The sequence below is a fragment of the Myotis yumanensis genome, unplaced genomic scaffold (assembly GCF_028538775.1).
Source record: "Myotis yumanensis isolate MYYU_CA2020_CCGP unplaced genomic scaffold, mMyoYum1.0.hap1 SCAF_1, whole genome shotgun sequence".
NCBI classification, from domain to species: Eukaryota; Metazoa; Chordata; class Mammalia; order Chiroptera; family Vespertilionidae; genus Myotis; species Myotis yumanensis.
Genome location: NW_027223752.1, coordinates 83,806,497 through 83,943,639, shown reverse-complemented (window position 1 = coordinate 83,943,639; position 137,143 = coordinate 83,806,497). Strand labels below are relative to the sequence as shown.

The 137,143-nt window shown below is 51.5% G+C and overlaps 10 protein-coding genes and 2 pseudogenes across 14 annotated transcripts; 7 read left to right on the top strand and 5 right to left on the bottom strand.

Moving 5' to 3' along the window:
- Positions 1-3,257: 3,257 nt before the first annotated feature.
- NFATC4 (nuclear factor of activated T cells 4) lies at positions 3,258-12,918 on the bottom strand. Its single transcript, XM_070427130.1, has 10 exons — positions 12,641-12,918; positions 10,442-11,537; positions 8,653-8,815; positions 7,883-8,082; positions 7,401-7,573; positions 6,789-6,929; positions 5,851-5,906; positions 5,438-5,564; positions 4,642-5,226; positions 3,258-3,665 (listed from the first exon to the last, which is right to left on the bottom strand). The coding sequence occupies exons 1-10, from the start codon at positions 12,738-12,740 to the stop codon at positions 3,598-3,600; spliced, it is 2,709 nt and encodes a 902-aa protein (XP_070283231.1). The 5' UTR covers positions 12,741-12,918; the 3' UTR covers positions 3,258-3,597.
- A 26,417-nt stretch (positions 12,919-39,335) lies between these two features.
- RIPK3 (receptor interacting serine/threonine kinase 3) lies at positions 39,336-43,504 on the top strand. The gene is given in 12 exon segments (XM_070406830.1): positions 39,336-39,501; positions 39,713-39,853; positions 39,996-40,164; positions 40,166-40,306; positions 40,715-40,860; positions 40,986-41,032; positions 41,243-41,410; positions 41,521-41,600; positions 41,836-42,186; positions 42,314-42,374; positions 43,224-43,330; positions 43,332-43,504. Coding segments are annotated over 12 exon segments (1,512 nt in total). The 5' UTR covers positions 39,336-39,481; the 3' UTR covers positions 43,413-43,504.
- A 2,296-nt stretch (positions 43,505-45,800) lies between these two features.
- Positions 45,801-62,454, top strand: ADCY4 (adenylate cyclase 4). Of its 2 annotated transcripts, XM_070427112.1 has the most exons (26): positions 45,801-45,897; positions 46,191-46,395; positions 47,600-47,797; positions 47,918-48,079; positions 48,685-48,834; positions 49,269-49,417; positions 49,496-49,607; positions 50,272-50,399; positions 50,553-50,711; positions 50,969-51,101; positions 51,302-51,475; positions 54,149-54,192; positions 54,565-54,651; positions 54,838-54,907; positions 55,232-55,329; positions 56,008-56,092; positions 56,186-56,323; positions 56,910-57,020; positions 57,274-57,458; positions 57,657-57,741; positions 58,451-58,609; positions 60,251-60,397; positions 60,682-60,789; positions 60,906-61,020; positions 61,325-61,449; positions 61,533-62,454. In XM_070427112.1, exons 2-26 carry the CDS (start codon positions 46,237-46,239, stop codon positions 61,683-61,685), a joined length of 3,234 nt encoding a protein of 1,077 aa, XP_070283213.1. In that variant the 5' UTR covers positions 45,801-45,897; positions 46,191-46,236; the 3' UTR covers positions 61,686-62,454. The 2 variants fall into 2 exon arrangements, with proteins under 2 accessions (XP_070283213.1, XP_070283221.1); XM_070427120.1 differs by lacking the exon at positions 50,553-50,711.
- Positions 62,455-63,167: 713 nt separating this feature from the next.
- On the bottom strand, positions 63,168-69,346 carry LTB4R (leukotriene B4 receptor). 2 transcript variants are annotated; one of them, XM_070427104.1, is made up of 2 exons: positions 69,277-69,346; positions 63,168-64,379 (listed from the first exon to the last, which is right to left on the bottom strand). In XM_070427104.1, exon 2 carries the CDS (start codon positions 64,368-64,370, stop codon positions 63,330-63,332), a length of 1,041 nt encoding a protein of 346 aa, XP_070283205.1. In that variant the 5' UTR covers positions 64,371-64,379; positions 69,277-69,346; the 3' UTR covers positions 63,168-63,329. The 2 variants fall into 2 exon arrangements, with proteins under 2 accessions (XP_070283205.1, XP_070283198.1); XM_070427097.1 differs by lacking the exon at positions 69,277-69,346 and adding an exon at positions 64,997-67,139.
- Positions 67,828-69,358, bottom strand: LTB4R2 (leukotriene B4 receptor 2). 2 transcript variants are annotated; one of them, XM_070427075.1, is made up of 2 exons: positions 69,277-69,358; positions 67,828-68,942 (listed from the first exon to the last, which is right to left on the bottom strand). In XM_070427075.1, the coding sequence occupies exon 2, from the start codon at positions 68,920-68,922 to the stop codon at positions 67,846-67,848; it is 1,077 nt and encodes a 358-aa protein (XP_070283176.1). In that variant the 5' UTR covers positions 68,923-68,942; positions 69,277-69,358; the 3' UTR covers positions 67,828-67,845. The 2 variants fall into 2 exon arrangements, with proteins under 2 accessions (XP_070283176.1, XP_070283186.1); XM_070427085.1 differs by having other exon boundaries at positions 67,828-68,972; positions 69,277-69,351.
- Positions 69,359-71,404: 2,046 nt separating this feature from the next.
- Positions 71,405-74,699, top strand: CIDEB (cell death inducing DFFA like effector b). 2 transcript variants are annotated; one of them, XM_070427068.1, is made up of 5 exons: positions 71,405-71,542; positions 71,882-71,990; positions 73,399-73,548; positions 73,775-73,965; positions 74,143-74,699. In XM_070427068.1, exons 1-5 carry the CDS (start codon positions 71,502-71,504, stop codon positions 74,273-74,275), a joined length of 624 nt encoding a protein of 207 aa, XP_070283169.1. In that variant the 5' UTR covers positions 71,405-71,501; the 3' UTR covers positions 74,276-74,699. The 2 variants fall into 2 exon arrangements, with proteins under 2 accessions (XP_070283169.1, XP_070283166.1); XM_070427065.1 differs by having other exon boundaries at positions 71,406-71,542; positions 71,846-71,990.
- NOP9 (NOP9 nucleolar protein) lies at positions 74,671-80,733 on the bottom strand. The gene is made up of 10 exons (XM_070427062.1): positions 80,408-80,733; positions 79,228-79,671; positions 78,189-78,299; positions 77,592-77,733; positions 77,292-77,484; positions 76,520-76,660; positions 75,991-76,116; positions 75,591-75,827; positions 75,298-75,403; positions 74,671-74,956 (listed from the first exon to the last, which is right to left on the bottom strand). The coding sequence occupies exons 1-10, from the start codon at positions 80,649-80,651 to the stop codon at positions 74,799-74,801; spliced, it is 1,902 nt and encodes a 633-aa protein (XP_070283163.1). The 5' UTR covers positions 80,652-80,733; the 3' UTR covers positions 74,671-74,798.
- Positions 80,734-80,937: 204 nt separating this feature from the next.
- DHRS1 (dehydrogenase/reductase 1) lies at positions 80,938-96,850 on the top strand. The gene is made up of 9 exons (XM_070406816.1): positions 80,938-81,022; positions 81,437-81,614; positions 83,399-83,542; positions 83,695-83,774; positions 94,495-94,627; positions 94,940-95,086; positions 95,630-95,699; positions 96,219-96,299; positions 96,455-96,850. Exons 2-9 carry the CDS (start codon positions 81,465-81,467, stop codon positions 96,589-96,591), a joined length of 942 nt encoding a protein of 313 aa, XP_070262917.1. The 5' UTR covers positions 80,938-81,022; positions 81,437-81,464; the 3' UTR covers positions 96,592-96,850.
- On the bottom strand, positions 90,375-90,773 carry LOC139004099 (DNA damage-regulated autophagy modulator protein 2 pseudogene; annotated as a pseudogene).
- A 1,053-nt stretch (positions 96,851-97,903) lies between the features above and the next one.
- On the top strand, positions 97,904-98,501 carry LOC139004092 (large ribosomal subunit protein uL11-like; annotated as a pseudogene).
- A 15,741-nt stretch (positions 98,502-114,242) lies between these two features.
- Positions 114,243-119,998, top strand: RABGGTA (Rab geranylgeranyltransferase subunit alpha). The gene is made up of 17 exons (XM_070406780.1): positions 114,243-114,329; positions 114,634-114,688; positions 114,854-114,964; positions 115,348-115,472; positions 115,652-115,839; positions 116,080-116,283; positions 116,599-116,682; positions 116,772-116,854; positions 116,945-117,046; positions 117,150-117,255; positions 117,335-117,386; positions 117,553-117,641; positions 118,003-118,091; positions 118,189-118,305; positions 118,925-119,038; positions 119,309-119,396; positions 119,789-119,998. The coding sequence occupies exons 2-17, from the start codon at positions 114,686-114,688 to the stop codon at positions 119,935-119,937; spliced, it is 1,704 nt and encodes a 567-aa protein (XP_070262881.1). The 5' UTR covers positions 114,243-114,329; positions 114,634-114,685; the 3' UTR covers positions 119,938-119,998.
- Positions 119,999-122,520: 2,522 nt separating this feature from the next.
- Positions 122,521-136,718, top strand: TGM1 (transglutaminase 1). Its single transcript, XM_070406767.1, has 15 exons — positions 122,521-122,602; positions 123,951-124,253; positions 124,402-124,590; positions 125,501-125,749; positions 126,129-126,247; positions 126,378-126,485; positions 126,913-127,087; positions 127,509-127,647; positions 128,463-128,566; positions 130,352-130,440; positions 130,911-131,064; positions 131,172-131,456; positions 131,580-131,740; positions 132,079-132,215; positions 136,360-136,718. Exons 2-15 carry the CDS (start codon positions 123,953-123,955, stop codon positions 136,586-136,588), a joined length of 2,439 nt encoding a protein of 812 aa, XP_070262868.1. The 5' UTR covers positions 122,521-122,602; positions 123,951-123,952; the 3' UTR covers positions 136,589-136,718.
- Positions 136,719-137,143: the final 425 nt, after the last annotated feature.

Sequence of the window (137,143 nt, the reverse complement as noted above, 5' to 3'; positions counted from 1 at the left end):
CCCACCCCCAATCTCCAGGCAGGAAGGTCTCTCCCACTAGTGATTGCGTTGTCTGTTCCTCTAGGGCAAGGCCCCAGTGTGATGCCCCTGTCCCTCACGCCCAGCACAGGGTTTGGTACAGACCAAGGGCCCTGGAGGGCTTCGTGGGGAGTTGGCTAAGTGAGCAATCAGACACTAAGGCTACTAAAACCAGCTCTAAAAGAACAGCCAAACCCCATGCACTTCCCACATCTGGAATTTCCAGGAAGTGAGAAAGGTGCTGCCCCTCTGCAAGGGTCTGGCGGCAGGCTCCCAGGTACCACGGCTCCTGCTCCAAGCACAGCCTGAAACCCAGCTCAAGGGCTCCTCACTGAGCCCTCTCCAGACATCGTGGAAGCTCAGAGTTCCAGCCGGAGAAGGAGACTCAGTAAGCTCCAGGGGAAACTACTGCACCCGGCTTCCAGGCTGCCCCCGACACCATCTTCTACTACCTAAGCAGCAAGGCAGAGCCAGGTGAGGGAAGAGATGAGTTGCAATGTCAGGAATGTGTGTGCCCTACTCCTCCCCTAAGTACACTCTCCCGGTGATCCTCCACCCACAGCAGCCCAGACAAGATCTGTGACGGGGTAGGGAGCTATTATAGAGTCTGGAATGGGAAGAACTGACACTTATTTGACAAATGACACTGGTTCTCCAACTTTCATGTTCTGAAGAATCACCCAGAGTGCTCTTTAAAATGCAGTGGGGGCGGGGGGCGGGGGGTGGTGGTGGTGGTGGTAAGAGATCAGCCAAAGGACTTGTATGCATGCATATAAGCATAACCAAGTGACACAGACAGTAGGAGGATTGAGGGACTGTGCTTGGGGGGAGGGGGAAGGGGGAGGGCAGGTGGGCAGGGAGAGGTCAATGGGGGGGGGGGGGAGACATATGAAATACTGTCAACAATAAATAATTTTTAAAGTCATAAAAAATAGATAAAATGCAGTCTCCTCCTCCTCCCCCTCTGAGAATATAATTGAGAAGGTCAGGGGTTGCCTAGGAATCTACATTAAAAAACAAAACAAAACAAAGCAAACCACACCCCCCGCCACCACCTAGTGATTCAAATGCAAGTAATCCTCAGTCTGCACTCTGAGAAGCCCTGGCCAAGAAAGTCTTTTCTGACACCAGGTGTAGATCCAGCATCCTTCTCCTCTCCCAACCCCAGCCTCAGGGAGTGAGATGTCTGTGGGGATCCTGGGAAGAGACAATGAACCTGGGAGGCTAACTCGCCTCAGGATTTTAATAGGGAGGATTCTATAAAGTGAGGGCCTAGCACAGCGCCTTGCAGAGCAGTCACAGGAAAGCAGATTTCAGCTCACCCCAGGAGGACTCCCATCTAGTGAGGAAGCACCCATCATCCTTGGATAACTCTAAATTCCCTGGCATGACTACGAGACCCCCAAAATGTCGCCTGTGCTTTCCTCTCCAGTCCCTCCTCTTCCAGAACTTAACCTTTCCCCATCCTCATCTCACAGAGCCTCCCTTGGCCCTTTGAGTGCAATAAGCCCTCCTTGGAGGCTCAGAGTTCCAGCCAGAGAAGGAAATTCAGTAAGCTCTCCTCCAGGATCTAGCCCATCCTGGTGGCTCTGCCTGGCCTGCCTTTTCCTGCTCCTGGGTTGGTCAGTTCAGTCATGCTGCAGGTCTCAATCTAGAAGTCACCCCTGAAGTTCCCGCTAGCTCCTACAGCTGGACGGAGTGCCCCTGCTCTCTGCTCTTTCTGCGCCCTGTAACAAAATTGTTCACTGCCCGCCCCCCGCCCCCAAACCTTATATTCTAAGAGAAATATTTACTGAGTTGAACTGTTGAGTTACAATGAGGTGTTGATTTACTGTGGCCTCGTGAGGTCCTCCAGGACCCATTGGCTGGCACTTAGCTGCCTGATAAATGTCTGGCAATGAACGAATGGCAGTGCCCTGGCAGAAAATGAAATCATCTGTCTTGGGAGGTAGTGAGTCCCCTACCGCTTTTCATTCACAGAAGCTGATATCCCTTGTTAGAGATCTTGGGGTATGAGGTGGGGTGGGGGGTGTTGTAGAATGCTGGTTATAACACATGTATCCCAAGGTCCCTCCTGACATGGAAATTACAGGGTAATGACTCTGGCCCCTACTGGAGGGTATCTTTGAAAAGCAGCCAAGGACACGGCCCAATGAGCTGATCACTTGATGTCAGTTTGGTGCACAGCAGTTTGTATTCAGGAAGATAAAGAAAATTCCTTGTTATTGAGGGTCGTCCTGGTTCTCTTGTTCTCCACTTCAGAGCCAGCTTCTCTCACACCCACCCCTGAACACATGGGTTCTTGCCAGACCTGTTGGAACCCATTGGATATAGAGAGGCCCCACCAGCCTGGAGGTGAGGCCAGTTTCCTGAGTACCAACTCCCTGAATGTATTTGGGGTGTAGCCCCAGCAGCCAAGCCTAGCCATCGCAGGCTAATGGTACTAAATGCCCAGTCCACTGGGGACTTGGCCACATTGGCTGTCAAGACAGGACAAACCAGGCTTTGAGCATGGGCCTGTCATTGGTGATATGCGGGCATACCTGCAAGACAGACCAGGAGCCAAACGATGCACTGAGCCCCAGGGTAGCACTCAGACCCGCTAGAGAGGTTGCATGGCTTCCTGCAATCTACTTCCAAAGCACAGATCTTTCCAGAATGTTTTCACTGTCCCCAAGAATCCAGACTGTGGATAGACCCATGCCAGCCCTCCCTCACCCCCAACCCTACTCCAGGAAGATAAGCTTCAGGGGCCTGAGCCTGATGAGTCAGGGTGGCTGAGGGTGGGCTGGAGGCAGGAGCCCAGGAGTATACATTTAACCTGCTACCGATTAGCTGTGTGACCTTGGGCAAGCCCCTTCCCTCTTAGTCTCAGATCCCTCCTTTGTAAATAAGGGAGAAGGGCTAGATTGGTGTTTCCTGACCTTGCCTATGAATCAGAATCATCTGGGTGGTAGAAAGAAAAAGAAACTTGAAAATACAGATTCCTGGGTCCCATCCCAAAGAGCCTACAGGAATTTGAATCCCAGGGAGGATAGGCCTACTAAAGCTCTGGCCCCCAACCCCAACCCAGTTAGGGAGCCTCTGGGGCTCCTTAAATTATCCCCAGCCCCCTACTCTGAGAAGCTCTTTGGGTTACAATGATCCCAGCCACATCCCATCTCTTTCCTACCTCTAAGCCACCTCAGGCCAGGGTAAGCTGCCCCTCCTCTCTCGCCAAAGAGCTCTGGAGCCTGAAGCACTCGTCAGTGAGCAGTTTATTATCCATCCGCCTGTCCCAGGCTCCCAGTACCAGGGCCCGTACACAATCCAGACACAGCCTTCACTCCAGTCAGTCCTCCCACCCAGCCTCCGTCCTCCATGCTGTCCCTCACTGAGCCTTCCCTGGCAGCACCAGGCCCAGGGGCCACATCTCAGCTAGAGGAGGAGGGGGGCGGGGAGGGCGGGCAGAGGGAAAGAGGCAAAAGCTGGGGAAAGAAGAACCAGATTGGCCCCCAGCTTCTGGAACCACCACCCCAGGATGAAGGGAGAGTGGGCAGGGCTGGAGGGGCCAGGAGGCTGGAATTGCCAGGTGATGGTTCAAGCAGGAGGCTCATCTCCAGGAGGTGCTGGGAAGCCACTCAGGTCTCGGCCAATGATTTCACTCACTGTAATGGAGGGACAATAGAGAGATTGGGCTAGGGGCAGCTCCCTTCCTTTTCCAGAGACCCCCAACCCATGCAAGACAGGCTTCAGTCTAAGAAGCCTCTAGGCTCCTCCTCCACTGGGCCTCACTTTCCCCAATACAGTGGGGCCTTGACTTATGAGTGTTCCGAATAACGAGTTTTTCGAGATACGAGCCATCTCTGGGCCGATTTTTTGCTTTGAGTTGTGAGCTAAAATTCGGGTTATGAGCCAGCTTCAGATACCCCACTGCTAGTTGCGCAGAGAACGTCACAGTGAACGTCACAGTGAACGCCACAACATCAGCCCAGCATCACGTGTCTCACTCGTTCACTTTTTGATTTGACATACAAGTAATTTGAGTTACAAGCTCCTTCACGGAACGAATTAAACTCGTAAGTCAAGGCCCCACTGTATATCTTAACACCTGCTCCCAATCAAATCTGCTCAGCTCCATTCATGTGGGCTCCCAGGCCCCCATCCTAGCCCTCTCCTGCTGGCTCAGCAGCCTGCAATGTCAGGACAATCTCTGTCAGCAGGGCCAGGGGTGGGTGTAGTCAGTGGGAGGAAGAGGCAAAATATCAAGGTTCTTCATCACCCATCCTGACCACAGTCAGCATGTTTAGGGGGAAGCTGAGGCAAGGGAAAGCATGCTTGACTGAGACCTCAGCAAGCCACTGCTCCTCTCTGAAATTCAGTGCCTCAATCTGCAAAGGGGGGAGGTATATTAAATGATCTTGAAAGTACTTGTAACCTGTGATTTTGTGATCTGGGGCAGAGGCAGGAACTCCATGCACCCTTCAGAATTAAGTTAACTGGGTTCATGTGGCTACATGCACCACGAACTTGACTCCTGAGACCCCCTGACTGGTCTCAAGGGATCAAGCTCCAGCCCTCAGCAAACATGCAGAGCAATCTCTTACACACACTCACACTTGCAGCGGCCAGTTCCACACTCACCTTCCTCCAGCGTGATACCCTGGATAGGGACACTGTCTCGGAAGCCGCTGCCGTTGCCATAGCCACCCCTGGATTTCTCCTGCTCCGGAGTCCCCTCCCCAGGGCCATAGCTTGGCCCTACCTCATTGTACCCCTCAGGAGGTGGGGGGTGAACACCACTCTGGGGAGGGAATGGGCCTTCCAGCGGTGGGGAGGAAGGCAGTGGAGGCTGGAAAGGGGCTGGAGGAGGGAATGGCAGCCCCAGGGGAAAGGGGGAGGCCCGTCCCCCATAGGGGTCACTGGGAAAGGGCCGGGGAAGGAAGGAGACTGGTGGACGGGCACAACCTGCTGTACCCCCAGTCTCAGGGAACATCCGAAGGCCAGGTCTGTATGATGGTGGGGGCCCCGTTTGGGGGTACAGAGGGGGTGTGCCATAGCTGAAACCTTCTGACAGGTAAGGAGGTTCGTAAGCAGGGTCTTCATGGGGATAAGAGGAGTAGGGGGGCCTGGGTGGTGAGAAGTCCATGTCAGTGCCAAAGGAGGGGCCTGAGGCTGAAGGGAAGCCCCGGAGAGATGAGTCTGGTAGGGGCTCTTCCTTGAAGATCACTGGGTGGATAGGAAGCAGGAGGACACACTGGTGAGACGACTGATAGCGCCACCCCCCCCCCCCCCCCGCCCCCGGCCCCAACACACACACTGCACACCCTCCATCTACCTTCCCATCCCAAGATCCCTCACGATGAAGGCATGGCATCCCTCCGCCTTGCCACAGCTCCCCTCACCCCCACACCCCACCGTGGGCTGTCCTAGAGCGCACCAGGCAGGAACTTGAAACTCTGGGTAGGGCTGCGCTTCCTGCGCCCGTTGGAGACATAAAAGTAGACCTGGACGGGCCGGGACACCCGCTTGTTGCTGTACTCAGGGACAGTCAGGGTCAGTGTCACCTGGAAGGAGCAGAGGATAGACAGGGAGCCCTCAGGAACCTAGGCTCAGCCCAGCCCTTCCAGGGACCGGAACTCCACCTCCTGGATTTTTCCATTTGCTAAGGAGCGAAGTTCATCCCCTAGAGAAGAACCTGCTCCAAGGGGCCAGAATGTGTCCTCTAGAAAAGAACAGGTCACTCCTGGAGTCCCTTCCCCTGGTCAAGGGCCCCTCCTGGGAATTCCCTGCCGAATTCCCCGCCCCCATCCCGCCCTGCCCAGATGGTGGGCACCCCAGTGACACTTGTACCTCGTTGCTCTGTAACCGGTTCACAGTGGCCTCCTCCTCCCATTGCAGCTTTCCATCTGTGCAGGGGGAACAGACTACTCCAGCCCAGCTCCAGGGCCCCCACCCCATACCCAGTCCTCTGCCACTTCTCCTCCTGCTAAAGCCAAGGCCAGACTCAGAAGGCCTCTACAAGGCTTCACTCACAAAGAAGCCTGCTGCATGTTTATTCAATTGAATGGAAAAGGCAGGGTTTTAAACTGTCCATAAGATATAGAGCAGCAAGCTGAGACCAACAGAGATAGCAGGACCAGCCTAGGAACCAAAGGGAGTGGGTGACAAAAGGAACTCTTGAACCCTCCCATCCTGTTCCAAACATCCCCTCCCATGATAGTGTTGGGAGGAAGTTCAAGGATAGGAAAGGGTCCTACCTTGAAGGAGGGCAATGAGACCTCAAGTCTCACGATCCAGCATCTCAAAATCTGTTCTATTTGAGCGCCGGTGCTAGGGCTCTTGGTGGTCAGGGTTGGGAGAGGACAAAGGCCTCAAGCTGGTGGGTGCACCTGGGCCCCTCGGTCTTCCCTTCTCCCTGTGAAGCTCCATCTTGGGGTATGTCACAGGCTCTCGTAATCATAGCTGTGCTACTGGCTCATAACTCAGGAGGGACTGAGCGTGGGACTATGAGGGTTACCTCTTCCCTTCTCCTCATCGACCCTATCCACATGGGGTCAATTATCTCAAAACCAACTTCTCCCTAAAAAATGGAATGTGTATTTCTTACACTTGTTCACCATCCTGAGCATTACAGATTGCTGTCATGCCCATGAAGCAGAAAGTCCAAGAGGAAGGATAGTCTATCTGCCTCTTTTACAGAGAAGTTAGTTTAGTGGCAGTGCCAGAGTTCTTTCACCTGCCTGTCCCAACTCTTCCGCCCTGCCCTTCCCTCCCCAGTGAGTACTCACCGGGGCCCCTCTCGATGAACACCACCTTGGAATCCGGCAGGAAGTTGGAGCCAGTTAGCACTAGCTCCTCTCCTCCTCTCACGGAGCAGGCACTGGGGCTGTAGGCCTCCACCTGGGGCAGCTCCTGGGCCGAGCGCTGGGCTGCAGAGCAGTGCAGGAAAGGCCTGGCTGGACTGCATATGGAGAGGACAGCCTCCTCTGCCCCATGCCCTTGGAATAACTGCCACAGGGCCCTGGTGGAGCCCTCCTCAGTGGCAGACACACAAGTAAACCCACGGAGCCCCTGGGGTGGCACACACCATGTAAAGAGCCACCCAGGCAGACAGTGAGCAACAGGGCAGGCCAGAGAGTTATCCAAACAAGTGCACAGAGCCATTGACCACAGAGGGAGGACAGGGGCACTCTAGTCCATCCCAGAGACAGAGTCAGCAGCAGGGGCAAATTAGAATACTCCTCCCACCCTAGAAATGAGGGCTAACTCCTTTGCAGGGCTACCCAGGAAAGATGGGGCACAGGACACTATGCAGAGGAGATAAGGTGGACAGACACACACACACACACAGACAAGAGGGTCACAGAGACAGAGAGATGGCATAGGGCCTCTTTGCTCACAGCACTCGATGGGCACTGATGCTGTCTGCACAGAGACGACCTTCCCGCTGCCCTGGGGCACGTGTACCCGGAATACCAGCCGCACACGTGTGTTCTTGCGCCCGATATCCGTCTCACCCTTCCGCAGCTCAATGTCTGAATTCCGAAGCTTCAGGATTCCAGCACAGTCAATGCTGAAGGCAAAGAATGGAAGGCAAGCCTTCCCAACTGAAGCCAGAATGGTAATACCCGCAACCCCAAGAGGGAAGCCCCCCCACCCTCTATCCAAAGCCCTGAAGACCTGCTCTGGGAGCCTAGGAGGACTATTTTAACCCAGAGGTGACCTCTGCAGACTGCTCCCGAGCCCCAAAAGTACTCTTCTAGATGGTGAGAAAGCCTGAAACTGCTCCTCTGGATGATGTCTAGCTCTCCTGGGAAGAGGAAGCATGGGAAAGACTGGTCCTAAAGCCTGAGGACGGAGGGGGAGTAGAGTGGGAACCTACTTGGCTGCCATGTTGTTCTCAGGAAGCAGGGTCATCTCCAACACCTTGGTACCACTGACTACAGCTTCATAGCTGGCCGTGGCCACCATCTTGCCGGTGATGCGGTGCACCTGATAGAAGGCATGAGGCCGCAGGTTCCTTTCGTCTGCAGTGCCGATGAACATTTGTAGGGTCAGTGGCTTCTCACTGTAGCCTAGGAGCTGGCAGAGGGAGACACGGGCAACACAACTGAAATCTCCACTGTCTGATCTTTCATCCATCCCAGGGTTTTCAGTCCTCCAAGGGGTAAAGATGGTGAAAGACAAAGGATATCCTGGAAGGGATTCCCAGGGGGGATTGGGCATCGGTTGTGGAGAAAATGTGGCCTGGAGTTCACAGTGTTATTCTTGGAATAAGGCTCAAACTGAGCTGGGCAAAGGGGAAAATCTCCCAAGAGAGACTGGCCCAACTCAATGAAGACAACCTAACTCCCAGTGAACTTTGGCCTCAGCCTAAGCCCTCCCCCACATCTGGCAGGCCATCATTTTCCACAGTAGACATGAGGCTGGTGTCCCATGGGATGAAGGGAGTGGGGGTGGAGGGATAGAGGAGTAGAAAGTATATCCGGGTCCTTGAAAGGCACCCTTCCTCCCCCAACTCCAGTCTGCCTACAGGGTCACTGCTGAGAGGGAGTGTGGGAAAGGGCAGTGCCACGGGTCCGCACAGCTGGAGCCCATCTGCAGGGATCTGGGACTGGAGGAGAGGAAGACTATCAGGCCTCTGCCCCTTACCTTGACTACAGGGTGACCACCAGGAGCAGCTTTGACAGCACCTCGGCTGCCCTCTGTCTCATAGTGGGCCCGATGGTGGGCTCTAGGCTGCACCTCAATCCTCAGCTCCAGCTGCTCGTACTGGCTGGGCAGAGGCCAGTCAAGTGGGGGTAGGGCAGAGGTCCTAGACAGAAGAAAAGAGCACTGATCATCTATAGCCTCAGACCCTGGTCAGGGCAGCACCGAGTCTCAGCTCCCTGGCATGTGAGGGAGGAGGGGATTTGGGTGTGGGAATAAAATAGTCCAAAAGCCCAGAAGCAGGGTGAGAGGGGAAGGCCCCTCAGAACCGCTCAAGATGAGGGTGTGGAAGAGGGCACCGGGCCTGAGACTCCCTCCTTTCCAGTTCTGAGCAAAGGGTCTGAGGTGGCAATGGTTCGCTTGGATACAGAGGCACCCAAAGCCCATCCTAATCCTTAGACCCGGATGGGAAAAGAGTCCAGGAAAGAAGCACCATTTCAGACTGAACATGGGCCTCGGAGATAAACCCCTTTGTTTTTCAAATAAAGAAACGGAGACCCAGATGTTAGAACATGGTGAGCCAAGCAAGCCAGTGACTGACAGAAGCCAGGACTGAGCACACGCCCTGTTCCCAGTCAGTGCCCATTCCACTAGTTGGGGCTGGAGAGGTCCAGTCCAGAAACTAGGGGTTATTCCTCTATTGAGCTCCCAGATACCCAAGGCCAGGGGGGGATCTCAACTGGTGATGGCCCCAGGTGATATTTGGCAATGTCTAGAGGCGTTTTTTGGTTGTCACACTAGAGGAGGGGGTACTGCTAGCATCTAGTGGGTAGAGGTCAGGGATGCTGCTAAACCATCCTACAATGCCCCGCACAGCCTCCACAACAAAGAATTATCCTGTTCAAAATATCAATAGTGCTGAGGGTGAGAAACCCTGCCCTAGAGGAACCAAAGAGAACAGGTGTTAAGGTTTCTTTTCCCGGGAAACTTTCCTGGATGGAGCCAGCTCAACCTGACATCCCAAGATTCAGGATTATTGAAATGGGCAGGATTCTTTGAGGGTAAAATGGATAAAAGAATGCAAGAACTGCTTGTTTTAATATGAATTTTTGTCTTGCAAATATATGCTATTTTAATTCAAATGAGCAGCTATACTTTTAAGGCACAAATTGGGCCCTAGAAATTAAAAGTTAGAGAAGGGGGACTTCCTGCTACCCCGTGTAAGTATGAAATCCAGTCCACAGTCCATGTCCAGACCATGCCAGCCCAAAACTAGGTGTGGAGGACCCTAGAGCAGCGGTTCTCAACCTGTGGGTCGCGACCCCTTTGGGGCTCAAACGACCCTTTCACAGGGGTCACCTAAGACCATCGGAAAACACATATATAATTACATATTGTTTTTGTGATTAATCACTATGCTTTAATTATGTTCAATTTGTAACAATGAAATTGGGGGTCACCACAACATGAGGAACTGTATTAAAGGGTCGTGGCATTAGGAAGGTTGAGAACCACTGCCCTAGAGGAACTCCCGCTTTGCCTAAGGGGTGGGGGTGGGGCTTTTTTGTTATTGATCCACAGGGAATGATTATGCTTTTGCAAATCATTGGTTTGTAGAAGGGGTATGTTGCTGTTGATTTAATCCTCCCTAAAACTGGGTAAATGGTAGCAGCCAAGCTGGTTACAGATTCTCTTTTGAAATGCCAAGGGCACAGAACTAGGACCTTTCTTCAAACTGATCCCTTGACCTGCTCCAAAGTGGAATGGCAGTGGTGCTGGGCACAACCCTCACCTGAAGATGGGGCTGTGTCCCCCAATCCGGGCCTTGGACCAAGCCAGAGGGGAGGGCACTGCCAGGTAGTCCATGCCAGCTCCCTCCTTCCGAGGACCACCTGGAGGAGCTGCAGTCTCCTCTGCTCCCGAAGGCAGCTTCCCGTTGCACGGAGCCGGCTCCTCAGACCGAGGCAGGGTCACCGCCTGCTCACTGGAAGTCCTCCGGGTTTTCTGGGGGATGCTCTCGGCTGGTGGGGCCCCCACATAGTCAAAGGGGCCAGGGGAGCCAGGATCCCGGGCCAGAGGCAGTGGGGGTGGTGGAGGTGGCTCGGGCCCCTCTTCTCCCAGGCTGCCCCGGCGGGACAGAGCTGGAGAGGCTGAAGATGGGGTTCCGGAGCTTGAATAGCGGCGTTTGCCACACGGAGAGGCTGGCCGTGGGGAGGCTGGGGAGGGCCCAGGAGCGCTGAGAAGTAGCCAGCTGTCTTCTGGTCCCCGGCCTCCGGGGCTTGGACCATACAGGCTCCAGGGATCATCGGGGGTCCATGGCCTAGGGGATGCCCGGGGCGAGGGCAGTGGGGAGCCCAGGCCAAAGCGGGAGGCCGCTTCATTTAGCTCAGACTCCACCTCATCGCAAGCGGCATACAGGGCGGCCTCATCAGAGGCGTCTGAGAAGAAGCTCCAGGAGGACAGGCTGCTGCTGCCAGGGCTGGGGCTGAAGAAGGGGCCCCCGCCCTGGCCCCCTGCCTCTCGGTAGCCTCCAAAGCCTTCTGGTGGGGGGTAATCCCTGGGAGAGCCGTCCCCCCAGGCATCGGGGTTGTCCTCCAGGGTGGCTGGCGGGTCAGGCGTGGGAGAGATGGAAGTGATGCGGATGCTCGGGCACTCCAGGACACGGCCTCCCCCGGCCCCACCCGAGCCCCCTCCGGGCCCCCCCAGCCTCACCGAACGAGCGGGCTGGCTCTCCCAAGTGCCAGGGGAGGGGGCTGGGCGGGGTGGCGGCGAGTGCATGCCAGGCCGAGGGGGTGGTGGCCGGGGAATGCCAATAGGGGCCGCGCCATAGGGAGGGGGCTCCCCCAGGGCCAGGCGGCAGCATGTCGGAGTGTCCTCTGAGTCCAGTTCTGTCGAAATGGGGAGGGAGGGGGACAGAGAGAGGGATGCCATGGGAGATGGGAAGAGAGAGAAGCAGGTGAGAAGATGTCTGGGTTCCTTGAGAGATCAGCCCCCTTAGTCCTGTATGCCACCCCCTCCTCAGCAAAGAGGGGTCTCTAAGGTGCCCTTCAGAGCCACAAAGACAGAAGCACAGTTGAACCTCGGAAGGTGGAAGAGACGGATCCAGAAGCGCCAAGCCTGTTAACAGCCCACCCTCTGAGCCCCCTGCCCTGGGACCTCGGGCACCAGACGCACCAGACCGGGTGGGTCTGAAGGTGAGGGGTGTAGGTCGAGAGGGGCTGGAGTGGGGCCTGGAGGCGCGTTTAGAGAGGCGCCCGGCTGGGCTGGGGGCGACTCACACATGAACCCAATTAGTAGCGGTTCCCAAACCCCCAAACGGCGCTGGCAGGAGCCCCAGTTGCTATCGCAACAGTGGCCAGGGAAGAAGGGGGGGCGGGGGGCGCGCCAGGGCAGTGGTGACGAGGAGAGGTGGCTCCTCCCTCGCTCCCCACCCCCAATTTGGGGGCGGGGGTGCTGCTTGCCCGGCCCGTGGGGAGGGGGGGCCGCGCGCGGCACGGATTCCGTGCGAACGGCGGCCGCCGCCCCCGGCACGGTCCCAGCCATCTGCCTCTTGTTGCGGCCAGACGGGGAGGGGGAGGGGCGCCCCGGCGGCCCCGAGAGTGCCCGGGGTCCCGGCCCCGGCGTCGGGTCCGCCGGCCCGGGGCTCGGTCTGCAGGGGGCACGCTCCAGAGCCCAACCTTCCGTTCCCGGGGCGGCGCCGGGGGTCCCAGGACCGCCGCTCCCGCTCGCCCCCATCCCAGTGACAGTCGGCCCAGCCGAGAGGCGGCGCGCAGCCAGCGGCACCCCCGCCCCCACCCCCGTCACCACCTAAAAAGGAGAAAGTGGTGCCCGGCCCCCCGAAGACCTCCACAGAGCCCCCAGCCCCGCGACTCCCTTCAACCTCCGACCCCCTCCCCTCCCGCCCCAGGCTCGCTGCCCCGGGGTCCCCAGACTCAGCATCCCCGGGCCCTTCCCTCTGGGACCCAAGACCCCCTCCCAGCCCCGCACTAACCTTCCCCCGGGCCCCCTGCGCTCAGCGGGGGGGCCTCCTTCTCCTCCCCGAACACCAGCTTAAATTCCAGCTCCTCATCCTCGCAGCTCGCGGCCCCCATGGATCCGGCCGGAGCCCCCAGTCCCGGTCCGGGTGGGAGGGGGCGCTCAGGAGGCTGCCGTCGCTGCGCCCGCGGCTCCCTCCCGCCCCTTGTCTGAGACGCCCCCTCCTCCGCCGCTGCCGCCTCCCTCCGGACGCCCCCTAGTTATTATAGAAACTTTTCCAAACTTTTTTCCCCAAACTTCTTCAAAGCGGCCCCCCCAGCCTGGCCCTGATTGGCTGCCCGGGATGCTCCGGCCCCTCCTCCGGGGATGAGATGGGAAAACCACGCGCCCCTCGTCCTTCCCCACCCTCCCTCTCTCCCTCTGTCCTCCCTCCAGTCCCTCCCCTTCAAAAAAAAAAAAAAAAAAAGAGAGAGAGAGAACAAAACTGAATTGGAAAACGGTCCCTCCAGCGTGGGATGACCACAATGGTGCCGATTGGCCCGCGGCTGTGACAATCACTGCCCGATGCCTGGAGCACTACCATCCCCAACCCCCAACTTAGCTGAAGTTCAGGGGCTCCGGGTCCGAGTGCCTTAAAGAGGCCACATTTGGGGCTCACGGGGTAGAGGGGCCACGGAGACCCTTTCTTACGTTCTGAAGGAGTTCTGCAGCCACCAACTAGCTAGAAAGGCCCCCCTCTCCTCCTCTTTCCCTCCGAGCCTCAGGCCAAGCGGACTGCGGGGTGCAGAGGGGCTGCAGGCTGCTCTGCAGAGCGAAAGGCCCTTCCTCCGAAGTCCCTCGCCTGAGCCCGCCCTGCCTGGGCCTTCGAGAAGCCTTGGCTCAGTCAGAGCAGCCCCTCCACCGGCTGTCTCTCCCCCGACCCCACCCCAAAGGTGAAGAAACATTCAGCTGTCCTGGAGAACTGTCCATGGGTCCACGGCCCCAGATGGGCGAGGATCCAGGCCGGGCTTTGCCGCTGCCCCTGTCCCAGGCACCCAGAGGGGCCATTAATTAGCCTCCTAGGGAAGTCGCCCGCCCCCCGCCCCCCCCCCGCCCCCCCCAGAACTGCAGCCTGGAATGAATCTCTGACTCTTTGGCATCCCGCTCCGGCTCTCCTGAAAATCCCGGCCAGGTTTACTAGGGGCCCGGAGCCCGGCAACTCCGAGGGCCCCTAGTCGGACACCTGTCACCTGGGCGGGAGGAGGAAGGAAAACTTGGACTGGATTTTCTAGGAAGGGCCGGCAAGGAAGGGCCCCGGTGTATGAGAGGGAATTAGGTCCGAAATCCCTGACTCAGACGGCGGAAGGGGTGGGGTGTCACCCCCTCCCCCGCCGCCCCGCGCGGACTGTGCACTTCAAACTTTTCTAACACGCGATCTTTCATGTAAATCCCTCCGGCTCGGGGCTGCTTCCCCCGTGGCGTCCCCCCCCCAGCCCCCCAGCCCCGCACCTAAAGGGTTAAGCGACGGCCCCCGGGTCAGACGTTTACAAACACTCGCGAGCCGGGCGGGACCGCGCCCGCTACTCTAATGAGAAACAGGCGCTGCCGGGCGGGGAAGCGGGGAGGGCTGGCGGGGCGGCCCGCGCTCCCCTCCCTCGCCTCCCTCCCTCCCTCCCATCCTCCCTCTGGCCCGCCCTGGGGACCCCCCAGCCCCCGGGGACCCCAGTGACGTGCGGAGCTGCCCCGGCTCCGAGCCCAGGCCGCGGCGCGGGAGGGGCGGAGAGAAGAGGCCGGCCGGCGGGGAGAGAAGAATGTTCCGCGGCCAGGCGGGAGGCGGCGGGTTCGATTTTCCCCCTCTGGTGGGTCTCCTCGGGTTACACTTCCCTTCCAGCCCCAACTCGGAAATAAAGGGAGGAGAGGCGCACGAGGAGGGAGAGCGAGGAACGCCCGAGACCTGCGACAGCGTCCACCTAAGCGGGAGGAGGGGCCGGGGAGGTGGGCGCGGGGGCGCGAGGGGCGGGGTGCAGCCCGGACCCGGCCCGGCCCCGCGGCCCTCCACCCCGCCAGCCGAGCCCCCCCTCCGCACCGCAGGCAGACGCGCACATTCTTTTCAAATGTCATTATTTCCTTTGATCCTGGGCAGCGTTTCTCCATGTGTCTGGCTGGGCTCCTGCTCAGCCAGCCACCTCCCCCTCTCACCCCCTTTGTATATTTTCCTGGAGAACCTGCCCCTCCTCCAGCATCTGGAAGGCCCGAGGGCTGGCGACGGCGCACATTCCCCTGGGGACTCTGGCCTCGCCTCCCAGTGACTCAATTTCCCCTCTGCGGGTGCTGGGGGGGGGGGGGGGCAGAGGGGAGAGCTGTGAAGCGCAAATGTGGCACCAACGAGCCTGGAGACTGCTGGGGGTGCCAAGCTCCTCTCAGGGGAGTGGGGGTCCCCACTCGGGTCTGCCCGGCGGCAGCAGAGGGATGGAATTTATGACTTCTGCCATGCCCTGCCTGGGGGAGAGCGGGTAGCGGTAAACTTAGGTTGCCCTGCACTTCTCCCGGCTGGCGACTGCCGAGACCCAGGGCCCGCCCTCCCGCAGCTCCGGGTTTCTGGCCGGCCCAGCCTCGGCCCTGGCTGCGCTGCCCCCTAGCGCGCGCACCTGGGCACAGCTCCGCTCTCTCACCTGGCGAGGGTGAAGCAGTTTGCCTCGGGCTCTGCACTTTCACAAGCATAATTCCACGGCCTTGGAGGTGGTCGGTTTGTGTGTGAGTGTGTGTGAGTGTGAGTGTGTGTGTGTGTGTGTGTGTGTGTGTGTGTTTTCATTACACGAGATACATTCTTCTTGCAAATTATTCAAGGCATACAAAAATATATAGAGTCCTGGCCTGTTTGGCTCAGCGGATAGAGCGTCGGCCTGCGGACTGAAGGGTCCGGGGTTCCATTCCGGTCAAGGGCACATGCCCGGGTTGCGGGCTCGATTCCCAGTGGGGCGCGTGCAGAAGGCAGCCAGTAGATATTTCTCACATGGATGTTTCTCTCTCCCTCTCCCTCTCTCTCTCTCTAAATTTTTAAAAACACTTTAAAAAATTAAAATTAAAAAGTGGGGGACCATGAAGAGTGAAATGGAAAGAGGGAAAGCTCGGCCAGGGGTGCAGTATTGAGCCACTTTGAGAGACTGGAACATTGTTCCACTTGGGACCTTCTGTGGAGCCGTATACAGTGTGATTCAAAAAACAGAAAAGAGAATATTTATCTGCTCTCTCCCACTCTCAATGGTCAAAAGTTGCCCCTTAAGTGTTAATTCCCTTACTCTTCTGGTGCTGGGGTCCAATCCCAGCAGGTCCAGGGGTCCCCAAAGGTGTGGACGGAGTTGGCGAAGAAGGAATGACACGAAGACAGCCTTCAGTTGGTCAGCAGCCTAGTCAGGACCTATAGCCAGGATCTCCAGCCAAAGTTCTGGTCGGAGTTCTGGTCAGGAACTGATGAGGATCTGACGTTTATTGTCTTGTTACATCCGTATTTATACCAGCCGATTTTAATCCTGTCAATTTCTATTACAAGGTGTTTCTCATCTTCATTCCAGGGAGTAAAAACCATGTAGCTTAACTACCCGCCTGGCACTTAATTAAGGGGTTGTATTCCCTCCCTAACCTCAGGGAAAGATCCCCACCTGGGGAAACAACCTTTCTCGGAGAGGTGACCTTGGTTAAAACACATGGCGCTAAAGGGAGCAAACATATTAAAAACAGTATGCTACATACGCCAGGTCCACTGAAACACATGCTGTGCAGATCCCTCTTTCCTGCAGCGACTGCGTCAAGCAGCAAGGATGGACCAGCCTCCGGCATTCTGGGTTTACACAAGTGTCAGAAAACGGTAGATGTCCTACAAGGTTGCATCAAAAAAAAGGCCCTAGGCAAAAGGCAAAAGGCAAAAGGTAGAAGCCGTAGCTGGGAGCAAGTACTGTCGGGTAACACCTGCAAGCTGTCGGTTCCACAGTAATAACTGAAGTAAAAAGACGGATGGAGAGCGTGTGAGGCAGGTAAGATGTGATCTTCCACTCATTCACTCACCGATAAGATCATTCACTCATTCAAACAAAAAATATTGAGGAACCTGTATGTTCAGAGGCAGTTCTAGGCATTGGATATCTATAGTTACAAACCAAGCCCCCCAAGAATTTCCAGTTATTATCAGACTGAAAATATATTTCATACCCGACATCTCCCTCTTCCCTGCCCCCATAACTGTAGAGAACTATCAGTGTATTCATGCTATTCATTCAGTATCGATCTACCTATCTATCTTTCCTTTCTATTCCTTTCACCACCATTCCAGTGTAGGCCTGGATTTTTTTTCTGATTTGGACTCTCAACAACAGTTTCTAACGTCAATGGCATACCTTACATATTTGACAACTGAAACATATCATTTTTAAGCCCTTCTACTCTATAACAAAAAAAGTTATTTTCAGTACTAATAATATGAAACCAGAAATGCAAAGAGTAAAAATCATTTTATTGAACTCATATACTCATATGTATAATCACACTGGTTAAATACAACATATTTAGTATAAGACAGTATAAGAAAGGAAAAAAGCAATGGATTAATAATTGTAATTATATTCATATATTTTTAAATATATTTTTATTGATTTCAGAAAGGGAGAGGGAGAGAGAGATAGAAAACCAATAATGAGAGAAAATCATTGCTCAGCTGCCTCCTGCATGTTCCCCACTGGGGATTGAGCCCGAAACATGGGCTTATGCCCTTGACCGGAATTGAACCCTGGATGCTCTATCCACTGAGCCAAACTGACCAGGGCTCATATACTTTTTATTTTAAATAAAAAGTAAAAACATACTTACATATTGGTCTGTCATAGGAATCCTATATAACAAAAGGCTAATATACAAATCAACCGAACGGTGGAATGACCAGTAGCTACGATGTTCACTGACTACCAGGGGCGGACGCTCAATGTAGGAGCTGCCCCCTGGTGGTCAGTGCACTCCCACAGGGGGAGCACCGCTCAGCCAGAAGCCAGGCTCATGGCTGGAGAACACAGTAGTGGTAATGGGAGCCTCTCCTGCCTCCCCAGCAGTGGATAGGCTTGGCTGAGGGATCTGTCATCCCTTCCACCACCCCAACACCGCCCCAGTGCTTGAATTTCGTGCACCGGGCCTCTAGTAAATTATAACATTACAGCTTCTGTTCCAGTTCTTAATTTTTGCAAATTTGTCAATGATTTTGTCAAAATTGATCTTCACATATGGACAGCATTACCAGATATGTTGCTCTATCTCACTTATAGTTAATTAAAGAAAACCTTTTAGTAATTTTAATTTTTTAATGTGATATAGTCCACATACCATATAATCCACTCTTTCAAATATACAGCTTAGTGGGTTTTAGTATATTCACAAAGTTGTACAATCATCATCATATCTAATTCTGGGACATTTTCATCACCCCCAAAAAGAAATCCTATACCTATTAGTAATCACTTCCCATTCTCCCCATTCCCTTACACCTGGAAACCACCAATCTATTTTCTGTTGCCATAGATTTGCCTATCCTGGACATTTCATATAAATGGAATTACATAATATGTCACCTTTTGTGTCGAGCTCTTTTCACTTAGCATAATGTTTTTTGTTTGTTTACTATATTTTTATTGATTTCAGAGAGGAAAGGAGAGGGAGAGACAGAAACATCAATGATGAGAAAGAATCATTGATTGACTGCCTCCTGCATGCCCCGCACTAGGGATCTCGATCAAGCCTGCAACCTGAGCATGTGCCCTTGACAGGAATCAAACCTGGGACTCCAGTATGCAGGCCAACACTCTATCCACTGAACCAAACCAGCTAGGGCTAGCATAATGTTTTCAATCTTCATTCTTGTTGTAGTATATATCAGTATTTCATTCCTTTTTATGGCTAAATATTAACTTAATTTTGAACATTTTCTTCACATAAAACAACAGATATATAAATAGTTAGAAAAAAAATCTTAAACCTAACAATATTATTAGCAAGATTCATAAAAATCCCACTTCATAATAAATTCAAAAAATTGCAATTATTTTTGTTTCTCCAGGATTGAAGCTAATAGCTTTCCATTGTCTCCTTTGTTGAAAAAAAAATTTAAACACAAATAAACACTACGAGTTTTTTATATAATGTTTTAGTCTTGATTACTGAATAACAAATCACTCCCAAAACTTTGTGGTTTCAAAGCACAATGATCATTTACTATCTTTCATGGTTTCTATGAGTAAGAAATTCAGATAGGGTACAGTGAGGAAGGCTCTTATCTGCTCCCGAGTATCTGGTGGGGGACTTGAAGGCTGGGAGCTAGAATCACCATATGTCTAGCAGTTGATGTTGACTTTTGGCTAAAATATTAGTTAGAGCAATTGGCTGTACCACCTACATGTGACTGCTCCCCGTGGCTTGGGCTTCCTTACAACCTGGCAAGCATGAGAGAGAGCACTGCAGGTAGAAGCTATATCCTTTTTATGATGTGTATTTCATTGGTGAAGGCAGTCACAAGCCGCTGGCCAGAATTAAGGGGTGGGAACAGAGACTTCACCTCCAGATGGAAAGAGTAGCAGTTACACTGTAAAATGAGCATGTAGAACAGTATAAACACACACATCTGGCCATCTTTAGATGATCACAGTTTGCCGGCTGATCACAACAATTCACACCCCTCCCACATTTATCCTCTCCTCATAGACCCTCAAGTATCATGACACCAAGCTCAGGCACAAGGGACCAGATCTTGTGACCTAGTTCCTGAACGTGAAACCTGAGCAAATGCCGTGTAACAAATCACCCCCAAAGTCAGTGGCTCCTTCCAGGTACCTATTTTATGATTGGGAAATAAGACATAAATATATGAAAGGTTATATACTAATAACAAAAACCAATAATTCTGGAGATATAACAAAGCAATTCTATCAGTAAGAGATGTTTGATTAGAAGCAACAGAAACTGACTCCATATAACTTAAGCAAAAGAGGGACATATTGAAAGACGAGATCACAGAACTAACAGAAAAGGAGAAGGAGGCTTCAGGAAGGATGCAAACCAGTGGTTCTGGGGAACTAGTCCTCAGGACCTGAGGCACAGTCTCTTCATGGTGCTGGATGTTTTCAGTTCCCGGTCTGCACCAAGTCCTTCCTGTTTCCAGTACTCCACAGATGCTGTTCCTTCTCTCTTTACACATAACCCTCTTTGTCTAACTAACTTTTATTCATCTCTAGATCTCAGCTACAATCCCGTAGCATTCTTAATACTGTGAATACATACATAATACATTATGTATGTATTTATTTAATGTCTGTGTGCCTTGCTAGAGTGTACAGTTCTCTGAAAGGGGCTTTGTCTTTTTTTCTCTACAAAAGTCTCTTACTTTTTGAGTTTTATCTATTTAACAAACATTTGTGGAAATAAATGAAGACCAATTAAATGAGACAGGCAAAAGCTATTCATTCAGAGCTTTTTACAGCAATGGAGTTGTAACAAGTCACCATCACTTGCATTTTGGCAGAGACTCAAAGTCAGGTAAAAGAATGGGAAAGCTGTATAGTGAAAAAAAAAAGGAAAGCATTGGGTATGTTGATTGGATAGGGAAGCTGTAGGTGGGCTGAGTGGAAGCAGGGTGCCTATGTGACTGGGTAAGGGTGCACTGTTTGGCTTTCTCCAATTGGTCCTAAGTTGAAAGTGGGGACAAAAAGTAGGGAAGTTTTCACATATTAATCAAGATCTGGCTTTGAGGAGATTGTTATAGGCCTTACTATATGGCTTCCTGGGCTGGTTGCTGAAGACAGTGGTCTGACTTCCTACAAGTCTGTCTTACAGACAGTAGACTAGCTTCCTGAGCTGACTGGTATAAACAATGGGTTGGTTTCCCAGGCTAGTTGCTGCAGATTATGGGTCAGAGTTCTATTGTTATATATGGCCTGGCCATTGTCCATTGTCTATCCAATCTCTCACATTTAACAAAAATCTATTATGTACCATATATCATGCTAAGCTCTGGGATACAGAGATTGATAGAAGACAGTGGTTGACTAATTGAACAGTTGGTAGGAGATGGTGTTTAAATAACTAAGTGCACCCATTAGAATTAGGCTTGGCTGTGTATGACATAAAAACCTTAAACCTATAGTTTAAGTGAAATAGAAGTTTATTTCTCTCTCATGTAAAGGCTCTGCAGGTAGGCAGTCAAGGTCTGATATGGCAGTTCCACAACCTTCAGGCTCCAAGCTCCTTCTAGCTTGCTGTTCCACTATTCTTAGCATTACACTTCATGGAAAGTGGCTGCCCAAGGACCGGCCATCACACCCATATTTAAACCAAGAACAACAAAGTAAGAGCAGAAGAACAAATGCCCTCCCCCTCCCCCCCACCATTTATATTTACTTCCAAGTACCCAAAATTTAGTCATATGGCCATATATAGCTGTAAGGGAGGCTGGGAAGTGAATTTCTTCCAAGTGCACATATGTGAAGCTAAAAATGTCAGGTTTTATTACTAAGGAAGATGGGAAGAAAGGTCACGGGGTCAATTAGCAGCCTCTGCCAACTAGAGAAATGAGATTTGGAGATTATCCATAAATCCAATTACTCATATTGTCCTTTCCTCTAATATAGAATACTCTTGACTTACCATGTAATTATTCTCACTATGTATTACAGAGTAAAATCAAGTTCTTTACATAGTTAAGAAGTCGATTTATGAGCTTTATGGTTATCCTATTTTAAGGATGCCATCTAGGATGTTGTCTACAGCAACTATTCAGAATCTTCACTGTAACCAGAGACACTTTCTCTCCACTCTCAGGAAGAACTATGCTTCTCCTGAATCATTAGGCAAAGGGCAAAACTAAAGAGACATTTAAAATTGCAGATACTGAGGCATTTTTGTAGGCTAAACATTTGCAATATATGTTGTAGACCTTTATTGCAATCAATTTGGTTCCAGGTAAAATTAGGTCTTGTCTTTTTTGATGAATTCATGATCCAATTAAATTCATGATCATATACATTCAATTTTTTATGAGAGAGAGAGGGAGAGAGAGAGAGATTTGTTGTCCCATTTATTTATGCATTCATTTGTTGATTCTTGTATGTGTCCTGAACCCAAAACCTTGCCATATTGGATGATACTCTAACCAACTGAGTACCCAGCCAGATACATTCAATTTCTTTTTTTTTAATATATTTTTTAATTGATTTTTTACAGAGAGGAAGGGAGAGAGATAGAGAGCTAGAAACATCGATGAGAGAGAAACATCGATCAGCTGCCTCCTGCACATCCCCCACTGGGGATGTGCCTGCAACCCAGGTACATGCCCTTGACCGGAATCGAACCTGGGACCCTTCAGTCCGCAGGCCGACGCTCTATCCACTGAGCCAAACTGGCTTCGGCGTCAATTTCATAATCACATATAATTCCCTCGATTTTGCCTTAGTAAATTCCTACAGCTCCTTCTGGGTAGCATTCCTATTTACTTTGACATGTTATTGCTTCTCATTCTCTGGCCCATCCTGGTCAGAGGATGAGTGCAGGGGGTGAGTGTAGAGGGGGTGGGGCATAGCAAAGCAGAGTCCCACTCTCCCCTCTGCAAGGAGGAAACAGTGAATTGCTTCAAAGGAGACTATTGAATTGGATTTTCCCAAGACTTCTAGTTCTTTTTTTTCTCAATATATTTTATTAATATTTTACAGAGAGGAAGGGAGAGGGATAGAAGATTAGAAACATCAATGATAGAGAAACATTGATCAGCTGCCTCCTGCACACCTCCTACTGGGGATGTGCCCACAACCAAGGTACATGCCCTTTACCAGAATCGAACCTGGGACCTCTTGGTCCGCAGGCCGACGCTCTATCCACTGAGCCAAGCCGGTTAGGGCTCTAATTCTTTTTTTTTATGTCCATATTTGGATTGCCAAGTTCCTGATATTTTTCCAAATCATTATTCTTACTTTCACTGCAGAATCCTGCTGAGGTTATAAACTCATCTGCAGTTCAATGATGTGCAAGATCAGTTTTAGCGTTTAGTTTATATCTGACATCTATGAGAAAAAGTTGCATGAAGCAGTGCTGTATTTTCTTCTGGGCTTCAAGGTGGATATTCTGTGTTCTAAGTTCTTTGTTCTCCTATCTGCAACTATCCAATGGCATTGAAAGCAAACTTCCAACCCTAAAATTCCATACTGCTCATCATTAACTTGTTCTATAAGAATTGCTACCTGGTCCCTCAGAAACTCACATAATTTGCCTTGCTAGAATGTGGAAGTAATGTGAAAGTTTATTTTGCATGATCTTTATTCATATCCAATTGTGCATGCCCCACATATTCTCTAAGGTTTTGCTGCATAAAATCCTACCTATCGATTAGTGGAATGGCTTATTGAACATTCATTTAATTCACCATCAAGGAGATACATATTGAGGTTAAGGTCTCTTTATACTTTGACCTAGTGACTAATAAATGGTATTGTTTATCTATTACCAGAATCCATAGTTCTAAGAAACAAGATGTGGTAGACAGAATAATGATCCCCAATTATTAGGTAAGAGCCTGCAGAGAACTTTCAGCAGTCCTGTGGTACTGAGGAAACAAAAATTGGAGTTAAAGACCTGTCAAGAAGGAGGGCCTTGATAAATTCCCCCAGGATTTCAGTCAGAGCCCCTGAAGAATTATATCCTAGGACTATAGCTGTATCAGTCAGGGCTTAATCAAGCGGCAGATACCACACAGGAATCTGAACTGGTAAAGTTTAATATAAAGAAGTATCTACACTAATAAAAGAGAAATATGCAAATTAGTGTCACTCTGCCACACCCACCAGACAATCAGAGTGACTATGCAAATTAACCCAACAAAGATGGCAGTTAATTTGCATACGCAGGCAAGGAGCAAAGACTGAAGGCTCCAGCTGGAGTGAAGACTGAAGACTGAATGAAGACTGAAGACTGAAAACTGAAGAGGCTTGGCTTCTCCGCTGCAGCCAGACTAAAGGCCTGGGTCCCGGGTGCCAGAGGAAAGCCAGTGCCGGCAGCCAGGGGAAGGAAGGCCTATTGCACAAATCTTCGTGCAACAGGCTTCTAGTTAACTATAATAGGGCACTGAATTCCTGAGAGATTGGCTAGTAAGAAGAAAAGAGAATTCTAAAGAAAGGGGGAATAGCAGATACGAAAAAAAGCTACCCCTCCTAGAACTGAAATAAAATATCCAAGAAAGACCACCCATCCTGCCCCAAACTTTCTCCCAGGGCTGAGATCCAGATTTAGTTTAAGAGGACCTGGCTCACTAGCTGGTGTGAGGAGTTGCTGAGATGCCCAAGAAGATGCCAGGGGAAGTCATTCATGGGGAGGTGCCTCATCATTTGCAGTTCGCTGAGAAGCTACCCAAGGAGGTGACAGGCGAAGCTGTTGGCTGCTGAGACTGCTGACTGCCACGCACTAAAGAAGTGGTTCATGCCACTGGAGCCTGGCCAAAGGAACGTCAGAACTAGGGAGAGACCTCTTCCTCCTCTAGTGTTTCTCCAGCACCCTCTACTGACAATGCTTAACACTGTGCCAGCTGGCAAAAGAAAAATATTTACAGAATCCAGCTCCTGTATTGTAAAGCAGGAAGTGAAGGGTGGGGCTAGGACTAGGGTTAATTGATAATTGGCACAAAGGACAATCTGGAAATAGATCAGCCTACACTAAGACTGAAACTCAGCTTCAAATCAACTCAACCCTACATTGGATTAAAGTGATTTTCCCCTCTTTTAATTGCCTGCCAGAAATTAAAGTGAATTATCTTTGAAGAAATCTAGTATTATTCAGACACAACTATCTCTACAATTTTTTAGACAAAATAACTGTCATTCAGTCAGAAATTATCAGATGCCTCAGGAGATATCATCAAATTACTGAAAACCAAGAGAGAAAAAAAAGATACTCAATAGTAACAGACCCAGAGCTGATCCAAATATTGGACTTATAAGACATGGATTTTGAAATAACTGCAATTAATAAGTTTGAGAAAGTAGATGGTAAGATGGAAAATTTCAGCAGAGAAATGAAATCTATAAAAATAATTAAATGTAAAATCTAGAACTGAAAAAATCCTATAATTAATAGATTTGTCTCTATTTCCCACTTTTCATAAGAGTTCATCCATTGCTGAAACCGGTTTGGCTCAGTGGATAGAGCGTCAGCCTGCGGACTGAAAGGTCCCAGGTCGATTCCGGTCAAGGGCATGTACCTGGGTTGCGGGCACATGCCAGTAGGAGATGTGCAGGAGGCAGCTGATCGATGTTTCTCTCTCATCGATGTTTCTAACTCTCTATCCCTCTCCCTTCCTCTCTGTAAAAAATCAATAAAATATATTTAAAAAAAAGAGTTCAATCATACCCAAGCCCCACTTATTTTTTCCCCACTCAGGAAATTGCTTTACTTAATAATTGTTATTCTCTTTTAAGTGTCTATTATGTGACAGACATTGTAATACATATATCATATACGTCTCTCCACCCACTAACCTTGTTAAGTAGATATTCATTAGTTCCCCATTATATATACAGTATATGGAAACTGACACAGAGATTAAGGAATTTTCCCAAAAACAAACAGCTGAAATGTTGAAACTGAAATCCCAGCCGAGGTCTAACAATCTGACTCCAAACCTGCATTATTGCACTAAACTACACATTACCTCTCTCTTCCCTGCTTGTCTGAGCATATAGAAACTATTTCCTTCCTATCTCTTCTGTGTAACTCAGTATCTTAACTTATTTCCTATTTCCTGTTTTCTTTTCATAAAAAGACATTCTTAATTCTGAGCAAGGCTAATCCTTCTACCTCCTGAGACTGTGCTTACCCCACTATTCAGGGTCCTCACTCCCTCTCTTAGGCCTGTAACTTTCCCCTCTCTACTGCTACTCCCTCTTCTCCACAGTCTCAAGTCATCCATCCTAAAGAAAGAGAAAAAGATTTTTAAAATCCCTTGATCCTTTTCCTTGCTTAACCTAACATTCATTTTGTTTTCCTTCCCTTCACTACCAAACTTCTCAATGGTAATTTCTGCAGATCGCACACACCCATTAACTCACTCAAAATGAAACACAAAACTCCTCTCTCAACAGTCACCATAGTCTCTTTTTTACTTTCAAACCCCACAAGCTGTGTGAGTCTTCTCTTATTTACTATCTTTAGCAGATAACTATGGTCACGTCCTGCGTTCAGCCACAGCTGTAGTGGACAGTTCTGTGTGAGCTCGTACTCACCTTGCACTGCCAAGATCCTACTCCCGGTCTGCACCTTAACCTTCACATTCTGCTTCAGGTCTGTATTAGTCACAGTTCTCCAGAAAAACAAAACCAATAGGAGATAGATATAGATAGATAGATAGATAGATAGATAGATAGATAGATAGATAGATAGATAGATAGATAGATTTATTATAAGGAATTGGATCACACAACTATGGAGGATGCCAAGTCTATAATCTTCATTGTGGGCCTGCAGGCTCAAGACTGAGGAGAGTCAATGGTGCGGTTTCAGTCCAAAGGCCAGCAGGCTGGAGACCCAAGAGAACTGATGGTACAGATGAAGTCTGAAGGCAGTCTGCTGGATAATTCCTTCAACTAACTACATAAAGCCCACCTACATTATGAAGGCTGCTTTACTCAAAGTTCACCAACATAAATGTTAATCTCATCCAAAAATACCCTCCCAGTTGATACATAAAATGAACCATTACAAAGTCCTCCTCCCATGCAATGGGACTTGCACATCACCCCTCTCATAGCGCACTCTGATGCAATCATAGCCAGGAAGTGCAGGCAGTTAGTATCCAGGTGTGATCCTCAATTAATGAGTACAGACATTGGCAGATGGATATTCCAGATTCCCATCATTCATGTGGACAATTCTGGGAGTCATTCTCTAAGTTTGGAAGTTCTACTGGAATGAAGCCTGCATTGCCTACAATCGCAATCTCAATAAAACACCCTTTTATTGACTTTTCCCCTTCCCTACCTCATTTTCTGTGATTCCTCACTCCTGCTTCCTGGGATCACTCCCCAAAAAACTACCTGTGCCCAATCCATGCTCTGGCTCTTCTTCTGGGGAAACTCAAACTTAATGCCTTCTCAGTAGCAGCTGATTCTGATGATTCTCTCCTGATTCTGCCCCTGCCTCCCTGACCTCTGTTTCTCTCAATAATTTCTCTTTTGTTGGCCTGACCTTCATAATGCAGGGTTCTCTATCCTCTACCTTCTTCCCTTCTCCCTCCATAGACTCTCCTGGTTGATGCCATTAATTTCAGCCCAGTGCTTGCCACTCTTCTTGCTCTAGTCGCAGGCTTCCTCCTGCCTTCTGGGGATCCCTCGAGGCTGCAGCACTGGGCTCTCACACAGATGTGCCCACATCCTAACAGAATCCATTCCCACACAACATATGTGCCCTTTCTATGTCCCACATCTCCGTTCATGGTATTATTCCCTCAATGTCCCAGAATAGAAACTTCTAATATTCCTTATCTCTCATCCCCCAAATCCTTTATTAATGCCTCCGAAATATCTCCAGTCTGTTCCAACCTCTCCATCCCCACTGGCATTAACTGTGTTCAGGGCTTCATCATCTTTCTTAAATTGCTCTGTGGTCTCCTGTTTTCACTGCCTCCAAATCTCCCCCAACTCAATCCATGCTCCGAGCAGACACTGGCTTGGTCTTCCTAAATCACAAATCTGATCATGCTGCAACACAGATCAGAACCTTTCCACAGCCTCCAATATTAAAACAAAGCAAAACCCTTTAAACCTTTGCCAGAGAAGGCACATCTTTCGGTGAGACTAGTGGTCACTTAAACATCTTTGATGCTTTGAGCTACTTGTCTACCTCCACACCAAAGCTTCAGATGTGGAAGGCACCCTCTTCCATCCAAAAACTGGCCTAAGCTACACAAATCCCCCATCTGTAGTTCCTTTATCAAATGTGAGTCAATCTAACACTTTCAAAATAAGTTTCTATAAAAACCAAGAGAGCCCTAGCCGATTTGGCTCAATGAATAGAGTGCTGGCCTGTGGACTGAAGGGTCCTGGGTTCAATTCTGGTCAAGGGCACATGGCCAGGTTGTGGGCTTGATCCTTAGTAGGGGTGTGCAGGAGGCAGCTGATCAATGATTCTCTCTAATCATTGATGTTTCTATCTCTCTCTCCCTCTCCTTTCCTCTCTGAAATCAATAAAAAAAAATTTTTTTTTAAAAAAGAGGAAAAAGGTCAAAAAAGATCCAAAAGGTACACACACGCACACACACACACACACACACACACATACACAAACACACCTTAATCAGAGATGTCTGAACCTTAAAATTGAGTAGATCTATTTTTAAATAAAACTAACAGATATAGCCCTAGCTGGTTTAGCTCAGTGGATACAGCATCGGCTTTCGGACTGAAGGGTCCCGGGTTCGATTCCAGTCAAGGGCACATGCCTGGGTTTCAGGCTCGATCCCCAGTAGGGGGCGTTCAGGAGGCAGCCAATCAATTACTCTCTCTCATCATTGATGTTTCTATCTCTCTCTTCCTTCCTCTCTGAAATCAATAAAAATATATTTTTTAAAAAACTAACATATGAATGTAAAAATCTTTATCTAGAACTTTTAGAAGAAAAAAATAAAAAAAAGAATTGAGACCTTAGATTTGCAAAGATCTCTTATAGATGACACCAAAAGCACAGTCCACCAAAGAGAAAAACAAATATATAAGAAAATTTAAAACTCAATAATAAGAAAACAAATGATTCAATAAAATATGGACAAAATTTTGAACAGACACTTATCTAAGAAGATATGTGGATGGCAAGTAAACACATGAAAAGAGGCTCAATGTCATTAGTCATCATGGACATGGAAATTAAAACCACAATGTGATGCCTGTCAGAACAGCCAGTATTGGGCATACCAGACACTGGAAAGGATAGAGAAGAGCTGGAACTCTCACATTGCTGGTGGGAATATAAGATTGTGCAACCACTCTGGGAAATCATTTTAACAGTTTCTTCAAAAGTTAGATTTATATCTACCATATGATTGAGCCATTCTACTCTTAGATATTTTTCCAAGAGAATTGAAAGCATATGCTCATACAAAGACTTATACATTAATATTCATCAGGGCTTTATTTGTAATAGCCAAAAATTATTGTCCATGAACAGGTGAATGGATGAAGAAATTGTGGTACAATGGAATACTACCCCACAATCCCACAATAAAAAAGAATGAACTATTGATACACACAACAATGTAAGTGAACCTCAAAAAAATTACATTGAGTGAAAGAGATCAGACAATAAAGAATACATACTATGTGATTTCATTTATATAAAATATAAAAGACAACCAATCTAAAGTGATACTAAGCAAATTAGTAGTTGCCAAGACAGGGGGGATGGCATAGAAAGGCAGAAGGGACGAATTGGAAAGGGGCACAAGGAAACTGTTGGGTGTGATAAATATGTTCACTATCTTAATTGTGGTGATGGTTTCATGGGCATATACATATGTCAAAACTCATCACATTGTTCACCTTAAATATGTGCAGTTTACTGAAAGTAAACTTTATTGATTTTTTAGAGAGAGTGGAAGGGAGGGGGAGAAAGAAACATTGATGTGACAGAGACTCATTGATTGGATGGCTCTGGCACGTGCTATAACCTGGGCCAGAGATCAAATCTGCAACCAAGGTACCTGCCTTTGACTGGCATCAAACCCGTGACCCTTCAGTTCATGGGCTGATGCTGTAGCCAATGAGCAAAACCAGCTAGATCTCAACTCTACTTCAATAACATTAATAAATATTTAATTAAAAATACTAATAGTCTTACATGATTCAAAATCCTTCCCGGGTCACCACTGGGCTGACTTTGATGCATCCTCGTGACTGGGTCCAACATCATGGTGGCTATTGGCAACAGGCTGGACTCAGCTACATCCCATACTCCCAGATCTGTGCAAAAGCAGTGAAAGATGCACGGAAAACAGAATTCAAAGCAAATGCCGAGAAGACTTCTGGCAGCAGCAGAAAAGTTTTGAAATTGAAAAAAAGAATAATCTACCCTGAGCAAAGTTTGAAATGCTACATTTTCAAGATTAAGATGTATGAACACATGTTATGGCAGATTGAAAATGGCCCAAGTGCCCATCGGTGGATGGGGGTGGTAGAGAAGTTGAGCAAAAAAGAAGAGAGGAAAAAAAAACTCATGGAAATGGACAACAGTGTGGTGATTGTGGGGGTGGGGATGTAGAGGGAGGTGGATGAGGATATGAGGGCATAAAAGGTGATGGATGGAAACTTGACTTGAGACTTGAGGTGGTGAACACACAATAGGGTGTAGAGATGAAGTGTTGTGGAATTGTGCACCTGAAACCTGTCTTATTTTATTAACCAGTGTCACCCCAATACATTCAAAAAAGGGGAAAAAATTGCAAACTCTCCAAAAGCCCCAACAGACTTCTGGTTATTTAAAAAGAAAGAATGGAAGGACGGAAGGAAGGACAGAAGGAAGGAAGGAAAGGAGATATAATGATATTACTTCATGGGGGGAGGGGAATACCTGTCTTGTTCATAGATTGACAATGCCAATAAATTGAAGTACTAGTATAGTAAAAAAGAAAGGAAAAGCAAAGAAAAAAAGTCTTGCTTTCAGATAATTTTAAAGAACCCCACCCATAAAAGGAAGTGGCTGAAAGAGCATAAATCTGGGTTTAAAACCCCGTTCTGCCACGAAGTTATTTATGGCCTTGGCCGGGGCTGGTTACCTGACCACTCACAGCCCCTTCAGTTCCTTCATCCATAAAACGGGGTGAATAAGAATCTGCCTCACCGGCTTGTCCTTAAAATTTGAGTGAGATACCAGGTGAGGGCGTGCCTAGCCCACCCTGATGGCAGAGGACATTATGCCCCATCTCTGAGGTAGTCAGATTCCTTTCTACCCCCTTCCCTTCCCCTCCTTTCCTCTTTCCTTCCAGATAGGGAGGGGTCCTAGTCACCAAGATATTCAGAAGAGAAACAATGAGGAGGAAACAGAGCAGAGGGCTTGGATTGTGTTCCCCTGAACACAGTGCCTGAGACCAGAACTTGAGACTTCCTGGAGGGGGGCCCCAGGGATCAGGAGGGAGGGGGCAGAAAATGCAACTCAGGGGCCGGCTGGTGTGGCTCAGGGGTCGAGCTTCCATCTATGAGCCAAGAGGTTACCGGTTCAATTCCAGTCAGGATTTCTCTCTCTTTGTTCCTCTCCCTTCCTCTCTCTCTAAAATCAATAAAAACATATTTTTAAGAAGAAAAGAAAATGTAAATCAGGGAAGGAGAAAATGCCAATAAAAAGGTACAAGAGCTTGCCACTGACGTGGAGCTCAGCCCAGCCAGAGCCTCTCTGCAGACCTGTAGAATACACCTTAGAATTGACCCTCTGAAGATCCGGAGACTGGGGCGCTGACCTGTGTCCGTGTCCAACCTGGTGAGGATTACACTCAGAGCATTAACTCTCCTCTCTTGTTGCCACTCCTCCGTCAACTGAGGGAGAAAAACAGAGACAAGGCCTCTGCCTGGGGCACTGGCAGGGTTGTGGGGACCATCCATCACACCTGCAGTTCAAGTCAAAGGTGGCCTGAGGACATGTGGCATGGGGCACCCAAAGCAGCTGCCTCGGGCCCCAAACCCATGCCTGGGTTAACAATGTAAGCGTCTCAATCCTAGTGAGCAACTCTGTGCCACGCAGACAACCTGGAGTGCCTTCTGTGGAAGAAGCTGCAGACCCAGGATTAAAGCCCTCTCTCCTCAAGACCACAGCAGGGATGTGACTGATTTCCTCAACTGTTCCCTCAGAACACCCGTCTGGGAGAGAGGAGAGAGAATACCTGAGGGGGTTAGTCATTAAAGGGGAGGAAGGGTGGGGCTGGGAATTTACCAAGAGAAGGAAATGCTAGCTATTTCGCTGAGCAGCAGTTAAATCATTGGTCTCTGCTCTACAAATAAGTTGAGAGTTAGAAATGTTCCTCAGATTAGAAACACCATTATGGTTATTGTATTAATGCCTATCAGTTATCAAGCATGTAATATGTGCCTGGAAATGTGCTATGTTCTTTCAAGCCTTATTTCATTTCATCCTCACAGCAACCCAATCCAATCTACACTAATAAAAGAGAAACATGGTAATTAGCGTACGACCGCTACCCTTTTCATTGGCTAATCAGTGAGTATATGCAAATTAACTGTCAGCCAAGATGGCAGCCGGCAGCCAGGCAGCTGGAAGCGAACATGAGGTTTGCTTGCTGCAGACTCCAACGTTCCCCGCCTGACTTGCCTCTGAGCTACAGCTCTAAGCAACTATATACTATGTTGCAAATAAGAAGATAAACAAAACTCCAGAAACCAGCTGGACTGAAAGCCAGGCGGACCGAAACTTTGTATCGATGTTTTCAGCAGCAAGGCCTCAGAGCTAAAGCTGGCCCAGAATAAAAAAAAAAGAAAAAGAAAACAAGGAGCTGTTGGAAGCTTCAGTCACTCGCTTCCGGAAAACAGCCCTCAGCCCCTCACCAAGACTGGCCAGGCACCCAAGTGGGGACCCCCACCCTGATCCAGGACACCCTTCAGGGCAAACCAGCCGGCTCCCACCCAGGCACCAGGCCTCTATCCTATAGAGTAAAAGGGTAATATGCCTCCCAGCACCGGGATCAGCAGAGCAGTGAGGCTCCCGGCACCAGGATCAGCATGACAGGGGGCAGCGCCCAAACCCCCTGATAGCCCTGCGGCTCTGTGTGTGACAGGGTGCAGTGACCCAACACCCCCCCACCTCCACGGGCCCTGCTCTGTGTGTGACAGGGTAGAGCCATAACCTCTCCATTGGCCCAGCCCCAAGTGTGACAGTGGCGGCGCCCCAACCCCCTGATTGGCCCTGTTCTGTGGGTAATAGAGGGTGGCGCCCCAATCCCCCTCCACGGGCCTTGCTCTGTGTGTGACAGGGTAGAGCCATAACCTCTCCATTGGCCCTGCCCTGAGTGTGACAGGGTGCAGCGCCCCAACCCCCTTATCCGCCCTGCTCTGTGTGTGACAGGTGGCGGTGCCCCAACTCCCCTATCGGCCCTACTCTGTGAGTGACAGCGGGGAGCTCCTCAACCACCTGATCGGCCCTGCTCTGTGCATGACAGGGTATGGAGCCCCAACACCCCTGATGGGCCCTGCTCTGTGCGTGACAGGGGGGTGGCGCCGCAACCTCCCCATCGACCCTGCCTTGAGTGTGACAGGGGGCGGTGCCCCAACCCCCTAATCAGCCCTACCCTGAGCGTGACTGAGGGTGGCATCGCAACCTCCTAATCCGCCCTGCTCTGTGCATGATGGGGCGGCGCCCCAACTCCCCAATCAGCCCTGCTCTGAGCCTGACCAGGGGCTGCACCTAGGGATTGGGCCTGCCATCTGCCACCCGGAAGCAGGCCTAAGCCAGCAGGTCGTTATCTCCCGAGGGGTCCCAGACTGTGAGAGGGCACAGGCCTGGCTGGGGGACCCCCCCCACTCGAGTGCACAAATTTTTGTGCACCGGGCCTCTAGTAGGTATTATAATTAACTGAAGCTCAGAGGGATTGAGTAAATCGCTGAATGTCCAACAGCTAGTAACTTGTAGAGCCAGAATTCAATCCCAAGTAGCCTGACCTAAGAGCCTGTGCTTTGACCATTAGGCTGTCCAGCTAGGGAAGCAATTTGCAGCAGTGGCCTGGAGGAGAGGGGCCGGGAGAGCACATTAACTAGGCACGGAAAACAAAGATAGGAGTCCCCATGAAGGGGATAGAAGGTGCACAGTGGTCGTCGTGTGTGTGTGGACATATCATTTACAGCTGCTCAAAACCTTTTAGTCCCATCGTGCAAAGACAGAATAAAAAGAAGTTATCCTTCTCAGCCTGCCTTGCCCTGCGTGTGTAGACAGCAAGTTAGGTGCTGCCCCTGGAGCACCGCTTCAAAACGTGCTCTGTGAAGAAACAGATGACAAGCAGGGATTCCATTTTGCTGGGGCAGGTGTCCCTAGGGCAGTGGTTCTCAACCTGTGGGTCGCGATCCCTTTGGCGGGTCGAACGACCCTTTGACAGGGGTTGCCTAAGACCATCCTGCATATCAGATATTTACATTATGATTCATAACAGTGGCAACATTACAGCTATGAAGTGGCAACGAAAATAATTTTATGGTTGGGTCCCAACATGAGGAACTGTATTTAAAGGGCCAGAAGGTTGAGAACCACTGCCCGATGGGGCATCGTGCTTCTTTGTGAAAGCACCAGTCTCTCAGCTTTGCTCAGGGAAAACAAGTTAAAGGGGCCCTAGCCCTGCTTGGAATGCTAAAGGAGAAGCGAGTGCCCTGGGCTCGGGAAGGGGCTCCCAACAAGGAACCCCGAAGGCAGAGAGAAGCAGGAGCCACAGCAGGTGGGATCCTAACGGTTCTGAACCCAATCCCAATGGACGTGTGTGTGGTGGTGGAGGGGTTCCCACAACACCAAGAAGTTCTCTGACACCAGCCGGGTGTCCCACAATCCCACTCAATTCTGACCCTATCTACCTGGCGGTAGCATCAGATCCCACAGGTTCAGGGCTCAGTCCTACAAGACTGACACCCCCCTTTAGACGCCAATCAGAAGTCCAGATTGTCACCTGCGCTTCTGGCCAGCTGACTATAGATTGGAGGTTCCCACAACTTCCACCTTGGGTCCGATTAATTTTTGAAAGCGGCTCACAGAACTCAGAGGAACATTTTACTTACTAAATTACCGGTTTGTTATAAAGGAAACAACTCAGGAGTAGCCAGATGGAGAGACGCATAGGGCAAGGCATGTGGGAGAGGGCTTGGAGCTCCCAGGCTCTCTTCAGGCACCAGCCTCCCAGGACCTCCACTTGTTCATCCACCTGGAAGCTCTCTGAGTCCCGTCCTTTTGGGGTTTATGGAGGCTTCATACAGGGGCGTGGCTGAATCATTGGCCATTGGCAATGGATTCCAACTGCAGCTCCTCTGCCCGCCTAGGAGCAGGTGAGACTGAAAGTTCCAGCTCTCCAAACACCGGGTTGCTTCCCCTGGCAACCAGCCCAGTTTTTAGTTTACCTAAGGGTTTTCCCAAAAATCACTTCATTATCTTAAAAAAGGCACCTTTCCCCACTTTCTTCAGGGGAAATTCCAAGGATTTTAGGAGGTCTGTTGCCAGGAACGGGATCAAAGACAAATATATATATTTCTTATTATAAATCGAAATATCACAGACCCCTTTCGAAGTGGAACAGTCTCTTCAAACTCCTCTGCTCAGACCCTAGGCCTAGGGTTTGTTTTTATGACTTTTCCAAGTTTAGTTCAGCCCACTCTCGGTACATTTGCTCATAGTTGCACCGGTCCTTCTCTGGTCAAGGTTTGTTTTTCCACAGCTGGGAGCAGAGATAAGGGTTTCCCTGATGAGTAGAGCAGACTTGTGCCAGGGGGAGGGTTCTGCACGGTCACAGTAAAAAAGGGTCTTATCATTTTAAGTTTGTCTTTCACATCCAGACAAAAGTGAGGTCTTTTTATTTCTTCATCTGCAAAACCTGACAATTGGCCCCACCTCACAGGCTTGTGATGACATACTGTGAAAGTGCTTTGTGGACTATGAACTGTAAACTGACTAGCTTTTATCATTGTTGATGATTTGATGGTAATAATGACCCATGCAAGGGCCGGGGGGGGGGGGGGGGGCGGGGGGGGGGCGCGCGCGGGGGGTCCATTCAGCCAGTCCCAAAGCTCACAATGTGAACTTGGCACCTTTTCTCTCTTCAGCTGTATCTTCTGCTTAATCAAGGATTACAACTTTAATTTTTGTGGTTACATACTTTTTTATATTCTATTTTTTCCTAAGTCTGTCTGGGCATTTTTTTTTTTAAATCTCGTATTCCTTATTCAGTTTTTTCTGCTCTATCTTTCATTCTTCAAACATTTCACAATAACTTCTTTAGATTATCTGATTATTCCAAACGCTGAAGTCCTTAAAGCTCTAAACTTGTTCATTATTGTTCCTGCTGATTCTCCCTCGTGATGATTTGAATCCTTATATACTTAGTAATATTTTTGTAAATTTAAATTTGGCTAAATTTAAACCAGAAGCCTGGATTGAGGCTGCTTTCCTCTAAGGAGGATTCAGTTTGCACCTGCTGGACTCTAGGGGGCATTAATAATCTGGGCCACTTAAATTTTCCAGTGTACGGTTTATTTAATCAAAGGGAAAGAGAGCAGGTCTCACATGGAAACTAACATCTTTATTGATTTTTAACATCTAATGCTGCAGCCTAGACAGTTTTCCTTGTAGGTTCCCTCTGTAAGCAGGTGGACTTTATTCTTTCCACTAAGAATGTAACCTTTTTAAAGGTCCCAGCTTTGGGCAGAAGATGATATCTCACATTTAGCTCTTCCGTCCTCCTCAGCCCTAGGGCTTAGTGTCTGGTTCTCCCCAACCTTCCATACTCCTACCCAGTCCCTAAAGCTCTAGGTTTCTAGTTAGTTGACCTCTCCGTTTATTTATCATTTACCTTTTGTTTTGTATTGTTAGCTTCAGGGGAATGCCCTTGGTAGAATACCTTTATTTGGGGGCGCTTACTAAGGAATTTTTAAAACATGTATTTGTTGTGTTTTATATAGCATTTAAACTTTCTGCTACGGGAAGCTTTTGAGAACTCATAGTACTGGAAGAGATTTTTCTTAAGTGATTATATGGTACAGGTTGTTTTCGAACCTGCCTTTTTCCCACTTGAAATATGAAAAACACCTGTAATATAAATAAATATAGGTCTAAAGCAGTGGCTCTCAACCTTCCTAATGCTGTGACCCTTTAATACAGTTCCTCATGTTGTGGTGACCCCCAACCATAAAATTATTTTCGTTGCTACTTCATAACTGTAATTTTGCTACTGTTGTGAACCATAATGTAAATATCTGATATGCAGGATGTATTTTCATTGTTACAAATTGAACATAACTAAAGCATGGTGATTAATCACAAAAACAATATGTAATTATATATGTGTTTTCCGATGGTCTTAGGGTTCGTGACCCACAGGTTGAGAACCGCTGGTCTGGAGCATCATTTTAATGGTTACATAGTCTTCTCTTTTACATTTTTTTTATTGATTGGTTTTAGAGAGAGACACAGGGAGAGAGGGGAAAAAACCATCAATTTGTTGTTCCACTTGTTTATGGATTCATTGGTTGATTCTTGTATGTATCCTGTCCCAGGATTAAACCCACAACCTTGATGTATCAGAACTAAGCTCTAACCAATTGCGCTACCCTGCCAGGGTCTACATAGTCTTCTATTGCATAATTTATTTAATCCTTTTCTTGTTATTGGATACTTAGGGTTCCGGGTTTTTTTCACTATTTTAAACAACATTTCAGTGAATATTCTTATAACTAAATCTTTGCATAAGCACGATCTTCTTCCTTCTTTAAGTGTTTGTAAAAATAATATATGCAAACACTAAGGAAAGTTATCCACAATCTTTTTTGATAATTAATAGCATTTGGTCTATAATTGGAATCTCTTAATCAAACAACAGATGAGAAGTAGTTAGGGCTAGAATATGAAGAGAGACCACACCCTCTGCTCTCCGCCCCTCACCCCAACAACTAGGGATAGGAAGCCAGAGCAGGACCATCCAGAGCAGAGAGCTGAAGCGAAGGCAGACACCAAGTAGAATCCAAAAGCCTGGGACAACTGTGGTCAGAGGCACCAGGCCTCAGGAAAGGCTGAAGCTTCAAAATCTCGCCTCGCCTGTCCTCTCCTGCCTGAAGCAGAGGGTCTTCTCAGCCACTCCTCCAGGCTCCCATCCCTGCTCTCCTTCTTTTAAAGGGGTTTGGTTTATTTTGAGTCAAAAAGTAGTACAGGGCCCTAGCTGGTTTGACTCAGTGGATTGAGCATCAGCCTGTGGACTAAAGCGTCCCTGGTTCGATTCTGGTCAAGGGCACATGCCCTGGTTTTGGGCTCCATCCCTAGTAGGGGATATGCAGGAGGCAGCTGATCAATGATTCTCTCTCATCATTGATTGCTTCTGTTTCTATCTCTCTCTCTTCCTTACTCTTTGTAATCAATAAAAAGATTATTTTTTTTAAAAAAAGCAGTACAAGCTCTGAAATTATCCCCAGCCCTATACTTTATAGTGGCTTACCCATGATTCTCAGGGTCTTGTCCCAATCTAGGAAATTCAACCATAGAAAGGCCTTTTTGAGGGGGGCGGGTCTTTAAACACCCCTCTACCTCCTTTCTGCCTGCTTCCCTTGAGTGCAGCCCAGATATTGAGCCCAGGGTCTTCTCCCTAAAGAGAATCACGAAGGGAATGGCTGCCCTCTCTGATAGCTCTGAGCTCTTGACTACACTTTTTTGAGGACCTGATGCACTTGCCTTTATAGTCTGGGAGATACCGTCATATCTCTGTAATAAAGACTGTTTCAGATTGATTCTGTCAGCTGTGCAGGTGAGAGCCCCTAAAGCATAAAGAAGCCCAACCTCCTCTTTTCTCCCAATGAGTATGGAGCCCCAGCTGGGGTGATCAGTTTCTTAAAGAAGCCCTAGAAGTTATGGTCTCCCTATGAAGGACTGGGTGCCCAGAGCTGGCTATATCTGGTTCCCACAAGCTCCAGCCCTGGTAAGGCATTGCATGGGTAAAATAACTTTTTGTCTCCCAAATCCTTAAGGCTCCCCGAGATCCTGAGTTCTGAAAAGCCTTTGTCCAGAGCATAGGCTTGTGGGGAAGGTGTATAAACCAGGGAATAAGCATGAAGGAGTTGGTGGGGCGGGGCGGGGGGGGGGGGGCGGTGGGCGGGGGGGCGCAGAGAGGGCAGGGACGCTCTGAGGTGTTTCCACTGTGGGGTAAACCTCCATGTGAGCAAGCCGCTGGCTGGGCCATTCATCTAGCCTACCACAAGGCCCTGGGAGTGGGTCTTGATCTTGATAGCAGACAAGTCACTACCAATGCCAGGGCCTTGCCTCAGTGACAGCAGCTGTCAGGGACTGGGCAGGAATACAGACAGGGACCCGTCAGCACACAGTTGAATGCTTCACACCTTCCTCAACCACCTTCACCACCACCTGAGCCCTGAAGCTTATGTGAAAATAGGAAAGCCTGATGGTTGGGAGCCAGGCTCTGAAGTTCCACACTGGCTTGGGCAAGGTAAACTATCAGTGCCTGTGTTTTCTTATCCATAAAGAAGGAATGAAAGCGGTACCCATGCCCTTAGAATTGACATGAGAATAAATAAGCTCATCTTTGTATCTGGCACATGGTGAGCATGACAGAAGTGTTAGCTCTGATCTTAGGGGAGCTGAGGGAGAGATGAGCCCTAGGACCACGAAATCCTCCTCAGCACCATCCCATCCCCAGCCCAGGCCTGGCAGGTGGTGGAGGTGGGAGGCCTGTGGGAGAAGGGAGAGACACTGGCTGTAGGAATGGGTTGATTGTGGGTTCCTGGAACGTGAGGACTCCTTCATGGCACTCTAAATGCAAGTGACCCCTAACCAGGCTGTGGCACATAGCGCTCAAGGAAATGCCAGTTAGAAAAGACAAACACTAAGTTTCTGTCTGCCCAGCCCCTTTGGGGCGGGAACTGCAGAGGCGGGAGGAACCTCAGCTGCCCTTGTAACAGGAAGTTGTTCAGTCACTCAGAGCAGGGAAGCAGAATCAGTTCAGTGGCTTAGGTGGCCTGGAGATTGAACCTTCTCCTCACCCCCAGACCCCTCTCTACCACAAACCCTATTCCCAGAAGTCACTCCATCCGTGTGAACTCGAAACTTCCAGAAGCCCCTGGCACCTTCCAGTTTGATGTCTTTCAGCAAGTTATGGTGAGTGGAGACTGAGACACAGGGTGCTCCTTGGACTTATCTGGGACTGCCATTGTGCCGGTACCAAGGCCAGGAGACAGTGGGGCTCATGGGGGAGGCTGTGGATTGTACTGACCCTACTGAGTCACGGGGGGCCATGGAGCAGAGGGGTTGTGGGAAGCAGCAGGGACTTGGGACCAATACCAGCTGGTGAAGAGGCCCCTTCTCCCAGGTACAAAGGTGCCCCAGCCCCCCTGGTGTCCATCGAGGACTTGAAGAACCCGGAGTACATCGGCCAAGGCGGGTTTGGCACAGTGTTCCAGGCACAACACCAGAAATGGGGTTGCAATGTGGCAGTCAAGATCGTTGACTCGTGAGTGTCCCAGCTGCTGGTTGACTAGCCAGGGTCTTGCTGAGGCAGCAGGCTGCTGTCCTGGGGGTGGGGGTGGGGGGCCTGAGGGGAAGGGAGGGATCTGCCCAGCAGAGCAAGACTCCAACTCTCTCCTGGAGTATAGGAACATGATATCCAGGGAAGTGAAGGCCATGGCAAGTCTGCGTCACCCCAACGTGCTGACCCTGATGGGGATCACCGAGAAGCTGGAGTGGGGCGGTGTGTCAGGACCAGCTCTGGTGACTCAATTCATGGAGAACGGTTCCCTGGCAGGGTTGCTACAACCCGAATGCCCCTCGGCCCTGGCCACTTATCTGCCGCCTGCTGCAGGAGTTGGTGCTCGGGATGCATTACCTGCACAGCCAGAACCCCGTGCTTCTGCACCGGGACCTGAAGCCCTCCAACGTCCTGCTGGACCCAGACCTGCATGCCAAGGTCAGCCTGTCCGCATCCCAGCCCAGCCTCTAGATAGGTTGTGCCCCGAAACTGCTCCAGCCCCACCAACTGAAAAAGCATCTCCTGCAGCTCTGTCTACTGAATGCCCTCAGCATCTCCCTCTGGACACAGGGCTGACACAGCCACTTCCACCTGCCCACCCACTAGGCTCTCCAAAGACCCATGGCTGGCAGCCCGGGAGACTCAGACTTTGACCCACCCTCAGAGGGGACGCAGACCTTCAAACCAAGGCCCAATTGGTCCTACTGGTTTTCCTAACCCTCCTCACCCCCTTTACAAAGCTGGACCTGTACCTTGGGTGGGGTTGCGGGTGGGGGAAAGAAGAGGATTCTGGAGCTGCCTAGCATTATCCATTCCCTACTTCCTCCTCCTTCCCTTCCTTTGCAGCTGGCAGATTTTGGCCTGTCCACATTTCTGGGAGCCTCACAGTCAGGGGCAGGGTCTGGGGTGTCAGGAGGCACCCCAGCCTACTTGGCCCCAGAACTATTGGCTGATGTAAACCAGAAAGCTACTATGGCCAGTGATGTCTACAGGTAAGACACCCATGCCTAACAACCCCCCCAATTTTTACACCTCTCTGGGCCCTTCTAGGGGAAGGTGTATGAAAGAGAAGTTATGCCAGAGGTTGGGAGAGGCCTCAGCTTTTTGTCTCTTGCAGCTTTGGGATCCTAATGTGGGCGGTGCTTGCAGGAAGAGAAGCTGAGAGTAAGACTTCAAGCAGACTATTGGATCCTTAACCCCCGGCACCCTCCTCCTGAAAGCCCCCAAGCCCCCCACTTCCTGCTTACCTGCTCAGACTGTCCTACCCGCTCCTCCCCTCCCCTTGGACTATACTCCCTGCCCCATTCTATGATGGAGCAGGTCGCCCCTCCTACTCCGAATGCTTTCCCTTCGTGTCCCCCACCCCCACCTCAGCAGTGAACAAGATATCACTGGTGGAGCAAGGTGTGTATGAGATCCAGAACCGGCCCCCACTGACAGAGCTGCCCCAGCCCGGCCCTGAGACTCCTGGCCTGGAGGGACTATTGAAGTTGATGCAGCGCTGCTGGAGCCATGAGCCCAAGCACAGGCCTTCCTTCCAAGGTGAACTGGCCACTAAACTGGCAGCTGGGTTGGGTCTCAATCTGTCAACAGAGGGCTTTCTCAGAGAAAGAAGTTTTGCTCACCTGCCACCCACTCTGCCTTCTCTCCAGACTGCCAACCAAACATTGAGAGCGCCCTTCACCTGGTACGAGTTGAAGCTGGTACAAAAATGGATGCTGCAGTCTCCACAGTGAGTACCCAACACCAGCCCCAACCTAAGAGCTGGGAAGGAATGGCACCACATGGCTCCCTTGGCCACCCAGTGACTCCCCACTGACCACTGCTCTTTATGTCCTAGCCCTCATCCCACTCTCCCCACCCCATTCCTGATTCCCTGACAGCAGTTATGGGCCAAGAGACCTCTTCCTAGGGTTTACACTGGCTCTCCCACCTCCACACCCAGCAAGTTCTCCCTGTCCTTGCAGGTGAAGAAGTTCCTGTCGGAGCAAAGGAGCAGCAACAGGTTGTCTGCCCCTGAGACAGGCTCAAGGGGGACAGAAATGGATGACTGTGGGGCAACCCCTGATTCCACGGTCTCTGGAATGATGAAAAACCTGAATCTGAAAGGGCCCCCCAGCTCTGTTCCTGAAAAATGTACAAACCTTCCTGAGAAGATTGAGGCACAGGAAAAGCATGTTCCGCATGCCCGGACAGCAGGGGCGCCTTCGGATTCAACTGAACAACTTCCCCCAACTTCAGAGACCTCACCATTCAGAAATCAGGTGCCCAACCCCACCTCGGCTGGGACCCCAAGTCCTGGACCCCAAAGAACTCAGGTGAGACTTTGGCAGGACTAGGGGATGCCAATCTTGTCCCCTTTTCAGGGAAAACTTGGGACTGAGGAAGTATGCTCTGGAAAGAGGCCTCAAGACAGGGAGCCTGAGAGCTCTGTGTTGTTCACAGGGGGCTGAGAGAGGTGGCACCAACCGGCCTCCCGAGGAGCCGGGACCAAGTCCAATACCAGGTAACCATACCCACTCCTTCTCCCCCCCCCCCCCCCCCCCCCCCGCCTACCCCGCCCCCGTTCAATTCCTCCACCAGCTCCATCCTCTAAACCAGTGATTCTCAACCTTCCTAATGCCTCAACCCTTTAATACAGTTCCTCATGTTGTGGTGACCCCCAATTTCATTGTTACAAATTGAACATAATTAAAGCATAGTGATTAATCACAAAAACAATATGTAATTATGTATGTGTTTTCCGATGGTCTTAGGCGACCCTTGTGGAAGGGTCATTCGAGCCCCAAAGGGGTCGCAACCCACAGGTTGAGAACCGCTGCTCTAGACCATATATAGAGGCCCTCTTTTGAAGCTCCTATGTGTGGGGTGCTGCCAGCTCCTACCCAAGGAGGGGTAGAAAAGGGGAAAGAAAGGGCTAGAGGCAACTTACTCTAATCTTCTCATTTCATAAATGAAGAAACTGATGCTCTTTGGGATTGGATCCTGCTGAGATCGCAGCAAAGCCTGGATTTGTCCTAGGCCTTCTAGCTCCCCAGCACCAACTCTGTGAAGCCCCAAATTCCATTGTGGCTATGTCAGTACTGAGGGCCTCCAAGCAGAAAAGATCCAAATACCCGTGTCAGAAACGTCAGCTACCACCACTCTTGAACTTCTGCACACCCAGCTCTGAAGGGGCAGCCTGCCGGGGAAAGGCAAAGGCATCCCTGACACCTTCCCTGGGAGGCCCTGAGACCCCGTCTCTGCATTTCCCCGGGGAGAACAGGAGGTGCTGCTGCCCCTCCACTCTGCTGCTCCTCCTAACTAAGTTGCTGAAAACTTAACCGTCACACTAACACCTCTGTTTCTTTTCAAGGGATAAGGTCCCTTTCCATCAATAACTGCCAAGGAGTGCAGATTGGAAACAACAACCACATGGTGATATATGATGTCTCGGATGGAGCTGGCAACATCCCCTTCACCACAAGTAGCTTCCAAAGAAGTGCCAGAAGAACATAATGCCTGGCCTGGGCCACAGGGCCAGTATAATAATGACAGAAATTGAGGAAGCATCTAAACTGACTCCTGGACTTGAGGCAACTAGTTGAGGTTTTCTGACTTTGTGCCCCCAGGAATCAATAAAGTGGTGGTATTTTTTAAAAATTCTTTATTGTTTAAAATATTACATATAGTATTACATATGTCTCCTTTTTCCTCCATTGACCTCTCCCTGGTTTCCCCCCACACACACACCCTAACATAGGTCCTCAACCCCCCCCCCCCCCAGTGTCTGTGTCCATTGGTTATGTTTATATGCATGCATACAAGTCCTTTGGTTGGTCTCTTACTCCCCTGCCACCACCCTCCCCTGCCTTCCCTCTAAACTTTGATGGTCTGTTCGATGTTTCTATGTCTTTAAATCTATTTTTGTTCATTATATTCCAAAAATGAGTGAGATCATGTGATATTTATCTTTCTCTGACTTAGCATAATGCTTTCCAGTTCCATCCATGCTGTTGCGAATGGTAAGAATTCTTTCTTTTTTACCGCAGTATAGTATTCCATCGTGTAGATGTACCACAGTTTTCTAATCCATTCATCTGCTGATGGGCACTTAGGCTATTTCCAAATATTAGCTATTGTAAATTGTGCTGCTTTGAACATAGGGGTGCATCTGTCCTTTCTGATTGGTGTTTCTAGTTTCTTGGGATATATTCCTAGAAGTGGGATCACTGGGTCAAATGGGAGTTCCATTTTTAGTTTTTTGAGGAAACTCTATACTGTCTTCCATAGTGGCTGCACCAGTCTGCATTCCCACCAGCAGTGCACAAGTGTTCCTTTTTCTCCACATCCTCACCAGCACTTGTCTATTTGTTGATTTGTTCTGACAGGTGTGAGATGGTACTTCATTGCTGTTTTGATTTGCATCTCTCAGATGATTAGTGACTTTGAGCATGTTTTCATATGTCTCTTGGCCTTCTGTATGTCCACTTTTGTAAAGTGTCTATTTAAGTCCTTTGCCCATTATTTGATTGGATTGTTTATCTTCCTTTTGTTAAGTTGTATGAGTTCCCTGTGAATTTTGGAGATAGAACCCTTATCAGAGATAACATTGGCAAATACACTGCGTGGCCAGATTATTATGACCAGCCAGATTATTATGACCACCCCATCAGTACTTCATTGACACTTCCAAAAATACTGAATATTAAAAACTTCCTAAGCAAATACTCTCAAGGTTTTATTATTGTTGTTATTTGCATAACTAATTCACTTCATTGTACTGATGGGGTGGTCATAATAATCTGTCCACTCTGTATGTTCTCCCATGCAGTGGGCTCTCTTGTTGTTTTGTTATTGGTTTCTTTTGCTGTGCAGAAGCTTTTTATTTTGATGTAGTCCCATTTATTTATTTTCTCCTTAGTTTCCATTGCCTTAGGAGCTATAGTGGTAAAGATATTGCCAAGACATCTATCTGCTATTTTGCTGCCTATGAAAGTGGTGGTATTTTAACCAAAGTACCACGCAGGAGGCTAAGGTGTCAGCCATAGGAGAGAAGGGACATGGATGGGAAGTTGGGGAGCTGGCATTGAGGGTGGCGGAGGCAAAGCAGTCTCCCTGAGACCAGAAGTGGAATGCTGAGAGCTGGGGGTGGGCAATGTCATGACACACAAGGTCAGGGCCCAGCCATGGCAGGAAGGAATCCCAGAGGCCTGGCTCCTGGGGCCCACTCTAATCTCAGGGCAGGGCACTTCCTCTAGAGCAGGCAAGACCTGACTCTAAACCAAACTCTGGGGTTAGATGCTGTCCCTGCTTTTCTTCTGGGCTACAAAGACTGGGCTGTGGGGTCCTGGGAGGGGCTCTCCATGGGAATTTGCAGACCTTGTGCCCAGCAGGAGAGACCTCTCCAGTTTCTCCGAGGTCAGCCCCCACACTATCACCTTCCTCCATCACACACACTCACATGCACGCTGCTTCTGAGGTGGGAGTCTTTTGGGGTCTCCGCTTGTCTGGGAGTGGAAAGCTATGGCTTCTCAAAGCTATGCACAGACCTGCCCCCAACCACGGAGCTGGCGATTGCGGGAGAATAGACAATTATTTGGCCAGGGCCACAGCGGTGGCTGTCCAGGCCCGAGAGTTGGAGGGGGAAATGAGCCCCCATCTTCGTCTCTCCAGCCCTCTCTCAGCCTCCCCGCATCCAAGCATTGTACCTCAGTTTTAACACTTGCCACTCCGCGGGCCCACCCCACCCCCTCGAGTCTCTCGTGTAGTCACCTTCTCTCCTAGATGGGGGAAGGGGGAAGGGGAAAGGCAGTGCTCTTAGGAGAGACAATCAGAGTGGGGGAGGAGGCCTGGGGAGGCCCGCTCGGGCACGGGAAGGGCCGGGCTGTTTCATCGGGGAAGTGGGAGGGGGCCCGCGGCGCCGGGAGGGAAGCGCCTGTCGCCCGGGGCTCAGAGCCACTAACTTTGCGGCGAGGAGTGACTCCGCAGCTAACTCCCCGAGCTCCCTCCCGGGCTTGGCACACTCAGCTGCAGCAGCCTCTCAGGCGGTGAGTTGGGGAAAAGAGGGAACCCGTTGCTTCAACCCCAAATCCTGTCCCCCTGGAGGTGAGGTTTTCCTCGGGCACCTCTGGAGTCCGGGTTTGAGGGAGGAGGAGAGAAGGATTGGGCAGAGCTCTTGCCGCCAACTGGGAGAACACTGGGAGCCACAGGGTGTGCCTGGAAGGAGATGGGATGGCCTGAGGCTGGGGGTGGGGATGGCAGCGGCTTGTACCTGGTGAGGGGGACGCGGCTGGGGCTGGCTGGAGCCGCGGGCGGTAACCCGGACACCGACCCTCCCCAGCCCCGTGCCTGCGTCCAGGCGGTGCAGCGCGGGACTAGGGGAGACCATGGCCCGACTCTTCAGTCCCCGGCCGCCACCCAGCGAAGACCTCTTCTATGAGACCTACTACAGCCTGAGCCAACAGTACCCGCTCCTGCTGCTGCTGCTGGTGATCGTGCTCTGCGCGCTCCTGGCGCTGCTGGCTGTCGCCTGGGCCAGCGGCAGGGTGAGCAGGGCCTCCGGGGCCCCAGCCTCACGGGCGCGGGCGGGTCACAGCCCAGGGGGGCATTTTCGGTGGTGAGACCTGTGGGGTCTTCTGTACATGCGCTTTCTTTGCTGGGACCCAGGAAAGAAGCGCTGAACCTTCCTAGGAACTATGGTGACCCTGGTCAAGTCGCTTCACCTCTCGGGTCTACACCGGGAGGTAGCTGGGCCCTGGAGGCTTCCAGTTTCCCTCGGGGCGCTGACAGACCGGACTAGCTTCTGTGCTCCACTAGTTCTAGAGTCAATCCAACACCAGGTTTTGCGATTTTCCAGGGAGTGGAGGGGGCAGAAGGGATAGAGAGTTACACTGGGCCCTGTGGGGATCTGTTTCCTGGTTTTCTTTCCCACTTAGGGGTTGTGGGGCAGTTGTACCCACAGAGTCCCAGAAGGCACCCTCCATCCCACTCTCATTTAGTCCCAAACTAAGCCTGTTTCCAGTTTCCTTTGGGGGGCGGGGGAGAGAAAAGGGGTTTTTCATTCCATTTCTGGAAACATCCTGCTCCAAGTTTTCTTCTCACTCTTTGGAGGTAAGGTGGGGAGACCACCTCACAGTCTAGGGGAGAGCGGGGACAAAGGGTGAAGACACTAGGGGGACTTCTACGCCCTGCGTGGGGTGGCGAGGCACAGCCTCTGGAGACGAGGGAGGTTCCTGGCGCCCCCTGCTGCCAAAGCACTGATTGCGGGGCCGGAAATCCTGAGGTTTGTGCCGACCCGGGACTCTCCGAGCAAATTGGTCAAACTTGGACGCATTCATCTCTAAGCGCCTTCTGTGAGCTAGGGTTTAATTACTTGCTTCCCGACCCCAGGCTGGTGCTATGATTCCTATTTGACAGATGAGAAAACTGAGGCTCAGAATGATCAGGGATTCACAAATGGCCCATATGGGACGGAAGCCAGAATTTCTGGGTAGATGGCCTATGACTGAGCGGACTCTGCAGCCTGCAAGTGATATGTTAGCTTGAGCCATATAAGATTGCTGGCTGTGTAGATGACAAACAGATTATCTGCAATTCCTACGGTTCGACCTAATATAAATGGCAAGCGGAGGTGCCCTGCCTTACTTTGTACTTGGGTTTGAGACACTTTTCAGAACTGGCCTGAGGGGCTGTCCATACTTTCTCTTCCTGGATGAGCTCCCCAAACCCCACACGCGCCCCTCCCCACAGGAGCTGGCCGCAGACCCGGGCTTCCTGACCACAGTGCTGTGCGCGCTGGGCGGCTTCTCACTGCTGCTGGGCCTGGCTTCCTGCGAGCAGCGGCTGCAGCGCTGGACGCGTCCGCTGTCGGGCCTCGTGTGGGCAGCGCTGCTTGCATTAGGCCATGGCTTCCTATTCACTGGGGGCGTGGTGAGCGCCTGGGACCAGGTGAGAGGGGCGGCAGGTGGAGCAGGGGGGGAGAGGGACGCCGGGCCTCAAACTTGCACCCAGGACTCTATAGAGCAGAGCAGCAGTGTCAGCCTGCAGCCTCCCGCCTCCCTCCCCCAGGTGTCCTTTTTCCTCTTTGTCATCTTCACTACCTATGCCATGTTGCCCTTGGGCATGCGGGACGCCACAGCTGCGGGCCTCACCTCCTCCTTCTCACACCTGCTGGTCCTCGGGCTGTATCTTGGACCTCAACTAGACTCAAGACCTGCGCTGCTGCCGCAGGTGAGCATGCATGCAGAACAGGCTGCGCCCAGGGCCGGCTCCGCTGGGCACTGCTGGGTTCATCAGGGCATTCACCAACCCTATGATGAGCTGTGACTCCATGGCAGCATGCGACACTAGGCACAGGACACGAACACAGATAGGTCCCCACTGTGCCCCCGTGGAGCTGGCACCCAGGGCAGTGCCATGCCTGCAGACACCAGGAGAGGGCTCTGCACCCCCGGGGAAGGGAGTTGGACAGGCGACCAGGGTGCTGGGGACAGATGTAGATGATAGAACCCTCACAGAGAATGCAAAAATTGGAGCTTGAGTAGCTTTGTGCTATGGTGTATGTAGGATGGGGTGGGAGGAGGGTGATGGAGAAGTATGTGCAAAGGTTTCTAGACCTAAAAAGCCATGTTGGTTCAGCAGTCTGGAGCAGAGGGAACGGGGTGGGGGAGAAGCGCCACCTGTGGACCCCACTGTGTGGCAGCCTTGCCTAGAAATACTTGGGTCTCTAATGGTAGCGTCCTCCCCAGCCCCTTTGGAGACCAACTCCAGCTACACACATAGGCACCCCCACCCCTGCCCGGTCTAGCGCCCTCTGAGGTGACCCTCACCCACAGTTGGCAGCAAACGCGGTGTTGTTCCTGTGCGGGAACGTGGCGGGAGCGTACCACAAGGCGCTGATGGAGCGCGCGCTGCGCGCCACCTTCCGAGAGGCGCTCAGTTCCTTGCACTCCCGCCGGCGGCTGGACACAGAGAAGAAGCACCAGGTCCGCTGGTAGTGGGGGCCTGGTGGGGCCTGGGCTCTGAGAGAGCTGTTACTTATTCACACAACTGGGCTCCTTCACAAGCTGAATGACTTTGGGCGGGTCCCCTGACCTGTTTCTTCCTGTCAAAAGTGGCTGTTGCCTGCTTGGAAGGCTGCTGGGAGGCTCAAACAAACTGAAGTTTGTTAAAACCTTTTAGAACCCTATGTCACTAAACGAATTCTAATTCCGACCTTGGTGCTGGGAGTTCAGTCCCTAAGGGTCATCAGTGCAGGATGGGGTCCTGGAGCATAGCTAGTATATGTGGTGGGAGGCCCTGGGACAGCGCCCTGGGGAACCCCCAGTGGGGCTGGGAAAGGGTGTGGGCTCCTAGGGCTAAAACCAGGCTCCTGGTTTTAGGGTGCAAGAGGGTTGGTTCTCATAGTGATCTCTCCCAGGAACACCTTCTCTTGTCCATCCTTCCTGCCTACTTGGCCCGAGAGATGAAGGCAGAGATCATGGCACGGCTGCAGGCTGGACAGGGGTCAAGGCCGGAGAGCACCAACAACTTCCACAGCCTCTATGTCAAGAGGCACCAGGGAGTCAGGTATGGGCAAGGATGGCTGGAGCGGAGGGGGCACGGGCTGAGACCATGGCCCCACTAACTGTAGTCTGCTCTGCCCAGCGTGCTGTATGCTGACATCGTGGGCTTCACACGGCTGGCCAGTGAGTGCTCCCCGAAGGAGTTGGTGCTCATGCTCAATGAGCTCTTTGGCAAGTTTGACCAGATCGCCAAGGTAAAGGGACCCTGCCTCCCTGCTTCAAGCACCCCCTCTGGAGAACCCGTTCCAAGGGAATCCCTACATTATCAGATCCCGGTCCCACCTCAGAACCCATGTGGGCTCCCAGATACACCACTGGAACTAGGAAAGCCTTGCAAGCATCCCATTCACCACATACCTCAAGTCTGGAAAGGTCTCTCAACAGCTCCACAGGTGCCCCAACCACAGCCCCCAAATATGCTCAGAACCCCAACACAGTTGTCGCTGGATACTGTAACCAAATCTAGGCATTCAGATGCTCTAGCCTTTGGAGGCCCTTCCCAGCCGCCTGCTTGGACCTTAGGGCTGCGCCCAAGCAACTTAAACTTGGATCTCCCACCCCAAAACTCTCAGTGCTGAGGCTACACTTATAGGCGCAAATCTGAATACACCCTACACATGCCAAAGGTGGAGAGCCACAGGCATCCCAACCCTTGAAAAACCCTTCTGAGTAAGACACGAGTATGGGAGATTTCAGGCAGCCCCATGTCAAGTTAAGGGAGTCCCTACATCTGATCTAGACACTTCCAACATCAGAAGTTCTTCAGGAGCACCATATTTACTCTTTTTCTAACTTCCTCCTGCCTCCTCTGGCTTCTAACCGGGTGCCCCTCTCCCCCCTGCACACACACACTCCCAGGAGCATGAATGCATGCGGATCAAGATCCTGGGAGACTGTTACTACTGTGTCTCCGGGCTGCCCCTCTCCTTACCAGACCACGCCATCAACTGCGTGCGCATGGGGCTGGACATGTGCCGGGCCATCAGGTCAGCTCAGGTGGGCGGGCAGGAGGAGTCCTGCGGGATGGATGTGGGAGAGGAGCAGGCAGGGCAATGGAAGTCTTCCGGGAGAAAAGGAGGGGTGGGGCATGGGTTGGGCTGAAGACAGTACTCAGATTGTCCCTCACACACCCTGCTCAGGAAACTACGAGCAGCCACCGGTGTGGACATCAACATGCGCGTGGGTGTGCACTCGGGCAGCGTGCTCTGTGGAGTCATCGGGCTGCAGAAGTGGCAGTATGATGTCTGGTCCCATGACGTCACACTGGCCAACCACATGGAGGCAGGTGGCGTGCCAGGGTGAGACCTGGGGCTCCAGGAGGCTACAGCAGGAGGCCAACCAGGTCTCCCCTTTGCTGCCTCCTTTTTCATAGTTCCTTAAAATGAGCACAGTCCCATGTGGGGCTCAGGGAGACCCTGGGGTGCAGGAAGGGGAGCTGGAAGAGACCTCCTGTAGCACAGGGCCTTGCTTGAAGTTAGAATTTCAGGAATGATCCTGGAAAGAAATGAGAGGTTGAAGGTGCTCCCTCCTAACTCCCACTGTCCCGTCCTTCCAGACGAGTACATATCACAGGGGCTACCCTGGCCCTGCTGGCAGGAGCTTACGCTGTGGAGGATGCAGCCATAGAACACCGGGACCCATACCTTCGGGAGCTAGGGGAGCCTACGTACCTGGTCATCGATCCCCGGGTAAAAGCCTAACCTGGAACCCAGGGGCTGACCCACCCTAACCACCCACAGCCACAGGTTTTATCTCTTCTTTGCCAGACCTGAGTTCCTGGGTCCTAGAGTGTATGTCTCAGGGGAAGGGACACAAGCTTCTAAAAGGTATGGGGAGAACGGGAGGTGGGGGGATTGTAATCTTGACTGTCAGCCCTCATATACTCCAGGCTGAGGAAGAGGATGAGAAGGGCACTGCCGGAGGGTTGCTGTCCTCTCTTGAGGGCCCCAAGATGCGTCCATCACTGCTGATGACCCGCTACCTGGAATCCTGGGGTGCAGCCAAGCCTTTTGCTCACCTGAGCCACGTAGAGAGCCCTGTGTCCACCTCCACTCCTCTCCCGGTATGTTCATCTCCACCATGAGCCCCAGCACTTACATAAACCCACCCCCACTGCCCATTCCTAGCCTCCTGCCCCCACCACCAGTTGCCTGACGATATCTCAAGGTCCTGAACTCTCTGGTCACCCCAGTCGCTGACTCTGGACCTTCCTTGCCATTCTTTCCAGAGAAAAGGCAAAGATGACTGCCCTCTGAGCTCACCACAGAGAAGGTGTGAGATTCCCATAGACACCGTGTCCATTGCTCTCCAACCCCGACTCAGGAAGCCCTTTCCCCTGGTACCCCATGTCCTCCTGCCCCTGAAGCTAGTGCTCATACCCATTCTCACCAGGATATGTCTCTTTTTAACTCAATTCCTACAACTACTTGCTCTTTTTTTTCAATCCCCACTAGGAATGGGGAGGTGGGGCAATTGGTTGTTACCCCCACTCTTAAGCACTTGTACACAGATAAAATGAGGTGACAGTGAAAATCTCACATGGCTTTGAAGAAGGAAGTCACCATGAGCAGGCAGGAGTGATGGAGGGAGAGCAGGGAGTGGACCTGCGCCTTGTCTAGCGGAAGCTAGGGCAGGGCCAATTACTGGCTGATCCTATGCATAGCACCGTCAGGTAATCACTGACCCCCAGCTAGTGGAGGAGCCTGGATCTTCCTTACCACTAGCTCTGAGGATGGTGCTTGATGATGAGTGACCAGAACCCTCATTCATGGAGTCAGGCTATGTCCCTCAAGGATTAGGTTCCTCTGCCGGCTCTCTTCCACCTTCCCTGATCTTCTCCAAACCTGGTATGCATTTCCAGCCACCTTTCTGCAGATCTTCCCAGGATCTTGTCTACTAGAACAGCTGGTTGGATTTATGGGATGACTCCAGAGTGCCCTTTCCATGTTCCCTTCCCCTCCTTCCCCATTCATCAGGAAAGCAGGCAAGAGCTCAGTGACCACTGGGGAGTGAGGGGGCATTGGCAGCTGAGTACTTAATTTCAAGCCTCGACTTAGGGTAGGGGAGAGGTCAGAAGGGCAAAGTTTGCAGGAGGGAGAGGAAGGAAGAACCCAAGACCCAGTTGATTGAGCTGATTGTTGCAGGATGAGGCCTCCAGGGTGGGGATGGAGTAAAGGGCGGGGGAGGAGTGGGGGTGTTGGGAGCCCAGGGAAGTGAGACAACATTGGGTGCAATCCCCTTTGTGGGGATGCCCCCCCCCCCGCCCCAGGACCCATATCAGACCTTCACAACCCCAACTAAGGTGAAGGCTAAGAAATATCATGGTGGAGGAGTAGGAGCCCCTTGTTTTATAGGCAGGACCTCACTAGCCCAAAAATTCACTTCTCAGCCCCAAAAATTCCAGGATTTCAGTCACATGTTAGAAATCCTGGGAATCACGACCGGCTTACTCTTAAACAATGTGGAACTTTGGGGTGGTGGGGCCATGCTTGTGCTGGTAGGTCCCATCCATCCAGTCACTCCTTCCACAATTTTGAGCATCTCCTATGTGGGAGGCACTAGGCTAGTTCTTGAGAAGACAGGAGTGAATACGATGTTTTCCCTGCCTTCAAATAACTTACAGGCATTGGGATGTGGGGATGGGCAGGTAGGAAGTTTGGAAAAACTTAGGCCCACACTTAGATGCATAGATGGACTCATACCTCAAACGTACCTCTCAATCTTTCTGTCTTGGTCTCAGTCTCTCCCTCGCCTCTCACATAGGTAAGCTTTTGATTGAGGAGGAGGATGTGGCCCCTGTGACCCTCTTCCTTCACATGAGGCAAGGGGAGCAGGGAAGAAGGTCACCACACTGCTTACCCTAGGCCATGGCTGCAGCATTTTATCCTCTTCCTTGGTGCCTGTCCTCACCTTTTCTCTTGTTGTTCATTTTCTTATGTCTGCACACACTACGCAGTCCATAGGGTGCAGAAGGAAATGACTGTAACCAAGTTTGTTTCTCTTTCTCTTTCTCTTTCCTTCTCCATTTTTTGTTTTCCATCCCCACTACCTCCAACTCAGCCTGACCATCACAGAAGGTCAGAGGGGAGTCAGAATGTTCTGCATTGTCACTTCAATTGGCACCAATAAGTATTTTTTGGCATCCCAGGGTGATAGAAAAGTCCCTGACTTTGGCATTGCGTAGTCCTTAGGGAAAATGCAACACAAGGGAACCCACTCTCCAGCCTATAGAAGATACGGGGTTGCCTTGTAAGTGATAGAAACTAACTATGAGGAAATCAGAGTATAAACACCCTGGGAGTCAAAAGAATCAGGAGGGGGGTTGAAAACTGCAGCAAAATTTAATATTGCCCCAAACAAGCACTTTTATGGAGCTGATGTACTTGATATAAGGCAAAGCAGGGTCAATATGGTGGAGAGTTGACCCTGGAGAAAGCAGCTGCCACCCAAATTACAAGGGCTGAAAGAGGGAAACTGAGGCCTTTGGCTCAAATAAAGTCTTATTTTAAAAGTTTAAAAATAATAATAAAATAATAATAATAAAATAAAGAGCCAGGAAGAATCACTGGGCAAATGTGGCTTGAACTTCGTCTAATGACTATTAGAAGCAGGGGAAACAGCCAGATCAAATGCTCAAGGTCAAAGATGTGTATAGATATGAATGCCTCGCTCCAGAGAGCTCCCAAGGATGCTCACCATCTTCCCATCTTCTCCCCTCCCTGTCTTCTCTCAACAGGAGAAGGCCCTGGCTTCCTTCAGCCCCCAGTGGAGCCTGGACCGGTAAGGAGGCCAGAGCAATTCTTTAAAAAATTATTTTTTATGGATTTCAGATTGGGAGAGGAAGAGAGAGATAGAAACATCAATGATGAGAGAGAATTATCCACTGGCTGCCTCCTACATGCCCCCTATCAGGGTTTGAGCCCACAACCCGGATATGTGCCCTGACTGGGAATCGAACTGTGACCTCCTGATTCATAGGTCAATGTTCAACCACTGAGTCACACTGGCTAGACATGCTCAAGCAATTTTGACAGTGGGGCGGGCTGTCTGGGTGATCTACCTCCATCCTCGGGGTAGAGTGGGGGTGGCTCCTGCTTTGCCCAGATGCTTTTGAAGGTCTCCATGGTGACAAGCCAGGTTTTCACTGTACAGGAGCCGTACACCCCGGGGACTAGATGATGAAATGGACACTGGGGATGCCAAGTTCTTCCAGGTCATCGAACAGCTCAACTCTCAGAAGTATGGGGGCGGAAAAAAGAGGGCTGGGAGGGCTGCAGGTCTTGGGCTCACGTGGTAGGGTAGGGGTGGTATTCCCTTGATGACCTGGAGGGAAGAGAGCACCTTTCCTGCTCCAGCCTTAAGAAAGACCCACCTGACCATTCTCTCCTGCCCTGCTCTTTCCTCTCTGGGTCTTACTACCCCCAGACAGTGGAAGCAGTCAAAGGACTTCAACCCACTGACACTTTACTTCCGAGAGAAGGAAATGGAGAAAGAGGTAGGCTGCGCAGGTCGGGGGGAGAGCATTAGAGAATGGCCTGTGGTCCCATCTCTCCTCCCCAGGTCTGCTCAGTTTGTGATTCTGGGGTGATGGAGGGCATGTGCCTCTCTCTGAAAGGAAAGTCACCCTGTAGATTGAATTATTGAGTGGTGATGGGAGAGGGGAGGGCAACTCCTTGGAGAACACATAGCAAATACCTGGGGCTGAACTGAAGGGTGGGGCCATGAAGCTGGGGGGCCCACTCCTTGCCTGGGATTGACACCTTCAAGGTCATGAGCAGCACTGGTGACCGTTTCTCCACCCTGACCCCCTCTCTTGCAGTATCGACTCTCTGCACTCCCTGCCTTTAAATACTATGCAGCCTGCACATTCCTGGTTTTTCTCTCCAACTTCATCATCCAGATGCTGGTGACAAACAGGTAAGAGAGCCCAGAAAGGGAAGCCCTGATTCTCAAAATATGGACCCTCTTGGTCTTTCTGATCCCGATACCCACTTTCTTCTTTTGCCTACTTCCCCTTGGCACTAACCCACAGAGGAAATGGAAATATGTGCTCTGGGAACCATGATAATCACAGCCCAACTTACTATCGTACATCCTGTGGATTTTCTATATCCTGTGGACCCGAGCATGTTCACATGCCTGTCTCTTGATTCTAACAACATTCCCATGAAGGAGGTTTTCTTCCCATTAAGAAGCCCAAATCTCACAGTGAACAAACACAGAAAGTAGATCCTCACTCCCAGTCCACTGCTCGGAGGGGCAAGGACTTGTTCAAAACTCAGCCGGGTGAAAGAGCTTTGGCCCAAAGGCCAGAGACCAGTCTGATGCAGCCTCAGCCACTTTTGTGAGCCCCCTGCCCCCTTCCAATATTGTTCCTATCTTATTAGTTCCTGTCCCACCCAAACACTGCCCTAGACCCCTCAGCTTTCTCCTATTATCATGTAATGCCTGTTATCAGCCCAGACCCCCTTGACAGCCAGTTCAGATCCCCAGAACCACGTCTCCCCATGTCTTCCAAGCAGATGATACAGTGACCTTTTCATACACAGGGGACCTATTGTGGTTCTTCAAGGCCTCACTCTTGTCTCCCTTTAGGCCCCCAGCTCTGGCCATCACCTATAGCATCACCTTCCTCCTCTTCTTCCTCCTCCTCTTCGTCTGCTTCTCAGAGCATCTGACGGTGAGGTGGGCTGTGGGGTGGAAGTGGAGAACTGGGGCTCTGACCACAACCTGCTCCCACCCCATGGCTAAGCCTCCCATGCTCCCTCCACAGAGGTGTGTCTTGAAAGGCCCCAAGATGCTGCACTGGCTGCCCGCATTGTCTGGCCTTGTGGCCACACGGCCTGGACTGCGAATCGCCCTGGGCACTGCCACCATCCTCCTCATCTTTGCCATGGCCATTACCAGCCTGGTGAGGGCAGAGGGGGCCCTACGCACCCCCATCAGGGCATGATGGGCATGCCAAACCTGTAAGGGAACCCCTGGATTTGGGAGGACAGCTAGACTAAGGCTAGGGGATACTGAAAGTGTTGGACAAGTAATGAAACCAATGACAGTCACTGATGATCTACTATCTGGGCATAATCATTATTAACTCTTAGGTGGACATCCTTCATATATATTACTTAGCTCACTCACTATGATTTTGTAGTGGAGTTTGGCTGATTTTTCAGAATTTAGAATCATTCCTAGAATTCTATCTCTGAAAGGCACCTTAAGAATCATCCCCCAGCAGAGAAGAGGAAGCTCATGCCCAGAAAGGTTGCGTGACTGGCAAGAGATCACACAGTGGATCCCTAGAAGCCTAGTGCTCATGACACCCACTCCCCTAATCCCTGCTCCCCCCACCAATGAGGGGCCTCACCAACCAGAAATAGTGGAATCTGCTCCTTTGGAGTCTGTCCCTGACTTATCCCTGGATCAGCTGAAACCCAGCACAAGCACCATTGTGCCCAAGGAGCTGCCTGATCACCTCAGCTCCTCATCTCTTTCTGCAGTTCTTCTTACCGGCAGCATCAAACTGCCCTTTTCGGGCTACCAATGTGTCCTCCATGGCTTTCAACCTCTCCTGGGAGCTCCCTGGGTCCCTGCCTCTCATCAGTATTCCAGTGAGTGTCCTGAACAGCCCTGAATCTCCTTTCCCAGAACTTTCCTTGGCTCCTCACCCTCCTCCTTAATTGAAAACCACTCCATCCTATGATTAGGACAGACATAAGTCACACTTGGTGTGTGTTTGTATGTACGAAACCCCCTGCCCCCAGACAGGACCTGGGGGGAGGCAGGACAGAAGCTCTCAGGTGTCCCCCCACCCCTGCCTGTGAGACATGCCCCACCTCCTGACCAGCCTGCCTGGCCCCACAGTACTCCATGCACTGCTGCGTGCTGGGTTTCCTCTCCTGCTCCCTCTTTCTGCACATGAGCTTCGAACTGAAGCTGCTGCTGCTCCTGCTATGGCTGGTGGCCTCCTGCTGCCTCTTCCTGCACTCCCATGCCTGGCTGTCCGACTGCCTCGTCGCCCGCCTCTATCTGGGCTCCTTGGACTCTAGGTGAGTGTGGTCTCTGGAGAGAGGTGCCTAGGAGCTCCGGTGAGATAGGACAGGGCAGAACTGTCCTTACTTCACTGACCTCAACCACCCCCAGGGCAAAGTAGGAGGGAGGCTGGGGACTTCTTGGGCACTAGGGGCAGGGGGAAGCTATCCTGAAGGGGCAGGACAAGAGATAACCCTGATTCATGGCCTCCTCAGGCCAGGGGTGCTGAAGGAGCCCAAACTGATGGGAGCTATCTCTTTCTTCATCTTCTTCTTCACACTCCTTGTCTTGGCTCGGCAGGTAAGCTACCCAGTTCTTCCCTATGAAGGGTGCGGTGTGGGTCCCCATATTTGTGACTTGGTCTCTCCTACGCTTTCCTTAATCTGGTGTCTTTAGGGTTGAGTCCCAGTGGTATACTCATTGAAAGCTTCTAAGTAAAATTTCTTGTTCCCTTTCTTTCTTCTTCACTCCCCAAGGAGAGTGCCCTCAAATTTTCTTCTCCCTGTTCCCTTCTCCCTCCCACCATCAATCTAGGAATGCCCATGCTTAAGAAAAAATTTGCTGTGAATTCTTCCCACCATAGTTTGAATCTAGTTTCAAGGTAGTCTCCACAGGGCTAATTTCATGTTAAGCCTTATCTCTAAACTGTGGGGTGGGCCTGGTTGGCGTGGTTCAGTGGTTGAGCATTGACCTATGAACCCGTAGACCACGGTTGGATTCCAGTCAGGGCACATGCCCAGGGTTGCCCGCTCAATCCTCAGCAGAGTGTGTGCAGGAGGCAGCCAATCAATGGGATTCTCATCATTGATGTTTCTATCTCTCTCTCTCCCTCTTCCCTTCCTCTCTGAAATCAATAAAAAGATATTTAAACTGTGGGTGGGGTGGTTTTAGGCATCATGGAGTCCGGGGATGGGAGACGGGGGTGGGGGGTGGGGGGGGGTGGTGAACACTCAGAATATGGGGTTTCTCCTGCACTGTGTCTCCCCATGGCTCCCGGTGACCCTCCCAGAATGAATATTATTGCCGCCTGGATTTCCTGTGGAAGAAGAAGCTGAGGCAGGAGCGGGAGGAAACAGAGACAATGGAGAATCTGACTCGGCTGCTCTTGGAGAACGTGCTGCCTGCACACGTGGCCCCCCAGTTTATTGGCCAGAACCGACGCAATGAGGTGACTCCCTACCCCTGACTCCTGAGTCTCAGATACCATAGGGACTAATTTCAGATGAAAGTCTTGGCCCTTAGCCCAGCCTCTCTGGACTCCCCCAGAGTGGATCAGGCAGCTCCACAAGCCCCTCCATATCCCTGTCAGATACCTCCCATTTTCACAAGATCTTAGGCTCTGTTCTTGGTGAGCAAAGAGTCTCTGCATTCCAAGTTCTTAGAAAGAGTGTCTTCTCCAACTCATGACCACACCATACCTTCAGAAGCTTTGTCAAGTGTTGATGAGAGTTGTGTGGAGGACATAGTCCACCCATCTCTCTAGACCTGCACTATCCAGTAAGGTAGCCATTAGCCATGTGTGACCATTTAAATTTAAGTTAACTAAGTAGAAAATTAATGCAACAACATGGGACGGACCTAGAGGATATTATGCTAAGTGAAATAAGTTAGACAGAGAAAGACAAATATCATATGATTTCACTTATGTGTAGAATCTAAAGAACAAAATAAATGGCAAAACAGAAATAGACTCATAGATATACTGGTAGAGAACAAACTGATGTTTGGCAGTTGGGAGGGATCGAATCCATGCACCAGGCCTCTAGTATAAAATAATATTGAATGTCAACTGTAATTGACAAATTTTTTTAAAAAGTGGGCCTGAGAAACCCCAGGCTCCCACTCTTAACCCCAATTGAAAGCAGAATCCCAGGCCCAGGTCCATAGGCACTGTCTCTCTCTTTCTCTCTCTCTACCCATGACCTCGCTGTGTGGCCTCAGGTGTGCTGTATAATTTTCAGGTCTTGTAAGTAAACCTGTATCTTAAAAAAGAGAGAAAGAGAAAGAGAGGGAGAAAATTCAGTTTCTCAGTCACACTGGTCTTATTTCATGTATTCAACAGCTGCATGTGGCTAGTGGCCACCATATTGGACAACACATACACAGAACATTTCCATCACCACAGAAATTTCTATGGGATGATGCTGCTCTAGATCCTCAAATATCTTTCTACAGTCAGACCATTAGAAGGTTACCCACATATTTGTACCACCTTCTTTGTAGCACCACCACCCCATCCTGTGCTATGGAAATGCTCTTGGCTGTATCAAGGGGTGTTGAAAGAAACAGTTCAGGGACTATTTCACAGCCTTATGTCCCCACCACCTGCTCTCTGCTCTCAAGATCAGAAGTAGCTCTACTTCTTGTTTCTTCTGTTATAGGATCTGGGTATCTTGTAACTGATCCTGTTTCTGTGTTCATATTGGCTCTAGAAAGCTCAAAAGCCAGAATATAGAACTAAAATGGCACCCATATAGTGAACCAACCTCAGATCTGATTCTATCTTTACAATCTTACCCTTATTTTCTCTTGGCCTCATTTTCCCTATTATTTATTTATGTGATTTTGCAAATTGTAGATCTTTATAAGCTGATTAATTTACTTAACAACTTTCAGCAATAGAAAGGATATAAAGATAATTCCCATTGGCATGATCCCAGTTCTAGAAGTGACATTCCTAGGGTAACCTGGCTTTCCTCCTTCCCCTCCTCCCCAATCCTTCTTACACAGAGGGGAAGGCATGGGGACACCAGGACAGGAAGGGGAAGAATGTGGCCTACAGCCTCACCTCAGCCTCTCACCCTCCCAGGACCTCTACCACCAGTCCTATGAGTGTGTCTGTGTCCTCTTCGCCTCAGTCCCAGACTTCAAGGAGTTTTACTCTGAATCCAACATCAACCACGAGGGGCTAGAGTGTCTGCGGCTGCTCAATGAGATCATTGCTGATTTTGATGAGGTGACAACTCTGAGGGTTCCCCAGATCCTATGTCCAGAGTTCTAGAATGTCCTACCAGTCCATCCTTCTACTTTGCTCTTCTGGCCATAAGCCCCTTCTGCCCTCTCTAGCCTTCCCACTCCTCCTCTGATGCCTCAGCTCTGCCTTCTCCAGCAACTCTGTTCACTCTGCCTCCTGCCACCATTCCTAATCCTATAACCGGTCCTTTAGCCTGGAGCTGGGCTTTGGGGAGAGAGGAGTGGGAAAGCAAGAGAGAATGGGGACACAGCCTCCTCTCTATACAGCTGCTCTCTAAGCCCAAGTTCAGTGGGGTGGAGAAGATCAAAACCATCGGCAGCACCTACATGGCAGCTACAGGCTTAAATGCCACCTCTGGACAGGATGCACAGCAGGTACAGCATTCCTTCCTTACCTACCATCCCTCACCTGTGCTCTTATTGGTGGGTCTGTGAATGGGCCTTAATCCTGGGCTCTCATTGGCTCATTCTGGTGGCCATCCCATTGCCAGGATGCTGAGCGAAGCTGCAGCCACCTCGGCACCATGGTGGAATTTGCAGTGGCCCTTGGGTCTAAGCTGGACGTTATCAACAAGCACTCATTCAACAACTTCCGCTTGCGTGTGGGTAAGGGCCTTCCCTTGCTGGGTCAGTCTGGGACCTCCTCCACATCTTCCCAAGCTCTCCCTCCCCCAAATTTTTGGTAAGCTGCTTTCCCGGCCAGCCCTGGACCTCCCTCCAGACTCACCTTTTGAGATGGAGCATGAAGCTGCTGGGCCAGGAGCTACGAGGCGCTCCCACTCCCTTCCCTAAGCCCTCCTCCAGCCCCACACTCCTTTCTTCTAAGGCCCCCAGGCCCTTCTCCCTAGTTCCTTAAGCTCTTTCTTCCCCTATCCCTCCCCATATCTCCCCCATCTTTGTCTCTTGTCAGGGCTAAACCATGGACCTGTAGTGGCCGGAGTGATAGGAGCCCAGAAACCACAATATGACATCTGGGGCAACACGGTGAATGTGGCCAGTCGAATGGAGAGTACAGGAGTCCTGGGCAAGATACAAGTGAGGGAGCCACATTGGAGTCATGGGGGCAGTGGTTAAGGTTGGGGCCATCTCCATACTCCCTCACCTTCCTCCAATTGCAGGTGACTGAGGAGACAGCCCGGGCCCTGCAGTCTTTAGGCTACACCTGCTACAGCAGGGGTGTTATCAAGGTCAAAGGCAAAGGGCAGCTGTGTACCTACTTCCTCAACACAGATTTGATAAGAGTTGGACCTCCCTCAGCTGCCCTAGGCTGAGATCCCACTCCCTACTCTTCACCTCAAAAGTCCTCGATAAAGAGACTGGTATGACTGGAGCCAATTTATGCCAGAAGCTGCTGATATGGCTTCTGGGATCACCTCCTTACTTCTCAGCAGGACTGCTTTTTCCCAGGCTGAAGTGAGTGTGTGTGTGTGTGTGCAAGCATGAGCATGAATGTATGTAGGGTGTGTTTCTTTTCACAAGTTCGGGAAGAGAACTGCCTCAGCCTCCCTGCCTGCCTGCCAACCTGATTCCAGTATTTTATAAACCTTGGAAGTATGAAGAATTTTAGCCACATAACTCAACACAAGGATTTGTCTTTTCCTGCTCTCCACCCACAAATATTGGAAGGAATCTCCAGGGAAAATGTCATTTGACCTTTATTCATTCAACACTAAACAGACACTTTTTATGATGTGCTTACTATGCAGCATGGGTAAGAGGACTTGGAAATGATCTATTAGGTCTCTCCCAATGTCAGCTGCTGTTCTAAAATTGACCCACGATGCTTTCCAGTGAGGATTTGTAGACAGTTTGGGGTTCTCCTGTTCTCGGGCCCCTTAGATGCCCCCTTGCTCCTTTCTGCTGATATTATGTGGGTCTTGAAGCATCAATGGTTCATTCCCAACTGCTCATATTTTGGGGTCCATGAGGCTTTGTTGCAGATGTTGCACATGGATTTTTTATATTTTTCCTAATTGCTCTTTCTTTTTGTGTGTGGGGGGGTGTTTTTTTTATGGGAAAGATTTAAAAAGTACACCACTACCACTGCTGCTACCATCTTCCTAAAATGCTATCAGAATAGGGGCTCTAAGACAACATTTATCCCTAGAAAAGAATGACTCATCCCTTTCATTTTGGGGCATCTTCATTTCCTAAGGGTGACCACAGTCACAGAGTACCCTCAGCCCCACCCTGTGCCAGAGTGTGTTTTGGGGACCAGCGAAATGCTGATGTGAAATCTAGGAGATAAGATCTGCTAACTTGGTTTCTCAAGTGAGGCCTTCTTGGGACTTGGAGGGAAGGAAGGCAATCCCCTTGAATACCTACCACTGAGAGGATGAAGGTTAGTAAGCAGGAAGTTGGAGTCATGCTAACAAAGATAACTATCACTAGTGTCAGAGTACAGGCAGTGATGAATTTTCTCAGAAAGTAGGCTGAATCGAAGTCTGGAGTGGTGAGTCCACATGGGTGGTCTTCCCTGGTCAGCTCTTTCAGGAGTCTGCAAACCTGTGTTGTTCTAAGTGTGATCTGCAAGCCACCTGTGTCCCAATGGGGGAAGTGGTGGTGGAGGAGGGTAATGTCTATCTGTCTTCGTGTCCCTTTCAAAATTGAAAATCATGGGAAACTAAAGGATGTGCCTCTCCACTATCGAGACCGACCCCCAGAAAGACACCTATCCCCCATAATACACATGTCCCACACACAGGGTTAACCCAATTTCAGACTTCGGTTTTAATTGCAAAGCTGCCCAGGCACTGACTCTGCCCCTACTTGCCCCTCCCCTCCCTCTTCTTCCGCTCCACCCCGACACGCCTTCTCCTGGAGGTGCAGAATTGGGTCAGGCCAGCGTGGGGCATTCCGCCAGGAGGAAAGCAAGTGTCCTTCCATTCCACCACCACCCCTCCCCGGGGCCTGCTTCACTCGAGAGGGTTGGTGGAGGCAGTGAGGCTCTCGGCCGGGCCAGGCTCATTGGGGGCGGGGGCGCCCCTCACCGTCTGGCCCAGGGTGCCCCCGCGTCGGGTACTGGACATCTCGGAGCCGGTGCCTTCCAACAGCTTGGCGATGAAGCCCACGCCGGCCAAGCGCAGCAGGCCGCCTCCGGCGCACGCGTACAGCACGGGGTTCACGCTGCTGCTCAGGAAGGCCAGCGCGATGAGCACATGGCGGGCCAGAAGCAGCCGCGACCCCACGGGCTTGTCCCCCGAGTCCTTGCCCGCCAGCGCGCGGCCGGCCTGGGCCAGGTTCACCATGTGGTAGGGCAGCCAGAAAGCCGCGAAGGTCAGGATGATGAGCACCACTAGACGGCCGGTGCGGCGGCTACGGCGGAAGCGCCGGGCCCGCAGCCTGCGCCCGATGTCGGAGTAGCTGGCCACCACGACCAGGAAAGGCAGCAGGAAGCCGGTGAGGGCCTCGAAGAGCAGGTGGAAGGCCCGGTGTCTTTCCGTGTCGTATTTCGGGAAGCAGATTAGGCTACTGTTGTTCGGGCCCGGCTTCACGGTGCGGTATACGATGACGGGCGTGGCCAGCAGGACCGACGCCGCCCAGATGATTGCCAGCAACCACCTGGCAACCGCCTTGGTGCGCAGCTTCTGGGACACAAAGGGGCGGGCCACCGCCAGCGAGCGGTCCAGACTCATGGCCGTGATCAGCAGGACGCTGGCATACATGCTGACTCCGCAGACATAGTGGAACAGGCGGCAGCCAGCCACTCCAAAAATCCAGGTGCCTCGGGCCACGGAGTGGAGGAAAAAGGGGGCAGTGAGCAAGACGGCCAGGTCAGCCAGGGCTAAGTTCAGCACCAGCAAGGCAGTGACAGAGCGCTTTCGCATCTTTACCAGGATGCTCCACACCACAAAACTGTTGCCAGGGACCCCCACCGCCAGAGCCACTGACAGTAAGGTGATAGCCATGACACCTAGGGAGATGGATCCTGCAGGAGATGTAGTGTTCGTGGCCATTGCAAGGATCTGGAGGATGAGGTGGACATGTGCATGAGGGTAGGGATCCACGGGTTTTCTGACACCCTGGACACACCTAGCCCGAGTTCAAGTCTTTCTCTAAATCAGCAGCATCAGGTGCACCTTCACAATATACTGTCCTCATCACTGCCCACTAACCTATCTTAAGGGATCTGGCTGAGTAGAAAGACAAATTGCCTAACTGAGCCGCATAGCTCCTTCCTGCCCACAGACCCAATTGCAAAATACAAAGCAACAGCAGCAGTAGCATGTCTGGATCCTTTCTGCCTCTTTCCCTTAGGAGACCCTCAGATTCAGAGCCAAACTGGGGAGATTTCCTTCTCAGTGCTGCACCCCTTAAAAGGCTAACTGCTCTGTCCCTTTCCAAGTCCTTAGTCCCCTTAGTCCCACTGGTGTCCTCCAATCCCCTACCCACTCTCCCAGAGATGCCCAGGGTCCACCAGGAATAACAGGGATGGGCAGGAGTTCATGGAGAGGAGAGAAGGACAAATCCTCCCAAGTCCTTTTACCACTGGTCAGGCTCTTTTGGAAATTCCTTTGTACCTTCTCTCATGGCTGCACCCCAGCCCTCCACCAAATCCCCTACTCCCAGGATCCTTACTTACTGGCTTTGCTGGGTACTGGTTGGAAGCTGGCGCCAATCCCAGGATCAGGGCAGAGTGGTGTAGCCTATCCCCAGATCTGTCTCAGTGCCAGGGGTCTGGACCCAGGTCTGGATGCTGTCAGCTAAGTCAGCCGGAGAGGAAGTACCACAGGGCAGGGGGAAGACACATCTTCCTGAGGGTGGGGCTGAAACTCCTGCCCCCTCCCTTCCCTTCAGTAGGAGGGAGGATAGTCTTTGTATTCTAGAAAAGGCCAGTAGGAAGGAGGACCCTCAGGGGTGGGACCAGATGAGAAGCGCCCAAGAATGGGAAGGGAGAGGGGAAAGAGGGGTACAGGAGTGAGTAGGCTGGGGTGTGGCCTCATATGCAGGTCTAGACTGGATCATTGAACAGAATAATAACGTGTGTCATATAGGAGGAGGAGGGAGGGAAGCCAGAAAGGGGATTTGGCTTGGATTGGGATGGCAGAATGTTGAGTATATTTATACAGTAATTTGTATGAACAAGTAGATTTTTAGACTAATAGGAAATGTAGGTTACAGCTGTGGTTAGGTTCCAGGTTTGGGTTGTAACATCATGACTTAAAGAGGTCAGCACCTTGTTCTTGGCTTGCGTTCAAGCCATGAGTGGAATTGGAGGGAGAAGTCCCTCTTCCAGCACCCCAATCGCTCCCTTCACTGAAAAGGGTTGGTTCCATTCTAGGGCAATCAATTTTCCCTTCTCTTGGTAGAAGCCAAAGCCCAAAGGGTCTCCTTAGTATCACACAGAATGCCAGTTTCTTCCCCTTCCCCCAACCATTTGCCTTGTGCTTGCCCATGTGGCTACCCTGACACATGAGTTTGGATTTAAAATCTGGGCACTGGGCAAGGTCAGCACTGCCTTTTTCCTACCTCCCCATGGCCAACTGTCCAGTCCCACCATATAGAAGTAGAGGCTGAGCATAGGGAACAGGCATGAGGGAGTGAGGGAGAAGGTGCTTCATGCCTGCCCTGCCAAGAGGGGAAACCAGGGCCATGGCAAGGGTCACTCTTCCCTTTTCTCCTCTTCTTGAACTCTCCTGCAGAAGCTAAGAACTGAAAAGTCTTTCCTTCGATCTGACCATGAGCCTTTCTGCTTCCCTTCCAACTCTGTCACTCTCAGGAAATGTGCGGAGTGTAATAGTGGTCACGGAACTTCCTCACCCTTTGCAGTGCCCCCACTTTGTCTGCTTTGAGAAAAGCCAGAGCAGAGTTCACCCAGTAGCTGTCAGGCGGAGGATATGACGAAAAGAAATGGACTGAAACCACAGCAAGTGGGGAGAGTGGAGGAAGGGCTTTCTGACCACAGAGGGTGTGTGAGTCGGGAAATATGTAACAGAGGAAGTTAGGGACCCTCTTCCCCCATACGTGAGGACAAGAGGAAGCCTCTGCAAGAAGCTCTGGGGCCAATCAGAGGATCCTTCTGACACAAACTGGACTGTCTTTGCCTACTCTCCCAAGCTGCTCCCCATTTCCATTCTGTCAGTGACCTTCCTTCTTCCACCCTAGACTAGACACTCTAAGCATACCTGTCCCCCAAGTCCAGAGCTCCAACCCAAACCCAACCCGTTTTGGTGGCCCTGGCGTGACCCTGAGGACTGGGTTTCCTTTGCTATGTCTGCATCTACCTGGGTGGTGTGAACAGTCACTGAGGCAGAACATGGGGTAACAGTCAGGTTGACCAGAACTTAACAACCGTCTTGGTTTGCCAGGGACTTAGGAGACTGGGATAAAAGGCTTCCACTGCTAAAACCGTGAGTTGGTCACCCTAGTAACCACATGGGTGTGCACGTGGATGTCCCCTAAAAAGAATTCCATCCTGCACCCCAAACTCAAAAGTATCAGGATCCAGAACAGTTTTGAGGCCTAGAGGTAAAGAAATTCCAAAAGACGGGATCTGGGAAATATCGGGGGGGACAGATGAGGAACAGCTAGCAGTCAGGAGGAGTCAAGATTTGGCAGAGAGAAAAAGGAGAAAGGAGAGGTGGTACCTCCCTGAAAAATTCTTCCTGTCCTCCAGACACCCACACTCTTCCTCATTCTCCCTCATCTCCAAGCCCCAAACATCCTCTGGCTAAGTGAGTGCCTGCTCCTGGGCTCCTTTTGAGTCAGGTGACCTTTGGGGGAGGCGGGGGGGGGGGGGGGGGGGGGGGGAGTTGGATTCAAAGAGGAAGCTAAGGCTCAGACTCCCAGGGCCCCTCCCCCGCTGCACCAACCACAGGGCAGAGAGGAAAACTCTCCTTTCAAACCCACAGATTGACTTTCACCTTCCAGGGCCAGTCTCCCCACCCCCACCCCCTTCTTGGCTCTTATAGACCCCAGAGAATGGATCCCATCCGCACCCCACACCCAAGCACCCATACCTTTCTTTCCTCTTTCTCCCTTGATTTACAGAGTGGTTGTATGTCCTGAGGGAAGTAGGCCCCCCGAGCTGGGGAGGACGGCTCAAGATGCCACTGAAGGCTGCCGCTGCCCAGCCCAGCCGTGGCCTGACCCCAGGGAAACCAGGTGGCTTCAGTACACCTCAGGCATGCTGACCCTCGGGAGCGCACACTTAAGCCACGGTGTAAGGGCTGCACAGGGTCTTTCACAATGATTATTGGCAACAAATTAACAGCTCTGGCACATGGCACATGCCAACCTGCAAGTGCACAATATTCATTAGCATGAACCATCACCCCTGGCAATCCCTCAGTTTGGAGGAACCTGGGCCTGCCCCAGGTGCATAATTCTGCCCCCACAGATCCAACTGGTCAGAGGCTGCCCAAACGCTCCCGAGTGCTCTCTGAGTTCTGAGGGGTGATGGAAGGGGACAGGGAAGAGCAGGATTTGGTGTCAAGGGCCCCATTCCTGACTGTCCTTGGCCGCCCCGCCCCCCGGGTCTCCGTTGCCCAGGCCCAGCCCCACCACTCTGAGCCGAGGAGTAGTTCGGAGCTCCATGGTCCCCTCCCTGGAGCGGCCGCCTCCCCGGGCCTCCCCAGAGCCCTCAAACAGCCGCGTGAGGAAGCGGGGACCCGCGCGGGGCAGCAGATCCCCCGCGGTGAAGAGGTAGAGCACTGGGTTGACGCTGGAGCTGAAGAAGGCCAGAGCCGTGGTTCCGGCTCGCGCTGCCTGGCTCGCACCGCCCAGCTTCGCCAGGGCCCCTTCAGGTGGCGCCATCGCGGCCATCGCCTGCACAATGTTGACCATGTGGTAGGGGGCCCAGAGCAAGCCGAAGGCCAGCACGATGGCGCTCACCAGCCGGCCCACCCGCGTGCCCTGCCGTCCGGAGCCCCAGCGGGCGCCCCGCAGCCGCGCCAGCGTCACGCTGTAGCAGCCGAGCACCAGCCCGAACGGCAGCACGAAAGCGGTCAGAGTCTCCAGGCTCAGGTGGACGGCAGCGTGGGCCCGCGACGGGTGGCACAGCTGGCACAGGCTGTCCCCCCAGAGGTGGCGGTAGACGGCGGCCGGGACGGCGAGCAACAGGGCGGCCAGCCAGACGGCAAGCAGCAGGCGGCGGGCCAGGGCCGGGCTGCGTAGCCGGGGCGCCAGGAAAGGGCGGGTGACGGCGAGGCAGCGCTGCAGGCTGAGCAGGCTGGTGAACAGGACGCTGGCGTACATGCTGAGCGCGCACACGTAGTACACGGCCTTGCAGCCCAGCTGGCCCAGCGGCCACGCCTGCCTCACCAGGAAGGCCACAAAGAGCGGCGTGAGCAGCAGCACGGCGCCGTCGGCCAGCGCCAGGTGCAGCACCAGAGTGGCCGCCAGCGGCCGCCCCCGCGCCGGCCGCCAGCCCGCCAAGCTCCACACCACGAAACCATTGCCGGGCAGCCCCAGCAGCGCCGCCAGCAGCAGGAAGGCCGTGCCTGTGGCCCGTGAGGCCGGAGAGCTCAGCAGCGTCTCGTTCCCTGGGGGGCGGTAGCAGTCTGTCATCCTTCTGTACCTACAGGAGGCTGGAAAGGGCCATGGGGCGCATTCAGGGGCTGGGACAAAAGCCAACGTTACCCCTGAGGCCAGATGAGAAGGAACGGTGCCTCCCCTCGCTTCCCTGAAGCCTGCCTCTCTTCTGTCTGGGAGCCTTGGCTTCCTCTGGGACCCCAGCCCCAACTCAAACACTACTTCTTGGAACCCAGGTCCCCGGCTCTCAGTCAGCTGAGCTCCCCAGTCCTGGCTCCCAGGCTGTCACCACCTCCACCTCCACTCCTCTACCCTTCTTTGCCCAGCCCCTTTCCTCTACCTCAGGGCAAAAGTGAGAGGTGGTAAGGGCACTTGGGCAGATCTACTTACCCAGCTGCGAGCTAGCAGGGTGAGGGGCCCGCAAGGGGCCTGGGGAGGCTGCAAGGCAAAGCAGCAAAGGTCTTGGTGCCGATTCCTGTTCCGTGCCTGTCAGATTTGCAGAGGGTGAGGCGAAAATGGGGAGGGGCAAGGTGGGGCCTTTCCCGGGGCCCCTCCCTCACCATATTCCTTCCCATCACTAACTCGTCCGGGCATGTGAGGTCCTGCCTCCCAGGAAACAGGAGAAGCTGAAGCGGTGCAGATAAGGTTCCCTGGTTGTGTAGGTGGGTGAGTAGGGACACTGCTGAATCCTGACCCTGGGTCCTGCTTCTGTGCTGATCCCTCCCCCAGCTCTGGTCCCAACCCTCCTAACCCTGCAGCCTGATGCTTTCTGGCCTCCTTGGTCTGCACTCAGCAGGAAAGGTGACCCAAACTACTCACTTTCCCTGCTGCTCTTTCTTTGCCTGTTTCCAGACTCCTGATCCTGCTGAGCCACCTTTTCCCTCAGCTTCCTACCTACCCCTCTTGCCTCTTGCCATGGGCCCTGCCCCAGTCATTCCACCCTCAGGGCTCTCACTGGGCTGTCAATGACCGCTTTCAGGGTAAAGCATGGTGCTAAGTCCTGTGGGGTCTGGGGGAATGCATGGAGGTGTAAGGGGCATCTAACCTGGCTGAGGAGTTACAGCACACAACCATGAAGAGACCACATTACTAGGCTGCACCAGGATACAAGACAAGAAAAGGGGAAAGGTTGCAGTGGTAGAGACATGCTGAAAAGAAGCCTTCTCTGGTGGAGAAGTCAGGCAAAACTTGGAAACGAAGAAATTTGAGGGGACCTGGTTCATTGATAAAGTTGATCCCTCAGTTAACAGCCAGAACTGGGGGTTCCTTGAGAGCCAGGACACCAGTACTGTCTCCATTTGGGTTCCCTCCAAAGCAGAGTCTGAGTTAAGGGCATGATACAGGTAATCCTGTACTCGTTAAATATAACTGAACAGAACTTCAGAGACCTGTGGAATAATATTAGAGATCAAACAGAAGTGTAACCGAAGTCCCAGAAGAAGAGTGGAAGAAAGTCAGATGGAAAAGGACAAGAGCCATATGATTTCACTCATATGTCGGATATAAAACAGGAAGCAACAAACAAACAAACTCATAGACACAGCAGTACAGCTTGGGAAGCAGGAGTGAGAGAAGAGAGGGAAGAGGAAAGCCAATAAGAGCGTTATTGCGCTCCTTCAGTAGGCATCAGGAATGTCTAAGAAGTGCACAGAATGAGAACGAGGAGGCATTGACGCTCCTGTACACACTTGTAGCCTGCACTTGCCAGGGGGCAGACTAGCTGCCAAAGCTGCAATGGAGACTTCTAGGCAGGAAAGCAGAGAATTGCATTCAAATGAGTTCATTGTCAGTGAGAGTCTGAGCTTCCACACAACTGTCCAGCACAACTGCAGCTGAAATCAGGGATGGGACATGGAGCACCGGAAGCTAAATTCCTGATGCCATCAGAGGACACTTCCCCTTCCCCCTTCACATCTCCTTCATGCCTATTAAGTGGCCAAAGGAGAAAAGTGTGAAATGCAGAGTGGCTGAAGCAGGCAGTTCTGCAGAATTAAATCAGGGAAATGTTGAGCCAGCTGCTCCCCTAGACCACGAAGGCAAGAGCAGGAAAGCAAGAAGTTCCTTGCCACGGGATCCTGGCGGTCCATGGATCAGGACCCATCCTCTTCTACGCCCCACCCAGACACACTGTCTCACCTCCCTTTTCTCCAAGCCCTGCCCATGATCTCACCCTCAGCCCCGCCTCCCTTTTCCTAATGGGGCAGTTTATGGATTTTTCAGTAGGTGGCAGTATGTGCAGCACAAGTCACATACTGTAGCTTCTATACCTAGAAATTCCCTCCATACAAAGAAAATCGCCATCCTCTTACATAGTTACCATTAACCCTCACATCACAAGCTGCCACCAGAGACAACATCCGCACAAAGCTTCCCTGGCTTCTGCCTGGCAACTCTGGGCCTTAATCCTTCTTCCAGGACCCCATCTAGGCCCCTCCTCTCCTCCCTCCCCTGGGACTTTGCCCTTCCTACAGGCCCTCCAGGGGGCCAGAGTCCGGCTTGACTCATCCTCCACCTCACTGGGGCTGAGGTCCCAGCTCTGTAACAGTAAACATCACTTCAGCCCAGCACAGCGGAGAACAACCCAGCCCAGAATTCTTCTGCTCTTTCCCTACACCATGGAGTACCTTTCTGCCCTGAAACCCAGCAGCCTGGTCAGGTGATTACTGATCTTCCTCTCCACTCTCTAACTCTGGGGATAGCGGCAGGGCAACAAATCTCCACTCAGCCCCTTGGAAACTCATGAATCTGTACCCCTTCCCCTCCCCACTCCACTTTCCACAGTGGGCTTGTCCAGCTTCTACCACCCACCTCCACTCCATGGTCCCTCCCTCTCTCCCTCGGCTACCCTAATCCAAAAACCTAAATACCTCCCTCTCTAACTCTCCAGCCACCCCATTCCCATCATCCCCATTACACTCAGCAAACCCCTCACTCCTTGACCTTTTTTTCCAACTACCAGATCAGTATCCAATATGAGCTCTGAGTTTGGCCGTAGGGTCTGGACTTCACCTCCACCACCCCAGCGACCTTTCCGCGTCTGTGATCACAAACGGACCGTGCGGAAAGGTCTGACAGCTGCCACCCGCCAGGAACTGCTAGACAAGGTGAGTGAGCCAAGTCCTTGGGTTCCTATCCGAGGGGCAGCCAAGGGGCTCAAAAAGAGTGAGAACTTGGAATGACCAGCAGGAAGGGCTGAGGTTATGCACCCCTCCCTCTGAAGACTAAAGCAGGGGGGTGAGCCCAGTGATCTCTGCTGCATTTGGGTCCATCTATTTTCCCCCCAAGGAGTTGTCTTTTCTTTGGGGATAGGGGAAGGAGTGGGAAGGGTTGGAGGGATAGGATTTAGAAGACAGTGTGGAGTGGCAATTTGTGTGACAAATCAAATTCTAATCCTGATTCTGTCACCTCCTTTTGTCAAAACTTAGGAAGTTATTTAACCTATAAAAATGTCAATTTCTTTCTTTTCTGAATTTTAGAGGATATTTATTAAAGCTGGGGATGTGAAATAAGAAAGGCTTGGGGAAATGAGCCTAGGCTGGTCTGCTTTGGCTCACTAAGAAGTCAGAGAAAAGGGGGCCTTGGGGACAGGTTCAGGGGGTTGCCTGGGATGAATTGCCACTGCCCATTGCTGCCCTGTTTGCAAGCCTGGTAGGGTCCCTTAGAGTTTAGGAGATGCATGACTGTTAGGAAAGTGTGTGTGTGTGGGGGGGAGGCACCACAGTGCTCCTGGGAGGGAGAGCACCCACTGGTGCCTTCATTTTTGAGGGGTTTTTAAAGGTTGGAGTTTAGGGGAGATCTTAGGGGCAGATCTCAATAGAATATTCATCAGCTTTATGTTGATCTACCAAATTGAGATTTATTCTCTTAACTTCATCTGCCCTTGGGTGTGGTTGGCAAATGGCACTAATTGAATTTGTCTCCTTAAGTAGGGTGATTTAAGCTGTTTACCCTCTGGTTGGGGAGAAGTCAAAATGTCAATTTCTTCATCTATAAAAAGGGAGTAATAATACACCTCCTTGGATTGTTGAAGAAAGTAAAAAAGGGTAGTGTATGTAAAGTGCTACCTGGCACTAGTAAAGACAAAAAGATTGTCATTATTACTGAAAATGGCTCTGGAGAACTCTATGTAGGGAGTAGAGGAGCAAGGGGGGGGATAAGATTCCATTGCATCAGGCCCCATCAGCATAATGCCTTATGCCCATTCCCAAAGGATGGACTTCAAGGGAGCCTGGCTAGCTTTCCAATTCCTAATAGGGAGTGGCTTGGAGGGAAGCAGGGGGAAATAACAATGACAAGGTAGGAGCAAATAGGAAAAAAGGTCAGCTCCTAGTGAGGGTCCCCCAGTGAAAGAACACTGAGAGCTGGAGCTGTTTGAAGGGATGGCAAAGCACCAGGAAATAGAGTTGGGATATCAACCAGTGTCTTGAGCCAACCAGTGGATGCTGGGCAGCTGGAGAGGGGAGGCATGAGACAAGCTCTGCCATTTCCCTCCTGCTTCTTGCCACTGGGCAGGCACTGGAGACCCTGCTGCTGAGCGGAGTGCTAACCCTGGTGCTAGAGGAGGATGGGACTGCCGTGGAGAGCGAAGACTTCTTCCAGCTGTTGGAGGATGACACATGCCTGATGGTGCTGGAGTCTGGGCAGAGCTGGAGTTCCAGCAGGGTGAGGCCTGTACTGGGCTGCTATAGGCCACCAATCCTTTCTCTCTCTCCCAGGCCTCTCCTCCTGCCTAACCCTCATCTTGAGGGCAGGAGTGATGAGAGGTAAGGAGTTTTTAAGGACACCTTATGGTGGACTAACAGTCCAGGCAAGGGTGGGTCTGTCCCACTACTGATGGGGATTGATGGTGGATGTGAGGGACCATTGCACTCATGGGGGTGTTCTACAGAGTGGGATGCTGTCCTATGGCCTGGGCCGGGAGAAGCCCAAGCACAGCAAGGACATCGCCCGCATCACCTTTGACGTGTACAAGCAAAACCCTCGAGACCTCTTTGGGAGCCTGAACGTCAAAGCCACATTCTATGGGCTCTACTCCATGAGTTGTGACATTCAAGGACTTGGCCCAAAGAAAATACTCAGGTCAGAGACCAAAATGTTTTACTTCTCCATCCCCATAGTTTCAGTCCCATAATTCCTTCTCCTGCACTCACCTAACCCATTAGCTCTCAATTATGGAGAGCCCCCAACCCTCACCCTCCCCACCAGCTCTATGGCTTCCTCCTGGCCATCTGACTGCCTCTTGTCTCTGCCCTTCAGGGAGTTCCTCCGATGGACCTCCACACTGCTGCAAGGCCTGGGCCATATGCTGCTGGGAATTTCCTCTACCCTTCGCCATGTAGTGGAAGGGGCTACACAGTGGCAGCAGCAGGGTCACCTTCATCCCTACTGAGAGGGGGCTCGGAGCTTCTGCCCCTAGAATGGCTGTAGGGACTGTGACGACATCCCGTTTAGGGACCCGCAGATAGTGCAGACTAGATAACTCACCTGGTTTTCCCACTGCCCTCTGACCCCATCAGCATAGTGCCTTACACCCCTAGCCTATACCCATTCCTGAAGAATGCTGTCCCTTCTTAGCCATCTTTTCAGCCTCCCACCTACCCTGAAAGCCACAACCTTGCCCGAGGCATCTTGACAGCACTCTGATTGCTGCTGCCTCTAGAGTTCTGACAACTCCTCCTCTCCCTGAGCTCCCCAGCGCTGCTGAAGACAGCCCTCTTAAACTTCACCTTGAGATCTCTATTTCTCCATACCCTTCCCCCCCAAGAATAACAAAGACATTTCCAATACAAATATAAAAATGTTTACCAATAAGACTTTTGACTTCAATGACTTCGATTTAAATTAGTAAGGGGACAGGATAGATACTCCCTTTCCTCCTCCCCCATCAACACCCAGTCCCAGATCTCAAGGCCTCAGTCTTCAAGAATTGAGTTCAAAACCCGCCTCCGCTTGGCCACTGCCCCCTGTTGCTGTTCCCAAGCTTCTCGACGCTTCAGGAAGGTAGTCAGGGCCACATTTCGAGCCACATGGTGGCCAAAAGGGTCTTTTATCAGCTCTTGGTTCCGCTCTCCTGCAAAGGGAACCATTCATGTTCAGTATCAGCATGCAGTCACCACCTATGCTTGAAGAGACTCTACTTGCGGTGAAGGTCTCTCCATTTTACCTGGACCCTGGGTCTGACTTGAGATAGAGTTAACCCCTCATTCTCCAAAGAACAAACTGGGAGGAGGGGTAAGAACACAGAACTGCACAATCAACAGAGGGAAGGGGAGAGCAGACTGCTAAGCACCATGGCCAAGTCACCCTTTGCAACTGAAGTCTCTGCTGAATTTAAATCCATCCCCCAGCCACCCGGCTATTTGGAGTAAGGAAAGGGAAGTTTGGAGGTCCGAGAGACCTGCTGGTACTCACCCAGCTCAGCAGCAATTTCCTTCCGGGCCCCCAAGGCTGCACCATTCCAGATGGCATCTAACACACGGCTGCCATGGCGACTGCAAGCCAGAGCCACATACTGTCCCTGCATTGAGATAGACAAGGTAGGTCCCTCTAGGGCAGTTCTTGAAAATGTGCTGGGGAGGGCAGGAGGGAATGGAGTTTCCGTTTAAAGACTGAGTCAAAAGAGTCTAGAAAAGACAGTCCGGAGGAAGCTCATGTTCTCTAAATAGATAATGGCAGAGGAATCAAAGCAGAAGCCAGAGTCTAACCTTTAGGGTCTTGAGCACACGGCGGCGCTGCTTGCGCGTCACAGAAGGGCTGGTCAGGACGGCATCAAGCACATGGGAACCAGCAGGACTTTGGGCCAGAGTCAGAAGTTGTGGTCCCGTCAAGGCACCCAGACTTCGAAGTATAAGGCCAGGAGTGGAGAAGTGCAGCAGATGCTGGAGCAGTAGAGATCCGAGGACTGTCACTTCTCCCAGGGCCCTGGCTGTGCCCATTTCAACCTGAAGACAGGGATAGGAGATCAGGAGGTAGCCACCAAAATGCCACCTCCACGTGGATGAAGCCAGAGATCTCACCACCTTCACCTCCGTGGTGAGAGGCTCCCTAAGCCCCGGGAGACCTGGTCCCCAATCAGTCACTGGCTTGGCCTTTCCCCTACCTCACCTGGTGGTCCGCAGGCACTGCCCCCTCCTCCTCCACCAGTCCATAGTACACCTCATAAGCCATCAAAGTGGCAAAGAGAGGCACACAGGCCACTTGCCGGGAAGAGGGCTCTGCACAGTGGAATGCCTAGATGAGATGACAAAACATAATGAATCTGAGAACCGATTTTAACCCTGAATTTCTAGACTAGGGAAAGCATTCAGGAGTGGTGAGAATGCCTTAACTTCACAAGAATATAAGCTGCATGAGGATAGGATCTCGTCTGCCCTGCTGTATCCCCAGCCTCTATACATATAACAGGGGTCAATAAATATTTATTCCTTCAATAAACTTCTCTCTTTGTTCTGGGAGACAATTTTTCATTCTAGGGCTATGAGATGGCTTTGGCCTCATTTCCCCTTGTTATCTATGAACTCCCTGAGCATTAAATCTCTTGGGGCCAGAGATACAATGACTAAAGATTCGATAACTCTTAAGAGACAGAATTTGAACCAAGGGCATAAACGGGTTGCAAGTAACACCCACTCACCTCTAACAACAGCTGCAAAACCTGGGCTTGGTGGGTTCCAACTCTGCGGCAGGCTCCCACCAGGGCAATGACTACCCCTGGGTGACCCTGTGCCAGCACAGCTTCCAGGGCAGGACTCAGCTCCTCAAATACGGGGGACAGCTGAGGGGAGACATGGGGTAAAGAATCTTTGGCATTCTGGTAACTGTGGGCTAAGTTATTCAGAGAAATCTTTCTGCCAAAAACAACTAAAGATGCTAGATAAGACAAAAAGCACTGCCAATGTCAGGACTTTGGTTTGGCTGGATAAGAAAGGTCCAGAACAAGGGGGTAGTCTTAGAGGACCTGCCTCACATGGAGAGGGGACTTTAAATTACCATCCTGTCAGGGTAAAGGAGAATTCAAATCAAACCTTCCAAACTCCCATGAGTTCCCAAGGATGCGTTCCCGGGCACTAAGCAGCAAAGGAAAAGAGAAGCTACGGCAACAGCTCCAGTGCTCATCTGGATTTGTAGCCAAGTGCCCAGTCTGGCTGGGCCATGGAACCTCAAGCTGCTAACCTGGATTAAGCCAGTCTCCTGTTGGTATTGGCGTTTGAGAGAAGCCAAAACAAATCCTTTCTGGGAAGAAGACACCTTCACTCTATGCTCTGAGAAACCCCCAGGAATAACTTTTTGAGGGGAAGAGCCAGCACACAGTCAGAGGTAGGCACACCATACAATAAGGCCCAATGAACAAGAACTAGTAGAAGCAACAGCGTACAGAAACAGACCCAGCCAAGTTCCCGACTCACGAGCTCAGGGGTAGTGACAGCATCTAGTAAACGCTGCAAAGGGAAGTTGGCAATAGGATGTGCAGCCATGGTCTGCAGCTGCCCTTGGAAGTGATCCTCAAAAACGCTCTGGAGCCTCGGGGGCTCCAACACCAGCAGCACCTGCTCCAGAAGTCTGGAGCTCGTCTGATCCCGCAGAAATAGCAGTAGGGGGCTGGAGACAAGAAGGTAGTTTTAACTCCACTCCATCCAAAATACCTACACACCTCATTTATTATACACACCCCATCAATCCTGACCAATCCTGAGGCCAGACCTTACCTGCCATCTGCTGAGGAATTGCGGTTACTCAGATAGTCAATCACAGCATTACAGAGGTGGGCACACAACTGGGGCACTTTGCGGTGTAAGATCTGTAAGGCCACTTGAAAGCAGAAACTGGAGATCTTGTCAGTGATAAACACTGTTGTGAGAGAGCAGAAATAATAAAAGCAGCTTTCCCAAAATCCAGACGACCTGTACAACCTCAAACAACAAGGTACAAGGGACCATGGAAAAAGGGTCTACAGAGTCTTTGCAACACAAATCAGATCAGATGTGAAAAGAAGACTGATCTAAAGAAGGGCCTTATTCGAAGATAATCACCTCCAGAAAAGGAGATCCTAGACCAGCCGTGGGCAAAATACGGCCCACGGGCCGAATCCGGCCCGTTTGAAATGAATAAAACTAAAAAAAAAAAAAAAAAGACCGTACCCTTTTATGTAATGATGTTTACTTTGAATTTATATTAGTTCACACAAACACTCCATCCATGCTTTTGTTCCGGCCCTCCGGTCCAATTTAAGAACCCATTGTGGCCCTCGAGTCAAAAAGTTTGTCCACCCCTGTCCTAGACCCTCCTCCTACTTCCCTCCTTACCAGCAATGTCCTTCAGAAAGCAGGAGCTCAGGTCCTGAAGACAATTCAAGAAGGATTCAGGAACCTCAAAGTCAGTTGGTTTACATTCCCGAGCTGGAGTTCTTTGTGCTTCTGAAGGAAGATCAAGTGGCAAGACCACAAAAAAACCATGCCAGAGGGAGAATTCCACAGGTCAGGAATTTTCAACCTTTTCCATTTCATCGCACCCATAAACAAATTACTAAATTCTGTAGCACACCAGAAAAAATGTATTTTGCCAACTAGCAAAAATATAAGTAAAGTTTTGATTCATTCACACTGGACAGCTATTGTTGTGTTAGGTGGTGCCTTTTTTTATTTGACAATCTAAGGGAAAAGAGGTCAGTGCCCTTGACTAAATAACAGGTATCACATGTTTTAAATATTCTTGCAGTGTGTCACAGCACACCGGTTAAAAATCGCTGGCAGAGATGAACAAGGGTTTACCTTAGAAATGCAGAACACAACTGAATTTCTCTTCTCATCTAGATGATGGAATCGAGACCACATTTCTGTTTCAATTTGTCTGAGACACTTCAACCAGCTTTCCCATGGACCACGGGAGATAGTCCAAAACTCCTTAGCCAGAAATTCAAGATGTTCCCAAAATCAGGCCTTATCTAAATTCTCTAACCTTATTTCCCAGTTTTTAAAAATGTAGGTCACTGCCTATGAATGAATCACGAAATCAATTTCATGGGTCTCAACCAGCACCTTTGTAATGGAATAGAACAGAATAAAAAAGAAAAGAAAATATTAGAGTGGTTTGCATGTAGTAAGGGTATTATTTCCTGATCTTTTGCTTACATCCAGTATGTGTCTACATATACATGTACACTGAGTCATGGTTAGCTTTCCCTAAACACACCCTGCCTCTGGGCCTCTGTAGCACACTAATCTCTGTCCTAACTTCTGTTAGTTCTTCAAGTTCGTGAAGACTTACTCTTCTGCCACCATCTCCTCCTGAACTTCCTAAACTCTCCTTTCCTCCCGGCCCACTTCCCTCTCCTGTAATACTTACCAGGTGACCGGGAGCCCCGGTGTCTGGCTCTCTCGGACTCCAGAAGAGTCCCTCCTAACACCTGCAGCAGAGTTCTGACCACGAAGCTGCCATGTGTGTCTCCACAGTAGAAAAGGAAATCATCACACACCTCAGAGGCTAGTCCCAGCACCAGCTCCTCCAGGGTCTCCAAGGGAGGCACCGCCTCCTCCTCCTCTGCCTCCTCCTCCGCACAGCTCCCCAACAATCGGGGCAGCTGCTGCAAAGCGCTCTGCAATACGTGGACCCCGCACCGGTGACAGGCCACAGAGCGCAAGCTGGGGCGCAGAGCAGCCAATACTCCACACAGAGGTTTCAGGGTGCTGTACCCCAACAGTTCCTGCAGCATCTCACTGCCAGTCCTGTTTGTGGCCAAGGTGAGGGCCTGAGCCTCCACTTCCTTCAAAACATTGTGTACCATCAGCTCTGGGAAGACAAAGAAATATTTTATTTATTTATTATTATTTTTTTTTAATATATTTTATTGATTTTTTACAGAGAGGAAGAGAGAGGGATAGAGAGTTAGAAACATCAATCAGCTGCCTCCTGCACACTCCCTACTGGATATGTGCCCACAAGCAAGGTACATGCCCTTGTGCGGAATCGAATCCGGGACCCTTGAGTCCACAGGCCGATGCTCCTTCCACTGAGCCAAACCGGTTAAGGCTATTTTTATTTTTTGATTAAGTTATTACATGTGTCCTTATCCCCACATTAACCCCATCCCCCCCACTCATGCCCTCACCCCCCTGGTGTCTGTGTCCATTGGTTAGGCTTACATACATGCATACAAGTCCTTTGGTTGATCTCTCCCCCTTACCCCCACCCTCCCCTACCTTCCCTCTGAGGTTTGACGGTCTGATCGATGCTTCTGTCTCTGGATCTACTTTGTTCATCAGTTTGTGTTGTTCATTATATTCCACAAATGAGTGAGACAATGTGATATTTATCTTTCTCTGACTGGCTTATTTCACGAAATATTTTAAAGAGACTGAGAGGAGGTTATGTTCCATCACTTAGCCCAGGGGCTGGGAGCGAGGAAGAAGACACGGGAGATGAAACAGTCCCCACGCCCTGGGAACCCACCACAAGGTCCTTGCCTGCACTGAATTTTATGCCCAGGAAACCCCTCTCCTGGTCCCACCCGGAAGAGCCCACCCACCTCGTTCTTCTCCGGCCTCCGGGGCTTCTTTCAGCGCCGACAGCGCCCGGCGGAAGTACCCCAGCGCTTCGGGGCTCAGGTGAGGGTGCGCGTCCAGAGCCGGCGGCGAGCGCCCGTCCGGGGGCGGGCAGGGCTGTCGCTCGCGGCCTGAGGGGCGCCCCAACACCTTGGCACCGCGCCCCCGTTTGCCACCAGCTGGGAGACGGCGCCCGGCCTTGTGGGGGGAGCGCGGCCCCAGCCCCATGGATGCTCCGGTCCCGGTCAGACCGCGAAAGCTGCCGCGGCGGCGGCGTGAGCGCGATCCGCCAGGTGGTCCGCTCCCGGCGAGGGTGGGAACGCGACGCTCTGGGCGCCGCAACGTCATAGGCCCGCGACGGCCCGACAGCCCCGCCCCCGCCAGGCCCCGCCCCCGCCCCCGCCAGGCCCCGCCCCGTCTCCAGCCCGGCCCCGCCCCGTCTCCAGCCCCGCCCCGCCCCCTCCAGGGCCCGCCCCGTCTCCAGCCCAGCCCAGCCCCCTCCAGGCCCCGCCCCGTCTCCAGTCCGGCCCAACCCCCGCGCGGGGCGAGTGTACACCTCGCCGCAGTCGCAGCTCGCCATTGGAGAACTTGGCAGCCAGGTGAGGCAGGTCCCCGGGAGCGGCGCGGGCGGCAGATAAGAGACGCGAGTTCCGCCCAGTTAGGGCTCAGGGTCCCCGTCCTTGGCTCACCCCCCACCCCAGAAGCCGCGCCACCCGCGTGGGGCTCGGCCTGACTGGGCCAGGCCGGGGCCAGAACTTCAGATAGCCCGGGGCTCGGCGTGGACGCTGCGCCAGGGACTGGAGGGCCCAGCCAGCCTCACTCCGAGTCCCAGTAGGTGCCCTGCCCTGAACAGCCCCACGCGCCCCTTTCTTCACTCGGGCGTCCCCAAACGGGGCCTGCACCCAGGTGTCTCCCTCTGAAGCATCGCAACCATGGCTCCTCCTCCTACCACCCTCCGGGGTCCCCCTCAACCATCTGCAGGCTTTCCTCAGAGCAAATCTTTGCTTCCACAGATTTTTACCCCTTTGCTTGTGAGTAAGCATGGCAGCTGCCATGAAGGGCCAAGTGTGCGTGGTGACTGGTGCTTCCCGGGGTATCGGTCGCGGCATCGCCTTGCAGCTCTGCCAAGCAGGTGCCACCGTGTACATCACTGGCCGGCATCTGGACACACTGCGGGCTGCTGCTGAGGAGGTGAGAAGCCACCTGCGGGATCCCTTCCTGTTAACCACTCCTCCCAACCCCTTACCAAAACCCATAATATTCCCCGATAAAACGTGAACATTTTCTCAAAGTGGGATAAATGAACCCCACAAAACTTCAGATCAGGTCACAGTTACCACCAAGTGAGTTTTATGAAAAAAAAAAAGTTCTGTTTGAAAGCTTTAGGGACTTTGGAATTGGAACTAAAGATTTGTAGACCTGTGCTTTCCTTCCTTTTAGGCAAGACTTTATTGAACTGTACATTTTCACTTGACTTTTCTACTGGTTTTCAGTTAAATACTTGGGTACACTTGATTTGCTAGGCACAGGGTGAAGCACTGGGGTTACCAAGATTAATAAGATATAACTTCTGCTCTTAAAAGCTAGGTTTAGCCAGCGGTGGAAACAGTTCATGGCAATGTAATGTGGAGATGGTAAGGATAAGAGGTGAATGTGTGTGCACAGCATGCTCTGGGATTGAGGGGTGGGTTTTGAGATGACACCAGAGAGTAGTTAGGGAAAGCATTCTGGAGGAAGTGGTTCTTGAACGGAGTGATGAAAGGTAAGAGTTAGGTCAAAGAAGCTAAGACACACTGGCAAAGGGGCCTTTGCAAGCAGAGGGACAGTGGTGAAGGAGTGTGGACACGGTGAGAAAGAATTGCAAAACATACAGGTGCAAAGTAGGGGCAGAGGTGAGAGGCTGGAAAGGAAACAGAATGGGCCTTGGGAGACCCTGGTAGATAACTTTGGCTTTATTCTCTAAGACAGCGGTTCTCAACCTGTGGGTCGAGGCCCCTTTGGCGGTCGAACGACCCTTTCACAGGGGTCGCCTAAGACCATCCTGCACATCAGATACTTACATTACGATTCATATCAGTGGCAACATCACAGTTATGAAGTAGCAACGAAAATAATTTTATGGTTGGGTCATAACATGAGGAACTGTATCTAAAGGGCCAGAAGGTTGAGAACCACTGCAGTCTAAGAGATGGTGATCCCATTGGAGGATTTAAAACAGATTTGTGTTTTAAATAGTTCATACTGTCTGGCTGGGGTATGAAGAATTAATTTAAGGCAGAAAGACAGGAAGTCCAGTGAGCACTTAGTAGGCAAGTAGGCAAGAGGGTTGGACTTGGAGAATAGGAGGCCTGTTCCTGAATAAGGAACTCTTCTTCCTCTCAAGTTTGAGGATGGGGCACATTTGTAGACGCTGAGATGGAACGAGAAGTAGAAATAGTTCATGCCTGACAGCTTTTATTTCCTTGTTACCAGGAAGGAGCACAGGTGGAGTGAAGGTAAGAGGACTGGGATTGAGTAGGGGTTCCACATGAGTGGGGGGGGGGGGGGGGGGGGAGTTCTGTTTGAAAGCTTTAGGAACTTTGGAATTTCAACTAAGGGCATGTGAGATGGAAGTAGCCAAGGGCAAGGAAAAAGATGGATACTCATTTCTTAAGAGCAGCCACTGTGTCTTGTTTGTCTCATACCCTCCACATGCAGAGTACAATGCCTTGCGCATGGAAGGCCTCAGTAAATGTTTGTATCCTAGTATTTTTAAAGCTGAGATTCCAATCCACCTTGCTCTAAAATAGGAGGACCTAGCACTCCTGAAATTCCTCACCCAGACATCTGAGGGCGATATTGCCAACCATGTTCCCTCAGCTGCTGACTGATTCCTATGATGGCCTTCCCACTCCCAAGCTGGGAGTGGAGGGAAGCTGCATTATGTCTACACTCCTGTGCGACTGTGAGCTCATATCCTCTCTGTCTCTCTCCAGGCGCAATCCCGAGGGGGCAAGTGTGTGCCTGTGGTGTGTGATTCAGGCCAGGAGAGTGAAGTGCGAAACCTATTTGAGAAGGTTGATCGAGAACAGAACGGACGTTTGGATGTGCTGGTCAACAATGCCTATGCTGGGGTTCAGGTACTCTTTAAACTTTGATCCCAACTCCGCACTCATGACCTCCTACTGTGACCCCTGAGTTTTTATCCCCACTAATTGTCCTTCCATGATCCTGCCCCTCAGACCTTCCTGCCTCAGGCCATCCAATTCATCACTCTCCCTGTGCTTTCTAGACAATCATAGACAACCGTAAGAAGGCATTCTGGGAAAACCCTGCCTCCATGTGGGATGATATCAACAATGTTGGACTCAGGTAGGTGTTCCCCTTATCCCACTGCAAGGACCTGGGCTCCCCTCACCCATTTAGTCAGGCTGACGGCCCAGATCTTCCTCCATATGCCCTTTCCTTTTCCCTCTGACCTCCCATCTCTTTCTTCTCCCTCTTTTTTTTTTTTGTTGTTGTTGTTGTTGTTGTTGTTTGTTTTTTTTAATTAAATCTTTATTGTTCAGATTATTACATTTGTTCCTCTTTTTTCCCCCATATTGCTCCCCTCCTTCCAGCTCCCACCCCACCTTCCGCCCTCACTCCCCACCCACTGTCCTCATCCATAGGTGCACGATTTTTGTCCAGTCTCTTCCCACATCTCCCATTCCCCTTTCCCCCCCAAGAATAGTCAGTCCATTCCCTTTCTATGTCCCTGATTCATTATAATCACCAGTTCATTCTGTACATCAGGTTATTTATTCACTTGATTCTTAGATTCACTTGTTGATAGATGCATATTTGTTGTTCATAATTTGTATCTTTACCTTTTTCTTCTTCTTCTTCCTCTTCTTAAAGGATACCTTTCAGCATTTCATATAATACTGGTTTGGTGGTGATGAACTCCTTTAACTTTTCCTTATCTGTGAAGCTCTTTATCTGACCTTCAATTCTGAATGATAGCTTTGCTGGATAAAGTAATCTTGGTTGTAGGTTCTTGGTATTCATCACTTTGAATATTTCTTGCCACTCCCTTCTGGCCTGCAAAGTTTCTGTTGAGAAATCAGCTGACAGTCGTATGGGTATTCCCTTGTAGGTAACTGAGTTTCTTTCTCTTGCTGCTTTTAAGATTCTCTCTTTGTCTTTTGCTCTTGGCATTTTAATGATGATGTGTCTTGGTGTGGTCCTCTTTGGATTCCTTTTGTTTGGGGTTCTCTGCGCTTCCTGGACCTGTAAGTCTATTTCTTTCACCAGGTGGGAGAAGTTTTCTGTCATTATTTCTTCAAATAGGTTTTCAATATCTTGCTCTCTCTCATCTTCTGGTACCCCTATAATTCTGATGTTGGTACGTTTGAAGCTGTCCCAGAGGCTCCTTACACTATCTTTGTATTTTTGGGTTCTTTTTTCATTTTGCTTTTCCGGTTGGGTGTTTCTCGCTTCTTCGCATTTCAAATCTTTGACTTGATTCTTTCGCTCCTCTGGTCTGCTGTTGGGAGTCTGTACAATATTCTTTATTTCAGTCAGTGTATGCTTACTTTCTAGATGGTCCTTTATCACACCATCAAGGGTCTCATTAGATTTCCTGTACATCTCATCAAGTTTATCGACAGACTCTAGAAGCCTCTTGAGAGACCTCAAAAGTGTGATTCTGAACTCAATATCCTCCCTTGATAGTTTTGTCCTGTTTCTTTGTCTCTGCATTTTTTACGCTTTCTTGGTACACCCCCTAGTGGTCTTTGTGCGCAGTCTTGTTGTAGTTAAGCCTGATTGTTGTAGTTAATACTAGAGGGATTTGACCTCCAGGCTGACTGGCTGTGATAATCAGCTGTGTCTGCAGTGGAAGAACTTGTGTCCTCTAGGGAGGTGCTAATCTAGCCTTTGCCTGAGGCTATCCGGCAAATGCCTCTGTGCAGGGCTTGGGCGGGGCTGGTCCCAGGGGATCAACAGGGCGGAGGAGGGAGCAGTTATGGCTGCTCTCAGTCCGTCCCGAGGGGCTCTGCCTCTCTGTCCCAGCAACCGCTGCAAACCTTGGAGGGACCGTAGCCAGACAGTTCGGCTTCTCCCGTTTGAGTCTGGGTCCCTAGAGACTCGCCCGGACTGTAGCTCAGAGTCTGAGGCTCCCTCCAGATTGAAACAGTCAACCACGCCCTCAGCCACCAGCCCGCGCCGCGCGCACTCTGCACCTTAGTATTTTACTTCAGCACTGTGCCTCCTCTGATTCTCGGTTCCTCCTAGTTGTAGAACTTCCACTCAGTCAGCCTTCCTGTGGTTCTGGATGACGTCCGTTCCTTCTTTTAGTTGTATTTTTGAAGTGGTTGTTTGAGGCAGCAAACTCCGGCGTTAACCTATGCCGCCATCTTGGTTTCTCCTCTTCTCCCTCTTGTCCCATCTATCCCACTCACCTCTGGAGAAGTTCCATCCAAGTGAATCTGTACCTGGGAATGTCAACTTTTGTCTTGTTTTTGTCAGTAATTTTCATCTGACCGTGCCCTTTGCTTCTCTCCTGCCTCACTCTCTGCCCATCCAAATGCATGACCCAGAAGGGAACTTGCTTCCCTCAATAATGCACACCACCCGTAGCCAATATTTCCAAAAAAATTAGAGGAAGAAATTGTTTTGTTTTATCAGTCCTCACCTGAAGATATTTTTTTCCATTGATTTTTTTAGAAAGAGTAGAGGGTGGAAGAGACAGAGAAATATCGATTTGAGAGAGACACTTCAATTGGTTGCCTCCCGCACACGCCCCGACTGGGGCCGGGGATCAAGCCTGCAACCGAAGCACATGCCCTTGACCAGAATCGAACCTGAGACTCTTCAGTCATCAGGCTGATGCTGTAACCACTGAGCAAAACCAGCTAGGACAGAAATTGTTTTGTTTTAGATCAAAAGAAAGTCAATAAGAAAGAGTGAGTGTCAGTCTTCCTAGCCTCCAGATCCTCACTCCAGACCCACAGGCAAGGGCACTCCCAGGTCAGAGTTGGGAGGGCAGGGGTGTCACGGGTCACATGTACATGTGGTACGGGAGTGAGATGAAACACAGCATTCAGTTTGCTTGACATGATATACACCAGTCATGTCTGTGTTTATTATTTTTAGAACTATGATAGTCTCATAAACTACACTCCCTGAACATGACCTGTGGGAATAACTTAAGATATTATCTGAAAATCTGAGACTAAAGTGTTTAAGAACACCCATGGTTTCTAGTGGCAATCCCAGGGAAGCAGAATGAGAATCCAATCGTGATTTCCAAAGTAGAAGAAAGATTAGGAGGACAGAGAGGGATGGTTAGCCAAGAAGCAAGAAAAGAAAACACAAACAGCTAGAAACAGGCAACGCCCACATCCTTAGTCCTCCAAACAGGGACCTTTCACATTCATCTCTTGCTGACCAGGGTTTTCAGCCTACAAGGCAAAGGCCAGCCCTGATGAATTCTCCAAGATAAAGATCACTTTATCTCCTGTCACCTCCCAACACACATTCACATACATATTTACTGCCTTTCCTCTGCATTACCTTAGGCTGGGCCTCCTTTCGAAACCATAGGTCTCTCTACTTGTTTTCATTTGGAAGTTCAAGTTTCCCATGCAAAAGATTTTTTTTTTTTTTTTTTGGTTACCAAGTTAGTGTATATTATTTTTTAAATTTTTGAGAAAAAAAAGTGAAAACCAGTATTATCTTACTCTGTCATCACCACCTTCCTCCCTTGACTGAGTTATAGCTACTGTTGATAATCTAGTATTCTACCATACTTTTAAATATTTGATTCAGAGTACGTATCATAATTTATTTACCTAGCCCTTTATCTATTGCAGTAGTGGAATTCTTGGAAAAAATATGTACTTCTTAAAGATTTAATAAACATTATCAAACTGTCCTCAAAAAAAACCCCACCAATTTATAAACTCATGACAATGGAGGAGGGTATCTTTTCTATGCCCTCAACCATGCTAAACAATCAGGTCACTCAGTCATGCAAGCTTTGCCACGCTGATAGGCCAAAGATACCATAAGGTGGGGATTTTGTTGTTGTTGTTTTATTGATTTCAGAGAGGAAGAGAGAGGGCGAGAGAGAGAGAAACATTGATTGGCTGCCTCCTGCACATCCCACACTAGGGATGAGCCTGCAACCTGGGCATGTACCCTAACCAGGAATCGAACCCTGACCTCCTGGTTCATAGGTCAGTGCTCAACCACTGAGCCACACCGGCCAGGCTAAGGTGATTTTAATTCATATTTTTTTATTATTTATGAAGTTGAGCTTTTTTTTAAAATTTTTTTTTAAATCTTTATTGTTCAGATTACATTTGTTCCTCTTTTTTTTCCCCCCCCATAACTCTCTTCCTCCCAGTTCCCGCCCCACCCTCCGCCCTCACTCCCCACCCACTGTCCTCATCCATAGGTGCACAATTTTTGTCCAGTCTCTTCCCACATCTCCCATTCCCCTTTCCCCCTCAAGAATAGTCAGTCCATTCCCTTTCTATGTCCCTGATTCATTATAATCACCAGTTCATTCTGTACATCAGATTATTTATTCACTTGATTCTTAGATTCACTTGTTGATAGATGCATGTTTGTTGTTCATAATTTGTATCTTTACCTTTTTCTTCTTCCTCTTCTTAAAGGATACCTTTCAGCATTTCATATAATACTGGTTTGGTGGTGATGAACTCCTTTAACTTTTCCTTATCTGTGAAGCTCTTTATCTGACCTTCAATTCTGAATGATAGCTTTGCTGGATAAAGTAATCTTGGTTGTAGGTTCTTGGTATTCATCACTTTGAATATTTCTTGCCACTCCCTTCTGGCCTGCAAAGTTTCTGTTGAGAAATCAGCTGACAGTCGTATAGGTATTCCCTTGTAGGTAACTGAGTTTCTTTCTCTTGCTGCTTTTAAGATTCTCTCTTTGTCTTTTGCTCTTGGCATTTTAATGATGATGTGTCTTGGTGTGGTCCTCTTTGGATTCCTTTTGTTTGGGGTTCTCTGCGCTTCCTGGACCTGTAAGTCCATTTCTTTCACCAGGTGGGGGAAGTTTTCTGCCATTATTTCTTCAAATAGGTTTTCAATATCTTGCTGTCTCTCATCTTCTGGCACCCCTATAATTCTGATATTAGTGCCCTTGAAGCTGTCCCAGAGGCTCCTTACACTATCTTCGTATTTTCGGATTCTTTTTTCATTTTGCTTTTCCAGTTGGGTGTTTTTTGCTTCTTCATATTTCAAATCTTTGACTTGATTCTTGCGCACCTCTGGTCCGCTATTGGGTATAATATTCTTTATTTCAGTCCGTATATGCTTAATTTCTAGTTGTTTCTTTATCATAGCATCGAAGGTCTCATTAGTTTTCGTGAGGCTCTCCTCAAGTTTATTGCAAGCCCTCAAAATTGCGTTTTTTAGCTCTATATCCTCCATTTCTGTCATGTTTTTTTGTCTCCGCATTTTTTATGCTTTCTTGGTGCACCCCCTTGTGGTCTTTGTGCGCAGTCTGTTCTAGTTAAGCCTTAATTGTTGTAGTTAATACTAGAGGGATTTGACCACCAGGCTGACTGGCTGTGAGAATCAGCTGTGGGAAAACTTCTGTCCTCTGGGGAGGTGCTAATCTAGCCTTTGCCTGAGGGGATCCGGCAAATGGCTCTGCGCAGGGCTTGGGCGGGGCGGGATCAACAGGGCCTGCAGAGGGAGCAGTTATGGCTGCTCTCAGTCCCGTTCCCAGAGGCTCTGCTTCTCAGAACCCCGGCAACCGCTGCAAACCTCAGAGAGAAAGCTGCCCTCGGGTTCCAACTGATGCTAGACAATCCCGCTTCTCCCGTTTGAGTCTGAGTCCCTAGAGACTCGCCCGGATCTGGAGCTCAGAGTCTGAGACTCCCTCCTGATTGAAAACGACAACCGCGCCCTCAGCCACCAGCCCGCTTTGCGCGCGCACCTTTAAATTTTCCACACTGCGCCTCCTCTGAGCCTCGGAATGCTGTTCTCTTTCCTTCTAGTTGAAGAGTCTCTCCTCAGCCAGCCTTCCTGTGGTTCTGGGTGATGTCCGTTCCGTCTTTTAGTTGTATTTTTGAAGTGGTTGTTTGCGGCAGCAGTCTCCGGTGTTTACCTATGCCGCCAACTTTAATGTTTTTATTTTTTATTGATTTCAGAGTGGAATGGGAAGAGTGAGAGAGATAGAAACATCAGTGATGAGAGAGAATCGGCTGTCTCCTGCATGCCCCCTACTGGGAATTAAGCCTGAAATCAGGCATGTGCCCTTGAGCAGAATCGAACCCAGGACCCTTCAGTCCACAAGCTGATGCTCTATCCACTGAGCCAAACTGGCTAGAGCAAGTTTAGCTTTTTATCCATTTATTTATTGGCTTTTTATTCTTTCTTTATAGTCCTTTGGTTTATTTTCTGGGATTAAAAAAAAGTATAGGCATACGGGGGATTGTCAAGGGTGGGGGGAAAAAAAGACATATGTAATACTCTTTGTAATACTTTAAGCAATAAAAAAAAGTGTAGGCATAAATGTTTTTACATGATCCTCTTGAAGATATCCTCTATGTAGGTTTTATTTTATTTTGTAAGAGGACATTTATTTGGTAAATTACAGAGGTAGAAAAAGTAGTTCCTAGAAGAAATGGGCTTAGGAAACAAGTTATGGAGGTAAAGGAAGGGTCCTTGGAGCTTGCGAGTGAGAAAGCTATGGTAACATGCCTGGGGAGGGGTGCAGGGGGAGAAGGGGAAGGGAAAAGGCACAGGCTCGGGCATGCTCCTAGGACGAGAGCTTTGAAGACATCCTTTAAAATAATTTATAAAATGGCTTAATTCATGTCTCTTGATTATCAGGATCCTTCAATGTCACTGTCAGCCTTGATTAATTGGTGGAAAATTTCAGAGCAGAAGTAATTTATGAATGTTTTCCCAATCATAATCATCAGAGGAATATTTTATCCTTTCATCATAAATCTCTGAAAAGTAGACACATTTGTTCATTGTTAATAGGACAAGGAGCAGTGTCATAGAGTGTTAATCCATGTAAATTAGCTTCTACCCCTAAAGAAATTTTCTGAAAATCATGTATATAAGACAGGAAAAAAAACAAAGAAGGAACATGACATAGATCATTCTGCTGCAGTAGTGATCACATGAAGCACATAATCTTTGTTCCAGTGGAATGTTTGTACTACATCTGTGCCAAAACTACCACTACAAAAGTGATGAGCAAATCAGCATGCTACATGCACTCACTCCGCACCAGACAACCAACTAGACTGATCCAGAAGATTTGTTCGGCATGAATTTTGGGCTGCATGTGGTAGGAAAGGATGGTCTGAACAAACATACACAATGAGCCCATACAAAAGGTGAGCACAGCTCCACATACATGTACAATAAAAAAGGTGGTTTTCTGGAAGTTTGCCACAACAGAAAGTCCTAAACAATTCAGCAATCCAAATACAAAGCCAGCCTCGTTTAATCTGGTGATACATTTTCCTTCAGGATTCAGAGCATGAACTGGCTTATAACGAACATAAATGGTAGCAAGGAATAAAACTGCAGCGAAATTTAACATTTCCCCAAACAAGCACTTTTCTTGAGCTGATGTACCTGATATAAGACAAAGCAGGGTCAACATGGCAGAGAGTTGACCCTGGAGAAAGCAGCTGCCACCCAAATTATAAGGGCTGAAAGAAGGAAACCGAGGCTGTGCTGAACCCATCATATTTCAAACAGGTCTTTGTTACTTGCTTGTTTGGTTTTATCATCCTCACTAAAGTTTAAGTTCTGTGAGAGCAGGAACCCACTGTTATGTCCACCGTTTTATTTCCAGCTCCTGTTTTAGTATCAGTCTTCAAATCTACCCAAACCTGCCCCGTGTGTAAATCCTATGTTCTTTGCTTTCTTTGACAATCCATGAATCAGAACTGTGGTTACAATTTTTCAAATTCCATAAATATTTAAATGCCACTGGTAATAAGATGAATTCCTTATGCTGCCTCCTCTCAGTGGTGACTGCTTGCTAGGATGAGCCACCAGGGCTGACCTTTGGGTCTGGAGCCTACGGGCTGGATGGAGATGGGGTGGGCCCCAGGGCAGGTACCTGAGCGGCCAGCCCAGGCCCGGGTGCACTCACTGCCCTGAGGAGCACACTTGCCCTGCCCACTCACTTCAGCTAGCACTTTATTTTTTGTGAGTTGTTTGTATTATTAACATATTCTTTTTACATCAATCTATAAGATATTTGTGGAATAGGTTTCTTTGATACATTTTACAAATATTTTCCCAATTAACTACTCATCATTTTGCAGACATGCTCTCCCCAGCTTTCTCTATATACATAAACATATATAGATGTATGTGCTTGTACATTTATATATATACTAGAGGCCCGGTGCACGAAATTCATGCACGGGTAGGGCCCCTAGGCCTGGCTGGTGATCAGGACCAATCTGTGGGGTGACTGGAGGGACAATTGGGGGGGCCCCCTCTGGCACCTGCCTTGGCCATCCTGACACCACCTGCTAGCGGGCCCTGCCCCCCAGTCGCCCTGACGCTGCCACCGGTAGCCTCCCTCTGCGGGGCAATCAGGGGACCCCCCGATGGCATCCACCTTGGCTGCCTGGGGCCTGTGGGCAGCTCCTGCATTGAGCGTCTGCCCCCTGGTGGTCAGTGCACGTCATAGCAATTGGTCACTCCACCATTTGGTCAATTTGCATATTAGGCTTTATTATATAGGATATGTCTTAATTTTAAGAAGTCAATCTTTTATATTTTCTATCTTGCTGTGATGTTAAGACAAGCCTTCCCCACGCCAAGTTTATGAGCACATTGTCATGCTTTCTTTTAGTGCTTTTGTGCCTTCATTTTTTTATAGTCAAATAATTTATCCTTTTAGAATGCATTTTGAAAGCATAAATGAAGTAGGTAGCCAATCCCACCCACCAAATAAGTGGCCAGTTATCCCAAATTCATTTACTGAATGACCCCTCTTTCCCTGTAGACTTGAAGTGTTCCCTTTATAATTCACTGAATTCTCATTTACATGTGGATCTAATTATTGACTATATTGTTTCACTGACTATCTGTGTATTGTTATATTAGTACTGCATTCTTTCAACTAGTATGTCATTGTACATTTTAATAAGGGGTGGTAAGATGGGGGGCATACCCCCCACCCACAGATATTACTCTTCTTTTTTCAGAATTTACCTGGCTATTCCATGTTTATTATAATGGAGCTTTAGATTATTTTGTCAGTTCCTCCAAAAGTCTTATAGAGATACTAGAGGCCCAGTGCACGAATTTGTGCACAGGTGGGGTCCCTTGGCCTGGCTGGCCGGGTGGGGAGGCACCTAGGGAGGTTGGTCGGCTGGCCTGGGGAGGGACAGCGGGAGGTTGGCCAGCAGTGGGAGGTTGGCTGTGGGAGCGTACTACCACCAGGGGGCAGTTCCTGCATTGAGTATCTGCCCCCTGGTGGTCAGTGCACATCACAGCGACCAGTTGTTTGATCGTAAGGAGTGCTTAGGCTTTTATATATATAGACTAGTGGCCTGGTACACGAAATTCGTGCACTGGGGGGTGGGATCCCTCAGCCCAGCCTGCCCCTCTCACAGTCCGGAAGCCCTCATTAGATGTTCTACTGACGGCCACAGTCTGGTTCAGAGGCTGAGAGCAGGTGCCTCGTGTGTGTGTGTGTGTGTGTGGGTGTGTGGGTGTGTGTCTGCTGGAGGCCTGCCCCCAGCCTCATCAGAGGCTCGGAGCAGGCACCCTGTGTGTGTGTGTGCATGTGTTTGTGAGTGAGTGTGTGTGTCCCCGTTGGGGGCCTGACCCCAGCCGCATCGGAGGCTCAGAGCAGTCGCCCTGTGTGTGTGTGTGTGTGTGTGTGTGTGTCTGCTGGGGGCCCGCCCCCAGCCACACTGTGGAAGCTTGGAGCAGGCGCCCCTCTGTGTTGATCTCTCAGGCTCCTGGCCTCACCTGCCTGTTGTTCTCTCCCTTGAGCTGTGGCCAGGGTAGGGTGCTGCCTGCAGGCCGCGCTTGCCTGCTTGCGGATCGCCATGGCAACCCGGGAGCAGGCCCTGCTGGGGGCTGCCTGCAGGCTGCGCTTGCCTGATCGCTGATTGTGGATCACTGCAGTGACCTGCAGGCAGGCCCTGCTGGGGGCTGCCTGCAGGCCACGCTTTCCTGCTTGTGGATCGCCACGACAACCCAGGAGCAGGCCCTGCTGGGGGCTGCCTGTGGCCATGCTTGCCTGCTCCAGGGCCGCGTGAACTGCTCGCAAGTTGTGGAGGCAATGCCTGCTGGGCTCACATTGCCAGGGTGACACCGCCAGCATCCTGCCCCGCCACTATGGGTGCTGCCATCTTTGTTGCGGAGTTACGGTTCATTTGCATATTGCTCTTTTATTAGCTAGGATAACTCAAATTGACTGAATCTATAGATTAATTTAAGTAGAACTAATGTTTTACATGTTAATTCTTCCAAATAAATTATGCCTATACCTGTTCTTTTACATTAGACAGCACTTTATAGTTTTTCCATGTAGATCTTATATATAGCTATGTTCCCCCCAAGCTAGTTTAGGTTTGTAATTGCTATTATGACAGAGCTCTTCCGTTACATCTCCTAGAGCAGTGATGGCGAACCTTTTGAACTCAGCGTGTCAGCATTTTGAAAAACCCTAACTTAACTCTGGTGCTGTGTCCCATATAGAAATTTTTTGATATTTCCACCATAGTAAAACAAAGATTTATATTTTTGATATTTATTTTATATATTTAAATACCATTTAACAAAGAAAAATCAACCAAAAAAATGAGTTCGCTTGTCACCTCTGACACGCATGTCATAGGTTCGCCGTCACTGTCCTAGAGAGTGCCATTTCCCTCCTTCAGTGGTTAATTTTACCAGTATTCCTCTCAGAAGGTGGCCTCAAGCCCTTGGTTCTTCAGGTCTGTGGCCACCCCTATGCTGCCTTCTCCTGGCTGACCACAGCCACTAGAGGGCAGAGGGAGCTGCCAAGGCTACAGCACCCTCGCCAGCACTGAACACAGTCCATTCCTTCCTTGTCCCACCTCTAGAGGCCACTACTTGTGCTCGGTGTATGGGGCTCGGCTGATGGTACCAGCTGGCCGGGGGCTCATCGTGGTCATCTCCTCCATTGGGGGGCTGCAGTATCTCTTCAATGTTCCTTATGGCGTGGGCAAAGCTGCGGTAAGAACCCAGTGGCACAGGGGTTGGGGCTGTATAGGACAGTGACGGTACCCAGTTAGTTCGGGAGTTAAATCCCCAGAGATCAGAGTGGGAGGCCAACTTCACCTTTCCTCCTGCCCCTCCATGGACAGTTCCTTTAGCTGGGCTCCTCTGCTGGGCAGAGTAAGTAGTGCACTGGGAGAGATGGCCAGCTGAGACAGAGCGCCTAGGAAGGGCATGGGACGGGGACATCTTCAGCTGAAGCAGGGAGGGCAGGGGAGGAAGGTGACATGGCCAGTGCGCTGGCCCTCATCCTGCCTTCTGTCTCTACAGTGTGACAGGATGGCTGCAGACTGTGCCCAGGAGCTGCGGCGCCACGGGGTCAGCTACGTGTCTCTCTGGCCAGGGTTGGTGCAGACAGAACTGCTGAGGGATCATTTGGAGAAGAATGACACTGGCGAGGACCACCTGTTTAAGCAGGTTGGCAAGGGGAGGCCGAGGGTGGCAGAGAATGCAGGGGAATCAGCTCTCCCTCCTTAATGTCAAGACAGTAACAACAGCAAGGAGCAAATACCCGGGTGCTTACCGTGGCAGTAAATTATGGGGCTGACCACTGTACACACGTAATGTCCTCTAATCCTGTAAGGGAGATAGTACCTCCTTTTTATAGATAGTGAAACTGAAACCCAGAGAGGTAAGAAACTTGCTTAAGGCCACGGATGGCTTAAGTGGAAAGACTGCCCACCTCCATAGCCCATGGTCCTGACCCCACAGTGTACTATCCTAGAAGGTCAACATAGTTGGCTTCCCAGATCCTTCCACTTAGGAAAGACAGGGGTCCTGGTGCTGGGGTACAAGGCTCACAGGGAGGTGGGGAGGAATGGCTCCAGCACCTTCCAAAATGCTGAGTCCTACAGGTGAGTGATGAGGGCCTCTGTTCTGGAACAGAAGCTGAAAGCAGAGAAGAGACTTGGGCAGTGCTCTGGGAAATTAACCCTTCACTTCTCTGCTCCTATGTTTCAGCTCAAAATTAATTTCTCATCCGGGGAGACCACGGAAATGAGTGGCAAATGCGTGGTGGCTTTGGCAACAGGTGAAGAGGTTGGGGGCAGCTGGTAACAAGAAGGGCCTGCAGCAGTTCTCAACCTGTGGGTCGCGAACAATGAAAATACATCCTGCATATCAGATATTTACATTACGATTCATAACAGTAGCAAAATTACAGTTATGAAGTAGCAACAAAAATAATTTTATGGTTGGGGGTCACAACATGAGGAACTGTATAAAGGGTCGCAGCATTAGGAAGGTTGAGAACCACTATCTGCAGGGTGGTGGCAGCCAGTTCTGGGGCCTGGCTCAGGAGGTGGTTGGGGAATAAACCATTCTTTTCTCTGGCTTCTGGAGTCCCACAGGGTCAGGATTCCCAATTTTTGAGGATTGGGTGCTTCAAGAACTAGCTCCTAGGAGGTATGGCCAGAAGCCAGAGGCTCAGGAACAGAGAGAAACAATTCTGATCTCCTAAGCCTGTCTCAGTGGTGCCCTGTCCCATTGGGCCCAAACCTCGTCACCCTGCACCACTGCCATGCCATATCAGCTGTATGTGTGCCCACAGACCCCAATATCCTGAGCCTGAGCGGGAAGGTGCTGCCATCTTGTGACCTTGCTCGACGCTATGGCCTTCGGGATGTGGATGGTAAGAGCTCTAGCCCAGCATCCAGCCTGGACCTCTCTTCCTTCTGTTTCCTGCTCACCCCGTTCCTTCCTCCCTCACATCCCACTCGGTCAGTCTCTTCAGCCAAGGAGTGGGAAATGAGGGTCTAATCCTCCTTCTCTTCCTGTTGTCCTCAGGCCGCCCCATCCAGGACTATTTGTCTTTGAGTTCGGTTCTCTCCCAAGCCACCAGCCTGGGCTGGCTGGCCTCGTATGTGCCTGGCTTCCTCCGTATGCCCAAGTGGATTATGACCCTCTACACAAGCAAGTTCTAATCCTCCTGGCCTGAGGCCGCCACTCTGCTTGTCTTTTCATTTAGACTGGGCGGCTGAGCCCAGCTCAGTGGAAAAGGCAGCCTTTCCCACCCACCACGTGCCCCTGATACAAAGAGAAGGCCTCTGTGTGTGTGTCCTTGGTGAGCCCTGGGCCCCATAGGTCCTTCTTTGTGCCTTGGTTTTCCTTGTCCCTACGTTTTACTTTTTGCTTAAGTTTTGAAAAACGTTCTTGGTACTAATAAAGTTCTCATTTCTCCAACACATTTGAGTGCTGTTTCTGTACTGGGACAGTTGTTAACTACTTGAGAGAAAGACTAAAAGGTACCCAAAATGGAGTTCGGTCCCTGGGACAAGGCCCCTTCCTCCAGATCTGTCCATCTCAGGGGCACTTGCCTTTGGCCCAGAGGCCTGTTTCTCACGCCCCAGCTGGGGAGTGGGCCTCTCCACAACCAGAAGCAGGCTTTCTCAGCCTCACACTGCTTCCCTGCCCCTTCAGTCCTCCTTCTTCAGAGATGCCTGCTGCTTCCCGCTGGGCCTGATCCAGTGAGCGCACGTTCCTCAGAATTGAGGATTTTCTGGAATTTGGGAGGAAAGTACTGCCTGAATTCAAGTGAGGGGCAGAGAAATAACTGATGGAACTAGCACCCCCATCCTTCCTTTTGGGATGATACCACCTGAATTACTTAGTGGAAAACTGATTGCAAGAGCCCTTTAAGGCAAGGCAACAGAGGGTGTGTTCCAAAGAGGAGCTGAGGGCCACTCGGTGGGGAGCCCTCCAGCCAGCAGCCGGGATGGCCATGGAGGTAAAGGGATAGCAGCTGTAAAGCAGAGGGGCAGAGACCGACGCCAATCTTCAGAAAAGGCAGGGTAAGAGCTGAGGCCTCCCGAGGCTGCCCGTGGTATCTGCAGCAGCTGCAGTCTTCCTGTGGCTTTCTGGGGACAGCCTGCTTACTGTTCATTTGGTTGCCGCGGCAGCTCACTGGCTTGTGAGAGCTGACTATGCACAGTTCTGCCAAGTCTGCAGTCAGTGACTGCATGGTGGTTGCTTGAAGGCAGCCATAGTGGGAATATATACCACAGACATCAACAAAGCTATTAATCAGGGCCTTTTTTTAGAGAGAGAGAGCTGGCTTATCAGCACATAGCTAGAACTGTGTCCCTAAACCCCACCATTTGCCCAGGCACCACATTTAGAGGACTGATCAGATTTCCTCACCACACTCTCACCCACTTCCACCGACCACTTTAAATTCCTGTTATTCCCTTTCGGCTTTCGGCTCGGAGGAGGCTCAGGTGCAGCTTTCTTCGGTCGTCCCGAATCCGGGTTCATCTGACACCAGCTGCCTCCACCATGCCACCGAAGTTCGACCCCAACGAAATCTAAGTCGTATACCTGAGGTGCACTGGTGGGGAAGTGGGTGCCACGTCTTCCCTGGCCCCCATGATCGACCCTCTGGGCCTGTCTCCAAAAAAGTTTGGTGATGACATCGCCAAAGCAATCGGTGATAGGAAGGGTCTGAGGATTACAGTGAAACTGACCATTCAGAACAGTCAGGCCCAGACTGAAGTAGTGCCTTCTGCCTCTGCCCTGATCGTCAAAGCCCTCAAAGAACCACCAAGAGACAGAAAGAAGCAAAAAAACATTAAGCACAGTGAAAGTATCACTTTTGATGAGATTGTCAGCATTGCCCGACAGATGCGGCACCAATCTTTAGCTAGAGAACTCTCTGGAACCATTAAAGAGATCCTGGGGACTGCCCAGTCTGAGGGCTGCAATGTTGATGGCCGCCACCCACATGACATCATAGATGATATCAACAGTGGTGCAGTGGAATGTCCCGCTAGTTAAGAACTACAAAGGAAAATGTTTCAATTAAAGATCATTTGACAAGCAGTGAAAAAAAAAAAAATTCCTGTTATCCCCCAAGGTTTGTGAGGGAAGAGGCAGTTGCCTATATGCTATAGTAAGAAGAATAAGGACCTCAGGATCTTCTCCACCCTTCCACAGCCACCATTAAAGCCATTAATGGGCCTGGCCAGCATGGCTCAGTGGTTGAGCATCAACCTATGAACCAGTAGGTCATGGTTCAATTCCTGGTCAAGGTACATGCCTGGGTTGCAGACTCAATCCCCAGCAGGGGGCATGCAGGAGGCAGCCAATCAATGATTCACTCTCATCATTGATGTTTCTATCTCCCTTCCTCTCTGAAATAAATAAAATTATATATTTTTTAAAAAGCCATCAATGGAACAAATCCTTGTGTGATGGCCTTGTCTCCTAAAGGCCACAATGTATTTTGGGAAGAACATGATCTTAAAGTCATCCAAATCTACATATAAATGCTGACTCTACCACTTTGGGAATTAGATAGAATATCATATAAAGCACCAAGCAGCCCAGCTGGAATGGCTCAGTGGTTAAGCATCAACCTATGAACAAGGAGGTCACAGTTCAATTCCCGGTCAGGGCTTAGGCCCGGGTTGGGGGCTCGATCCCCAGTGGGGGGTGTGCAGGAGGATTCTCTCTCATCGTTGATGTTTCTATCTCTCTCCCTTCCTCTCTGAAAGCAATACAAATATATATATATATTTTTTAAAGCACCAAGCAATATATAGCTACTGAAATAGTTTCTTCTCTCAACAAATATTTAAGAGCATCCTTTGCATCAGGCGCCATTCTTGGTGTTGGGAGAATGGAGACTAAGACAGACCAGGCCCCAGCCTACAAAGGACTTTCATTTCAGCCCTGGGTGATCTTAGAAGTCATATACACCTTTCACTTAGTGAAAGAAGTGAGCAAACTGGGCCTCCAAGAGTCCACACCACACAGAGTTAGACTTTGAGTTTCTGGTATCCAAGATACCAGAAGGAACAGTGTTCTTTATAGTCCACCATCCTGCTTTCCTCTGACAAGATTTAATTAATCTTAGCAACATACGCAATAGAGTGCAGAGCTCTGAGAATGAAGCAGGGACAGTGAATTTTGATTGGAGGTAGAAGAGATTCAAGACTGAGAAGCCCAATAGTGGAGAGTCTTAGGACATTTGGGGAATTGATATCCATTCAAAAACATTTAACACCTACTCTGTGCCCAGCACCATGCTAGGCACCAGGGAAGACTAGTTAAATTTAGCAAGATGGGTCCTATAATAAAGTTAATACACAGTACCCTAAGGAAGCAATTAGCTCCATTAGAGAGTTAAAGGATATGATATTGACCAGAGATGTATAGAATGGGGGGAGAGGAATAAAGAGGTTTCATTTTTTTTAATTAAAAAAATAAAGGCTGGTACTAAGATATAAAAATCTGGCAGAACAGCTAGAACTTTGGTGTGTGTTAAATTTAGATGTGATCTGGAATAGATTTCCAGAGAGAAAGGTGAGTCAAGACAGGTGATTTGAACTTTAAGTTGTGGACAATGTTTCCACTGAAGGATTCATCATTCTTTTAAAATATATTTTATTGATTTCAGAGAGGAAGGGAATGGTAGAGAGAGAGAGAAACATCAATGATGAGAGAGAATCATTGATCGGCTGCCTCCTGCACACCCCCTACTGGGGATCAAGCCCGCAACCCAGGCATGTGCCCTTGATCGGAATTGAACTTGGGACCCTTCAGTCTGCAGGCTGACCCTCTATCCACTGAACCAAACCAGCCAAGGCGAGGGATTCATCTTAGATGCTGAGTGACGTACTATTACGGAAGTACTCCCAGTGGGTGAGTCGGGGCTGTGGGCCAATAAGCAAGCCAGTCACCCAAACAGCTCTGGAGTGTCAGGCCTCAGGGCAGCCCAGCCTGGGGCAGTCACTGGTTATGCTGTGGCCCAGGGGGTAGAGGAGCTCCAGGAGGCCAAGGGCAATCCTCCAAGAACCGAAGGTGTCAACCTTGAAAGCACAGTGAGGGGAGTGTTATGCACAGAAAATGGAGAGGGGCATCCAGGGGGATGTGGGCAGAGCGCTAACACAGTCGGCTACAGGAGGATTTAAGCAGCACAGCAGTGTGATAAGATTTGTGTTTAGGAAGCTCACTGGGACTGAGATAGGGGGAGGATAAACCAGGAGAGGCAGGCATCAGAAGAGCCAACATACCATATCCAGGATGTGATGGTAGTGGAGGTGTGGGCTAAGGAGACATGGCAAGAGGCAGAGTCAACAGACTGGGACCTGTGGGAAGGTAAGGGGAGCTATAATAGCCGGACTACTGTGGTGTTACCACTGGCATGGGGAACCATGCAAGCAGCAGCAGGCACAGAGAAAGAAAGAATGTACCTGAGCTGCGAAGGAGATGCCAGCTTGCCTGAGTGGGACACTGAGGAGCTGGCTGAGGTGCATGCAGCCCCTCTCCTCACCAGCGTGGCCAGTCCCCAGAATATGACCAGTCCCCCAAAGGATCCCAGGGAGGGAGTGAGAAGAGAATTTTTATTTGCTCTTTTTTAAAAAATTTATTTTTAATCCTCACTCGAAGATATTTTTTCCATTGATTTTCAGAGAAAGTGGAAAGAAGGGGAGAGAGTGAGAGAGAAACATCATTGGTTGCCTCCTGCACGCGCCCCAGCAGGAGCTGGGGATTGAAAGTGCAACCCAGATACATGCCCTTTGGTGAGCAAGCTGGTGCTCTAACCACAGAGCAACACCAGCCAAGGCTTTATTTGCATTTTTTAAAATCTTCTTTATTTTTTTAATCAGAGAGGAAGGGAGAGGGAGAGAGAGATAGAAACATCAATGATGAGAAAATCATTGATCGACTGCCTGCTACACGCCCCCCACTGGGGACCAATCCCATAACCTGGGCATGTACCCTTAACCGGAATCAAACCTTTCAGTCCACAGGCCGATGCTCTATTCACTGAGCCAAACCGGCTAGGGCTGCATTTTTAATTTACATTTTTAAAAGGTCACATATTTATGTGGCTGAGAATCTAAAAGGTATAGAAGAGTGTACAGTGAAAAATAGTGAAAAGTCCCCTCCCATCCCTGCCCTTCAGTGCCCTGTCTCCAACTCAGAGGCAAGACAACTAGTGCTACCAATAGACAAATCAAGGTGAGGTGATTAGGCCCACACTTGTCCTTCCTCATCCTGGCTGCTACCCACCACGGCCCCCAAAGGCCTTGACATGGTCTCTGAGATGTTGAATGATGTCCCTTCAGCTTCTTGGCCTCCCCATCCCTGGGGAGGACCCTCACCGTACCTCAGAAATCACTTTGCCACAGCCTGCCCCCATCACTCTTGTCCCTGGTCCTTACCCCCAAGTTGGTCCACTGCTCCGCAGAGCCTGTCCTCCCCGGACCTTTCTGCCTGTGCCCTCTCAGGCCTCCTGTCCTGCCACTGTTCCTCTTGGCCCCTCTAACCGCACCTCTCCACAGGATCTTCCCCCTCCCCCTCCATCTCCTAATCAGCTGGCCTTTGTTGCAGCCTCCTGCTGTGCCCTAGGCATGGCAGGGCGGACAGGCACAGGCCAGCCTTATAAGACAAGGGCCCAGCTCAGTCATCATCACAAAACAATTAGACAACCACGGTGAGACCCTGGGTGGGACTCACAGGAGCAGGAGGCGTCAGTGCGGCCAGGCTGCTCGCCAGGTCACACACAACTCTTGTTCCTTTCAGGTTCCACCTTCCTGGGAGTGTTACCACATTCTAATCCCTGCCTTTCTCTGCAAAACCTCACCTCTGTCTCAGCTCCTGTCTCCAGGAAATAAGGGCATCCTTGCCCGTCTCGGTCTGTCCTGTCTCTAGCCAGGGCCCGAGCAGGCTCCCTCACAGCAAGGTCAACAAGCCACAGCCTGCCTGGACTTGTGTGCCAGAAGCGGATCGGAACTGGAAGCCACCTGTGCTTAACTTGAAAACCACCTGTGCTGGGTGGGAATCTGGGGGACAAAAGGAACCCTCCTTAAACCCTTGGAAATGGAGGCCGAGGAAGGAAGTGGGATCAGCTCTATTTCATTTCTCAGACATTAGCGTGTCTGAACACATATGCCCCTACCCTTGGTTCCCCTTCCTTGAAGGGGTGGTTCCAGAAGAAACAAGCAAAGCTGAAACTCCACAAGCAGACAATACCCCACCATCCACAGAGGGGCTTGTGCAAGAGGAAGCAAAGGATGACTGGGCTGTGGGCTGTTTCTCAGTCACTGGAACACGGTGAGCCAGCCAGAGGCTTGCCATGTTGCAAGACTGAGGGAATTCGTGTTTGCTGAGCGCCAGCAATGACCTAAACACTCTTTCTAGGTCTTACTTAATCCTTATTCATCTGCCACATAATGTAAGTACTCTCTTACAGGTGGGGAAACTAAGGCAAGCTCCCTGAACCTCAACTCCAGGTCCTCCCTGCCCCACCCCTCCTCTCGGAACTCAAACCTGAGTCATGGTTGGGTGCAAAGGGGACATAGTGTCAGCAATTCCAGGTGTTCTCCTTCTTCACTGAATTTTGAGGTTCCACCCGTCCCCTGTCCACTCCCTCTCCACCTCACCCCAAGCGCCCCACCCTGGGATCTAAGAGTCCCCGGCTTTCCCTCCTAATCCCCACTCAGCCTAGGGGTGCAGTGTGCCTTTCTTTGGCCTCCATTCTTATCATTCATTTATTTATTCATTCACTCATTCATTCTTTCCCAGGACACCCCAACACCACCAATAACAAAAATGACACTATCTCAATATCCTGTTTCAATTCCCCGGGGCCCTTATGACGCTCTGAAATCATCTTTTGTGTACACTTGCTTCTACAGAGTCTGTATCCCTGACTCAGGTGGGGAAGCTCTGTGAGAGCTGGGGCCTTGGCAGTCTGGGTCACTGTTGTAGAGTGAGTGTGTTTGGTGCTCAATGACTATTGCTTAGTGATTGGCTGAATTATGTAAATGTTTGTTGAGCAACCACCCTGGTGCAGACACCAGGCCAGGGGAGGGGAGGTGCAATCAAACAAGCCTCCTTGGGTAGTCCGCAGCCGGCTGCAGTGGAAAGGGGATGTTGCACACCGTGGAATGAGCTTGAATGCAGGCACTGCAGGCCCCAATGCTGGAGAGGCACGGAGGACAAGCCAGGGCTCCTCCCCTCCGTTTAGGCCTCAGCTCTAAGCTCACTTCCCTAGGAAACCTCCCCGACCCCAAATGCAGGCTTGGCTACCTCTCAGCACTATTTCCATCATCCAGAAAGTTCTATTGGACAGCCCTGCTCCGGACCATAAGCTCCATGAAGGCAAGGCCTATGTCTGTGCTTGGCTCACTGCCATGGACCCCAGGCTTAGCACCGTGTTCAGGACAGAGGGCACTCGGTCCCCAGATGTTGAATGGATGAGTGGAACAGGGAAGGGGTAGAGGCTGGGTCCTCCTCCAGCGGAGAGCTCTTCCTTCCTGGACTGGTCCTTTGTCCCCTGTGCTCATCTACCAGCCAGAGCTCCCCTGCCTACCCCAGGCCCCACAGTCTCACTTTGTCCTAAGGCTTTTGTTTCTCACGTGGGCACAGAACCTCAGGGCTGCTGTCTGCTGGCACCACTCACATTGTGTATTCCCTAGACTCAAGGTGTCCCCGGAGGTGTGCAGCCGTGGTTGCTACTCCAGCTGTGCCAGCAGCAAGCTTTTCGGCCATGTTCCCAGCCCACCAGTGCTCTCAGCAATTTTAAGGCAACACTGTCATCTTCAAAACCCACAGTGCGGTGCCTGACTCCTGTAACAGAGGCTCCAGCTCTGGCTCAAGAAGTTTTACCAGATTTTCAGCCTCACTGCCTGGTTGCTTTTCCGGCATCTCCTTACTCAGAGATGCCAACCTGAGTCAGCACCCACCTCACTGGGTAAGATCAGATGCTCTGTTGTGGGGACTTTCCCTCTGCGGCCCTTCTTTGGGGCCCAGCCTTGGGGCCCCGCCCTCCCCTCTCAGCAGCCAGCCTATTCCTTCCTCTTCCCCAGCCAAGAAGTGTGCTATGAGCACAAGGTGGCACCGCTGGCCACTGAGGAATTTCCCCAGCCTGGCAGAAGGCACTGGGGAGCAGGGAGGAGAGAAAAAATCCAAACACTCAGATCAAGTTCCCAAGGAACCCTGGGGGACAGGCAGTGCAGAGCAGCGGTTGCCCACCTTTTGGACCTCACGGACCACTGGTTGGCGACCGCTGCTCCAAAGGTTTTCCTAAGGTTTCCTTAAACCAGCGGCCACCAACCTTTCATACCTTGCGGACCACTGGTTAGCGATCGCTGGTATAAAGGATCTTCTCCCACTTTGAGTTATTCTGGTCCTGAGTCCATCCCCAAAATCAAAACCTTGCAGAACTTTGGAGTAGGGAGACTCTGATCCTTGAATGCCCTCTAACACATTCTCACAAATTGGTTGACCAACACATGCTTGATTACCTCCCGTGATGGTGAGCTCACCACCACTCACTGAGGTCCATTCCACCTTTGGACAGCTTTAATGATTAGAAAGTCTTTCCTCGTGAGTCTATATCCACTCACTGGTCTTTTTTTATTTGCTCTCAGATACACAGAATCAATGTAGTTTCTGTTCCAGCAAGTAGTCCTCCAGGAGTGTGAAGACCACTGTCACCTGCCCCACGAGTCCTGTCCCCCAGTTCAACATCTCCATGTCCTCCTTCTGGGCATGGGCTCTCCTCACCAGCCTGATTTCTCCCTCTGGACCCTGAAGTTTGTCCCTATCCTCTTAAAATAGACCTTACCCTCCCAACAGGGCCTGCCCATCACAGATCTGAGGCCTATGGGCCCCATCGTTCTGGGTCCTAAAGCTCTCTTCACGCAGCTCAAAGTCATGTCAGTGCTTCTGGCACGCAAATCACAGGATCGAGTCTGACCAGCCGTGTGCCATATAGAATCTCCCTGACAACACACACCGGTGTTATTCCACCTCCCACAAACCTTGCTGTTATGCAGATGATTATTTGGGGACCAAAGCCCCAGATTCTACCTCTATCGATAGTCAATACCATCTGGGCAAATCTGGCCTCTCAAATTATGTTTAGATCAGGTCCCATCACCCAGCATTTCTCCCAGCCATGTGTTAGTAGTTTTCAAATATTAGAATGGCACCTGTATGATCATCTAGGGAATTTCCTAAGCACATTAATCAACTTTATTTGGAGGTGAATGTCCTATCAGTTATAACTATATCTACTGTCCTATCATCCCACCCACAGGTCACCATTTTGTTCCTAAACTTATCCTGAGATGGAGCCGATGGGTGCAGAAGCACTGTGATGATCATTGGGGAACCTGGTTTCTAGCCCTGACTCTGCCACCACGTATATCGATTTCATGAGCCTGGGATATTGTGATTTATAAGAAATATATATTTGGTCTTTGTACCCAGTTCCTGGCACAGAGCCCCTAAAAGCCTTGTAATTGCCTAAATGATAAGAGAACTAGGAGCATCTTTTGTTCTAATGAGGCAATTCTGGGGGGCTCCTGGGGAGCTTCTGGATGGGGACTGGTTGCCAATGGCATGGGGAATAAGCCATTATTAGAAGCTTGGCATGTTTAGCTCCAGCTTGCATCCTCCAGAGAGGGGACAGTGGCTGGAAACGGAGTTATAATTGATCATGCCTACGCATGAAGCCTCCATAAAACCCCAGTAGCATGGGGTTCGGAGAGCTCCCAGGTCAGCAAACACATCACATCCGGAATGTGACGCGCCTCCACTCTATGGGGACAGCAGCTCCTGTTCTCAGGACCCTCCCAGACCTCACCCTATGTATCTCTTCATCTGGCTGTTCGTCTGTATCCTTTATCATATCCTTTTTAAAAAATTGTTTTTATGGATTCTTTTAGAGAGAAACACCGACACAAGAGCATAACATCAATCAGCTGCCTTCTGCACACTCCCTACCTGGGATGGAGACTGCAACCGGGGCACGTGCCCTGACCAGGAATCGAACCGGCAACCTTTCAGTGCAGGGGCGATGCCCAACCAACTGAGCCACACTAGCCAGACCTATCATATCCTTTTATAATAAACTGGTAAACACAAGTGTTTCCCTAAGTTCTGTGAGCCACTCTAGCAAATTAATCAGACTCAAGGATGGGGGCCCTTGGAACCTCCAATCTATAGCCGTTGGTCAGAGGCACAGGTGATAACTTGGGCCTTTAATTGGCATCTGAAGTACGTGGGGAGGAGGGGGGAGAGAGAAGGGGGAGTACCCTTGTGGTACTGAGCCCTTAACCTGTGGGTTCTGGTGCTACCTCCAGGTAGGCAGTTAAATTGTAGGACACCCAGAGGGTGTCACAGAGAATTGCTTGTTGTGGGGAAAAACCTCCACACATTTGGTGACAGAAGTGTTAGAAGTGAAGTGTTCTGAGACGGTCCCTGTGAGGCTGAGACAGTCCCTGTGGGGCTGAGACGGTCCCTGTGAGGCTGAGACGGTCCCTGTGAGGCTGAGACGGCCCCTGCGAGGCTGAGACGGCCCCTGCGAGGCTGAGACGGTCCCTGTGAGGCTGAGACGGTCCCTGTGAGGCTGAGACGGCCCCTGCGAGGCTGAGACGGCCCCTGGGAAGCCGGCGGAACCGCGCGAGCCACCCAGATGGCTTCGTCGATGGCCCGCGAACCAGCGCGAAGCCCCATGCACAACTATCACCCGAAGGGCGAGAGGGGTGAGAGCAGCTGTAGTGTTGCTTTCTCCACACTTTTGGTAGCAAAATCCTCATTTTAAACATAAGAGGATACATTATTTTAAAAAACCGTTACGTGGCTCCATACCCTTTCTGAGTAGAGTGTGAACAAGTCGTGAGAGACCTTTCCAAACACAGGGACACATCACGGATGGAAATAGCTACATTTTCCATGTGTATGACCTTTGACCCGGCAACAAAAAGCATACACCTATGGATGAAGACAGTGGCGGGGGGCGGGGGGGTAAGGGCAGAGGGTGGGGTGGGAACTGGGTGGAGGGGAGCTATGGGGGGAAAAAGGGGGAACAACTGTAATAATATGAACAATAAAGATTTATTAAAAAAAAAAAAAGAAGTGAAGTGTTCTGTGTGGGTAGTAAAGGAGACTCAGCGGTGAAAGCTCATGGCAAGGAAGAACGGGGTTTTCCCTACAAAGGTGGGAAACAGTTTTTCCACTGCAGGGCCGCCGGGAAATGAGCAGGGGCCAGATGATCTGTCAAGCCCTCGCCAGCTCTAATGTCCTGTTCTTGGAGGTCAGGGTTACAGAATCAGGAGCTGGGGCAGAGGCGGGCCCCTGTTACAAGAGATAAGAAGTGGGCACTTCCACCTAGGCCTTGTGCGGCTCTTGCACCTTACAGTTCTTTTACCACAACTTAGGCTGCCCCTCAGACTTGCCCAACATTGATTTCCCCTCAGGTGCCTGGCTGTCCACATGCAGGCGGCTGAACACAGGTCACGTGATAGCCTGCTGATCTAGGGCTCCAAGAAGAACTGAACCATCGGGCCTAAGTTCCCCTTGCTGGCTCCCTCCCCACCAGGCCCTCCAGCACACCCACCCCAGCTTCCTGGTGGTCTGAGGCATCTCCACACTCCTCTCACCCTCCTCCACACTGTCCTTGCCAGGTACAGCAGACGCCGGTGAGCGACTCGAGGCTGGAGGGAAAGTGCGTGAGGGTGTGTCTTCTGGAATCGGACAGCCAGGATGTGAGACCAGCTCCTTGCATATGAGTTGCATAATCTTGGTCAGAACCTCCGTTTCTCCTCATCAAGACTATAAAGCATTCAGTCATTATTATTATTTCTAAGTAATATTGGCTTAAAGGTCACAGAGCCTCTCTTCAGAGTCCATTTCTTCCTTTGCTCCCCCGTTGAGGCTTTTCGCCCTGCACCCTTGTCCAGCCCTCGCCATGACTCTACCACAGCTTGTTTGTGGGTTCCCTCATCTCCCCCTCCTGGAGTGCCCCTTCCCCGCTGGGTATAAGTACTACCTGCCCCCACGCCGACACCTTCTGCCCCCCCCACCCCTCTGCAGGCAAGTATTTCTTGCTGCCTCAGGACAGCTCCACAGCAAACCAAACATGTCAGAAGTAGCCTTTCTCTTCTCACCTAACACTCCCTGCCCCCACCCATGTTCCAGAAGCTCTTCTGCCTGCAGATCTGCTTCAAAGTCACCTTTGCCCCTAGATTTCAGTCCCAACTGCTACCAAGTCCTGCCTACTGTTCCTCAAAAATAGTCCTCCTCTCTGGCTGGCCAGTGTGGCTTCGTGGTTGAGCATCGACCTATGAACCAGGAGGTCATGGTTTGATTCAGGTCAGGGCACATGCCCAGGTTGCAGACTCGCTCCCCAGTGTAGGGCGTGCAAGAGGCAGCCAATCAATGATTCTCTCTCATCATTGATGTTTCTATCTCTCTCTCCTTCTTCCTTCCTCTCTGAAATCAGTTAAAATATATTGCCGGAGCCAGTCCACCCTTGCTGCTTGACACAGTTGCTGCAGGGAAGAAACCTCTGCACAGCTTATGTTTCAAGGGACCTGGTGTATATGGCATATGTTTGCTTCCCCTCTTAGCGCTATGTGTTTTAAACAGGACCACCTCCCCGAGAAAGGTTGTTTCCCCAGGTGAGGATTTTTCCCTGGAGTTGGGGATTGACAAGACTAAGGAAGGGAATGAATTGGTAAAGCCCCCTAGTGTTACAGAAATATCATGCACTACTTATGAAGAACTTGGACTAAGACTGTTGGCAATAAATTTGGGACTTGTTGGGCCCACATCCCCAGGGGTCTCCCCACCAGGGAAAGCACCAAAGCCCCACCGACACAGGGCAGTCCCAGGGAAGGCAAGCAGCGAGGCTGGGAGGACATAACCTTTACTGGGTAGGATAATCTCCTTCAGTCACTTTCTTGTAGCCTATCAGTAGAGCAGTGACCTCAGAATAGCCCTTGTAATGGAACACAGAGATTAACCTAGACAAGATTAAAATCAACAGAACTAGATAGAGACAGGATTTTTGGCAAAGGTCAGATAAGAAACAAGAAACTGTAGAACGTTACCCAAAACATACCATGATGTGATTACAGAGGCATGCTTATAGGATCAAATGATATAAATACAGATGTAACAGGACAATAGAGAGAGAACCTAGCTATGATGATCAACTGAACGCTGCCTCCGTGTCCTTCCTTCTTCGCCGACTCCGTCCACACTTTTGGGAACCCCTGGACCTGCTGGGGATGGACCCCAACAATATATTTTTAAAAAGTAGTCCTCCTCTCACCATCTCCTCCTCTCATGAGCCCCCTCCTCAACTCCAGGCTCCTTCCTAGCAAGGTTGTGGGGACTTGGATCTGGATTTCAGGGTCTGCCTGAATGCCCCTGAGGAGGGGTTTTCTGATCCCCTCTGACATTCACCTCCACTCCTTGGATTCAGGGACCTGATAACCCCCTTTTGCAGGCCTGTGGCTGGAAAGTTTAAAATAGGAGGATCAAAGCTGTGTGGTTACAATTTGTGCACTTTCAGAATCTATGTGTACCTCATTGACAAGTTTTACAGGAAGAGAAAGAGCATAGGAGTTTAAGGAAAAATGTAAACCATTACCTATCACCAGATCTAGGACAAGCTCCTCTTAACCTCAGTCTGAGTCAGGTGTCACTTCCATGGGCCCCCGTGGGCCCCTGTCTTACTCTAGTTTATATGCCTACATGTCTGTCTCACCCATGAGAACTGTCCTGTCCAATACTAGCCACCAGCCCCATGTAGCTGTTTAAATTTAAATAAATTTAGCCCAGCCGGTTTAGCTCAGCAGTTGAGCATCGACCCAGGAACCAAGAGGCCGCAGGCTCGATTCCCAGTCAGGGCACATGTCCGGGTTGCAGGCTCGATCCCCTGTGGGGGGCATGGAGGAGGCAGCCAATGGCGTTTCTCTCTCATCGATGTTTCTATGTCTCTATCCCTCTCCCTTCCTCTCTCTCTAAAATATCAATAAAAACATATCTTTTAAAAATAAAATAAAAAATAAATAAATTTAAATGAAGTTAAAAACTCACTTCCTCAATTGCACTAGCCACATTTCAAGTGCTCAACACCCACACGGGGCTCGTGGAGACCGCATGAGACGGTGCAGATACCATTTCCACATCGCAGAAAGTTCTAGTCGAGCACAACACTTCACGGAGCTGTGAGCTCCAGGGAGGCAGAGACCGAGTCTGTGTGGCCTGGCACTGCATCCCTGGGCCCGCAGGCCCAGCTCTGATGCTAAATACCTACCAGCTGATTGAATTAATTAGGCACACCCCCCCCCCCCACACACACACACACATACTGCACCAGGCCCCCAAACACCTCTGGTACCTGCCTCTTCCTTATTCGCCTGCCTCCAGGGTCTAACCCAGGTCTCATGGTCTCTTTCCTCCCTCCAAACCATCTCTGGTCTGTGACTCAGGGTCCCAGAGGCATTGTAAGTGTGTGTGTGTGTGTGTGTGTGTGTGTGTGTGTGTGTGTGTGTGTTGGGGAGTAGGAGTAGAGAAAGGATTGGTAGGGCAGGAGGTGATTCCAGGCCATAAGAAGTTCAAGTTTGAGCCTCTGGCAATGGCTGCTCCCACCTATGCAGTGGGCGGGGACCTAGGCTTTGGTTGAATTCTGGTTGTGTTTCCTCCCAGCTGTGTGACCTTGGGCAAGCAACGTAACCTCTGTGAACCCACTGTATGTGTTGTTTCCTCCTTGTGATATATGGATAACAATACCTACTTCACATATGTAGTGAGTACATTAATAAGAGGTCTGGGGCTCCGTCGAAACTCACTTATTGCTCATTCCTTTCTCTACATAGAAGGCAGTAAAATTCCTTCCTCAAACATCATTGAGATCACAGCTCTGAGACACCTGCTTGCTTCCCACTTATCCTACACAGGAGGCTAAATATAACTCCTGACAGCTCATCTTGCCTTAAAGCAAGAGGCTTGTCATTGCTTCCACTGTTCTTAAAGGTACTTGGCTCACCTTCCGTCTGCCAGCCAGCTAAGTTTGTTTGGTTTCTCGTCCCCACCTTCCTATCATAGTACATGCCTGAAATGCCTTTCCTGCCCTCTCTTTCCAAAAACAGGCCCTACCTTCTCAGAAGCAGATTTGTTCATAACACTCACTTCCTCCCTTAAGCCTGGTTGACTCAACTTTCCCAGTTTTAAGATTGCTGATTACTAAAAAATATATCATGCCTGTTTCAGCCTTCACCCACTCCTTTACGCTTCTCTTCGTGACTATGATGTAAGACCATACCTGGCCTATCTGCACCTGTTGGCACCTGTCTTCCCGGGTAGCTGGCTGTACTCATGAGTGTGTATAGAGCAGGAAGCAAAAGCAGGTGGTGACCAAAAAAGGCTGTTGGTGATATGGGAGGGCTGGACCAGACCAGACATAGGTCCCAATTGGTCACTATGTTGGTGACATTTAGCAAGTTACTTAATCTTTCTGAGTCTCAATTTCCTTGCATATTTGTCACAAAAATTGGAAAATTACTACTATTACTATTTACTGAGCCCTCACTCAGTGTAGGCACTGTTCTAAGCACTTTACATACATTATTTTATTTCCTCTTCACTCCAACCCTAGCAGGTAGGTATTATTAAAAGGTGTGGAAGCCCTACCTGGTTTGGCTCAGTGGATAGAGCTTCAGCCTGTGGACTGAAGAGTCCCAGGTTCGATTCAGGTCAAGGGCACATGCCAATAAGGGGCATGCAGGAGGCAGCCGATCAATGATTCTCTCTCATCATTGATGTTTCTATCTCTCTCTCCCTCTTCCTCTCTGAAATCAATAAAAAATATCTTGTTTTAAAAAATGGTGTGGAAGAAATATAAAGAATTCAAAGCCATACTTTCTTACTCAAATGTGATTTACAAACATATATATGTCACATGGACATACACTTCTCAAAAATACATCACACACACATACACATTGTCACCTTGAACCCCATGAAGGCTCGACCAGGAAACCTTCCTGAACTGGTCCAGGCCACACAAATTCTCCCATCCCTAAATGCCAACAGTACTCACTATTAGGCCCAGCCAAGCCAGCTCTCACCCTCTGTGGTGTTTTGTCCATTCTTTCAAATAAGTATCCAATAACTCCTAAGAACTAGGGCTAGGTATTGAAGAGGCAAGACCAAACATGTTGCTCCTGTCCTCCAGGAACTCTGAATCTGATAGGAAAGGCTGGTGTACAAACCAAGTAGGCCCAGGGTATATAAGAACTATCTTTAAAAAAAAAATGTTTCTATTGATTTGAGAGAGAGAGAGGAAGGGAGAGGGATAGAGATAGAAACATCGATGAGAGAGAAATATCGATTGGCTGCCTCCTACATGCCCCCTACCGGGGATCAAGCCCACAACCCGGGCATGTGACCTGAGCGGGAATTGAAACGGTGACTTCCTGATTCATGGGTCAACACTCAACGACTGAGCCATACCAGCCAGGCTATAAGCACTATCTTTAACAACACATACGAAGGTCTTCTAAATCAGGCTGGGGTATTTTGGAGAACTTTCTGGGGGTGACATTTGAGTTGAATCTATAAGATGAACAGGAGTTACCTAGCCAAGGAAGGAGGGTCAAGAAGAGGGAATAGGTTAATATGTTTGGGAAACTGCAAGTAGTGCAATCAGCTGTGATGAAGACTTTTTAACAGGGACAGGCAGGACATGAGGCCAGAGGGGCAGGGCCCAAGTGCCAAAAGGCCTATTGTGCTAACCTGAGAGATCCAAAGTCTGTCCTGAAAATTTGTCAGGAGCCATGGAAGTCTTTTAGGCAGAAATGTGACATGATCAAATCTGCATTTTAGAACGACTGATCCAGCAACACAGAGGATGAACTGATCATAGAGGGGACAAGGTGGAGATGGGGGAACATTGAAAAGACATTCAACAATCCAGGGAAGAAATGAGCTTAAATTCTCAGTGCAGTGGGAATAGAGATGGTATTTAAGAGATACTGTATTAAGGAAAAGTGGTGGAGGGAATAGTGCCATTCACACTATAATAGGGAAACATAAAAGCCAAAATTCAGCCTGGATGGAGGAGAGGCAATGATACCTTTTGACATTTGGGGTTCGAGGTGTCTCTGGGATGCCCGTGTAATATCTAGTAGGGTTTTGAATCTGTAAAGCTTGCAAGACATCTGGGTTGGAGATATAAGTTGGAATAACATCAGCTTACGGGTAGCAATTGAAGCCATGCCTGTGGATGAAGTCACCCAGGAAAAGTGGGGTCAGAAGACCTGGTGGGCCCAGGACAGAGCTCTGGGGAGCTCCAACTCCTAGCACTTGAAGGCTTGATTTGTGAATGTTCTGCTGGTAACATTATGCAAAGTGAAAAGGGGGTGAGGAAAGGGCCTGAAGATCGCCAACTTTTAGGGGAGAAGGGAGGGGGAACGGTGCTGGAGGAGAAACCAGGAGAGAGTGTCAAGTTGAAGGAAGTCAGTAGCGTCAAATGCTGCAGAGGTCATGGAAGTTAAGGACAGGAAACTCCATCCATTAGATCTGGCAACTAGGAGGTGTGGGCATGTTTCTCTGCTGGAGAGAAACCTCTTCGACCGAATTGCTGTTGGAGTAGCACAAACGACTGCGCCCGCTGCTTTCAGGTGCAGGCCACAGCTGCGCATGCGCACTCGTACTCACCGGAGGGCTGAGACTTGGCCGTGTGGGACCCCGCGCACGCGCCTTCTGAGCCCACCTACTCAGCTCGGGCCTCCGCGGGCCTGCAGAGGGCGCTGCGCCTCGGAGAGCCGGGGCGGGGCGCCGCTCTAGCCAGCGTCCGGGCTCGGTGGCGGGTGCCGCTGCTCCACGTCCCCCAAGCGGCCTCCCGGCGCAGGTGGGTCCGCCCGCGGGGGGCGGGAGCGCCTGGGAGCTGCGGGGAGGGCGGGCGACAGAGCCTCCCGGCGCGGAGTGGTTCCGATCGCCTCCATGCCTGGGCTCGGATCTAGCCCCGGGGGATTGGGCTGTAGGCAGGCCCGCACCGGTGTAAGTCCCAGTCCGGTGGGCAACTCCTCCTGGACGTGCAATGACCGTCCAGAACCTCTTACTTTACACCCCGGGGGGTCTCTGCCCAGGCCCGCGTGCGGCTTCCGGGAGACAACTGGGGGCGGGGCTCCCATGATTGACACTTCTTCCCCCAGGTTTCACAGGCGGCCACTGGACCCCTCCGGTCTTGAACCCTGAGCCGACACCATGGTGAGAACCCTGAGCCCAGCCGCTCACCTCAGCACGCCCATGCCTTTGCCCCTAGTGGCCTTGCCTCTCCATTTCCCTGTGTCAACCTAGGGCTTTGCAGTGGGTTTTCGGTGGCTCTGCCCCGGCAAGCCAGCCTGCTCCCTTCCAACCCGCCCATCCCTGTAGCACGGGCGCCTGAAGGTGAAGACTTCGGAAGAGCAGGCCGAGGCCAAAAGGCTAGAACGGGAACAGAAGCTGAAGCTCTACCGGTCGGCCACCCAGACTGTCTTCCAGAAGGTGGGGCCCGCAGAAGTAGCCCTCTCTCCACGTGGCCACTCCTAGTATATAGATCAGAGGCCAAGAGCTGGGCCTCAGAATCAGACTGTCTGGACCTATATCTGGGCTCTGTCACTTAATACTGTGTGACCTTGGGCAAATTACCGAATCTCTTTGGGCCTCAGGTTTGCTCATCTGTAAAATGGGGCGCAAGCTTGTGATAAGCCTAATAATTGCAATAAGGCTTTTGTGGAAATTAAATGAGAATACATGTAAACCCGTGGAGTGCTTTACATACTACCTGTTGTATGGCATGTGATTTATGGAACGTAGTTCTGTTTATGTTGCTTAGCCCTGTGGTAGGTGAATGATACCATCTCTGACCCTGCTACCTATCTTCTCAGCGCCAGGCTGGCGAGCTGGATGAGTCAGTGCTGGAACTGACAAGCCAGATTCTGGGAGCCAACCCTGACTTCGCTACCCTCTGGAACTGTCGACGCGAGGTGCTCCAGCGGCTGGAGGCCCAAAAGTGTGTAGGGGTTCAGGGCTCCAGGAAGATGACACTAGCCCTACCCCTGCCCTGCCTGGGCCCAGCGGTAGAGTAGGAATGGCATAACCAGAGGGCCGTGGAGGATGGGTGCAGAAAGTCAGGGGTGAGCTGAAGTTGGGTGTCGGAGGGCCCTGATCCCTATTCCTCTCTGGGTGCAGGTCCCCTGAGGAGTTGGCCGCCCTGGTGAAGGCAGAACTGGGCTTCCTGGAGAGCTGCCTGAGGGTGAACCCCAAGTCCTATGGTACCTGGCACCATCGCTGCTGGCTGCTGAGCCGCCTGCCAGAGCCCAACTGGGCACGGGAGCTGGAGTTGTGTGCCCGCTTCCTCGAGGTTGATGAACGGAACTGTACGTGCCTGCAGATTCTGTCCCTACAGCCCTCACCTGCCCCACATCCTGGTACTGGGGCCTCAGTAAGGCCCAGAGTGGGGAGGGATGACCAGGATGGGCCCATTAAGCTGATGGCAAAGGAATGATGGATCCAAACAGCATGGGATGCATAGAGGTCTTTCTTGGGAACTTCAGAGGTACGAGCCAGGGAGCTCCTCTTGCCCTGTTTCTGACCTGTGCTGTAACCCCTTCCCCCAGTTCATTGCTGGGACTACCGGCGCTTTGTGGCTGCACAGGCAGCTGTGCCCCCTGCAGAGGAGCTTGCCTTCACTGACAGCCTCATTGTTCGAAACTTCTCCAACTACTCTTCCTGGCATTACCGCTCCTGCCTCCTGCCCCAGCTTCATCCCCAGCCAGACTCTGGACCACAGGGGCGCCTCCCTGAGGATGTGTTGCTCAAAGGTAAGCAGGGTCAGGCTGCTGGGGAGGAACTGCAGCGCTGCCCTTCCAGCCTAGTCCTGTTCCTGAACCTGTGCTTGGGCTTGTTGAGCACCTACTTCGTGCCTGGCTCTAGGGGTGCATAACATTCAGCCCCTGACAGAAGGGAGCTTGAGTGTCCAGTGGGGAAAATAAACCTGATGGGTACAGCCGCTGTACAAAGCCAGCATCTAGTGCAGTTGAGGACTGGGGTTACTCCAAGGAGGGGGTGGGATGCTGAGACAGCCAGGATCCCACCAGGCTCCTAACCACAGCCCTGTGCCTCCTTGGCTTCTGCAGAGCTGGAGCTGGTGCAGAACGCCTTCTTCACCGACCCCAATGATCAGAGCGCCTGGTTCTATCACCGCTGGCTCCTGGGACGAGGTGAGCGGTGGGGGAGGAGGCTGGGTGTTTAGGGCTTGGAAGGAATGGGAGAGGATTACAGGAGACCCGAAGCTATCTCTCCACCCCAGCTGACCCCCAGGATGCTCTGCGCTGCCTGCACGTGAGCCGGGATGAGGCCTGCCTGACGGTCTCCTTCTCTCGGCCCCTCTTGGTGAGTCCTACAGCTTTTGCCAGAGAACATTGTGGATTGTGAGCTTCGTGCTGTTGGGCTGACAGGGTCTCTCTTTGTCCCCTGTGCCAGGTGGACTCAGGGATGGAGACCTTGCTGCTCTTAGTTGATGAATCACCCCTGGCTGTGGAGTGGAGGACTCCAGATGGCAGGAACCGGCCCAGCCCTGTCTGGGTATCCCAGGATTGGTGGGGCATCGTGGGGGCTGAGGCAGGGCTGGGGTGGGACAGTCAGAAAAGTGGTACGGCTGGGGGTTTCCTTGACCCAGTGCTCCCAGCTCTGTGACCTGCCCGCTGCCTCCCTCAACGACCAGTTGCCCCAACATACATTTCGTGTCATTTGGACAACAGGCGATGTCCAGAAGGAGTGTGTGCTCTTAAAAGGTGACGCAACCTGCAGCAGCCCCCTGCCCCCTCTTCCTCTCGTGGGTGTTCCCCTCCTACCACCTACTGTTTCTTTCAGGCCACCATGAGGGCTGGTGCCGGGACTCGGCCACCGATGAGCAGCTCTTCAGGTGATGACAGGGAAGCATGCCTACAAGAAAGGGCTCTGGGCATCAGGCAACTGGGATGGGAGGCAGGGTGCTCGGGCAGATGGGCTCAGCCTGGAGAGGGGGATGGCCCAGACCCCAGTGCTATGGCCATCATCCCTTCCCCACCTCCACCCCCGCCCACCGTCAGGTGTGAGCTGTCGATAGAGAAGTCCACGGTGCTACAGTCTGAGCTTAAATCCTGTAAGGAGCTACAGGAGCTGGAGCCCGAGAATAAATGTGAGGCCCTGTTTCCTGAGATCCTGCTCCTCTCAGGGAGCCCCTTTCTGTGTCTGTTGGGGGGACAGGGAGCAGGGAGGGTCTCAATAGTATGGGAGCAGCCCTGATCGGTTTGGCTCAGTGGATAGAGCACCGGCCTGCGGACTGAAGGGTCCCAGGTTCGATTCCAGTCAAGGGCATGTACCTTGGTTGCGGGCACATCCCCAGTGGGGAGTGTGCAGGAGGCAGCTGATCGATGTTTCTAACTCTCTATCCCTCTGCCTTCCTCTCGGTAAAACATCAATAAAATATATTTTAAAAAAATAGTATGGGAGCGAAGGCGGGTCCAGGAGACATGCTCCTTTTCCCACCCTCTCTTCAGGGTGCCTGCTCACCATCATCCTGCTGATGCGGGCACTGGACCCCCTCCTGTATGAGAAGGAGACACTGCAGTACTTCGAGACCCTGAAGGCAAGCCGGGGGCCTGTGGGAACAGACAAGGGGGAGGCCCCGTGGGCAGGAGGGAGGCAGCTGACACAAATTCCTTGCTGGGCCCCGTCTCCGCCAGGCTGTGGACCCAATGCGGGCAGCATACCTGGACGACCTGCGCAGCAAGTTCTTGCTGGAGAACAGCGTGCTCAAGATGGAGTATGCAGAGGTGCGGGTGCTGCACCTGAGCCACAAGGTATGGGCTGTGCGTGTGCCTGCTCTGGGCCCTCATCCCGCTGGCCCACCCTTCCTCATGGCCTCACCAGCTTTTCCGTTCATTCCGGGGCTTCAGCTGAGGCCCTGTCTGTCCGGCCTTCAGTCTCAGAAGCCTTTCTGGACATTTCTTTTTCTGCTCATTGGAGCAGGCCAGCACCTAAAGCCTGAACAGTTCCCAGAGATTCCTAACTAACGATCCAGACTGGTTTTCCTCTATTTGAAGTCCTTCCCAACCAATCTTCCCAACACATCAGTTTTATCCCGTCACTGCAGTCCACCTGTGCTCCCATCAAACCCACCCCCCGGACTCGCCAGGCCCACTCCTGCCAGTGTCTGTGTCTCCCCCAGCGCCCTCCTCTGTCCCCTGTACCTGCCCCGACTCTATTCACTCCACTGGCCACGTCGCCACAGCACTCACGTCTGTCCCACGTCCTTGACTTGTAGCATGTACTGTGGTGGGTTGTAAGGTAAGCTTCCCACCTGCCCCATCCTCTCCTCAGTTGCGGTCCCCAAGGGCCTGTGTGGGGCACAGAGGGCAAGTGCCTCATAAATGATGGCTGAGGCCCCTCCCCGTTGGGTATATCATTCCGTCTCCTCAGGACCTGACGGTGCTCTGCCATCTGGAACAGCTGCTGTTGATCACCCATCTTGACCTGTCGCACAATCGTCTCCGAGCCTTGCCCCCTGCCCTGGCTGCCCTGCGTTGTCTTGAGGTAAAGCATTCACTCCTCCGTCACTGTCCTGGTGGTCCTTTTCCTTTCCTTCCTCTACTTCAGAAGCCTGCCCTCCCTACAAAGACTGCCCAGTCCTCCCAGCCCCTCAGATGACCCCTGCCTTCCCCCTTCTGTCACCCAGCCTGACCCTAGGAGCTCTTCTATGCACTGTGAGCTGTTCACCCTGGGCTCCCCAGTTGCTTGTATCAGTCTCAGGCCGATAGCTGCCTGCCTGCCTGCCTTGTCTTCCCTACCCTCTCTGCTCCGCAGGTGCTGCAGGCCAGCGACAATGCCATAGAGTCCCTGGACGGTGTCACTAACCTGCCCCGGCTGCAGGAGCTCTTACTGTGCAACAACCGTATCCTTCCTTCTAGGTGCCATTTATTTATTTATAGTATGATTTTTAACAAAGCATTTTTTTCTCCTCATTGCACTTTCACTCAGCAGTCTTTGTTCACTGCTGAGACATGGATGCCTCTAGCCAGGGCTAGCCTTCTCCTTGGCCACAGTCTCCACCATTCCTTCTAGTACCACACCCAGCCCTCCTCTGTGCTTCTTGCCTGGTCCCTGTGGGCAGGTGTTTGCAGTCCCTGCCCAGAGCCTTACTCCCTCCAGGGAAGTGTGCGAGATGCCCACCAACCAGGATGGCAGGCAGCAGTCCCCGCCCTTGAGGGAAAACAGTGATGGGTACTCGGGAACAGACCAGATCTGGGGGAACCTGCCAGCCTTTCCTTGACTCTCCTGCCCAAGGTCTCCAGCAGCCTGCAGCACTTCAGCCTGTTGCCTCCTGCCCCAAGCTGGTGCTCCTCAACCTGCAGGGCAACCCACTGTGCCAAATAGTGGGCACCTTGGAACACCTGGCCGAGCTGCTACCTTCAGTCAGCAGCATCCTCACCTAAGAGACCCTGCCCCCGTCCTTGCCCTCTAACTTATTAGGACTGAATAAAGAATGGAGAGGCGTCTCAGGCTGCTGAGCTGCTGCTGCTGCCACCGCTGCCACCGCCATGACTGCCACCTTTCAGAAAAGAAAGGGAGAGAGTTAGGGTGTGATGACTCGCCCTGTTTATTTTATGCTCGGCCCTGCTATTTCCTGTCATGGAGAATCAGAGCCTCCGTGTTTAGGCAAAATCAGGGTGAGGGCTGGACTTGAATTTTTGTTCTGGTTGGGGCTGGAGCTGGGGCTGGGTTCCAGGCTGGGACCAGGTTTAGGATCAGGTTCTGATTGGTGTTAGGCTACAAACCAGCTCTAAGTCTCCAAATGGAAGGACTCATAAAAGTCCCTTCCATGAACCCTGCCCCTCCCAGATTCGCTCTGCTCAGGGGCTCTGGCTCTCATTCACCACAGCTGAGAAGGCTGTTTCCCAGAGGAGTGGGTCAGAGCAGCCTTGCTCCACCCTCTTAGAACAGTATCCGTCTCCATTCTTTGGTTGAAGAGCCACTGAAAATACTTGATCCCATTTGATCTTCATAAGCTCTCAGAATGAGATGATTAGGCCCATTGGACTGGCGAGGAAACTGCTGTTAAGACGTGCCCACGATTGCTGAGCTCAAGTGCTAGAGCAGCGGTTCTCAACCTGTGGGTCGCGACCCCTTTGGGGGTCGAACGACCCTTTCACAGGGGTCGCCTAAATACATCCTGCACATCAGATATTTACATTACGATTCATAACAGTAGCAAAACCACAGTTATGAAAGTAGCAACAAAAATAATTTTATGGTTGGGGGTCACCACAACATGAGGAACTATATTAAAGGGTTGCGGCATTAGGAAGGTTGAGAACCACTGTGCTAGAGCCAAAGCTGCCTGTACACCTTGCTCTGGGATTCCAGACTCTTGCTTCTGTATGGATATGGATATGGTACTGAGCCCAGTGTCCGCTCCCATGGTGACCCCCAATACACAGGCCCAAGCACACATGTACCCTCGTGCATTTACACTCTCACACACACACCTTGTCCCGACTGAAATCCCTGAGACACTTGAGCTTCCTGGAGGGAGGAAAAGGAGTGGCTTGGGTTAGGGCACTGAGTCAACCTGGCTGGATGGGGAAAGAGAAAAATCACTTGCAACAAGGGGGAGAGAGTGTGACAAGACAATTTCCTGATTCCCTGGAAATCTATCTGGGCCCACATTTGCTCACATCCGGCCCTCAGGGTCCCACCCCTTTCCTTACCTGTAGTGATGAACAAATAGCCCCTGGACAAATCCTTTGGCTGACCTGCCTCACATCAGCCTGGGATTTTGATTCCCCTGGTGGTTTGTCTGAAAGTGTTGGAGGTGGGGCAGACTCCCTGCAGGGCTGGGGCTTGAAGGTGGATTGAAAAAGGTCAGCGTGAGTGTGGAGAGCTCCCTGCCTCTGTCCCCACTCCCTGAGGCACCTCCCTGCCTGATGCATCATCAAACCCAGTCTCTCCTCCATTGACTTCCTTGTATCTTCTTGCCAACCTTGTTTTCACTGTCTTCTGTTCAGTGGCCGGTGGGCAGAGCTGGGACACGGGTGGGATGGAGGGAAGAGGCCCTAAGAAAGGGGCCCAGCCTGCAGAACCTCCAAGAAAGCCTCCCTGAAGACACCTGGCCGCCTCTACCGGGTGTCTGCCCTGGGCCAGGGTGGAGTTGGGATGGACACGGGGCAGGTTCCTAGAGCTGGTTGGTCAGGATTCCCAGGAAGAATTCAGGGTTGGAGAACCCAGGACTCCAGCTGACCAGACACTCCTCTCAGTGAGAGAGGGAGGTATTCTGCCGCCTGGGGAGGGGGCCTCAGTTCTCACCCAAACCTCAGCGTAAGGCCTCCGCTTTCCCCCAAGCCCCCAGGCCAAGGGGAGAAAAATACTCTGACTACCCTCCAATCCCAAACTTGGAGAGAGAGACGCAGGAAGCTGGTAGCTGCCCACTCATGCCAGGGGCCGTGGAGGAGGAGGGTGGGGGTCAGAGGATCTGGTGGAGCCTGCAGGTCATGGATTGGCTGGTGGAGCCAGTCTGAGGGCCCGGTTGCTGATGTCACCTTGGGATTCAGGGACCTCCCTGGGCAGAATGCGTACCAGGACCAGGCCAGTTTCATAGGGGCTATGAGACCACCGGCAGGCAGCCTGAGCTGGACAACAGGGGGTCAGCTGGACGGGGGTGTGGGTAAAAGGGCTCCCCGCCCCATTGCCCTCGGAGGGGCTCCTTAAGCTCGCAGTCTGGCAGGAGTCAGCCTGGAGTGACGGTCCCACCAAAGCCTTCCACTTTCCCCCAGCTTCAGCCCCGACAGACCCCGACCCCACCCCTCCTTGCCCCACCCTTAGCCTGCACCACCCCGTTTCCCCCGGAACGAGGTTTTGACGGGGCTTTACTTCTCACCCCTATCTCCGGAGGGGCTGGGCCTCGATGGAGCAACCAAGCTTCCCCTTATTAGCAGCCGGCCCCGCCCTCCCCCCCACATAAACCACTCACCCGCCCGCCCCACACCTTCCACTCGTGCGGCGGCGTCCGGAGCGTCTGTCCTGGCCCATCAGTCCCAACCTGTTCCTCCCGGGCCGCGCCACTCGGCCGCACCGCGCTGCCCTCGCCAGCACCGCCTCCAGGTGAGGCCCCGACGGGCTCTGGGATGCTGAGCCCCGCCGCGCCGTCTGGGGCCGCGCGCGCCCCAGTGCGACCCCCGCGGAGGGGGTGCGGGCCAGCCCCAGCCTGCGGGCCGGCGGCGCTGCTCCGATGTGCGGGGGAGCGCGGGCTGCAGCGCCACGAGCCGCCGCTCCGGGTGCCCGCGCCGGGTTGACCGACGTGGAGAGTGCCAGGGACCCCGAGTCCCACTCCTCGCCCGCTTGTCTTTTGCCAGGAGCGTTGGGTGGGGAATCTGCCAAGGAAATGGGTCCTCGCCGGTGGGGTGTAGAGAGAAAGGTTGTGGGTTTGATTCTCAGTTCGGGCGCGGATGGGAGGCAACTAATTCATTTCTCTCTCCTCTTCTCTTCTCTTCTCTTCTCTTCTCTTCTCTTCTCTTCTCTCTCTCTCTCTCTCTCTCTCTCACTCTCTCAAAAGTAATGGAAAGATACTAGTATCCTCTAGTGAGAAGGAAGGAAGGGAGGGAAAGGAAAGAGCCTTAGCCAGTTTGGCTCAATGGATAGAGCGCAGCCTGTGGACTGAAGAGTCCCCGGTTTGATTCCAGCCCAGGGCACATGCCCGGTTGTGGTTTTGGTCCCCGGTGGGGAAGCATGCAGGAGGCAGCTGATGTTTCTATCTCCCTCTTCCTTCCTCTCTGAAATCAATAAAAATATATTTGGAAAGAAGGGAGGGAGGAAGGGAGGACTCCTAAGGCGGTCAGCTGGTCCACGGACCTCTATCTAGACCAGTGATGGCGAACCTTTTGAGCTCGACGTGTCAGCATTTTGAAAAACCCTAACTTAACTCTGGTGCCGTGTCACATATAGACATTTTTTGATATTTGCAACCGTAGTAAAACAAAGATTTATATTTTTGATATTTATTTTATATATTTAAATGCCATTTAACAAAGAAAAATCAACCAAGAAAATGAGTTTGCGTGTCACCTCTGACACGCGTGTCATAGGTTCGCCATCACTGGTCTAGACTGAGGAGCGGCGTGTGGAGGGAGCAGGACGGGGATGGCCTGCTGGGTCTTGGGGACGGGTCTGAGCAGGTCTCTCCGCTGGGCATCTGGTTTGCTGGGTGTCTGGGGAGGGGGGCGCCTCCCCGTTCAGGGCGGGGGTGTCCGAGGCAAAGCCTGAGCGGGGCCTCAGGGAGGGCCTCTGGATGGGTCTGGGGGAATCTCTGGATCAAAAATAAGCCCATCTTTGTCACTGGCTGGCATCAAAGCAGCCCTCTGCATGGCGGGTTTCTGGCTGGGCTGGCCAGGTGTCCTGGGGAAAGGAAACCTGGAGGGTGACTGACCCGAGCCTCCCTGCCTCTTCCACGCAGACATGATGGACGGTCCTCGTTCCGATGTGGGCCGCTGGGGCCTGAGCCCCTGGCAGCCCCCCACCTCACCCTCCCCGGAGCCGGAGCCGGAGCCGGACAGACGGTCCCGCCGAGGAAGCCGTTCCTTCTGGGCTCGATGCTGTAGCTGCTGCTCCTGCCGGAGTGGGGCGGACGATGACTGGGGGACTGAGCCCCACAGAGACAGGGGTGGAGGACGAAGACCTGGCTCCCGGGGCTCAGACTCCCGCCGGCCTATCTCACGGGGCAGCGGTGTGAACGCGGCCGGAGACGGTGCCATCCGAGGTGAGGCTGGCCTGTCCGCCTGAGCTGAGAGCCACAGGCCTCCGTGGGGACTGGGACTCCCCCTGGCATCTCGGAGAGCCTGGGAGGCTAATGCTGGGGGCCTGGGCTCCCCAGGGCGCTTTGCTGACCAGGAGCTGTGACTTTGCAGAGGGCATGTTGGTGGTGACGGGTGTGGATCTCATGTGTTCACGCTCGGACCAGAACCGCCGAGAGCACCACACGGACGAGTTCGAGTACGATGAGCTGATCCTGCGCCGCGGGCAGCCTTTCCACATGGTGCTCTACCTGTCGCGGCCCTATGAGTCCTCCGATCGTGTCATCCTGGAACTGCACATCGGTCAGTGGGGCCTGCAATGGGAAGGGTGGAAACTTGGACAGAGGGGCTGGCGAGCAGGGCCTCCCAGTCCTGGTATTAGGGTCAGAGGTGCGTCTTCGGGCTCCTCCCTCACCCTCTGCCGGATCAGGCGGATGCAAGTGTGTGTGTCCCTAGGGGTGTGTCTGAGGGGAGTCTTGGTGTTCCCATTATACTAAGCTCACCTCCAAGCCTCCAGGGGCATCTTTCTCAATATTCTTTCTCCTCGGATGTTTGCTTGGGTGTTGCTGCCTTGTGTGTCTTTCTGGTTCTGCTCTCCTTCCTGCTCTGCCCTCTCTGCCCAGTTCTGTCCCTCTGTTTCCTCTGTCTCCGTGGCCCAGGGCAGGTGCCTCCCTCACCGCGTTGCTTGGTGGCCGTTGACTGCGCAGGCTGGTGATTACCATGCTGCCGGGGGCGGGTGACTCCTCGTACCTTTTGATTAGGCCCCGGCCTTGCCCACCCCGCCTCTAATTTTCCAAGTACCCACCACCTCCACCAGGGATGCCCTGGGCACTGGAAGGGGCAGCCCAGGGGGCAGGCAGGGTTGGCCTTCAGGATCGGGACTGCCCTTCCCCATGAGGTGGAGGCATCTGGGCCACCACAGCAGGAGCTGGGCCAGGAGGCAGGCAGAGGGTGATGGTGGCCTGGTCTCTCCTGCCCACCTCTGCCTTCAGTGTCAGGGGAACAGGTTTGGGACGTTGGACTGGGTTTCTGTCCTGGCATGTGGACAAGCATCGGGCGGGACAGAGCTGTTCTGACTGTAAGGCGATGGCCCAACTCAGGGGCACACTCACTGGCTCATACACATCCTGGGTGGGGCTGGGAGAAGTCTAAGGCTCCGTCCACCCTACTGCAGGGAGGCCTCACCAGCTAATTGCTGCTTTCCCCATTCTAGGAAACAACCCCGAGGTGGGCAAGGGCACCCATGTGATCATCCCAGTGGGCAAGGGGGGCAGTGGAGGCTGGAAGGCCCAGGTGACCAAGTCCAGTGGGCAGAATCTGAACCTACGGGTCCACACCTCCCCCAACGCCATCATCGGCAAGTTCCAGTTCACAGTCCGCACACATTCAGAGGCTGGCGAGTTCCTGTTGCCCTTCGACCCCCACAATGAGATCTACATCCTCTTCAATCCCTGGTGCCCAGGTGAGCCTGCCGGAGTCAGGGGCAGGGGGTAGACAGGAGAGAAGGAAGGTTGGGCTTCCTTTCCGAGGACCCGGCTGGGGGCCTGGCCCTGGGAGAAGCCAGCCTCCCTTTTTCCAGGTGAGGGGATCTAGGTCCTATGTAGAAAGGTGACCACCTCAAGGTCACACAGCCTCGCTTCTCCTGGTGAAGGGCCCCAGTTACAGCCACCCTCCTCCCACCACGTCTGACGTGCTCCCTCCGTCCTTCCTGGGAGGGGCGCTTTCAGGCTAGAGGGGTCCCTGTTCTTCCTCTGTGGACGTGAGTCCTGCAGAACTGGCCTGGGGCAGGGGGGCCGGGGAGAGGGCTGGAGGGAACCAGGCATGTCTGTTTGGGGATGCAGAGGACATCGTGTACGTGGACCGTGAGGACTGGCGGCAGGAGTACGTGCTTAATGAGTCTGGGAGAATTTACTACGGGACTGAGGCGCAGATTGGCGAGCGGACGTGGAACTATGGCCAGGTACAGCGGGCCAGGACCAGGTGCCCTCGGGGGGCCAGAGGCAGGTGGGGAGGGTGGGAGAGGAGAGGCTGGCCTAGGGTCAAGCGTGGCCACCTCGGGCTGTGGTCACCTCTGCCCTCCCTCCTTCCAGTTTGACCATGGGGTGCTGGATGCCTGCCTGTACATCCTGGACCGGCGGGGCATGCCATATGGAGGCCGTGGGGACCCAGTCAGTGTCTCCCGGGTCATCTCTGCCATGGTGAGCACCCTCATGGCTCTGAGCCCTACTGTGCGTCTGCCTGCTGCCTCTCTGGCCTCCCTCTTCGGGCCTTTCTGATTCCTCCAGGACCCCAGCCCTGCCCTGCCCTTGCAGATGGTATCCTGGGAAGGGGTCTCACTCCTTTTCTCTCCTTTGCCTGTCCCCCACCCCACCCTTCCTGGCTCCTGTCCCAGCTCTTATGGAATGTAGGGCCAAACCCAATACTTGGCACACCCAGGATTCACATTCTTGTGTCAGACCAGAGGTGGGGGAGGGGGGGAATGACGCTGGGAGGGGTGGGCGTGGCTCAGCTAGATCCTGAGGCATTTAGGGGTGAGAGTGTTTGTAGTGCCGGGGCTGGGCCTGACCACATGGCAGATCCTGAGCCTCTCCTCCAACTCCTCCCATCCCATTCTGTCCTGGACAGGTGAACTCCTTAGATGACAACGGGGTCCTGATTGGGAACTGGTCTGGCGATTACTCCCGAGGCACCAACCCGTCAGCGTGGGTGGGCAGCGTGGAGATCCTCCTCAGCTACCTGCGCACCGGCTCTTCTGTCCCCTACGGCCAATGCTGGGTCTTTGCCGGTGTGACCACGTCAGGTAGTGGAGGGACTAGCACCGGAGGGACCTGGGCCGCACAAGGAGGAGGGTGGGGAGCCGGGCTCCACCTTCATGAGCCAGGCCCAGCTGTGGCTACAGTGTAGGGGCAGGTGGGGGTGGATGGTAGGCTGGCCTTAATTATCATTAATTAATGTTAACAACCAGAGAGAAGCCTAGGGGAGGGGAGGGAGAAGAGGCAGCAGGGACAAAGCCAGTCAGGTGGCCCGGCTTCCCCAACACACCCCTAACCCCAACACACCCTGACCCAAAGGCTTCCTCACCCCAATGACCGCTGACCCAGCTTGGCAACCCCATTGCCCTTCTCCTCCTGCTATTCCTTACCTGATGCCTGCCCTGCCCCCCACCCCTGCCCTGGCCCTGGGCCCTGGGCCCTGAACCCCCAACCCTGGCTCCTCTGCAGTTTTGCGCTGCTTGGGCCTGGCCACTCGTACCGTCACCAACTTCAACTCAGCGCATGACACAGACACGTCCCTGACCATGGACATCTACTTCGATGAGAACATGAAGCCGCTCGAGCATCTGAACCATGATTCTGTCTGGTGAGGCTGGAGCTGGGGCTGGACTGCTCATCCCTGCCAGGAACAGTGAGCCGAGCCCTGGCCAGGTGTCTCGGTTGGAATGTTCTCCCGTACCCCAGAAAAGCTTTGGGCTCAATTTCTAGACAGGGCACCTACCTAGGTTTTGGGTTCAATCCCCAGTCGGGGCACATACGAGGGACAGCCCATCAATGTTTTTTTGTTTTGTTTTGTTTTTTATTGATTTCAGAGAGGAAGGGAGAGGGAGAGAGATAAAAACATCAATGATGAGAGAGAATCATTGATTGGCTGCCTCCTGCACACCCCCTACTGTGGTCGAGCCCGCAACTCGGGCATGTGCCCTTGACAGGAATCTAACTGGGAACCCTTCAGTCCACAGGCCAACACTCTATTCACTGAGCCAAACCAGCTAGGGCTCTTTCTTTCTTTCTTTTTTTTTTTTGAAAGATTTTTTTATCGAGTTTTAGAGAGAGGAAGGGAAAGGTATAGAGAGAAACATGGATGTAAGAAAGAAACATGGATCTGCTGCCACCTGTACACTCCCTACTGGAGATCGAGCCCACAACCCGGGCATCTGCCCTGACCAGCAACCTTTCGGTGCATGGGACAATGCCCAACCAACCGGCCATGGCCCATTGATATTTCTTTCTCTCTCTCAAAATTATCCTCTCTCTAAAAATCAATAAGAACATATCCTCAGGTGAGGATTAAAAAGGAACAAAAAAAAAAAGAACAGTGACCTGAGACCTGGATCCTGAGGGGGTGAAGGGTGGCCAGGTGGGCTGCTCAGACCCAGCGCTCCCTCCATGTCTGCCCAGGAACTTCCACGTGTGGAATGACTGCTGGATGAAGAGGCCGGATCTGCCCTCAGGCTTTGATGGTTGGCAGGTTGTGGATGCCACACCCCAGGAGACCAGCAGTGGTGAGGCGGGGCCCTGCCTGGCTCCTGAACCCCACTTTGGCTTTGTCCCCGTATCCCCAACCTGGGTAACAAACTCCAGGGTCAGTGCTGGACGGGGCCTTGGAGCCAGGTCCTTTAACCCCATGGTTCTTAAACAGACTCATTAGCCATGTGGCCTTTAGTTTATTTTTACCTTTCTGCATAACTATATGCTTACGTTTTATTTTTTTTACTAGAGGCCTGGTGCATGAAAATTCATGCACTGTAGTGGGGGGTCCCTCAGCCTGACCTGCCCCCTCTCACAGTCCAGGAGCCCTCGGGCGGGAGGCGACCCAGTGATCAGGGGAAGGTGACTCTCCCATCACACCTCTGCTGCTGCCACTGCCGGCAGCGCAAGTGTTGGCCGGCCCTGGGCAGCTGGGGGGCTGAGGGGACTAGGCGCCACCATCTTGTGGCTGTGGGCGCTGCCATCTTTGAGGGCGGGGCAGTCAATTAGCATATTCCCTCCTTATTGGCTGTGGGCGCTGCCATCTTTGCAACAGCCTGAGGGGCAATTAGCATATTCCCTCTTTATTAGATAGGATAATGGTTAATATACTCAAATGGTTCAAAAGTCAAAAAAAGACTGCAAAAATTAGGCCTGTCATATACTTGTTCTCAAACAGGGCCCGCCCCTTTTCACCTTAACACTGCAGCCCCAGACAGCCAGCCTGCCCCCCTGCTGTCTTCCTTCTGCCTCCCCTTCTTCACGCTGGGTCAGGTAGCCCTCACCTAGCCTACGTTTCTCCCCTGGTCTCTGGCCAGACCTCTCCTGCTCCATCATCTCTGTGAACAGTGTCCCCTGAGTTATGCAACCCAGAGGCATCTGCGATGCTGGAAACGCCTGGCCCAGGACACGGAGAGACCTGAGTGCTGGCCCCACTCTGGGAAGTGGTGGGGAGGGCGGCAGGCAGAGGCCCTGGGGCCAGTCAGACCCGGGCTTGATTCCAGCTTGATTACTTCTTAGATATGTCCTCATGGGCAAGGTCCTTGCATCTTTGGGCTTTGGTGTTCTTGTTTGTAATATGAGGGTAATATATACCACACAGGATGGTTGGGAGGATCAAATGAGAAGTTGTATATCAGAGAGACTAGCAGCATTCCCAGACCACAGTAAATATTAGCTCCTTCCATTCTCTTGTATCCAGCTGTCTTGTGAGATCCTGGCATCTGCCTTGCTTTTTTGAGACGCAGTTTCCCCAGCTATAAAAGAAGACTGTAGTGCTAGGTATTTCCTACGAGTCTTTCCTGTTGGATTGTGTCCTCTCCTGACAAGCATCTTCCCTGTTAGCCCATCTCCTCTAAAAAACCCTCCTGAGCATGATGAGGCCAGACTCTATTTCCCACCAGCTCCCCCCTGCGCCCCCAGAGAGGGCACATTGGGCTTAGAGCTGAGGGGTTGTTCTGGATTTTTCTGGAATGGTGTCTGGGGTGTCATTGGTCTCCCAGACTGCCAGCAGAGTTACCGTGGGCTCTGGAATTGTCTTGATGTAGAGGGTTCTGACCTCTGGAGATCACAGACAGCCAACAGCCAACTTCAGCCAATGGAAGAAGAGTGTGTCAATGATTTGGTTGTCCCCAGGGTTGGTCCTGCCCCGCCCCTGCCCCCACTGACTGAGGCCAAATGGAACTTCACTCTTCTGTTTGCCCTCCCTCAGGTGGACTGGGTGGCAGCTGACCCCAAGGCAGTGGGCACTAGGCCTGAATGGGTGGGCCGCTCCCAGGATCCTTGCACCTCTCGCCTCCATCCTGCCCTGTCTCCCCTAGGCATCTTCTGCTGTGGCCCTTGCTCCCTGCAGTCCATCAAGAATGGCCTGGTCTACATGAAGTACGACACACCCTTCATTTTCGCCGAGGTGAGGGTTGTGCTCCACATGCCTTCTGCAGGCCAAGGCCCGGCGTAGTCGTGGGTTCTCTGCTCCTGACTTCACCGCTGACTGATCAGCTGTGTGTCCTTGGGAAAGTCATTCTAAGAGTCTTCGTTTCCTCCACTAAGGGAATAATAATGGCTGTCGTGCTTCCTGTATTCAGGATCAAAAGAAATAATGGGTATGAAACGGCTTTACAAGTCATAAAGTCAGCAAACGAGCGTAAGGGATTACTGTTATTAATGCCAAAGTGCTTTGCGAGGAGCCTCCCAGACCAGCCTCCCTGCTCTCTGGCCTCATCTGGCTCAGCTTGGAAAGTCTCCCTGTTCGGCTCTGCCAGGAAGCTCCCCGCCTTCACACCTAACCCTCCCTGCTGCTTGGAGGATCCAGGGAAGGTCCAACCTCAGACCCTGTGGCTCGCTCACTGCAGCTCACACATCCCCGCCCTCTCCCCATAGGTGAACAGTGACAAGGTTTACTGGCAGCGACAGGACGATGGCAGCTTCAAAATTGTGTACGTGGAGGAGAAGGCCATTGGCACACTCATCGTCACAAAGGCCATTGGCTCCAACATGCAGGAGGATGTCACCCACCTTTATAAGCACCCAGAAGGTACCATCCCCCAACCCGGCCAGCGCAGGCCCAGACCGAATGTTCCCGCTGAGCACTCACCCACCCTCCCAGGAGCCGTAACCTCACCCTTGACCCTCAACCCCCAGGCTCAGCAGCAGAGCGTAAGGCAGTGGAGACAGCAACCGCCCATGGCAGCAAACCCAATGTGTACGCCACCCGGGACTCAGCTGAGGACGTGGCGATACAGGTGGAGGCCCAGGACGCCGTGATGGGGCAGGATCTGACGGTCAGCGTGGTGCTGACCAATCGCAGCAGCAGCAGCAGCCGCACCGTGAAGCTGCACCTCTACCTCTCAGTCACCTTCTACACCGGTGTCACCGGGTCCGTCTTCAAGGAGAACAAGAAGGAAGTGGTGCTGGCTCCAGGGGCCTGTAAGTGCTCCTTCCCCAGCCCTGCCCGCTAGATGGCCAGGCACTGGGGCTGTGGCCCTGGAGGCCCTGGGAAGCCATGTCTGGGGAAGCAGGCCTCCGTGACACCATGCCTCTTCTCCCCAGCGGACCGTGTGACCATGCCGGTGGCCTACCAGGAATACAAGCCCCACCTGGTGGACCAGGGGGCCATGCTGCTCAATGTCTCAGGCCACGTCAAGGAGAGCGGGCAGGTGCTGGCCAAGCAGCACACCTTCCGTCTGCGCACCCCGGACCTCTCCCTCACGGTGAGGGCGGCTGGCTAGAGTGTGAGGGGTGGCCTGGGGCTGAGGGAAACTGGAGCGGAAGGGGACAGGGTGCTAAGTCGGGAACATGACGGCCTGACGAGCAGTTCTAGGAGGAAGAGACCAGAGGTTGGCTCCGGGTTCAGACCTCCGTTTTCTCCTCTGTAAAGTGAGATCGCATCTCCCCGATTCTGTGGTGGCTTCTCGGCTTATGCAGAGCCTCCTCACGGGGGCAGACGTGTGGGACTCGAGGAGGTTTGGACCCCTCTCTGATGCGGTGTGTGGACCCCATGTACTTGACCAGGGTCTCTGATGTGGGGACGGGTCTCTTTTTCTCTCAGTTGTTGGGAGCAGCTATGGTTGGCCAGGAGTGTGAAGTACAGATTGTTTTCAAGAACCCCCTGCCTATCACCCTCACCAACGTCGTCTTCCGGCTCGAGGGCTCCGGGTTACAGAGACCCAAGATCCTCAACGTTGGGTGAGTCTGATGCCGCCTTGTCTGCCTCCTGGGCAGCCTGGGCCCCACATTGCTTCCTCTGTTGGTCAGGATGTTCAGGATGGTAGCATCTGTCAGGGTCCGAGAAAGCAGCTTGGGGCCAGCCAGCAATACCGTCTGACTCAGTTCCGTCCAAGCAGGTCTAAGAAGACCTGCTGCGTGTGCAGTGCTGTGCTGTGTCCCCGCCCTGCCTCACCGTCTCACTGGGAGCTAAAACTCACATAGGAATTATTAGCAACTCACCACTCACATTGCCCAGCGCTCAGGAGTTGACCAGCACTTTCAGGAATATTTTCTCATTTAGGACACCATAAAAACCCTTTAAGGTGCATTAGAGATCATCATATAATTAAAAGCAAAGCTTTGGGATCCCAGAGCAGGTTCAAGTCCCACCTCCATCACTCACTGGCTATGTGCCCTTGGGCGGGTGACTTCTCCTCTGAGCCTCATTTTTCTCAGCTGTAATGTGGGGAAAACAATAGTACCTGGTTCTGAGGGTCATCCTGAGAATTGAATGAGATGCTGCACTAACACCTTTAGCATAGTGCTTGGAGCAAAGTTAGTGCTCATTTTGATTATTGCCACTCTCATCCCCACCTTACAGATGGGGACCCCAATGGCCACGTCTCACAGGGCCCCAGGGCTCATAAGGGCCAGACTGCCCTTCTGTGTGGCGCACGCCACGTCAACACTCTTAAGCCTGTTGCTTGGTTTGAGCCATGAGAGCTGAGCAGCAGTTCCAGAGGCGAGGACCCTGCACCCCAGGCCCTTACCAGCCTCCTGGACCTGATCCTGAGCCAGGCGAGGCTGTGTGAGGGCCTCACACATGCTTAGGTTCCTGGGCTTGTGCTGTCATCTCTGACACAGACCCACCCAAGTGCCCTGTCCCTCCCCAGGAACAGTACAGAGGGAAAGCAGAGAAGGCCAGAGGCTGACATTTAAGATCAGCGTTCTGGGGGCCTGAGGGAGAGATGGCCTGTGTGAGGGGCTGGGTGCGGGAAGCAGAGGGTCCCTGCCCACCCTGCGGAACATCCCTCCCCCAACACACACACACACACACACACACACACACACTCACACACACTCACACACTCAGTCACAGCAGGCTCTGCGTGGTGGTGGCCTCCACCTTTGCCAACAGGCCAAAGCTGAAAAGGATAGATGCTAACAGGCATGATCTTTGCCCCAGCCCGAACCCTGGATGATGTCATATGTCACAAAGGAGCGCTTTCCCCTTATCTCCCCACAAGAGTCTCTGGCAGCTTAGAGAGTGGAACTGGGGCTCCCAGATCGCTCCTCCCTGCAGGCGTCTCTCACTGCAAGTGATGGAAGGAGAGTCCCCTGTTCTGAGAGGCCCAGAGCTGGGCGCCCCTCGGCAGCCCTGCCAGACTTTTGAGTCTTGCCTCCTCCCGGGAAGGAGAGGGCCACCGAGCTAAGCATGGAGACCTGCCCCATCTCTTCCCTGCGGGCTTGTATAAGGCCCCCTTCCCATTAAAGGTCTCAGCCTCCGCCACGCCCCCCCCTTCCCCCCCCCCCCCCCCCCCGCAAGTCCATGAGAGGGTTGGAAGGTGGTGTCTCAAGGCAGGTTCTCCCTGGTCGGCCTGTGGCTCCTCAGCTGCTGCTGTCCCAGGCCAGGGCCACCAGGACAATGGAGAACCCGGAGGGGAAGTCCCTGAGCTGCTGGTTCAGATACATTGGATTCCAAGATGGGTGTTACTTTGTTCCCGTTTGCACATCAAAGACTGTGGTATGGAACCCCATTATAGCATGAGGTGTGCCACCCAGAGTGGTGACTAGCCATTTAATAAACATTCCAGGACTTACTCCTCCAGATGGCTGTTGTCACCACCAACCCGGCACCAGGACAGGCTGAAAGTCTCTTTCAAACCCTTCTAGGGAATTTCCCCGGAGTCTGAATCATAGTCTCCAGAATATTCCTAGGGTGGTCTTCCCTGGGAGTGCATTTAACTTTAGGGAAACAGCCTGAAGTCATCTAGAGCTAAGACGAATTAATCAGGTGGGCAAACAGGGTGGGGAATAATGAAGGCTGTAAAGGGGGGACAGGGGACACGTGTGTGACTGGGTACTCATGGTATGTGTATGATTTTCAATGACTCTAAAGAAAAGCCCAGGAGAAGTTTTAAAAGGTGTTTCAGGCACTGGCAACATGGCTGACCTCGTGCATAATGGAAGGACAGTGCTAATTCGGGATGCCTAAGGGAGTTGGTTTCGTTGCCTGCACTCATTGTTACAGGCACATTCCAGTGTTAGCAGCTGATGTGCTGACCTTAAACTCCGAAGCAGGGGTGTGGCAGAGAGCTCACCTGACACTGAGCCCAGGGCAGGGAGAAATCCTGACATCCATGCTGGAAACTGGAAGGCAATTTCTCTTGGAAATAACGTTATAAATAAAGGCCAGGTTCTGAAATAGTACAGGTTGATTGTAGTACAGGGCAAGTAGACCTTAAAGACTGGTCTGAGCCTAAACAATTTTACCTCTGTATTGATGGGAAAGTGGGCACAAGTTAAAAACACAAATTTGTAACCAGCCAGAGTGTAACCTACCTACTAAATTGTAGACTTAATTTCTAGTTACCTGCTATGATAGGAGGTCTAGCAATTAGGTCTGTAACAGTTAGGCTTTCTCTATCTCCCTGCCTCCCCCTGCTCTCCTCCTGCATGGAGCTTGGAAGCATCTTCAAGACCATCTGCTACCATCCCTTATTTTATATTCACTTCCATTCTGTAGACCAGAAAGTGGGGATCAGAGAAGTTCAGTAACGTGTCCTAAACCACACAGCCGGCAGTGGTACAAGGAGTACAGAATGGCCCAGGGACACCTCTTGCAATCAAGCAGGCTTCAAGCTAAATGTTTTGCCCCAAGCAGAGTTTATCCTTGAAGTTGGGGTGTTGGTTCATTCTCTTGGAGGACTGGGGTGTCTGCACCGGTGTGGCTCCAGGGAGGGTCCCCATGGCAGGCTTGAGTTGAGTGGGGGCCAGAGGTAAGGATTTAGGCAGAGGCAGGAAAGGATAGATGCTAACAGGCATGAGCAGGTGTAATATAAATACAATCACAGTCAGTAAATAAAGCACACATGCAGATTGCAAAGAAGGGCCAGGTTCATTTTCCTGAGGGCAGGAGGTTCTCAAGGAGCCCTCACTGAGCAGGTGGGGTGAGCCTGCACAGGCGGCCAGGGCAAAGCAGAAAAGAGGAGGTGGGTTCAGGACAGGGAAGGAGCCCATGGAGGCTGGTGGGCAGGAGGAATGGTGGGGGATGATGAGGTCGTGCAGGCCGGCAGGCTGAGTCACAGTGAGCCTGTGTGTCAGGTTAGGGAGCTGCAGTCTCATTCCTTAAGCACCAAGGAAGCCAAGCCCTTGAAGGGTTCAGTTCAAGTTCGAGTGGTCAGAGAATAGAATAGAAAAATGAGATGAAACGCAAGAAGGCCAGTTAGAAGGCTGGTGAAACTGATTCTCAGAGGTGTGGTCTGGGAATAGATTTTCAGAGATCCATTAAGAAGGGAGAAAATAAAAGCACTGTAGTGTGTGTATGTGTGTGTGTGTGTGTGATGCACATACATATACACAAACATGTATGTTCTTGGGAAAGACTTCCCTTTTTTTCTGAGATAACATTTTCCCAATGTTTTGGGGATTAAAATGCTCCTTTGGAAAGATGATTGTGGCAGAAGATAATTACTTTTCCTCCACTTTCTTCCTTGGCAAACCTGAAAGTATTTGGCAGGACTGCGTTGAGCCCCAAAGCCTCCATTTGAAGTGTCCTTGGTCTCAGAAACCCCATGTGGGGTGGGGATGGTCTGGTTAGGCAGCAGCTGGCAATGGAGATGAGGGGGAGGTGGTGCAAGAGTTTTGCCCAGGTGTTTGTGGGAGGGAGGGAGGAGTCCGGGATGACTGGGACATTTCTAACTCAGGCAGCTGTGTGGGTGACTGCTGATCTGTGTGGAGGTGGCCTTGGGACTCAGGCTTTGTCCTGGTCCTGGGTGTGGGGATCCCTGTTGTGCCTGAAGGGCTCCACCTTCTGCTCCTTCCTTCCTGGCTGCCCTGCCAGTCCTTCCTCCCCACTCCGCCCCCAGTCACCCCAGGCCCATGACCCTGTCTCTGCCCACAGGGACATTGGGGGCAACGAGACAGTGACGCTGCGCCAGACGTTCGTGCCTGTGCGACCAGGGCCCCGCCAGCTCATCGCCAGCTTGGACAGCCCACAGCTCTCGCAGGTGCACGGTGTCATCCAGGTGGACGTGGCCCCAGCCTCCGGCAGCCGGGGTGTCTTCTCAGATGCCGGAGGCAGCAGTCGCTCAGGAGAAACTATTCCTATGGCTTCTCGAGGTGGGGCTTAGCCCTGGGCCAGGAGCCACAGGACTGGAGTCAGATGAACAAGGACACTGCCTCAAGACAGGAGTCTGCTGTAGAGCGGCTCCCCAGGGGCTCGGGCGGGGAGGCCGGGGAGGGGGCCTATCTTCACTTGCACTGGACAGCACAGAAACTAATAAACCTTTTTTTAATGAAGTGCTGTTCTGTCCATCTGTCCGTCCATGCTGGGCCAAGCAGTGTGAACCTACTGTCTGTCCCAGGGACACCCGCGGCATTTCTGGCGCCCCTGGCTCTGAGAAGCATGGCTGGCAGGTCAGCTGTTCAGATTGGGCCTCCAGTGCTTATCTGACCAATCTCCCCCCACCCCAGGGTGCTTCTATGGCCAAAGCCCTTCTGAAGGCCCGGGACTGCCCCTTCCACGGCACCCACTGGGGAGAGAAGGACCTGAGTTCCCTTTAGTATGCACACGCTTGAGTAGAAATAGGCTGGAGAACTCACTGAGCAGCAAAGCTCCTTTCCACTGTTGATTTTCAAATATCCTTGTCTAAGCATTAGTATACAAGTAATACATGTCAAGTTGA

Coding starts and splice junctions, on each gene's coding strand:
- NOP9 (XM_070427062.1), bottom strand. CDS start 80,651: ATGGGGCTGGGGCCGCGCTCCCCCCACAAGGCCGGGCGCCGTCTCCCA. Junction 79,672..80,407: donor GGAGGCCGGAGAAGAACGAG/GTGGGTGGGCTC, acceptor TTGTCTTCCCAG/AGCTGATGGTACACAATGTT. Junction 77,734..78,188: donor CTTTCTGAAGGACATTGCTG/GTAAGGAGGGAA, acceptor CTCTCACAACAG/TGTTTATCACTGACAAGATC.
- TGM1 (XM_070406767.1), top strand. CDS start 123,953: ATGATGGACGGTCCTCGTTCCGATGTGGGCCGCTGGGGCCTGAGCCCC. Junction 131,065..131,171: donor CCTTTATAAGCACCCAGAAG/GTACCATCCCCC, acceptor CTCAACCCCCAG/GCTCAGCAGCAGAGCGTAAG. Junction 131,457..131,579: donor GGTGCTGGCTCCAGGGGCCT/GTAAGTGCTCCT, acceptor TCTTCTCCCCAG/CGGACCGTGTGACCATGCCG.
- LTB4R2 (XM_070427075.1), bottom strand. CDS start 68,922: ATGACAGACTGCTACCGCCCCCCAGGGAACGAGACGCTGCTGAGCTCT.
- LTB4R (XM_070427104.1), bottom strand. CDS start 64,370: ATGGCCACGAACACTACATCTCCTGCAGGATCCATCTCCCTAGGTGTC.
- NFATC4 (XM_070427130.1), bottom strand. CDS start 12,740: ATGGGGGCCGCGAGCTGCGAGGATGAGGAGCTGGAATTTAAGCTGGTG. Junction 8,083..8,652: donor GTGGTCACCCTGTAGTCAAG/GTAAGGGGCAGA, acceptor TCCCTCTGCCAG/CTCCTAGGCTACAGTGAGAA. Junction 5,565..5,850: donor ACCGGTTACAGAGCAACGAG/GTACAAGTGTCA, acceptor TGCTCCTTCCAG/GTGACACTGACCCTGACTGT.
- RABGGTA (XM_070406780.1), top strand. Junction 115,473..115,651: donor CAGCGGCTGGAGGCCCAAAA/GTGTGTAGGGGT, acceptor CTCTGGGTGCAG/GTCCCCTGAGGAGTTGGCCG. Junction 116,284..116,598: donor TGAGGATGTGTTGCTCAAAG/GTAAGCAGGGTC, acceptor TGGCTTCTGCAG/AGCTGGAGCTGGTGCAGAAC.
- DHRS1 (XM_070406816.1), top strand. CDS start 81,465: ATGGCAGCTGCCATGAAGGGCCAAGTGTGCGTGGTGACTGGTGCTTCC. Junction 83,775..94,494: donor ATCAACAATGTTGGACTCAG/GTAGGTGTTCCC, acceptor TCCCACCTCTAG/AGGCCACTACTTGTGCTCGG. Junction 96,300..96,454: donor TGGCCTTCGGGATGTGGATG/GTAAGAGCTCTA, acceptor TGTTGTCCTCAG/GCCGCCCCATCCAGGACTAT.
- CIDEB (XM_070427065.1), top strand. CDS start 71,502: ATGGAGTACCTTTCTGCCCTGAAACCCAGCAGCCTGGTCAG. Junction 71,991..73,398: donor GCCAGGAACTGCTAGACAAG/GTGAGTGAGCCA, acceptor GCCACTGGGCAG/GCACTGGAGACCCTGCTGCT. Junction 73,549..73,774: donor AGAGCTGGAGTTCCAGCAGG/GTGAGGCCTGTA, acceptor GGTGTTCTACAG/AGTGGGATGCTGTCCTATGG.
- ADCY4 (XM_070427112.1), top strand. CDS start 46,237: ATGGCCCGACTCTTCAGTCCCCGGCCGCCACCCAGCGAAGACCTCTTC. Junction 49,608..50,271: donor AGTTTGACCAGATCGCCAAG/GTAAAGGGACCC, acceptor ACACACTCCCAG/GAGCATGAATGCATGCGGAT. Junction 51,476..54,148: donor CCACCTCCACTCCTCTCCCG/GTATGTTCATCT, acceptor TTCTCTCAACAG/GAGAAGGCCCTGGCTTCCTT.